We start from the raw sequence: 140,993 nt of genomic DNA on the forward strand, positions 1-140,993 counted from the left end.
ATATTTCTAGAAGTATTTCTCTATTATAGACTTTATCTTATTTAAGTATTCTCTAAATTAGAAAGTATATTTTAATAAGTAATATAGTTTTTCTATTATAGACTATATAAAAGAAAGTAAATTTAGTTAGTTTATATATAGTAACTTAATTAGTAAATAGAATATATAATAGTAAATCTATTTAAGGCTTCTTTTTACCTATTATAAATATAATAAGTACTTAAATAATTAGTTAATATCTTTTTTAATTATATTATTTCTCTTGAAATTATAGGCCAAAATAATAATTCTATTAATTCCTAACTTATTAAGTTCCTGAATTACTATTTCTTTAAATTCCAATTTACTATTTACCTTAAGCTACCTAAATAAACTATATTTATAAATAATTTCTTCCTAAATAAACTTAGTAATCTTCTTATTAGTTAGGTTCTTTAAAAGTCTAGCTTTAATCTATTCTAAGAAGTTATCTCTAGTAATAACTAATAAGTTATATTCTTTATAGTCTAGTAATTTAATTATATTAATCCTAAAATAATAGAAAAGAAATATAGCTTTTATTAGATATAAAGCCTTTTCTTATCTTTTTTTACTTTTATACTAATAAATCTTATAAGTATTAATATACTTCTATATATAATTATAATAATTTTTCTAGTAATAATAGCTAGCTATTAAGTAAAAAATATTTTCTTTTCCTATATATCTAATCTTATTATATAGCTCTTTAATAATAATTTCCCTTTATTCTTAATTATTAATAATAAGTTAAGATAAGTATATTTTAAATATAATTTTCTATAATAATTAATTTCTTATATTATAATTTAAAGCTTTTTTACTTAACTTTTGAAACTCGGCTTTAGATATTTTTTCTAGTCTAGAAAGTATTATAAGATATTATATAATATTCTAGTATTATTTAGAATAGCTATTATTTAAGAAATCTAGTAAAATAGTCGAGTTATTAAATAAAGTATAAAAGTTAGTATTATTATTTACTATTTTACCGGAAATTATATATAAAAGGCTATGGCTTTTATTATATAACTTCCGGATTTTATTATTTTTTTAATATTACTAATTTGCTTCTAGATATAATAAGACTTTAATTATTAATCTCTAATAACTAAATACTATTATTTAAATATTTAGTAAAGATCTTAGAAATCTAATTTCTTAAAATAATATTATATAACTAAACCGGAACTACTTTCTTTAATTAAACTTTTTATCTAATAAATACTATTCTAATAGTATTAAACTCTATTACTAACTATTTATTAATATTCTTATTATCTTTAATATTATCTTTTTATTATAAATATCTTAATAATCTATTAGTAGTAATATATTTGATTTCTTTAATATACTTAATTTTAAAATTAAATAATTAAATTCATATTAGCTAGTAAGTAACTAGAGCTCTAGAAAGATCTATAGCCGCTTTACTTAGCTATATAATAAGTATATTAATATCTAGTTTAAGAATAAAATAAACTTTATATAACCAGAACTATACTTTCTATAAATATTTTACTAGCCCTTAGTATTTTCTTTTAATAGTATTATATCTCTATTTAGTATTATTTTAGATTCTAAACTTATATTATATAACTTTCTTTTTTCTTTTATTATTATATTAACTAAGAATTCTGCCCTATTTATCTAGGCTAATATCTATTACTAATATAATTATTCTCTAATCTTCTAATAAATTATAATATAACTTATAAAGTATTAGAGTAGTAATAAGCTTTTCTTAAAGAATTTATATAGCTTGCTTTTATTTATTATTCTAGTTTTATATTATATCTTTCCTTATTAAGTAGTAAATAGGTTTAGTAATAATTATAAAGCCTTTAATTCAAATATAGTAATAAATAATAATTCTAATAAATATCTTGCTTTTAGTTATATTATTATAATATTTCTATCTTAAGATTTTAGTAATTCCTGAGCTTAAAGAGCTTCTTCTAAGTACTTTATAAATAAAGCTAATAATAACTATACTATTATAATAGAACTATAATTTTTTTCTAATACTAGCTCTAGCTTATTTAATTCTATCTAAAGTTATATCTAGGTTTTAAAGATATTTAAATATGAAATATTAAATACTTAATAAAATAAGCTATTTATTATAGTTTATATAAGGTCTCTTAACTCTAATATTATTAATAAATAATATAGCGATTTTAGGAAATAGATTCTCTAAAATAATTATAATAACTTATATAAACTATATAACGGAATTAGTAGTTCCCTAAAATAGTATAATTATTCTTAATAGTCCTAGAAATATTATAAATATAGTTAAATCTCTATTATAAGTATCTAGTATAAGTTAATTATATCCGGAAAAGAAATTAATTAAAAAGATATAAGTATATTTAGTAAATTTCTCTAAGGTCTTATTAGTAAATAAAAGTAAGTTAGTATTTTATAGAATTACTAAATTTATTTTTATAGTAGTATTAATTAGTTTATAAATTCTAGTAATTTTCTTTATAACTAAAAACTATAGATTTTAGTAAGATTTATTATATTTCTTAAGAACTTTATAATCTAGGTATTCTAATAATATTTTTATTATTACTAGTACTAGAGCTTTAGAATATAGGAAATTCTTTTTTTACTAGACCTTATACTTAATAGTTTTAATTAGAATAAATAGGCTAATATTCTTATAAACTTTCCCTATTTCTTTCTAATTGAATATAATTATACTTTTTTAATTAATTATTAATTCTTGAAATATAGCTAGTTTCTTTTCTTAAAGCTAATTACTAATATTTAATTATTTAAGGCATTTCGAAATAAGTTATAAATCTCTTAAAATAGCTAATATTCTTAATAAAAAGTAGTTCTTATATTTTCTAATATATTTCTATAAGTATTTTCTAGCTTTAGATTCCTTAAATTAGTCTAGATATTTATTAGGGCCTTTTCTAGTTCTATTATTAGTATTTACTAGTTAAATTTTCTTATTCTTTATTTTATATATTCCTATAACTAGAAATAAATTATAATTATTATCTTTTTCTTTAAGAGCTATAGTTATTTTCTCTAGTACTTTTTTTTATCTAATCTCCGGAATTTATAACTTTTTTATTTAGCTTCTTTCTAGTTAGATATAAAGAATACCTTTTTATCTAGTATTTTAATATATTTTTCTTAAGCTTCTATATATTTCAGAATTCTTTCTAGTCTTGGGTTTTATATTTTTTAGCTTTAGAAATATATTTCTTTATTATTAGAAAATACTACTTTACTTTTTCTTTAGAAATATCTTTATTTAATATCCTTTTTATTTCTTTTTCTATTAAATCCGGAACTACTTTTAATAATATTCTAATTAGAGCCTTTTCTATTTTATTTTCTTTAAAAATATTATTAATTTTCTAAATTTCTGAATCTAAAATAAAAGAATTTATAAGAAATCCCAGTATTTTCCTATTTTCTCTAATATTACTAATAGTTATAATACTAGGCTTTATTTTTTATTTTTATTTTTTATTTCCTACTCTATATTACTTAATTTCTTAATTCTAAGAACTTAGTACTTTTAAACTATTACTTTTTTCTATTTCCTGGCATTTTTTAAAAATAGAATAATTATAATAATATAAGTATTCTAGTTATTTTTAGGATTAGTAAACTTTTTATTTTATAAATTATTATTTCTATATATAATATTTATCTTTATTTTTACTAAGAATAATTAACTAAGCAAGATCTTTAGAGCTTTTTTAACTAGAAAGAATATATTTTTATATTTTACTTTATTTATAATCTTAGCTCTAAGCTTTATTATTCTTATAAATCCAAATTCTACCTTAGTAATAGTAAATATTTAATAATCTATAGTATTATATACTATTTTACTAATATTTCTAGAGATTTTTTCGGAGAAAATATTAATTTTGGTTCTAGTATTAATTATTTCTTTATATTTAATACTTCTTTAAGGTTCTCGAAATATAAATTAAAGATATAAAGATTATATAATATATTTATAAGCTAGTAATATTCGAATATTAATACTATTGCCTTTAAATTAAATAATTCTATTAGTATTAGATATCTAAACTAGTATTTCTAATTCTTTAAATATTTTATCTATTATATAAGCTATAGCTACTAGTTCTATAGATCTTCTAGTATATCTAATTATACTTAATATAATAGTATTTCTTATTTATAAAATAATAAGATAAGAAGTATTATTCCTGATTTATTAATTCTAAAATATAGTAATTAGATCTAGTATTTTTAAGGCATTAATAAATATTCTTATTTCTTTCTAAGTTTTTGGGAATAAAATAGTTACTTTCTTTAGTAATCTTATTAGAATATTATTAATTTTAAGAGTCTTATACTTATTATAATTAAGAATATACTAAGTTCCTAATTTGTTTTATTTATTTCTAGAACTATTAATATTTATATTCTTAGCTAGGCTATTTTCTTATTTATTATTTCTTGAAATAGTATTCTTTTAGCCTCTTATATAAGATAGCTTTTCTTTTACTCTAGCTTATTTTTAGAAAACTTCTTTAGCTATTTCTATTTCTTTTCTTTTTCTTTTTAATAAGGAACTTATTATAGTATTAATAGAAATACTATTTATAGCCAAATCTTAATATTATTTATTAATTCCAGAATCTAAAGTATTAGTAATTCTAATATAATTTCCTTTAAGGTAAAGTAGCTATTTAGATTTCCTAGATATAATTTACTTACTTCTATATATAAATTCCGGTTAGCTAGTTCTCTTTTCTTTTTCTTACTTAGTAAACTAGGTATTTCTTATTAATCTCTAAATATTTTTAGGTTAAGTATTTAAGTTATAATTAAATTCTTCTTTTTAAACTTAGGAAATAATTTAGTTAAATTACTAGTACTTACTAGTAAGGAAAAAGAAAAAACTTTCTTATCTAGTTTTAAATAGTTCTTTATATTATTTTCTATTAAATTAGTAAGTATATTTATAATTTATAAGTTCTTTTATTAGTAAATAATAAAACTAAGAAATATAAATATATTTTGAATTAATATTATTATTCTTATTTCTATTATAATACCTATAGCAAATTCGCTCTTTTAGTTCTAGATCTATACTATAGGCTATATTAACTTAAGTAGTATTTTCTAATTATACTTAAGACTAGCTTTTTCTAAAATATAGTTATCTAGACTCTTTACTTATTCTAGCTTAATTATTATAGCTACTATAGTATTCTTTATAATTTCTATTATAACTTCTAGTATATTTTTCCTAAAAACCCGAATTATTCCTACTAGGCTATTAATACTATTATACTTGCTATAATTAGCTAGGCTATATAAGTAGACTATGAATATTCTCTCGAATTATAATAGTAGCTATATTAAGTTATTTCTATAAGTTCTTTTAAATTATAATAGTAATAAATAGTTTTTCTAGACTTTTTACTAATTAGTTAATATTATTTTCTTTAGGTTTACTACTTTTAGTAAATTTCATATAATTAGTTATAGGCTAGATTCTTTTCTTACCTATATTTATAGCAATTTTAAAAAGTATAATAAAAGAAACTAATAAAGAATAATTATTTTCTGGTTTAGGAACTATATTATAAATTATTATATTTAAGTATTCTTATCTAAATCTAAATATATCTGAGTTATTAATAATATTAAAATAGTATTTCTTTTCTTTATACTAATAAAATATTATTACTTTCTTATATATCTTATTATATTTATAAATAGAAATATCTATAGGTTTAAAATTTATATTCTTAAGAATATAATCTTTTACTAGAATAAATAATTTTATTTATTTCTTTTCTTTTTAGTAATTTTTTTAATATTTTATTAAATATATTAATATAAGATTTAGAAGAAATTTCTTTATTCTGGGCTTATATAATAATCTAATTAAGAAAGTTATAGCTAATTTTAAGTATTTCCTAGTTATATTCTCGGAATTCTTTTAGTAAGGCCTTAAAGAACTTGGTTTTCTAGTAATCTTCTAGATTATTAGTATAGTATTCCGGTATAGCCTTAATCTAATTCTTATAAATAAGAAAAATATAATAGATAATTCTCTTTCTTTTAGTATTATTAGAAATATAATAGTTCTTATATATATTTATATATTATTTTAAGAATATAGAAATATTACTTCCCTAAAACTATAGTATTTCAGAAGCTTTTATAAATAGCAGGTTTAAACCCGGCACTAGTATATATTTATTCTTAATTATATTAATCTTAATAATTTCTTTTATAATTAATTATAGAGTTTCTATACCTGAGACTTTTATTAATAAGGTTCCTAAAGAACTAATTTCCTATTTAAGTATATCTTTTAGTTTAAAAGCCAGAATTAGAAAGAAACTAGTTAATAATAATAAATATAATTAAGATTTGAGTTTTAGTATTAGTAATAATAAGGTAATAGCTTTTCTAGTCTTATTTCTATTACTTATACTTTCTTTTCTATTTCTTTAGTTTAATATCTATAGTATTTTCCCTTAATTTTACTAAACTAGATATATTTATTAATATTATTAAAAGTAATAATAAAAATAATAAATATAATTTTACTAATTTTTCTAACTTTTCTAAATTCTCTTTTATTTCTTTATTTAATATCTATTTCTTTTTCTAGAAGCTTCTTTAGTTTATCTATATAATTTCTTATTTCTGATTTCTTTTTAATTCTTATTTCTAATTCCTATTTACTATTTTACTTAAAATTAAGAATATTTCCTCTTTTAGATATTTTTTTTAGACTTAGAAATAAGCTTTTTTACTAAAACTAATACTACTTCTATTTCAGTCTTTATTATAACTAAAAATAATATATAAATTAATAATATAACTTTATTTCCGAGTATTAAAGTCTGTTTCTAACTAAGATCTAACTTATATTATCTTAGTATAATTTTTCTTATTTTATTTTCTCTACTTCTTTTTTTTTATAATTAGCCTCTATTTCTATTATTCCTATATATTATACTAGTAATTATATCTTATAGCTAACTCGTATCTAAATTACTAAATATATTAGAAATTAATATAAAATATTAAAATTAATACTTATATATTCTTAATATTTTAGCCTTAGGCTCAAGGTATTATAATAGCCCTTTTCTTCTCTAACTTACTAAACTAATAATTCGCTTTATAGATATCTCTTAGAATTTTATAAAAGTATTACCTTAACTATAAAGTTTCTATTCTCCCTATATTACTTATTATAAAATATATAAGAAGGAAACTATAATAAGACAAAAACTTATATAAAGTATACTAGAATATAAAATGTAACTTAATAGTAAAATAATAAATTAAAAGCATAAATAGTAAAGTATAAATAGTATATAATATATAAAAGCTTAATTAATTAAATACTTATAAAGAATTATTCTCTAAGTCTATAGAAAAACCAGCTTTCTTATATGATTTCTGCAAGTTATATATAAAAGGCTGTAGCCTTTGCCATGTAACCTAAACCGCCAAAACCGCCAAAACAACATGATTTTTGACGAGTACGGCCTGCCGTATTACAGTATCCAAGAACTCAAATATCTCATATACTATAGCGGTATCTAGATTAATTCCATGTCTCTATTTCATTACTATTTCCTTGAAATTATTAGTTCCTACGGGTATGAAGTAATCGGATTAGACAGATCCGATAAAGGAATCGTCTGCTATAGTGAATTCCGCTATTATATATTCTGTGGGCTTGTACTTAGTTCAAGGTATAGTGATTTATAAGGAGAGTAGATTCGTAAAAAGGAGGGTGGTTCGTAAGGTAGGTAGGTGGGAGTTATCATATTCGAGGTAAAATTTCGCCCATAACGAGAAATTTAGGAAGTGAAATTCAAGGAGTGAAATATCGAGATTCCGGGAGGACTTAATGGTTCTGAAGCTCAAGAGCCCCAGGTATTCAGGTAGTTGCAAAGAGAGTGATTTTTCGTAAAGAAAGTAGTTTTATAAGACAATTAGATAGTCAAATAGTTAACCGTTTGGTAATTGGCAAGAATTAGTATCTTTCCTCCCTATAGAACCGAATTATAGGCAAAGGCGACTATTATTTCCCTCCTTTAATATAGCTTAGTCAGGCCTTAGCAAGTGCAGCTTAATCCTTCTTACTATCTGATCTATATATATAAACTAATTAGTATTGGTTTACTAGTAATGCATAATACTATTATATAGGCATGGAAGTACTATTTGCATAAGGTTAGTAAAGTTATTATTATCCAGAAGTAAGAATTATAGTATTATAGTATTAATATATGATCCCTAAATCTACTAAGCCTAAAGGAGTCTAGTTTACTAGTCGAGTCACTAATTGGACGCGAGGTTACATAACTATATCCCGTATTCTATATCCCATTACTCATATCTCATTGCCTATATCCCGTGTCCCGTATCCCGTAACTATATATATAACTCCCAAAGAAATAGCTATACTAATAATTATAGAAATAATAAAAAATAGCTTTATAAAATTATTTATATATTAAGAAATAGAAAATTATCTAATATAAAAAAAATTATATATTATAGTAATTAGATTATTTTAATATCTAGTATTCTAAATTATTTAAGATTCTATTATATTAGAAAAGTAATTATTAATAAAATTAGTTCTATTTTCAAGAATATAAAATCCAAAAAAAAAAAATATTAGAACTTATTAAAAGCTATTTATTAAAATAGATCTAAAAAGTAGTTATTAAAAGATATAAGTATTAGAAATAAGCTAGCTAAATTTTTTTTAAAAAAAGCTAAAATATTACTAGATATTATAAGAAGTTAGCTAATACTAGATTATATAGAAATAATAAAACAAATAATAAAAATAGAGGCTTATAAACTAGATTTAGTATTATTAGGTCTATAAATATAATATTAATTATAAAACTTAATAGTAAATCTATAAAAGTATTTTTTAGGATTTTAGGTTATATTTAGATAAATATTTTATTATAAAGTTATATATTTCAAAAAATTAATTAAAGTTAGTTTAGATATTATAATTAAAATTTTAAAAGAAATTAAAGAATATGAAATATAGAATTAGTTATATAAATAGCTAGAAAGTAATTCCTATAAATAAATAATAAAGAAATTAGAAAAGAAAATATATATTTTATATATCTAAACTAACTAATTCTTTCTAAAATTATTTATAATTCAAGCTATTATCTCTAATATAAAAAAAGCCTTTTAGGAGAATTAGTAATATTATAAGTTAGAAAATCTAATTATTTTATAATATCTAAGCTCGGAAATTAAAATTAGATTAAAAGATTTTATTTAGAATACTTTCTTTTATAATAGCTATTTTATATTTCTTATATAAAATAACTAATTTAGCTAAAACTAGAAATACTATAATATATATAAATATATAAAAAAGTATTATTATTTATTCTAATATTTAAAAGCTTTAAAATATTAAAATTAATATTATAAGAAAATAAGGCTTAGTAATACTAATTAAGTATTACTAATAAAAAGTATTTATTAAGATTTATAAAAATTAGTATATAAAATAAGCTAAATAACTAAAAAAAATATATATAAATCTTATTTTAATATTTATAATTCTTAAGAATTCTATTATAGAAATTTATATTTATAGATTAATTATATTATTTAATTTCTTATTTCGGATATTAATAAAAAAAGAAAAGCTTTCTTAAAATATAATTTTAGTATATAGGATTTATTTTAATTATATATATATTTTATAAATTAGTATATTTAAAGACCTTATTTCTAATTCTAGATATAAAATACTAATAATATAATCTAATTTTATAAGTTCCAAAAATTATATTATTTTTTATTTACTAGTTCTATAAAATAATTTTATAAATAAATATTAGCTAAATTATATATATATACTAGAATAAGATTTCAAATAGCTTTAATTAAAAAAAAGTAATATAATAAGTAATATAAGAAAGCCTAATTTATATATTACTAAAATAATTAGGAAATCTCTAGTTCCTATTATTAGAATTTAATATACTAATTCTTAGTACTTTTCTTGAAATAGAAATAGTTTTAGATATAAAAAATAAAAGAAATAAAAGTATATCTTTATAATAAGAGAAAGCTTATTACTTTTATTAGCCTAAAAAATATATAGAAATATAATCTAATTAGATATAAGTTATAAGATATTATTATATTATTAAATAAGATATATAATTTAATATACTAATATAAATCCAAATAATAATCCGAGAATAAATATTAATATATATATAAATATTAATATTAAACGGAAATAGCTTATTATATTTATTAATTAACTAAATATAATTTGGGTCAGATATAATATATTTTTCCTTATTTAATTATTTTTTATTTATTTATTAAATAATAGTTTCGGAATTAAGAATATATAATATTATAAATAGGATATCTTTATATAGAATCTAATTAATTAAATTATAAGAAATTAATAAAAAATAAAAGAAAAAAAAGATATTAAATAATTAATTAGCTATTTTTTCGGAAATAGTTATATAAAAGCCTTTGCCTATAGCTTTTAATTTAGCTATTATTAAGCTCTTTTTATAGAATTTTAAATAATTAAATAATTAAACTTTTCTTTTTCTTTCTTTAAATATATTTATTTACTATAGAAGCTTAATTTTCTTCTATAAATATATTAATATTATATTTGTAATATTAAAGCTTAATAACTATCTTATTATTAATATAACTTATTCTAAATAATATAGTAATCTGAATATATAGATTTAATATATCTTAAATAATTATATATTTATAAATATTTTAGAATTATAATTATTAATAAATTGTTTTTTTAAAACTATCTAACTAAAGATAGTTTTAATATTTTAGGCGATTTCTTTAGTTATATAGTAGGCCTATATCTAGCTAATAATATAAGTTCGGATTAGATTTAGATCTATTTTTAGGTAAAGTATTTTAATTGATTTATAAAGGGTTATAGTTATTTTAATAATTTTTATAATTTTTATAGTATTATTAATAAGGGAAATATAAAATTATAATTTCTGGAAATAATTAAAATTAGGCAAAGCTTATTAAAAAGCGCTAAATTACTATAATAACCGAGTAATTTTTAGTATATTAACTTCTTTAAACTTTGTAAATAATAAATAGTTAATATTAAAGTATATTTATTACTAATAATAATAGCAAGTAATATATATAATTAATTCTCGATTTATAATTAAACCTTAATACTATTAGTTCACCGCCAAATAGCTGGAAAACTTGCATCTCAAATTTGAAATCTGCAGCTGGTGGTCGAGGTGGTACTTGTAAGGAACGATTTTCACGCTGCTCGGCAATAGAGAAAACGGTTTCGAACCCTGATGGTACTGTGCGAATGAGGGCGATCCTGAAATCGGGTTCGTGCTCCAGTCTAGACGAACTACAAGCACAATGCTTGAATCGTCGATACGGTGAAGGAAGCCTCCTACGCTCATTCCTGGTGGAACGATGCCCAAAAATCTATTGTCAGTCCAAAAGATCAAGCCTTCCAGAGAGTGCGAAGAATGGGAAACTCTTCGGTCCGCGTTGAGACCAGACCCCATTGAATGATCAACGTTTCTCAGCCTTTCCGTAACAAGAGTTTTCGAGAAGGGGCCCACGATCTTCAGAACATTGTAGAGCGTCGACGAAGGGAGCCTCTCCCGCAGGATTCGAATGATCTTCCGTGAATCACCTTTTTTGGGGGGAAAAAATTGTCTGAAAACATGTTTCAAGCCAGGATTCTCGATCTCAAAGGGGTCAACGCACTGAGGGCAATTTAACCATAAACCGAAACCGATAATTCCCATACACCTTGTGGTCCGAGTCCTCCTTAACCCACTCCCTCAGATCAATATCCAAATCTTGTAGAGTCTGAAACCCATACTTCCGATAAAGCGGAAATCCCTATTTTACCAATATCAACATCTCTCACCCCTTATATCTAATATCAATCAATTCAAAAAATAGCACTTACAACAGGACTAGCCAACAAAAAAATGGGCAAACGCTTTCTATCCGCAATATCATTCTCGCACCCCACCAACGCCTTCCCCATCCCCTGTCCCTGAAACTCAGGCAACACAAAGCAAGCCTTACATCTCATATACCTCTCCCCTTTCGTCCACTCCACTAACATCTTATCTACTTCTTGCTGCACGTAGCCATCCAACCTTTTAGCATACTCTTCCCCCACTTTTACAGTCTCAGAAACTGTGACCCAGCTTGCCCATGCTGCTATGGTGTTAGTTTCTTTGTCGACGGCTTTGATGTGAAGCCATGCGGGGTCCCCGAGCTGAGTTTGTAGGAGGGTGGTTATGGATTGCGTGCAGAGGGTGGGAGTGGGGTAGTTGAGTTTTAGGGCGTTGTCGAGGAGGGTGACGAGGGTCTAGATTTGTGCTAGCTGGGGAATATCTTGACGCTCTACTGGAACGAGAGAGAAAGTTGGTGGTTGGGACATGGTGATCTTGTGGGACATGATGATCTTGTGGGACAGCGGGAGGTTGTGATTTAAGAGGTGGGGAGATAGATGATGTGACGATTGACATGCATAGGGCTCAATGAAGACTGGTGAGTCATCCCGGAATATTAGCCTGGATTCAGTCAATGAACTGGCATTTGATTAGTTTGTGGCTGAAGAGTATACAATGGCCTGATATAAAATTCCATTCATTTGAGTGAAAAAGTAGAGACAGATGTCATTGTCTCAAATCCAAGAAGGAACTCTAGTATTTCCCACAGTACCTGCTTTAAAACGTTCATTTTAGTTGAAATAACGAAGGAGATTCTTAGAAAGCCCCTATTGCTTGCTGTCCTCAAAAGTCATATCCTAGATGTCGCCAACTTAGGCTGCCAATTTCAAAAAGTGTGTGAGACTTTCTTAAAGAGTTGACCACCATTGAAAGTTCGCAATAGGCATGCTATCAAGATAGTCACCATAAGTACTATACCAAAAATTAGCAACTCTTCTCAAACAGCAATTTCATGGGAAGAGGACACGTACCCAGAACAGATACAATACAATGGCTCCACGGTACAGCTTCAAGCCAAGCACCAAATACCTTTAAATCGGACAGTAATGCCATCAAAATTTCCTCTTCCTTTTTCAAAACTGGTTCCGATAAAAATTCGTTAGTGAGTTCATACTGATTACCCAAATCTTCTGACGTGACCGATTCCTCAATCATCGTGATTCGGCTCTCTCCCCGGCTTTCCCGTTCCAGTTCCTCGAGATTCCTATCAAGTAATTGTAGAATAGCGTCCTGGTTCTCGAAGTCCCAGAACTCTATTAGTTCTCGAAGCGAGACTTTCCTTCCTTTCTGGGCAATGAAGTCATATGAACCCTCACGGATATAAAAGCTTGCGTTGAGTCCATCCTCTGGATTTAGGCGGGAGCCTTTGAGACATCTTCCAACATATTCCGCATGGATATAGTCTCTTTTATTGGCCCCTTCGTGGATCAGAAAAGATAGGCGCGGATCTGCCCCGTATTGGAAAAATGTTTCGAGCGTTTTGCCGAACGCCCTTCGTTGCTCCGATTCACTATTATAGAGTCGAAATTGAAGACTTCTGAGAATGAAATGTACCCAAAAGGTCATTTCATCCAGGTTTGCTAAAGAATTTGTGGCACAACCCTTATGGATCATAGCTTGAGGAGAAAGGCCTCGCTGCAAGAGAAGATCTAGAGGCTCGAATGACTTGTAAGAGCTGCCGTAATATTGGCTATAATAAATACAGCACAGTAGGACCGCAATTTGGTAATCGGAGCTAAGAGTGTTCTTTCCATGCTTCATCTTCCATATCACGTATTTGTAATCTCCACGAACTGCCGAAGCATAGAGTGGGGATGTAATGTATCGAGAAGAATGAATACCAGAAGGGATAGATCCAATTACCAGGTTCCCTATATCATCTACACGAAGCAACCCTGGGAAATTTAGGGCTCTAGGATCCTCTGGCACTTCGTGGAGCGTGATAGCAGAGGAGAGATATTCGAGGAAAAGGAATGGCTGTCTTTCGATCTTGCTGTCGTATCTCATTTTTACTATCCGGCACATGGTAAGGCTCATTTTTCTTCTCTGAATGCTGCGGGGAGCCGCTGACCGTATTTCAGCAAGCAGGAGCTGAGAAATCGCTTCCACAGCGATAAAATCCTTAACAGGTTCATGTCATCTTCGATGTTTGTCGTTGACAGAAATTCGGGGATAGAGCGATGAATAAATGTAAGACAGGGTGTCTCATCTCCAGGGTTGTTCCTCTTAAATTCTAAGAGGCCTCTGCAATACCCGTTGATACTTTTGTACGCCAGAACTGCTCTCTCGTTTCTAGCTGCCGCTTCCGTGATGTAGTAAGGGAAATCTGGTACCATAGCAAAAGCCTTGTTCTCATAATAATTCTCCAGAAAGGAACATGCCAACGGCGACAAATAACCCGTGGCACATGGATTTCCTTCTGTAATCACTGCAAACAACTGATAAGTTCTTTTGCGAGCTGATTTGTCCAATGACCGGAGGAGGTGTGTAAATAAACCTTCTAATTCATCAGGCAGCGAGTCGAGCTCGCTTTTAAGTACGAGGAGCTCATGACTAGCTTCCAGACGGTCCCGAAGTGTTTTGACTACCAAAGCTACCCAGAGGAAAATACCATCCCCTTTGTCAACGATTGCTTGGATGAGTGTTTCGGAATCTTCTCTTTTATCGATTTGTAGCTTCTCTCGCACGTAGCGCTCCATATCTCTCCTGGTGAGGTCTTGAAGCCGAATCCTTCTCTCACTAGAAAAGGCATTGAGAAAAACATTATATTCCCTGCTAGATACGCAGAGTTTCACATTGCCTCGGGATTTTTTCGTCCAATCCGAAAGGATTTTGACGATTTCTGTGTAGTCTTCTGAACGTGTTTCCTCGTATTCGTCAAGGCCGTCGATGAAGTAGCAGAAACAATGCTTTTCGTACAGGTTTTGATTTTCTCTTAATCTAGTGAAAGCTGCCTTGATATCCTTAGTTCCAAGTTGAAGTTGGGTTTGAACTTGCCATGGCATTGACTTTGCTTCGTTCCATTGATCCAGTAGCAACATAGGTATGAGTTCAGGACACGAGTTCAACACGTCATGAAGGAGGGACCGATAGAGACCACTTAGAGATTTTTGCAGTAGAGTGCCTGGCTTCCAGAAGAAAAAGCTGGCAAAGACAAGCTTCCGATCACCTAGAGTTTGTTAGATCAATCAGAATAATGGAAGAGGAGGGGACATTTGTAGCGGCCATCTGGTCCGATAGCATAAGTAAACGTACTTGCCCATTGTTGCAGCCCTCCCCTGGTTCGGTCATGCTCACATAGAAACTTCATCAAAGTTGATTTCCCTGACCCTAATTTGCCAGAAATGTGGAAGATATCTCGTCCCAAAGACAGCCAGTGCTTGAATAACTCTGAACTAGATCGTCTAAGGTCATCGCCCTCATCGCTATCACTGTCTTCATTGATTTTATCACTCTCATTGCTTTCATAGTCTTCACCGCCGTCAGATTCGAAAATCCATTCAAAAGTCTTGTAGTGAGCATCGTCTACAGCCTCAAACCTTCCATGCATGCCCTCGAAAGCCAGGCTGTTCAGAATCCGCTGTTGTACAATGGTTTGACATGCATCTTCCGAGATGTCCAACAGCTCCCGGAGCTGCGTTTGAACTTCGTGGCGATGGAAATAACCGTAACCCCTTTTTGAAGTGCTTCGATGTGGGTCTGGAGTTGTTCAAGTTTGACGCCAGCTCCATCGGAGGTGCTGACTAGAGCCTTCAACCGAGCCTTTGTGTCCGAACTACAGAGATGTTAGTCTCCACTTGACATGGAACGAGGGAGTGTAACCTTGTTAAAACGTTGAGATGCAGCTCAAGTTGACTGCGGCAATTGACGAGCCTCTGCTCCAGCTCCGACCTTTCCTTCTCGCGAAACTTATTCTTCACAGCCGCCAGAGCAACTTGATGTTTTGATTTAGAATTCTTGGGATTGATCTTGCCTAGCAGTTCGAGGATCTGGTCTGATATGATGTTGCATTCGGCTGCGACGCGACTCACAGCCTTTTCATCGTCGCTTCTTGGGGTGCCCGTGGTAGGAAGGAGCTTCGAGGAGAGCTCCTTCATTTGGATCACGATAGATTGGAGGCTCCTGTGTTCTTCGGTCATACCAGAGGCCGAGCTATAGATTTCTCGTGCTCCATTGATAACCTTCGTGCTGTAGTCTACCAATTGTATGATATTCGCGGCAAGGCCAAGTGCTGTCAAGGGATCCATTGCGGTGGGCGCTGTTGCTGCGGAACCGTGTATACAAGAAGTGGGTGTTGGGAGCCGAAGATTGCGGTGAGCAAAGATGGTGAGACTGGTGATGTTGGTAGAAGACGGGAGGAGGCATTTGTGATGTTGTTTCTGGGCGCAGCTGCAGCCTTGGGAATAGTCTTCCGTGAGCCGCCCTGCAGGAGCTGTATGCAGGTCGGCAGCCCAGCCAATCGACCAGAGAGCAGAGTAAAAATGCAATACGTTGAATTATTATCGGGAAACTAGACAGAGCGCTAGTTCTGGGAGTTCTAAAGCTTATTTCTCTACTAATATTAGGACCTTAATAGGCTAGGGGCACCCCGTTCGGCGCCTTTGGCGCCTCACAGGAGCGTATACACACGTATACCTTAAGTGTATTGAATTGAAGCTTGATTGTGGTATTTTTCTTTGGAAGCTCAGCTTCCTTAAAACTCTGGAATTACGACTCCACTTAAAAGTGGGACATATGGTATATAGCCCCTGATTTTTAACAAAGTACAGAAAGCGCACGTATATCCTTGAGGATATACTTCCTAAGCGATTACAAGTAAGGGACAGAGGGACGTGCGTCTTGCCCACCTTTTATGCGCGTACCGTGGGCTAAAGAATAGCCGAAAAAGAAAGCCTTATTTTACGATAAAATTATAAAAATTAGCTTGCGAAGTGCGGGGGAAGGGGGCTAGAAGGGAATTCAATTCTCAATTGCATAAGCACCCGTTCTAGGGTTTACCCAGAGAGGGTGCTTATGCATTCTAATCAGAGTTGCCCTCCTGTCATTTCCCCTTTGGGCGTACAACCCATGTTTTAGGAATGCTACGCGAGCAAAACAGGGGTGTTGCAGGGGTTGGCAGGGGCACACTGATTTTCTTTCCAAAAAGCCAAAGAAATAAGAGAAGCTTCCTGATGAGGTAACATGAAGGGTTATGCAAATGGGCTTAGCGCTGTGTAACCTGAGACTGCCCTATCCCCCCCCTGTGTGGACTTGGCCTGTTCTCTGACACCAGATTCAACGCTGTATACTTGATCAAGACAGAGGCCTAAAGTTCTCCGAGAATTTAATTATAGCTCAGTGTGACTATGTTTCCGTATACGAAGTAAGCCAAGAAGCTTCAACCCTGACACATCGAAATCCTCAATCTCGTCAACGAGCCAGTAGCTGAACCATAGTATCGCTTAAGTTGAACCATATTATCAGTAGCGAGAATACCCTTGTATTTTCCATAATATGGTTCAACTTCCCTCACCAAAAACCACACTGTACTCACTATCTTTAATGATATATAGATACCAGTCCTCGTTCACACCCTCCATCCAACCCCGACCTCCTCCCGACGGCCCGCCAGGCATACTCCTAGCATATGCTTTACCTTTACTACTAAGGAGCAGCATATAAGTAAGTTAGAATACATCTTGCTTTATTATTATTATTACTCAAGCATATGCTCGGTAAATTAAACCCATATGCTTAGCATATACTTTACTTTACTACTAAGAAGCATACAAGCAAGCTAGAAATCACCCTACTTTATTACTATCCGTAATATATGCTCGGCATATGGAATCCATATGCCTAGCATATGCTAACCCTAACCCGTAGAGCCTTTACGCTTTAATATATCCCAATGCGGGGGGCTCTCACCGCCCCCTAACCCCCCGGACTAACCCAGACCCTAACCCCCGACCCTAAGCCCCCTCGCAAGCTCGGGACTAACCCGAACCTTCCCAGCCCGTATAGCTTATAGCCTATATATATGCAGAGTATAAGGAAAGCATATGCCTAAAATATAATGGCCACAAAACCTATTCATTTGCTCGGCTAGCTGCCTCGCTTCCTTAAGCGATACTATGGTTCAACTAAAACCCCCTCGTCAACAAGATTGCCCGGAGATAAATCGAACTCAGGTTAGATTCCGACTCTGAGGTGAAAGGGGTCCAAATTCGAGGAGAACCTCTCCTAAATCATAAATTATTATTCGGGCCCGAGTCCGACTTAGTGAAGAAGTGCTGCATTAAAGTTATGAATCGGACTCGACAATTTTGATCGTCAAGTCCAAACCGCATTTTCCAACTCCCCTTAACCCATCGATGCTAGTGTCTACCCCCTGTACACTAAAATCCCTCCACTCGCAACCCTACCGGCTTTACTAAACGCTTATACCAATCCCTTCTAAGCTAATCTTTCTTCGCGCATAAATACCCGCATGAGCATGAGTCAAATCACCCTCTTCACTTACCCTCCACACGCATCTACCATAGCCCTCCTTCTACCCCAAACACTAACCCTCTCCTCCAGTCAAAGCCGCCTCCGTATAGCACTCTCCCGTCCTGACTTTGAACTCACTCCCCAAATAGCGAGGCCATTTCCAGACTTCACCGCTGCACAGCTAAAAGGAGACTCAACTTGTATAATTACTAGTTGGAATTGAGGAGGATAGGATTGTTGGGAGTGGCAAGTTGTGAAGAGTTTGATGGGAAAGGAAAAGAGATTTTTGAAGAAAGGAATGGTACTCCTTGGCGCGTGGCCAAAGTTACGATTAAGCTCAGGAGGTTTCCGTTCCATAGAAATCTCCACCTTCCTCTTACTTGCTGAGCTTGGAATCGAAGAAAGGTATAGAAGTGCAACGTTTTGGTATTGGTATATGAACGAATTTTGGCCCCCTTTTCTCCTCCTTATAAGTAATTTTATACTAGGATACTGAAATGAGCATTTTCCATTTCTGTCCTAAGACTTGAGTATTGCTATTTGATTTGAGCTAGGTGAGTAAACCTGATCTAGTCTAAGCAAGTGAGTCCCAGAGCCGAGCTACAATGAGTAGGAGCGTGAACTAGTGAGCAAAGGGCCTGTTTTAACTTCTCTGCAACAACTATTATTGCAAGTTAAAAATTAGAAAACGTTTTAAAGATTCTTATAGGGTCCTATTTTAGATCCCTTTAGTCTAGTCGCAAATGAGTGCAGCATTATAGCTTAGCATACCAGGAATTAGGGAGTGAATTAGAGATATAATATGGTATAATTAGGCTTGGCAGAAATATCTAATTTCCGGTATTAATACGTATCAATGCCAGAATTATAAGGTATTAATACTATTAATACCGTATTAATTCTTAGTAATACTTTGCCCTATTTCTAAGGCCCTAGCTAATTTTGGTACTATTATCTGAACTATACTAAATAACTACGTGAATTATAGCTTTATATAATATAATATAGCTTAATCTAAGTTATTTATACTCCCATTTTTAATTTTCGATAATCCAGATACCTTTAAAATAAGCTCTTAGCTCCTAATCCTCTCTCTTATTTATATATACTTTCCATATATAGTACTAGACTTTAAGTTTAAGCCTTAAGCGAGAATCGCGATTTTAATAGCCAGAAACCCACTCATATAATTATTAACTACTATATTAAAAACTGGCCTATTCTAATACAAAATTAATAAAAATTATTATAAAGGGTATATATATAATCCTGCTAACTTAAAATATTAATCTGCCTCCCCTAATACTTCATATACTACCTATCTGCCATAATATAGGCCTTAATCCGGGCCGGTATACTCTTTACTAGTTAATTAAAAAAACTATTAGGGAGAGCTTCCCAGGCTTTCTTTAATACCTCCTCTAGCTTCTTCCGATCCTCCTCCGACTTTCCCATAGCAGATATTAGATTAGGAAATATCTTTTATATTATCTTTTTAAGTACCTATTATATATACTCGATCGGGTTAAGGTCGGGGGAGTAGGGAGGCTAATTGGTAGTATCTATACTATTCTCTTTAAACTATTACTTGACCTTCTTTACTATATGGATCGGGGTATTATCTTATATAAAAATAAGGCCGTTATAGTAGCTATCTAGGAGCCTATTCTCAAGGACTTTAATATAGGAGTTTGCGGTATACCCAAACTTGGCCGATTCAAAGTCCCGGAATAGAATAAAGAGAGAATACCTCTTCCCTTTACCCCAAAAGGATACCCAAACTATTATATATATCTGCTTTCTAGCCTTATAAGTTATAACTATCTCGGGCTTCTATTTATCTTCCGGTATACCCTAATACCACTTTTGCTTAATCCTACTATCCCGCTCTATAGAATACTCGTTACTTTACTAGTATATCCTCTATTACTCGATATCCTAATACCTCCGAACTTTGTACTAGAGAAGCCTTATAATAGTATATATAGGCTTAAGCTCTGGCCTTTTCTTTATATACTAGTAATAAAGATTATTTGTATATATAAGGTTCTTAATATAGGTATTACTTATTATAAGGCCTATATCCTTATAATATTACTGGAATATTAACTTTGGATAAGAGCGGAGGTTCTTGAGTATTATTTAATGATCTCGATTACTATAGAGAAGAGGACGGCCTTTACGAGACATAGAGAAGCTATTAGTATATAGGGTTTCAAGAATAAGTATACCCCTAATAGTACCGTATAAGTACTTTATTAATAGCTCGATTTTATACGGTAATATACCGGTAATACAAGCGCCCTTAATCCTTTTCCTTTAGTAAGAAGTAAGCTCAGGGCTTCTACCGTATTAATTACTATTAATATTATATAAAGGCATATATTATAGTAGTATAATTAATATTCTGGATAAAAGAATAAATAGACGGGAATGCGAAAAATCGCGGTTTTGTCTATTTTGGCTAAAACTTAGTATGTATTACTATACTCTCTATTTTACCTACTTATATACCCATATATATATATATATAATAATTAAGATAGTAGCTTAAGCTTAGTAAGATCTAGTAATCTGAACTTGTCTTAATAGCTATAATAACGTATATTACTTCTTTTATATAAGAAGTAATAAACTAGAGCTATCTATTATTACTAGTAGCCCTTAATAGCAAAATACCTTTAATATTACTAATCTTGCCTTTTTAGATATTATAATTAAGGGTCCCTATACTTCTAATATCTTTAATATCCCGCTTCTTCCTGAGATTATTAATATAATCTTGACTTAATAAGTATAAGTTACTTCTTTATACTTTATATAATCTATACTAAGTAATATAGTAGCCAAGTTAATATCCGTACTTCTTATACTATTTACTAAAATAGTTAAGGCATTTTTAAGAAGTACTTAAGAATTCCTAGAGAAAAGTAGTATAGAATATATAGTAACTATATTTATTATAGTTATATAACCTATTATAGTATATGAGATATTAATAATAATAGAGAAAAGAGTAATAATAGAAAATAACCCAAACCCCCTCAAATTATATAAAGTGGCCGGGTTTTAAAGCCTGGATATTACCCTAGCTAGAGTATTTCTTCTATTATAAATAAATAAATAGGACTACTTTCTTTATATTATATAATTGCCTGGCTTTTATATAATACCTAATAGACTATATTAAGCTCTTAATATTTGCCCTTTTTTGATTTTTCCCTAGCTAGTTTTAAGAAAAGTATTTAGAATTCTATTCTTTTTCTAATACTTTAAGTATTCTCGTATCTTAATAGTCTCTGCCTCTATTTTTGCTCTATCCTAGCCTACTATATATTAATTTCCTGAAAATACTTTCTCTGGCTTATTACTTATTAGTAAATAAAGAGAATATTAATAGCTATAAAAAAGAGCCTTAGCTAGTATTACCTCTATATATTCTAATATTACTAAGTAAGGGCCCTCTATTTATTAGGATTATATAATACTAGTAAGTTATAGTTCTTAAACTCGTCTTAATTTATAGGCCGAGCTACTACCCGAAAAGATATAGAAATTTAATTAAAAGTATCTAATTCTAATATCTTATAAGATAAGCTATTATATGAAAAAGCTAGAGAAATAGATATAATTATAGCCCTTTCTTTATATTTCTCTCAGAGCTTTTTAATCTTAACTAGAACTAGTTTAGACTATTTCTTTAGCTAATATATCTTAATATATCTTATATAATTATAAGGATTTAAAATTAATATAGTAATATAAACTAGAGATATATTAGTCTTTATATAATAATTATTTAGAACCTTATATACTACCTTAATTTAGTAAAGAAAGTCTTTTTTCTCTGGATTTCTACTTTTCTAATATTTGGCCTATTAGAATTAGTATAGTTATATAATAGAAAAAGAAAACTTATATTCTTTTCTTAGAAATATTTAATTAAAATATCTATTATAAAAAGAATAGAATTAAGAAAAGTCGAGTTCTTAATAATAAGAATAGCTTATATAAAAAAAGCAAGGAATTCCTTAATTATATAAAGCTTTTTCTAATTTTTAGGAATTAAGATATTCTTCTTAAGCTTCTTCTTATAATCTTAATAATATCTTTCTATTATAGGCTATAAGTTAAATAATATAAGAAATATCTTATACTAGCTATTTTATCTTATATAATTATTTATTAGAATTAGCCTTCCTATAAGTATACGGAACTTCTTTATTCTTCTAGCTAATTTATAAATATAAACTATAATATTATATACTTAGCTAAGAGAACCTATTAGCCTGAATTAGGCCCTTATTACTTCTATTATATTAAAGGCTTTAGCTTACTCTTGCTTATTATATAAATCAAGCTTTTCTAAGCTAACCTAATTCATAAATAAGAAAGCTTATATAATTAGATTAATAATATGGCCTAGATAGTAAATATACTAGTAATCTGCTTCCTAATTCAAGCCAAGTATATTTTTTAGTTTCTTTTAAATCATATAATAAAGAATATTATTTATAGAAGTATTATTACTTATAATAGCTTTAAGCTTATTAATAATACCGTAATTTTAAAAAACTAGCCAAAAAACTACTATTTGAGCCTCTGAGCTATGGCCAGAAACCTTCTTTAAAGCAAAAAGGGCCTTTTATTACTTTCTATTATATATAGTAAAGTGGCTATAGATTATAAATAAAAGCTATTAATTTAGAGAAGTCCAGATATTAAGAGAGATATAGATAAGTAAGAATATAGCCTGGAGTATTTATTATATAATATTCTAATATTTTCCCTAAGCTTCTTTAATTAAGCTAGTAATTCCTGAATAAGAAATCGTAATTTTGCCTATAATAGCTTGGTTTAGTAATTAGTAAAAGATATAGAACTCTGGCTATTTAATAAAAGCATAAGACAAATTCCGTATAATAATAAGAGAAATTAAAGCTTTAGTAATAATTAAGCTATTAAGACAGGCTTCCAGGATCTCGGTATTAAGCTCCTCTCTCTTACTCGTTCTAGTAGCTTATTAGTAATATTACTTTAATTATAAATTAACCGCTACTTGGTTCTTGCTCAAAACCTTCTTAATAATAATCTAGTAATGGCCTTTTAAGTACTTCTTTATATTCTAAGTAATAGAAGTACTATATGGCGATTTTTCTGAATTAGTATAATGAGTATAATAAAGATAAGCTTGGTTCTCCTCCTTAGTAGGAGAATAATAGTACTCCTAAGCAGGAGATCTCCATTTTATATAATTCTGGGAAGTCGAAATTAATTCTACTAAAGCGGAAGCTAAAAAGGAAGAGTCTAGTTTAGATAGAGAAGACATTTTGAGAGTGTGATCTAAATAAAATCGTAATATGAGGTGAGAGAAGCAAAGAGAGTAAAAATTAAAGGATGCGGGGTAGAAAGTAGTATAAGAATCGATTCGGTATTAATACGTATTAATATTAGTAATACCTGAGTAATACCATCCAGTATTAATACCGTATTAATGCCTCAGGTATCATTGCCAAGCCTGGGTATAATTCAAGGTATAAACTACTAGTATTAAATTAATAATAGGAATAATAGTTTGGTTTGGTATCTAAAACAGCAAAGCAGTTATTTTTGAACTAGAGCAAAGCAATGAGATTCTGTAGTGTTCGGTTGTATTAAGGAGTATTTGACTTTCTGAAGCTCTATACCTTATATATTAACGCTAGCGCCTCTATTAAGGAGCAGCTCTTTTCGTGGCCTTTTCCTAATACCGCCTGGAGCCTGGTGCCATAGTATCCACCTTGCGCGTTAATATTAGCTAGCTCCTCTATTAAGGAGTAGCTCAATAATCCTATCGTGGCCTCCTATTGATGCCGCCTGGAGCGGGGTGCCGAACATTCCACCTTGCGCGTTGACGTCTGCTCTAGCCTTAAATAATAAGAGATCTGCAATCTCAGCCAGTCCACTCAACGACGCTATGTAAAGTGGAGCTGGAACTTCTGCTAATGTCCTATCAAAATCTGGTCCTTCCCAATCCCAATCTAGATCATATATCCGACTCCAATTTAGGTAGGCACCATTCTCGGTCGAGAAAAGCTCCATGATCAGGCGATTCAAATCTTCGGCGTTCTGCGTTGCCGCTTGCGTATGCGTGATCCAGAACCTTGCTGCATATAGAGCAAGCTTTGACTCCTGGATCGTGGCGTCAAGGAAGGGACCTGATCCTTGAAATCGGAGAAGATAGCTAATACAGCCCATTGCAATAAATTTATTGCAAGCAATGCCTTGTATACTATATTGCGCTGCTCTGCTGTGAAGAATCTTCTCCGTGGTAAGATACTCCTTAACCGAATAATGAGCTAGGGTAACGATTCTTTTGGTTGATAAATATCCCTCGGTTACGGTGATAGTGACAAGACTAGAGCATATACTTAAAACCTCCAATGGATCTTCAAGTACTTCGTCGTTATTAAACGCAGGATTGCGCTCAACATCAATGGCAATGACTTCAGCAATTTCTTCGATCAGGAGCGGCCGACGGCAGAATGCAAGCCATCGCAGAATACGAATGGCATAGTCAGAGTCGTCCTCGTTGATAGCGCAAAGAATTCGTTCGTAGGTCTCACCCAGCGTCTGTGGGAGTGTTTTCAAGGCTTTTCGCAACGCCATTCGATTACGGCACTTCCTCAACGTCTCTATTTGACACGTAGTCCATCGAAACCTGTCCGTATTCTTAGTGTAAGACTTGAAAACTAATGGGAGTGTAAGCATACATCCCGTGGGCTCCCTTTATCAATGCAGACTCGATTTCTTCCCTGATAGTAGGGTCTTTCTGCCATTTACTCAAGCTTTTGTCAGTGGACAATGTGTGGCGGACATATGTGAGTATGTCCCTGTCGACAAGCTCGCTTTCAAGGCAGATGGTGTTCTGCGTATCTATGATACTCTCCAGTGACCTCTGGATATCGTGTTCTTTTCGGCTTGTGACGAGGAGATGCGATTCGTCAAGCTTCCACCCAGCCATTCGCTCGAGGATAGCCGTCAGCTCGGCACGATCGGTACACTCATCTAGAGCATCAAGAATAATATATGACTGTGGGAATTCTTGAATTGTGTGACGAAGTACCTCTAGAAGAGAATCTAGTGGCGGTTGTCGTTGTCCATTCTCGCAGGATGAAAATAGATGTTCGAGGGACGTAGGTATCTTGACACATTGCTGAGAGAGCCCACAAATTAACGACCGGACCATTGAATCCGGGGAACGCTTCTCTGTGTCGTTGAAGTCGAAGTAAAAGTAGGCAAATACCCCCCCCAGGGTCGTCGGCACAGTACTGTAAGACATTTTCGAGTATAACGGAGCTCAGGATTGTTTTGCCACATCCTGGAATCCCGTGCAGCCAGAGGAATGATGCGGGGTCTGTTTTCCACGCGGCATACTCGCCACTCTCGAGAAACCAGGAACCGGTACCGATTTGGCGCAATTTAAGTGCTTTCTGGTAGTTGTGGGATGGATTTGGCGGTGAGAGCCACTGACGAATTTTAGTGAGCTTTGCATCTGAGACTAGAGGTTAGCAAAGATGCTATGTATACTCTCGAAAGTGTACTACCTGTTAAAGGCTGTAATCTCGATGATATGGATGCATAGTAGAATGTGAGGGTTCCAACATAAGACCGAAGGGTCTTCGTTATTTTCTCGATTTTCGCCTCTTGTTGGAGGCTCAAAATCGCTTTCTTGCCTTTTATCAGCCTGGAGTCAGTCGATACTGGTAGCACTTTGGCTAGTATATGGTCAAGCAATCCAATTTGTTCCGCGCAGCCTTTGATAGCAGGATCAAGAGCATTTTTTGTTTCATTCCTAACTGAGCCGGCCTCTATCGCTTCTCTAGTCTGCTGAAGTGTGTCTTGTAACACTGGTAGCTCTGCTTTAATGTGCCGGAAGGACATGGGAATCTCCCCAAGGTCAGCCTGGAACTCTTCGAGGCGATGCAAGACCCTTGAGCTGAAATCGACGAGCTGAACTATGCTGGCGACAAGGCCAATGACGCGATGGCTTCCGCCATTAGATTGTGATGACTCGTTTGTGCAGTGTTCAATCACAGAGTAGTAGGAAAGGAGGTTCTGTCGTCGAAAGAAGAGGCGTTGGCGGGAGAAGTAATAGGAAAGGATTGAGGCGCACCATCATCAAGCAAAGCGGCTGGATGAGGGCTGTGTTCAAGCAGGTGCACGTGGCTTTGCAAAGCCACCGTGACTCGCCAGACTCTCTCCCGGTGGGCACAAAAACCGGGACTAATTAGCCGAGAACATCAAAGCATCGCAAGGTACCTACTAAAGTATAGGCAAGTTACTCTGTACACTAAAACACATAATAGTCGGACTAAATAGACCGGCAAGGCCCAGCCAGTAACTCTCTCTGAAAAAGTCGACTTTACAAATTTAATAATACACCCTACACAGTGTTAAAATTTTGAATATTAGTGTTCCCGCAGAAGCTAGCCCGGGCGCGGCATAGGCAAAAGCTAGGAGCAGAAGGAAGGCCGTGCGCAAAGAATTTCTGGAGTGCGGAAAGGAGAGCCTGACCATGCAAGCGACTGCATCACCGTGATATCGTGACAGGGTGCAAAGGGTGGCGGTGTTCCAGACCAACAAACAACAAAATGACAGAACCAAACCCAACACGCATCCTCCTCCTCGGCGCAACAGGCTACATGTACCTCCCCCCCTCCCCGTCTTCCCCATCAAATCACTAACTTTCCAAGCGGCGGTTCAATCCTCACCCACCTAATCAACCATCCCATCGCCGACACCCTCTCCATCACCGCCCTCGTCCGGAAACCATACCAAGCATCCATCCTCAAAGACGCAGGCGTCATCCCCCTTCTATTCAAAGATCTAGATGATTACGAGACTATCTATGACGCTGCCAGGGAGGCCGATGGTACATCTTCACTGTTTTCTGCATATTACGGAGCTGATGTTGTGAAGTCGTCATAGCCGCTGCGTCGGCGAGACATGAAGGAAGCGCGAAAGCCTGTCTTGAAGGCCTTTCCGAACGCTCTAAAACGACTGGACAGCCAGCGCATTATGTCCATGTAAGTGCCTTCATCATCCACTTCCCGGGTCCGAGTATTAATGCAGTGAGAGGAAGACCTCTGGCGCAAGTATAATCGGCGACTGGCCTGTGACTGGCACTCGCGTTGATGAGAAAACGTATTCTGATGTTAGCGATGATGTTTTTGAGCTCGAGAAGATGTTTGAGAGGGAAGAGGCGGGGTGGAGTCCTGTGAGGAGTGTTAATCAACTTGTTGTTGAGAGTGGGGAGAGGCTGGGTGTTAAGACGTATATTGTTGTGCCGCCGCTTATCTGTACGTTACTCTTCCTCTTCCCATTTATGACTATGGATTCTGGGCCGGTTGGGGGAGGTGAGGCTGATGAGTACAGTCGGGCCAGGAACTGGCTCTTTCACGCTCGGCTTTGGGCAGGTGCACATGATGGTGCAAGCAGCGCTGAAGAGGAAACAGGCTGTCATGGTTGGTGCAGGTTCTGGAGTGGGTCTATCTCAATGAGAATGATAGATGCACGTGATGCTAATGTTTCTATCAGGTCTGGAGCAGGATACACATCCTGGACCTCACATCCCTCTACTTTCTCCTCACCCAAGCTATCCTGGATAAGAAACCGGATCTTCGGAGTGGAAAGAAAGGCTTTTATTTTGTAGAGAATGGGACATCAAGCTGGAAAGGTATTGCGGAGAGGATTAGCGTTGTTGGGAAGAAAATTGGCGCTTTTGAGAGTGAGGAGGTGGGGAAGATGAGTCTGGGCGAGGCGAAGGAGGAGTTCGGGTATGGGAGTGAGAGGGATGCAGAGGGGGTTGTGGGGTCGAGGTAAGTTTTTACTTCCCAGTTCTAGGATTTGCGGGGGAGCTAAGAAGGCGAAGTGCGAGAATCAAGGCGGACAAGGCGAGACAGCTCCTAGGGTGGAGCCCAACGCGTGGAGAGGGGGAATTCTTGGAGGAGATTGAGGATGTTGTTACTGCGATGTTTCAGCAGGGAGAGGCAGAATAGGGATCAGAGAAGCCAGGCTGGGATATAGTATGCGTGAGGTATATGCAGGTAACAGGGAATTGAATAAGAAGAGGAGACGAGCCACGAAGTGGCTTTACAAGGAGAGTGTACCACGTGATGATATGATTAAGGGGCAACCTGCAAGAGAACATTTCTCAACCCTAACAACAAACAAATGCGGCAGTGTTCCTTTTCCCGTTAAGTCGTTAACTTAAATAATCATCCATCTAATCGAGTGCCTCACCCAGTAGTTGACTCGATCCACCATACCATCTCGTTCCTGCTCCGGCCCTAGGAGCTAGGAGAGCATGCCACGGACATGGTACGTCTCGGCATGGCAAGCCCAAACAACACGCAGAGTGGACTGCTATTCCGGGTATACTCTATTTCTTCTTTATCCCAAGACGATAAGTCCCATTTAGAAGGAAGCGTGGGGTAGGAACGATGGAAGAGAGGAGAGTCGACTCGGAAATCGAATACATGTTATCAATATCAAATTATCAATCAGTCTCGAACCCCTCACCTGCCTGCTTGGCTTTAGGCAGCTTTTCCTGAATACTGATAGATGATTACAGTCCTCCTCTCTTGCATATACTCCCACCCCCCGGCCAACCTCCCCCAATCCGTGTTGGTTCTCTCACCTCGCGCTCTTCCTGCGCCACAAAAGGTATCTCTTGTGTTGAAGGAATGCTGGAATCGCCAAGTTGCAGTAGAACAGCATGTTTATAATCAAGCAGGCGTGTTTTAAGCTATTTAGTGATCTCGACAAAGCATTTGGGTAGGGTCAGGGAAGACCTCGTATTGTGTTGGGGTGGAATTGGATAAGCCACCTAGCTTCCTTTAGCTATGTCCTTTGAAGTCTTTGTCGCTGACATAATTCAATCTCCGCCCTGTAGTCGAACTACTCGACATTACAGTTACGGGCTTGGTGAGTATCCGGTGGCATCGGGTCAACGTCAATCCAATCAAAACTTACTTGAGCTCCGATCCATTGCCACCCAACTATCCGCGTCTCCCGAAAATCCGCGAAATATTATTTGCAGAGAATCGATGCAAGTCACGTGCAAGTCACGTGAATGTAGAAAATCAATGTTTATTTAATTATTAATAAATAAATAAGGTACCTATTAAGCAGCACTATATAATTTAAGCTTGAGCTTATATAAGGCTACTTAAATACTACTTTTCTTCTATAAAAAACAGATTTTCCTCCTCGGAATCTTTCTTTTCCTTCTTTTTTTCTTCTCTTTTTACTTCTTCTAATTCGTCTTTAAATAACCCCCAGCTTTTTAAGCAAGATATTATCTTAAAAGTACTTTTATTAAGTCTATTACGTAATTTAGACATAATAAGAGCACCTTGAGAAAAGAATCTCTTACTAGCAGCCGAGGAAGCGGGGATTCCTAGATATTTCCTAGCTATTAAAGCTAAAATAGGAAATCTAGCGGTATTAGACTTCCAATAATCTAAGGGCTTAGTCTATATATATATTAGTACTAATTTATGAAAAAATATTAAGAGAATATTAGATAATTATTATAATAAAATTTAAGTAAAATTTGCTTACTTTCCTATCTTTTCTCCTTTCTTCTAAATAAGTTACTAATTTGTCTTCTATATTAGAAGACTTATTAGTAATATATATATCATCTTTGTCTTCGTCTTCGTCGGAATCGGCCATATTAATATCCAAGGAATCGGATCTAGCTTGAGATAAATTATAATCGAATTTATATCTAAATAAAATTAGTTATTAATTAATTCATTAAAAAGTAATTAAAGAAATTACTTATATATTATAATTAGTCTTTAATCTATTATATATATCCAAAGACATACCGCTAGATAAGCTAATAGTAGTTAATCCTTCTTATTTAATTCGAGGATTAAGAATAAGAGCTAAATATAAAGCTTTGCTTTTATTATCTAAAATGCCTGTTTTAGGATAATATTTTCGAAGCTTAGCTATTTCCTTATTAATTATATCTGTAAACGCTTTATTTCATTAAATATTAGTATAATATTAATAATAATATAAGAAGAGTTTAAGAAAAAACTTACTTTAAATTCCTTTTTGAAATTTTCTAGTTTATTATATATTTTATATACTTTAGGTATAATATAATATATAGTAGGGTAGTTTTCGGCTTGTAATTTGGTAATAGCTTTAATAAATATTGAAATTATATTTAAAATATTATTTAAATAAGTAATTTCAATATTAGTTAAAACTAGACTTTTATTTTTAAAAGCCTTTAAATTAGAGCTATTAATAACTACTTTAATAGCTTTATATATATATAAAAAGTTCTTTAATATATAATAAGTTAAAGACTACTATGTTTTTTGATCTATAAATAATTAGTATTAATTAATAATTAAAAAATTAAAAAAATTAATTACTTACTAAGTTAAGGAAATCGAGCATTTTCTATATTAAAAGCTTTAATTTGAGCTTCTAATAGCTATTAGTTTTCTTAGTTATATTTAAGACCTATAATAGTCTTTCTAACCTTTTTCCAAATTAATAAATCTAAAATTTATTAATAAACCTCTTATAAATTATATAGGAAACTTACTTATTACTTGTTTTCCTTCTTTTTCTTCTCTATCTTCAAGTTCTTTTATTTCTTACTCGTATAAATCTATAGAATAAGAAGTATTATAATTATTCTTAATAAGAGCTTTTAAAATATCTTAAATTACTAGATTTAATATATAAGTTATATAAGAGATATCTCCTTAAAATTTAATGCCTTTCTTATTATAATACTTTATAAAAGCCTTTAATAAGGTATTATTTAAACTAGTATTATCTCGAGTAATACTAAATAATATATATTAGTAATTATTTAATAATTATTTTAAATTACTTATCTAGTAATATTATATTTAATATTATATTATTTTAAAGCTTCTAATAAAATAGAAAATATATAAATACTAAAGTAAATATTACTTAAATCTTTTATAGCTAATAAATAAGATTTTAATTTAAAATCCTTATTTATAAAGTATCTAATAATATATTAGTATAAATTTTATTTAATAATTATAAGAATATATAAACTTATATAGTAATTTCAAGAAATATCTTTTAATTTATACTTATTTAAGTATCTAAAATAATAGAAAAGGTTTCTTGAGAATTAATATTCTCTTATAATTCTTCTTTAATATTTAAACTCTTTTTTATATAGCTTAAATTAAGCTTATTCTTAAGTATTTATTAGTTTACTAGGTGTGACGGCAGGAACAAAGCAATGGAACGATGCTCAAAGATCAATGATTTCCAATGTCCTACAGAATCTAAAGCTAAGGAGAGAAGGAGTGAGGTGTGGCAGTGGATAAGTAGGTATGGCCAAAACCACTGAAACGCCGAGCTTTGGAAGCGAGCTTGGTTTGAACCATAGCTTGGAACCTTAGCTGAAACCAACCCCTTTGGCTGAAACCAACCATGTGACACCAGCCGTCACACTAGGAATACATGGCACTATTATATAGGCATAGAAGTACTATTTATATAAGGTTAGTAAAGTTATTATTTAGAAATAGGAATTATAGTATTATGGTATTAATATATAATCCCTAAATCTGCTAAGCCTAAAGAGGTCTAGTCTACTAGTCGAGTTACTAATGGGACGCGAGGTCACATGACCATGTCCCGTATCCCATGTCCCATTACCTATTACCCATATCCCGTATCCCGTATCCCGTAACTATATATGTGACTTTCAGAGAAATAGTTATACTAATACTAGAAACTCTCTAAAAACGCAAAAAACAGTATCTCCCTCTAATTACATACGAATTCCCTAATCCGGCCTAGTACCAGATTTCCCAAATACTCTATATATCTATATTACTTCTGATATTTTGGTTACATACCAAAGGCCGTGGCCTTTTATACGTAACTTCCCCTCCTATAATATCCTTCTATCCTATATATCCATTTTTTGCCCTATCCGCACTCGACCTATTCCTCTATATCTAATTATATAGTATTCGTATTAATTAGGTATTTAAGGGCATTTATTAGCTTCGATTTCATTATGAAATCGGCAGGATTTAATTCTCTCTTAATTTACTTAACTTCTATAATTTCTTATTATTTATATACCTAGCAAAGGCATATTATATTAATTATTAGGCGTTTCTCTCGAGTAATATCTAATTTAACGAGGCATTTATATAATGACTTCAAATCCATATAAATAACTAGTAATAGTTCCATTTCTAGTACTTTATTAATTATAGATTTAACTAAAGCGCCTATATTAAAACCATAAGCCATACTATAAAGTTCCAAAGCTAGAATACTTCTAATAACTCTGTTGCATTTAGTAAAGAACTAGTAAATAATATTAGTATATCTAGTTCTATTTACTAGAACTAGAATATATCCGATTTAGGAGAAGAGATCTCTATTATTTACAAATAAAGCATTTATAAAAATAATTAAATATAAGAACTTCTTTACTAGCTTTACGAATCTCAGTTCTCTAGTAATATTCTCAATTTACTATTAAATATACTTATTAAGTATTTTTATATTAGTTTCTGAGGATTTAATAACTTAAGTAGTAATTAATAGGTTATATAAAGCTTCTAGTTAATAGACTAATATAATATATACTCCTCTTATATATTAGGTAATATATTAGTCCTTAATAAAGAGATTTTAATAAATAGTACCCCTATTACTTATAGTAGTAGTATTCTTTATAAAAACGGTTTAGAGATTCTTATATTAGTATTCCTATATAAGAATAATTCTAGTAATATTTATATAAATAATATCTTTATTAAATTTGAAATCATAGTTAAAAATAAGGGATTTGTATTCCTTAGCTAAGAACTTAGCCTTATAGAGCTTTAGTTACTTTATTTTTACAAAATTATTAGTTCCGACAAATAGGGTATTATTAGTTTAAAAGCTAATAATTCCAAAGAATTACTTACTATAGAGTAGGTAAGAATTATAAGTTAACTATTCTATAGAGAGCTTATTAATATAATAGGAATAGTAAGTCTTAAACTAGTAATTTCTAGCTTCCCGTATATTATATAATAGTTTTATAACCTTTAAAACAGAATTATTCTTTAGATTTAGCTCTTTAGTAAGCTTATAGGGTGAATTAATATAGAAATTGCAATTAAGTAAAGTTATTAATTAGATATAAACTTACGAGATATTATATAAATATAATTCCGTAATATCTATTATTATAGTAGTAATACTAAAGATAATTCTCTGGCTAATATATTAAATAATAAGTAATTATATTAATACTATATATTTCTTACTATTATTATAAGCTTAGATAACTAGTCTCGACTTCTTAAGCTCTTTTTCTATACTTTTATTCTTAATCTTATTAATAAACCGGGAATTAAAGATATATACCTTCTTTAGTACCTAAGATCTAAGAATAACCTTAAATATATCCTTTTCTAGAAAGCTAGCAACTTTAACTTAACGGGAATCCTTATATAGTTTATTATCCTATAGGAATACTATAATATCCGGGATCTTATAAGGGTATTCTCTATTATACTTTAGTAAAATAGTAAGAGAAATTATACCCGTATTACCTTTGGCCTTATTATTAGGTTCAGGAACAGGTTCAGGTTTAGGGCCATTAATAATAACTTTAATATTCCCTATATAAAAGGGCTTTATAGAAATTAAACGAAAAATAGTATTATTATATAATAAAGCTAGTATATAGTCCTCCCTATTAATAGCTACTAGCTTATATAGTTTATTCTAACTATTAGGTTAACCGGTATTTCTTTTATACTAAATAAGAATATTTGAATTCAGGAATAGTTTATAGATATTAGTAGTACTAGAACTATTTCAGGTATTTAAAGTATTCATAATTTAATATCTAGCTTAAAGCTTCTAAATTTCTACTATTGCCTTCTTGAATACTACTAATTACTATAATATAATAGGTAATAAGGCATTATATTCGGTTATTTAAGATAAAGTACTATAAACTAAAAAAATTAGGATAATACTATTAGGTCCCGTAAAGTTATTAATAGCCTTAAAAGCTATTTAAAGTATAGTATTTTTATTAATTCTATTAATTTTGGCTATAATAATAAGATAGGTATATTAGATCAGGCTATAATAATATTCTATAATTCCAATAAAGTTATAAGCTTTTATAAAAATAATCTTAATCTTAGTTCCTATAATATTTGCAAGCTAAGTAAACTTCTTACTAGTAAACTGCTTTCCGGTATTTGCTATAATCTAATTAAAAGGGCCTAAATAATTATTAATCTAGTATTACTTAAATATATCCCAAATATATATTATACTAATATTCTAAAGCTATTAGCTAACTTAATATTAAGTACCTTTATTAATAATATAAAGTATAGGCTTACTAGAAATATAGAAAATATTAATAATAATAGAGTAATTAAAGCTAATATTATTTCTTAGGTTAAACTTAAATTATTCGAATAATTAGCTATATTTCTGGTATTACTTATAGTACTTTATAAAATATTTAAGAGCTTCTATATTAATATTATAGCCTACTTATTCTAGTATATTTTAGAGCTTACTAATAAATAAATAACTAAAATAATAATATAGATATTATAATTTGATCTCTATAAGAAAGCAGGAATTATAAGTAAAGAATTCGGAAATAAAGCCTTATAATATAGTATTCTAAAACAAGAAAAAGTATCTAAAACATTATATTATAAATATATATTTTCTAATAAAAGTAATAAGATAATTAGTAAGATTATTAAAATAGATCCCTAGCTTATTTATATTAGCCAAGCTAAGCAAAAATAGAGTCTTTAAAAATATAATATAAAATTATACTTATCTAATTAATATATTTACTATTATAGATCTAATAGAAGATATAGATCTAATACTAAACTAGATATTAACTTAACCTTTAGTAATTTTATTAAGTTTAATATTATTATTAGTTTACTAGAGAGCTTGAAATTAGTTAGAACTAGTAATTAAGTATCTAGAGGCTCCGGTATTAATTATAACTTTATAAAAATAATAAGTATTATATCTTAATATATTATTAATTATAAAAGTCTAGGCATCTTTTATTAAGGATTTAATAAGCTCTAAGGCGTGATTTTCGCCTATTATCTAATATATAAGGAAAAGAGAAATAAGGTTATCTATAAAAGTATTAGCTATAGTTATTAGTAAAACAAAAGTAGCAGGAATAGCTAAAAAGCTCTTAATTAAAATAAAGTAGGAATCTAGATAATATTTCTCTTCTTTATTTATTTCCGCTAATAAAGCCTTAAAAGCATTATTTACTAGTTTATTCTTACTATTCTTATTACTTTCTTTACCTTTAGCTTTAGTAATATACTATATATAAATACTACTAAAGCATTTATTAAAGTTATAGGTATTTCGGGATCTAAACTAATAAATATTTCTATTCCTAAATCAAGCCTTCTTAGCCTCTTATTTCTCCGGTATATACTTCTATAAATAGTATTCAGGTTTCTTATATATAAAATATAATTTCGGGATATAATTATTATAATTACGGGACTTAAAGTAGTTATTACAGGTTCCGAAGTTATGGCTGGGTTTATATTAATAATTTCCGGAAAAATAATAGCTTAGAGAGTTCTAAGAGTAATATTATTAATTAGTAAAGAAAGTTTCGGGATTAGCTTATTATTCGCTCTTATATATAATAATAAATAACTAGAGCTTATTAATAAGCTAGCCAAGATTTATAAAAGAATCTGAGATTATATATCTATATATCCGGAAGCCTTAGTAAAAAATAATAATCTTATTATAAAGAAATTCGGTATTTCGCAAGTTAGATATAAAATTATATTATAATTAATATAGTTTATTAATTAGTAATTAAATAATCTCAAATATTATCTTTTCCGGAAATTTAGTTATTATAGAAGCTAATATAATAATATTCTACTTATCTAAATTTCAATATTCGAATCCAGGGCCTTTAAAAAAGCTACGGATATTAATATAAGCCTCTTTATATATATATTAAGAGAGCTAGTTACTATAGAAATAGTCTTAAGCTAGTTCCTTTAGTATAGTAGGAAAAGCTCATATTAGTACCTCTTATAGAAGCTTTATATATTAGTAGATATTAAGGAAAATAGTAAGTTTATAATTAAAATTACTATTAGATTTATTATACTTTTACTCTTTAGTATAAATCTTAGTAACTTCCCTAATAAGTCTTATAATTAAAGGAAATTAGGGATTATTTAGATATAGTTATAATAATAGTAATAATAAGAGTATACTATTTACTTCTAGAGCTTCCGTACTAATATATAAATCTAGTAAAGATATAGGATATAGTAATAAAAGAAATAATAATAGTATAGAAATATTAAAAATAATAGGTTCTAGATACTTATTTTTTATAAAAGTAATAAAGCCTAATAAGATTAGTCCCTTAATAAGATCTAGTCTAGCTACTAATATATCCTCATTTAATTATATATACTATTTATTCTTTTTTATAATAATATATAGGGTATTTATAATAGTATTAGTATTACTATTCTATTATATAAATATATTATTATACTAAAGAATCTTATATAAGTATAGTATCTCCGGGAGTTCGAATTTATTAAAGTTCCCTTAATAAATAAAGTTCTTAAAATTATATTTAAATAGCTTCCAAAAATTATTATTAATTATTTTATAAAAAATATATTAAAATAGCTTAGTATCTAAGAACTTAGTTATCTTATTCGCTTTAGTAAAGTTTAAATTAATCCCATATTTCTACTTTCTTACTAATTTCTTAAAATTATTATTATCTATAAAGTAATTAGATTAGATAAATCTAATAAAAGAATTATTTACTATAGTATATTCTACTATTATATATTTTATAGGCTTATATCTAGTTTAAGATATAATAGTTTATAAGAAGAATAAGTTCATAAGAAGAAAAGTAATTTATAAGATAAGTAATTCATAATAGGTATTATATTTAAGATAAAAATTTCGTTTATAATAAGAAATTTAGGAAGTGAAATTTAAGAAGTAAAATATCGAGATTCCGGAAGAACTTAATAGTTCTAAAGCTCAAGAGCCCTAAAGGTTTAAAAAAAGGTAATTTTTAAGAGGGTTTTATAGAAGTTAAATAGGAATAAAATAGGATAATTAAATAGCTAACCGTTTTAGTATTTGGCAAGATTAAGTGCCCTTTCTACTTATATAACCGAATTATAAATAATAGAACTAATAGATATTTCTTTCTTTAATATAATATAATTAGGCCTTAGTAAAATTAAGTATCTTTCCTGCCTATATAACCAAATTATAAGTAATAAGATTAATAATTATTCTCTCTTTAACTAGAATAATAGCTTTGCCCCTAAATAACTAAATCTTAGATAAGTATAACTTAATTCTTCCTAATCTATATATATAAATAGACCTTATTCTAATCTAAATATAAACTAATTAGTATTAGTTTACTAGAAATATATAATACTATTATATAGGTATAGAAATACTATTTATATAAGGTTAGTAAAGTTATTATTTAGAAATAGGAATTATAGTATTATAGTATTAATATATAATCCTTAAATCTACTAAGCCTAAAGGAATCTAGTCTACTAGTCGAGTTACTAATAAGATATAAGATTATATAATCATATCTCGTATCTTATATCCTATTACTTATTACCTATATCTCGTATCTCATATCCCGTAACTATATATATAACTCCCAGAGAAATAGCTATACTAATAGTATTTTTATATATAAAGGCAATATTTAATTATAAAATATTAGTTTATATAATAATAATAATAATAATATAAGTACTTACTAATTTAAATATTTTAAAAGTACTTTAAAGCTCGGAATAATAACTACTTAAAAAGAAATATTATTACTAATAATAAAGCTTAATAATAAAGCTATCTTTTCTTTAGTCTAATTATTTATTAAAAAGACTATTTATAGTTAGTTAAGAGATTTGAGAAAAAGAAGCTTTGCTTTTACCTAATAAATAATTAGTAAATAATTCTTTAAATAATATTAATTAACTTATTATTATTTCTATTATTAGAAAAAATATTAAAATTTATAAATTTATATAAGTTCTGAAAATAAGCTAAATAATTACTTATTTAACTATATATTTATTAATTTAGTATAAGGTACTTAATAATAAAGTAATATATAAATAATTAAGGTAAGTAAGCTATAAAGTAATACTTATAAGTATAACTAATTCCAAGAATTAATTCTAATAAAAAACTAATTAATACCTCTTTCTAAAGCTAGAAATGTCTTCTTATATATTCCCTAGTACTTAGCTAAGCCTATAAAATACTTTACTTAACTAGGAAATATAATCCTATATAATTTATATAATTCTAATTATAAGCTTTATCTAAAATAAAGAACTAGATCTATAATATCTAATATCTATTTATATATTATTATATATATCTATTATATTAATTCCTTCTCTAGGCCCTTATTTTTAAAAGGCCTAAGAAAACTATAAATAGCTTTATAAATAATTCCCTAAAACTTTTCCGGCTATTAGTTCTTCCTAAAAACTCCCTATAATTACCCTATTATTATACTAGGTAATGGAATTAAGAATATAGTTTACTAATCTTGCCTAGTTAACTTATAAATTACCTCTAGTAATTTCCTCTTATAAAAGTAATATAAGTATAATATATACTATTAGATATAAAGCTTTTCCGGTCTTCTAATTAGTTTATAAATCCTAACTTAGTCTTTATTTATAAATAAATTATTATTTTATAGGCCTAAGAGCTTAAAAAAGTTAATTTAATTTTCTAGTTTATTTATGAATTTCTTCTTTAAAATTTTCTAGATATTTCTAGTATAAAACTAGTTCCGAATTCATAATTACTATTCGGGAAAAAAGTATTATAAAAAGGCTTCTCTTTTCCTATTAACTAATCTTTCTTTTTCTTAATTATAATATTATATCTAGCTCTTTCTTATTTCTTGCCTTTTTTCTTTAAGCCTTTTTTAAACTTCTTTAAGCTTCTTTAAGCTTTATTTAAGCTTTATTTAAGTTCTTTTCTAATTTTCTTTTCTATTTCTTTATTTATTAAGATAAATACTTCTTTTAATACTTATTAGTCTATTATTACTTATTTAGCTAATACTTCTATATTCTTAATTTACTTTTACTATTTTTAATATTTCAAGAATATTACTAAGTTTCCTAATCTTACTTATATTAAGAATAATAATTACTTAGTATATAATTACTATTATTCTAAAAATAAGAAATATAATTCTATAAATTATAAATTTCTTTATTTATTTCCTATTCTAATACTATCTAAGATTCCTTAAATATATATAATATAATTAAACTACCTTTTTTAAGCTATTAATATATATAAGTATTTTCTCTATTTTTTACCTAAAAAGAAAAAAGCTATTACTATTCTTTTTTTATACTAAACTATATATATTTCTTATATTAAAGCTATTATTTAAGGCTAATAAATTTCCCTAATAATCCAAGAAATAGGTTAAATAATTCTTACTAGCTTAGTATAAGTATAAAGTATTCTTAATAATATAATTAATATTCTTTAGTATTAAATAAGCTTATTTCTTTCTTGTTTCTTACTAATAGCTAATAGCTTTATAAGTTAATTTATTACCTATTTCTTAAAAGAATCCTAATAAGAATAATAATAAAGATAATAAAAAGTAATTATAAGAATAAGATATTTATAAGATATAGAAATTAAAGTTTCTAGAGTTCTTAATAATTTTTATATAACTTTTCTAAGAATAAATATATGGTTTTTAATAGTTTCCTAATAAAAATATTTATTTTTTATATTTCTATTTAACTAATAATATTATAATATTACTCTTTTTCAAGTATTTTTATAATTCTTAAGCTATATTCTCTAGATTACTTAGTAATTCTTATATATTATTTACTAGTAAATGGTTTTTCTAATAAATAAGATATTTCTTTCTTTTTCTATCTTTTTTATAGGCTATAATAAATTCTATCTCAAATTCCTCTTTATTCTTAATCTTAACCGGTTCTAGTTCTATTATAATACTAGCTTATAAGTACTATAATTCTAAAAAAGAAATATAGAAAATATTATAGATTTAATATAATAATAGTAATTTCAAGTAATATATCTATTTATATATTTCTATAATTTCTAGAACTTTAAAGAAGCCAAGATATCTATTTACTAGCTTTATACTAGGTTATAGCTATTAAATGTTTTTTATATAAAGTATAACTCTATTATATATTAAACTTCTTATTAATATACTTCTTATTAATATACTTCTTATTAATATATTAATATATTTCTTATTAATATACTTCTTATTAATATACTTCTTTATTAATATACTTCTTATTAATATACTTCTTATTAATATACTTCTTATTAATATACTTCTTATTAATATACTTCTTATTAATATACTTCTTATTAATATACTTCTTATTAATATACTTCTTATTAATATACTTCTTATTAATATACTTCTTATTAATATACTTCTTATTATAGTATCTTTTCTATATATCTATTATTTCTTACTATTACTTTTCTAGTATCTTCTATTTTACTTGAATTCTTTATATTCTTTCCTATATTACTAGTACTTCTTTTTCTGAAATATTATCCTTAATATATAATTTAATACTAGAATAATAGCCGGTGCCCCTCCCACGCGCTTTGCTTGTGGTCGGGATAAGCAAGTGTCTCGTTTAACCAAGTGTCCTATTAAGAAAATACGTACCCTAAAATTTACGTATGATCCTCACCAAAAAACGCATCTTGCAATTGCGCATTTGGCCTAACTTATTGACTAATTCATTATTTAATTCACGTATAAAGATTCCAAAAATGGATATACCTTTATTTAATTCTACCAGGATTAGGGAGATATCCTGGGAGTATTTCTATTATCTATATACTATAGAAGCTGATTACCACCGTATCTTTAATAAGGCCCGCGAATGGTGCCTTGAGAACGACGATAATTCAGTAATTACTACTACGAGGATATATTATATTAAGGAAGCTTCTTTGCGAAAATCGGTACTCTGCAAGCGTAATAAGAAGAGGAACTCCCAAGGACTCTATAATACACATAGTAGCAATAATAAGATCCTGAACGAGGTACAGGAGGAGGCGATTCGGTAATATTGCTACGAGTAATGGGAGGCTGGTTTGGGTACTATATATCAGATGGTTCAAGCCGCAATTACTCACTTGAAGGCTATAAGTGCTTCTTTTAAATCTAATAATATATCTAACGTAATTAGGCTGAATCTCCCCCAAAACTACTCCCTTTGGCTACTTGGTTTAGCCTCTGGATACGGAACCACAAGATACTTCATACGATTAAAACGAAGCCAATTGCATACGTACGACTCGAGTCCTATATAGAAGAGGATATTAGAATATGGTTTCAGAAATATTACGATATCCTGGAGGAGCTTTATATTATAAAGGAGAAGAACGTTCTGAATATGGACGAGTCAGGAGTATATATTGGTTGCCCTACTAGTAAGTACGTAATTATACCTATAGAGGTAAAAGAGCTATATACGGCCAGCCCTGAGAATCGCAAATCAGTTACGATAATCGAGACTATTTATACGGATAGTCGTAAACCTCTTCCGCCATTTGTAATTGCTCCTGGAAAGAAGATTATGGATAATTAGGTATTAGAAAACCTGATCGGGACAGAGTATATTGAGTATACGCCTACCGGATATATAAATAATAATATAGCTATGAAATACCTTGATTATTTAATCAAGTATTCAAGAGCTGGGCCAGATAAACCTTGGAAAATCCTTCTCCTAGATAGTTACGAATCGCATGTCTATAAACCATTTTAATTAAAGGCCGGGGAATATAATATTAAGCTATTCTGGTTTCCCTCTCACTTAATATATATCCTTTAACTACTTAATATTGGTATATTCCGCCCCTAGAAGTACTATCATAAAATGGCGATTTATATAGCCCTCTGTTCCCTCGATTTTGAATATACGATTACCTCCTTTTTCCGTAATCTTACCCTAATTCGTATATAAATAATGCAAAAGTATATAATTAAGAATGCCTTTAAGAGCTCTGGTATATGGCCCGTTAGTTGCAAAGCTGGAATTAAAAAGATGCGATTATACGGAAAGAAGAAGAGATTAATTGAGGAGGTTAAGGAAGAGGAGAGCTTAGATCTTCTCTCTTTATTACCTACTCGCCCCGATAAAGTATAGAATATAGCCGTAACCCTTAGGGCACTTGTAGATCGTAATCCTATAACTTTTTCAGAAAATTCGAAGGAAACTTGGATAGCTATAGTCAAAAAGGTTAATATCCAACTGCAAAAAAGTCATCTCCAGATAATAGAGTACCAGGCTCTCCAAATAAAGCTTTATAAGAAGTATAATCGCAAGGCGAAGTCCCGTAAAAGCTCACATAAGGGAGGGCCATCTGCTAGTATAGCAGAGCTTCGTATAGAGATTAAAGAGAAGAAGGAGAAAGATAATGGAGAAGCTCTTCGCAAGGCTAAAAAGAAGCTCGCCACTACCGTAAATCGAGCTAAAAATTAGCTCAAGGATACCGGGATTTAAGCTCGCAAGGATGAGAAAGCTAGACTAGCTAGAATCGTGGAGTATTGACTAAAGAATAAGCTAATTCTAGTAGAGGATATGGTACCAATTCGCGAACCTGATAAATATCCTATGATTATTGAACGAGCTTGCTATAAGGAGGACTTTTACCCTGATTTATAGCTCGTAGTTCGCCAGCTTACGGCATCCCTCAGTAATCTAGCCCCCGATCGGCTAGAGGCACCAAATACCTTTATTAATATTAACGGGGATAAGGATATAGTAATTAATACTACTGAACGGAAGCATTAAAAGAAGAGGATGGGAGAGTATATAGACTCAAGTCCACCCCCCCTTATTATTCCAGACTCTTCAGATATAGAGAGTAATGCGGGCTCAATTAATAGTATATAAGCGAATACCGATTTTGTATAGTTCTAGGTAGCTTTGTATTTTTTGTAACTAGTATCCTTAAATTCCATTGCAAATATGCTTGATTTTGTATGCGATACGTACTAAAAATCAAGAATCGGCTAAAATCTCGATGGAATACTTGGTTAAACGAGATACTTGCTTATCCCGACCACAAGCGAAGTGCGTGGGAGGGGCACCGGCTATTAGAATTCATATAATATATAAAATAAAGAAATTCCTATTATTTAATATATAAAATTATTATATATAAATTCTATAAAAGTAAGCTTTATTACCTAGTTATTTTACTAATAGCTAATATAATATCTTAAGTACTATTCTAGAGTTTAGTTTAGATTCTTTATTTATCTATTAGTTTATAAATAAAATACTATACTTAATTATTATTAAATCTTTAAATAAAAGTATAGACTTAACTAGAACTTACTTATAGAAACAGATTCTTTATTAGAGGTTATACTTATAAGTATACTAAAGTCTTTAATAATATAATATATAAATAGCTCTATTAATTCAGGAGCTAAGATTTCTTTAGTAATTAGAATATATTATACTATTTTTATATATCTATTAATAATAATAAGTATAGAATTATATATCTTATTATAAAACCTAAAAGAAAATAGTTCCGTAATAAAGTTTATAGTAATTTCTTACTATAGCTTAGAAAAGAAGAGAAATAAACTAAATATATTATATAATAAATATTTCTTTATCTTAGTTTATTAATATATAGGACAAGTTCTAATATAGTTTTTTATATTCTTTTTTATACTTTACTAGAAATACTTTCTCTAGAGAATCTCTAATATCTTACTAATACTAAAATACCTACTTATAAAATTATTATAGTTAGCTTATAGTAATTCTTTTTTAAAAGCCGGCTTATTTAGTATATAAATAGTATCCTAATATCTTAATAACCCAGATATATTAAGTCCCTAAATCTTAATAGCTCTAGTAAAAGTTTCTTTTAAGAATTATTTATATTACTAGTATTATATTAATAAATCAAGCCTTTAGTACTATAATAGTAATTCAAATAATATCTCTTTATTTTCCTTATATACTATTTTGGACCTAGTTATTTATATAGCTAGAATTCGTAATATATATTATTTATAACTAGCTATATTAGTAATAGGCTCAAGTAATAGTATTTCCGGTATTATTCTATTACTAAAATAGACTTTCTTTTCGGAATTCCTTAGTATCTTACTAATTAAAAAATATCTATTTCCTTTCTTCTAAGCCTTAAATTATAGTATTATAAGAATAGTATAGTATTTTATTACTATTATCTATAAAGCTTTCTATTCTATATTCTATAGCTTATTATAAAATATAAGTAATAAAATATCTTTATTTATATCTACTATAAAGTCTAGCCTTTTTAATAGCCCGTTAATAAGATTATTATATCCTGGCTAATATTCTAAAATAAAGTCAAAAATAGCTAGCTTCTTTATTTATCTTATCTATTAACTATTTAGTTTTTTTTTAATTATAAAGTATTTTAAATTATTATAATCTATCTTAATAATAATAATATACCGGGTATATACTAGGTAATATTATTAAATATAAAATACTAGAATAATAGCCAAGAATTCTAAATTATATATTTTATATTTGCTCTTAATTATAGTTATTTTCTTTAAATAAAAAATAATAAAATATTATCTGGCTTCTATTTTCTTACTAAAGAGCTAGGAAATTATATTTATAATTACAAATCCCGAAATATCTATTTTTATATAAATCTTTAAAGCTAGATTAAAATAATAAAGAATTAATACTATTATAAATATAATTTATAGCTTCTTAAAAGCCTTATCTGTCTTATTTATCTAGCTAAAATAATATTATAGGTTTCTATTAATTTTTAATAAATTAGTTAACTTTTTTATTATCCGAAAATATTTATAAATAAACCTCTAATAGAAATTAATAAAACCTAAAAATATTTGAACTTCTCGGATATTATTTTTTAGGGCTAGCTATTTCCTAATAACTATAACCTAATTAGCTTTTATTTCTATACTATCTAGGCTAATTATAAATACTAGAAATTCTATTTTCTTTATATTAAACTTGTATTTTACTAAGTTTATAAAGAGTTAGTATTATTATAATTATTTAAATATATATTAGATTACTATTATATACTATTTTGGGTTCTCTAAATAAATTAAAATATTATCTAGATAGATTATATAATTAATATATACCTAAAATATTATTAAAGTATTAGATAGTTTAAAGAATATAATATAATATTTGAAATATTTAAAATATATTTAAAATACGGGTTTTTACTTATTATTTTCCCATATTTATAACTAATAATAAGTATTTTTTAAGTCTAGCTTTATATATATCTTTATTTTATAAAGCCTATTTATAGTCTTACTAATAAGTAGTAATAATATTTAGTTCTTAATAGTAATTCTATTTAGATTCCGGTAATTAATATATAGATATAAGCTACCTTTTTTCTTTAAAATCTATATAATATTATCGTACGGTCGGACCACCTATTAAAATTCCTGGTTATGCATTCTCACCTAAGCAGGAATACCGAAACTTCCAGCCTATACTTCGCTCTAGCCTCCTTTTCTCCTTTTCTCCGGCTAGTAAGCTTTCTTTTATAATAAATTCCTCTTCCTGTAATTTTTATATAAATTATATATAATATTATTCCTTCTCTTAATTTCCTTGTAATCCTAATAGTATAGTATATAAGACGTATCTATATTATAGGGTTTCTCTCTCTTTTCTCTTCTTCTCCTATAGCTAATCTCTTTTTAGGCCAGCCAGAGGATACGCTAGCCTGCTCTTGCTAAGCTCGATCCTAATATGCCCCGGCAGACCTGTAGCGGTCTATAATAGCTAGTTACGGACGGGGATAAGAACCTATGGCTCCATAAGCGTATTTGGCAGACTAATATATAAATCGAACGAGACCGTATTCTGGCCATAGTAAATCCTCCTGCTCCTCCTGCTCCTCCTAGCCCTTCTCCTTTACTATCCGGCTTCCGTTTATTCTTTCGGTTTTCGCTAGCCTATAATCTTGGTCTAATAAATATTTAGTATAAGGATTATAAGGCGAGGTACTAGGGATCGGAGGCAATTACGGGTATATATTAGAGATTTGAGCTCTATTATAAGAGGAGAGATATGATATTAGATAAGTTACGGGCGCCACCGCCCTTTTTACGGGCGCTTTTCGAGGGAGATAATCCGCAAGCCTATAGCTTTCGTTAGAATATAAGGGCGTATAACTCGGTACTTGCTTTTATATCCGTAAGCTATACTAAAGATACCTGTACTAACCTTTCTTATGGTCTTTACTGCTTTTAGATCTATAGAGAGCTATTTTACTACTAGGGACCCTTGGAGCCAGGCTTATAGCAGGTTCCGGTCTTTGCCTAGTTATTTTTTTATAATCCAGACTATATAACTAATCTCCGGTTATAGTACTACCTGTAACTCGATTAAACTATTCTCTACGGCCTTTACGAGATACTTGCGGATTATAGTAATCCCTTTATACGGATCTATAAGACGGCCCGGGAGTAATTAGCTAGCTAAACGGGTTACTTTCGGATTCTTCTCAGCCTGCAAATATACCTAATCCTCTAGTCTAGGGCAGATTATTACCGCAAGAATCTTCCTATAGCTATAGAGCTAGTAAGAATTCTTCCGGACGAGTTTACGAACAAGAGTCAATATAATATTCTTCTTATAATCTGCGAGCCTGGCCATTAAGGTCCGTAATTTTATTAGGTAGCTATTACCTATATAATATATATATTACTTTATTATATACTCTTTTTCTTATATAGTAAATACGGGTAGTACTATGAAATAACCTTGCGGGATACCCGTTATATCCGTTAATGGTTCTGTTTAGAGTAGCGGCCCTTTTACCGGTTCCGTTTATATATCCGTAATTACGAGAAATCTTCTCTCTTTTGGGCTTACCGGCTCTTTTAGTAATATATTATAAATACTTTTATTACCTATAAGACTATATCCCTTAATTAGCTCCGTTCGTATTAAGATAGGATCCGTATAGATATTTATAATAGTTTAGCAAATACCTTAATCTATAAAGATATCTTACTAGCTAATCTAGGCTATTAATTTATTCTCTTTTCCTCTTTTATAGGCGGGAATCGATTTATATAATAGCTTTTCCAGGACTTAATAGCTATTATTTATTATTTTGGAAAGCCTATCTTTTTTATTACTTTTATAATAAACCCGTAATAGCTAGAGATTATCTAGGAGCTAGGTGGCTTATAACCTATAGACTAGCCAGATCTAATTACTTATATATTTTGACTCAAGGTTTATAAGCTTCTTATAGACCTAAAAAACCATATTTTCGGATAATATACGGGTTATATTTATATAATTAAATACCAGAAACAAAGGCTTCTGTATTTATACTTACTTTTATTCCTATAGGTATCCGAAAAGTTTAATACATTTAAGTATATAGACAAGGTTATATATACTAAGCTACCGGATCCGTTATAGGATTCTATAGGCGAGTTTCTGGCCTTAGTTACGGGTAATATAACCTATAGTCTATATAGGGAGGACTATATACAGGCCCCGTATATAGTCTATAAAGAAGCCTATAGTCCGTTAGTATGTTCTAAGAGGTTCCCGAAGGCTTTTATGGACTATATTATAATTAATAAGAATGGCTATCCCGAGTACTATTACCGGAATAATAGGCAAATATTTATGGTCCGCAAACCAGGCTTTCTAGGCCAGGAAGTTATCCGTAATAACCGCTAGATTATTTCATATAACCCGTATCTTTTTTAAAAGTTCCGCTTATATATTAATATCGAGGTTTATATATTTATATAAGTAATTAAGTATATTTATAAGTATATATATAAAGGAGCGGACCGTACTACAATTATAGTTATAGCTATAGATAATAAGATTACCCGGTATATATATACCCGTTATATAAGTCTATATGAGGCTATTTAGTAGCTATTCGAATTTTCTATATATTAGGAGTTCTTTTTTATTTAATATCTTGTAGTTTATCTTAAGAGAAAGTAAACGATTTACTTTTCGGATAATATCTCTCCTATAGCTCTGGTTATAAAGACTATAAATACCCGTTTAATACTAATAGCCTTCTTTGAGTATAATACTATATATGAGAATAGCCGGAAGTATTTATATTCTGAGTTTTTGGCCGAGTTTATATAGGTTCCAAAGACCCGGGAATAAAAACATTACTAGCAGAGTAAGGGTAAGCGGATCGGCCGTATATATTACTATAGCCCTGTTTCGGGCGAGTAATACTATTTATGGCTCTTACTTATGGTTATTTGCGGCCCGTAGTTCTTTATAGATCTGTATTTAATTAAGGGCATCCGTTACCTAATATACTAGGCTACCTGTATTATCTGCGGCTTAGTAAAGAATAACCAGGAGTAGTACTAGTATTTTAATAAGGCTATCCTATTTATACCTATAGATAGTTTATGGATATTATTCTTAACTAGCCTCTACTAGTAGCTAATTACGGACCCGTTAGTAATCTGGAACTAGTATAAGTACTACTTCTATAATAATCTCTAGTACTAGCTTACCTATAATAGTAGTTTCCTACTTCCGCTTCTTAATCCGTACTATAATTACGGCCTCTTCTTGCTCGTATATAGTCTTACGAACTAGTAGTAGTTACTTATGAACTATAGGCTCTTGTCTTTTGTCTGGGATTAGACTAGTAGGTACTATTCCTTATCTATATTATATATTCTCAAAAACCAGGTATTACTTACGGTTATAATATAAGCCTAGTTTAATCCTAATTAGTAATTATACTTTATAGAGATTATTATAGCTATTGAATTAGATCTATAAATAGCCTACTTCTATTTATAAGGGCCAGGAAATATAGGTAAGATATTCTTATATAAGGCACTTTATTATTACTTTCGTAAATAGGGGCAAATAGTTCTTTATATAATATCTACGGGTATTATAGCTCTCTTATTACTAAACGGATATATGTCTCACTTCTAGTTCAAGATTCTAATCAAGCTTTATAAATCATCTATAAGTTCTATTATAAAGCAAAGTACCCTTAAATAGATCTTCTAATCTATAGATCTTATTATCTAGAACAAGGTACTAATATAGTACAAGTACTACTTTAAGGTTATTTACCGGCTCTTGATAGATTTATAGTCTATAGCAAATAATATTCTCTTTAGAGGGATATCCGTAATTCTCGATAGGAACTTTGCTCAGATCCTTCTAGTTATACTATATGGTTTACGGACTAATATTATTACTATATATCTTTAATAATTATTTATTTGGCTATAGCTCAAGTAGCTCCGCTTACGAACTAATATACGGGTCTATAAAAGCGAGAATAGCCAGGAGTTTATTTACTAGATTAGCGAATTATCTAATAACTTAGACCCTAATATAATAGTAGTAATTCCGGACTATATAAACTAGCTAGTATTAATTATAGATCTAATTAGCTATATTTACCCTCTAGATCTTTTCTCTCGGGCTACTATAAATCCGTTAATCTTTTATAGGTAGTATCTCTTAACTATATTAAATATTATGGTCTCGGAGCTTAATACCTATATTCTTGGATATTTACTAGGCCAATTACGGATATACTAATTAGTAGATTCCCTAGATACGGATAAGTCTTCGGGTAATAACTTATATAAGCTATTTATAGAATAGCTATAAAGTATTAATCTTCCTTTCTTACTACTATTTTAGCTTACTCTCAAGATTAGGGCTCCGGTACTACTCCTATAAAACCTATATTCGTAAGAAGATTTATATAATAGGACCCGAATAGTAGTTATAAGCTTATAGGTATATTATATTAAGGCCTGCTTACTTAAAGGGAATTTTAATAGCCAGTTATAGGTAATTCTACGGATTAAGCTATCTACTACGGATACTAGCCTGGAAATTGCCCTCTTCCAGAAGTAATTCCCGGTCCGTTTATACTTTATAATAACTATTAATAAGTTATAAGATTAGTTCTTTTATATTATTAGTTTAGACCTATAAATGCCCGTATTTACTTATAGGCAGTTTTATATAGGGATTTCTTGTATATTATTTATAGAAGGCTTAAGTATTCTTCTACTATATAAGAACCTATCTAGAATACTTAATATAACTTATCCTAAGATCTTAGCTAATTTACTTTAGTACTTTATCTCTTGCAGGTACCTTATAGGTACCAGGTAGCCTTATAGGTCAGGTTAAGGGATTTAGGGATTCGTAACTATTTATAACTACCTATAAGTATCTATATTTATCTATAAATAACTTATAATTATTACTTCGAATATTTTAGGGCTTAAACGGACCGAGAATATTATACTATTAGATATTAAAAGTATATATCTCTTCCAGGTAACTCTTTATAGGATTTATAACTCTCTTCCTTTCTTTCTCTCTTTCTCTCTCTTCCTCTCTCTCCCCTTTCCTCCTTACTTCTCCCTATTCTCTAATACCGGTACTAAATAATCCGTTCCCTTCTCCTCCTCTAGTATCTCTGCCTCCTCTTTATAAAGAGCCGCTAGCTCTCTATAGAGCTCAGTAAAACGGTATACTCTCTGAGAAGAAGTAAGTAGGCAGTAGCGGCGGGCGGCGGTAATATAATAGGCTATTTACGTATTAGTTACGGTCCGTAGTAATCCGTAACAGGTATATATATACGAAGATAGGTTACTAGGAATGACCTGGTTACCTATATAACTACTAGTAATAACCCGGAGAAGCAAGGAAGGGTTAGCGGGAGCGGGGCCGGCAAAAACAGTAATAGTAGTAGTAGTAGTAATAGTAGCGGCAATAATAGTAGTAGCGGTAGTAGCAGTAGTAATAGTACCTGGAAGTATCCGTTAAATTAGTTACGGTCTATAAAATATTATATAAAAGTACTTATAGAAAGAGTAGCAGGTACCCTTACTACTATAATAATAGTTAGTATAGCTTCTACCAAAAAAACCAGCTATAACCATATATACCGTCTATATACCCGACCCGCTAATATAATATATATATCCGGTAGTATAAACTTGACTAATAAATTAGCTAAGCTTAGCCTCCAGGTTAGCAGGCCGGGCGGGGTTAGTAGTACGGCCGGGCCGCAAGACAGATATACGGCGGGCGGCAAGGAGAGAGAGGGAGGCCATAGTACGGGTAGGGCGGGGCGGGAGGGCAGGCAGGGCGGGAGGGGCGGGCAGCGGCGGCAGGCCAGTAGTAAAGCTTACTGCCATAGTAGTAGTAATAGTAATAGTAGCAGCGGCGGTAGCAGATAGTAGAGAAGACATTCTATAGACCATAAGGAGTATTACAGGCCAGGGGCAGGCCCGTAGCAGGTATAGGGATTGACTTACGTATATATATATATATATATATTTATTAAAAGAAAGAAGCTTTGGAATTCGAAATTAAAATCTACCTTATTTAGCTTACCTGGAGAATTTTTAGCCTTTAAAAAGTGAATTTTCAAAGTGAATTTAAAGTTAGTAAAGCTAATATCCCTTAAATAAGTACCTGAGGCATCCAATTAATCTCGAATCGAGATCAGGGCAAAATTAAAGACTGGCCCCGAAGCTTGTATAGGGCCGCCAGGCTTTAATTTTGCCCTGATCTCGTAAATATAATTAAAGTACTAGCTAGGCTAGTAAAATAATAGATTTTTTTTTTTTTTTAGGCTAGTATTAAGATATTTCTGAAAGACTTTAAGCTTCCTTTTTAATAAAGCATATATAAAACTATATAGTAATTAGAATTCTAGTTCTAGATCTATATAATATTCTATTATATAATAGTTAAATAATATACCTATAGCTTCTATAGAAAATATTTGAAAAAGATTCTAATATTTCTTAGGAAATATAATTATCTTATTAGTAATAATAATAGTAATTCTTTAGCTATTTATTATAAAATAAGTAATTAATAAAAAAATATATATCTTATATTTTATTATTTTAGTAAACTTTTTAGTATTTAGAACTTTAATTTTCTATAATTAAATCTAGTATTTTTATATTACTTTCCTAAAAGAAATTAGAAAATTAACCTAGTAAAACTATAGGAATTCAAGTATTATATTAATATAATTTAGATTAAAATTATATAATATAAAGTATATATTAGTTTCTTTTTAGTTTCCTAGTATATTCTTAGTAATAATTCTAAAAATATAATCTTTATATAAATAAATTCTTCTTTTTTTTAGTAAAAATAAAAGAGTTATCCTTAATATTAATAAAATACTTATATCTAAAGCTAATTTCCTCTTTATATAATTAGCCTCTATACTCGAGTTTATTAATATTCTAATTTTTTGGCTACTTTTCCTTATTTTAATAATAACCTTAATTACTATTCTTATTTTAGAGACCTTACTTTCTATAATATAAATAAGTATAACTATTATAAGATATACTTATTTCCCGGCTTCTTTAGTTCTAGATACTTATATAACTTATAGCCAGACTTATTATAGTTATAATAAATTGGTTTCCCTTAATTAGGGCAAGTAGTAATATAGTAATTCTTTTTTTAGTAAGTAAAGCAAATTATATCTAGTCTTATAAATCCTAATATAGGTACTATATTAGACCCTATTACTATATCTTTATTATTCTGGTTTTATAAATCTCGTAATAGAAATATACTTCTTTTCTATTTCTTTTTATTATCTCTTTTCTCTTTTTTCTTATTTTTTTTTCTTTATAGTTCTATTAGCTTATTATTATATTTCTATTAAATAAATAGATTTAAATTATTCTTAACTCTTATAATAATAGAAATAAGCTTTTCTTTCTCTTATAAAGTATTTCCTTAATAATTAATCTTATTCCGGATCTCTTATTTTAAGCTATTAAATAAGTTATCCTACTCTTATAATAAATCCATATATCCTAAGTTATTTAATAGGCTATTTAAGTAAGATATAAAGCTTTAAATACTTTAGCCTAGCTATTATTTAATATTCTTAAACTTAGTAAAGGCATTATTATTATAGTTTTCCGGATCCAAAATAGAATTCTTTATAAACTTAATAAAGATTTCCTAATCTATAGTATTAATATCTACTAATTACTTCTTATATTTCTAGATATTCCTAGCTATATTCTTAAAATAGGAAATATAATATATAACTTTTATTATATTAGTAGCCTAGGTAATTCCGCTATCTTTATATTACTTTAACTTTGCCTAATAGAAAAAGTCCTAGGCTTCTTTAATATTCTTTCCCTAGTAAGTAGGTAGTTCTCGGGTTTTTGGAGCCCTCTAAACCAAGGATACTACCGGGAGTATAACGGGTTCTATACCGGATATCCGAACATCTTTAAAATAATAGATCTGAGCTTCTAGCTTCTTTAGATCTTCTCTCTATTATATCTCTATTTCTAACTTAGTAATATAATAGTAAGCCGCCGCTAATTTCTCTATTATTATTATCCTACTAGCTAGTTCTAGAGGCATCTGAGTCCCACTTTCTTCTCCTAATTAGGTAATACAAAGAGTACTTGACTAGGCGCTTCCCTGGGTACCCGGTTGAATTATCCTAGTAATAGTAGAGGCGCTTCTCCTAGTTAATACTCTAGCCATTAATATTTTATCTATTAATAGCTTGACTATCTCGTAATAAACTACTTTCCGAAGATTGGATTAATTAGAATATAAGGTACTTAATAGCAGGGTAATATACAGGTAATTAAGGCAAGTAAGCTATAAAGTAACGCTTGCAAGTATAACTAATTCCAAGAATTAATTCTAATAAAAGACTAATTAATACCCCTTTCCAAAGCTAGGAGCGTCTCCCTATATATTCCCTAGTGCTTAGCTAAGCCTGCGAAGCACTTTACTTAACTAGGAAATATGATCCCATGCAATCCATATGATTCCGATCGCCCGTATAATTCCGATCGCAAGCTTTACCCAAAATAGGGAACTAGATCTACGATATCTAATACCTGTCCATGCGCTATCACGTGTGCCCATTATATTTAGCCACGTTTTTCTAAAAAGTTAATTAATATTAAAACTATTAAAATTAAGATTATTAACTCATAAATAGCCTTGTACTAAGCACCTAATAGTATACGTACGAGTATCTTCCGGGTTCTCTTGAATTAGATTTAAAGTCTTTTTTAAATATCCTTTTTTAAAGAGAAAAGGTTCTTTATTAAGGGATTTTAATATAAAATCAGGGTAATTTTGGCTTATATTAAGCTTAATCGAGGATTACTGAGATATTTTCGAGTATATAAAGTATATATAAAGGTATTTGTAATATAAAGTATTATTATAAAAGTAATAGTTAAAGATATATAAGTAATTATAAAAATAAAAGAAGCGAGAACTCGAGGAAAATAACTTATTCTTATAGAAAATTCTAATATTCTAAAGGCTTCTTAATTATTCTTCTAATTAGAAAGAATTACTATATTTCGAAGGTTCTAGTTCTTTAATTTGTAATATATAGCTCTTATATTAGTAATATAATATAATATATAAGCCATAGTAGTTCTGGAGGTATCGTGGAGATTCTACCTCGCTTACCAAGCCTCGCCACTACTTGATTTGGCAGTGCAATGGCGCTAGGCTCGGGCCACCCCGGAGCCTTACCCAATTAGGTTAGCATGTCACGTGTGAAGTCACGTGTAGCATTACGTGCACACTACTCAACTACTCAAGAATATTCTAGAGTAGTTGAGTAGAGTAGTTGAGTAGAGTAGTTGAGTAGAGTATGAGTAGTGAGAAAAAAACTTGAGTAGAATATGAGTAGGGCCCACTACTCTACTCTACTCTACTCATTTCTCACACTGAGAATAGGGGCCTTTCTTTTATATAGGAGGGATATACCATATAATAAGCTCGCTAAGAATCACAGGAACTGGGCCAACTATAACTTGACAGTCAAGGCGGCAAAATTGAACGAATAAGTGCTCGAGGGAGCAAAAGACCAAGAAACCTTCTAAAATCACAAAGCTAAGACAACAACCTAAGCAGCAACCAGCTGTATACTCCTCTTCAACGCCCGAATGTCTTCATCAACACGGCTCCTGCGAAGGTCCAATGCACTCTTTTCCTTTTCTAGCTCCTTCAACTTGAATTCGAGTCCCCTTCTATTCTCAACTGCAGCCATTTTGCCCGCCCCACAATCGAGTTGTGTGCCCAACCCCTCATCTACCGTCTGTTCAGGGCTTTCAGAGGCTCCTCCATCCTCCATTATTCCACCAGACGTAGCGAACGAGAAATCATGGTGTCGAGTGGTCACATGTAGATTTCTGTTGCTCTTCCTTGGAAAGCCTTTCCTAGCTCTCGGACACGACTCCACTGGGCAGAGGTACCTTTTGGCACTGTGTTTGCCATGTTTCTCTGTTTCGTGACGGTGAAGGCTGGCTTTATCGCCGAAAGCATTTCCCTTGCAACCGAGCTCTTCGCAAATATACGGCTTAATATGCCTGTCCCAATGCTTCCTGAGTATTGTGAGAAAGTGTTTCACATATTTTTGAGTCATTTCCTTACTTCAGATCAGACTTTCGCGTAAAGGCCTTGCTTGAACATCCTGTCCAGTTGCACTTGAAGGGCGGTAAGTCCGTATTGAAGTCCGCACTCTCCAAATTTGGTCCAGAAAGCGAGAGCTTTTCGTTGCTCTGCGATTGCTCGCTCTGCTTCCTTTTCGGTGATGCCAAAACATCAGGTTGGCGGTCCTCAACTCCCTGATCCATGATTGCTGTCGGTCTTAGCATGGGGCCAGTCTCCTACAAGGATCTTCATTCTCACCAAAATCCGGATTTTCAAACTGGAGTAACGAAGAACCGTAATCTGGTATCTGCAGCGGATCTAATGTCCGTTAGATTCCAAGTTCGGAATATTTGCTGGTCTTTGGGAATCCTGCTTGAATGGAGACTGCGCGGTGCTTACCTTGCAAGAGATCAAAGCCCAATGCACGATTGCTACAATTCAAAGTCGATTTCCTTCTTATCACTTCTGCAAATAAGCCGATGAAAAGTAATCTCCAGATTCCGGTGTTAAAGTAAGGTTGCATTCAGGATCCTGCCTCAAGTCAGTCCATGCAACTCTGCCACGAGGTGGGGAGTCGACTTGCCTCTGATTCTATTTGTTATCTTTTCTGTTTTAATCGAAGTGTGTTTTCCCGTCAGGACAAGACAGTTGAACGGTTCCTGGGAACGAATGTAGCTCCTCCTAGAATGGCAATTGGGTATTCCATAAAGCGGATCCACCGGGTCGTCACAAAGATATCACGGCCACGGGAACCAATGCATTTTACTCGGAAGTTGGAAGAGTTGAAATCCTGAGGAATCGCCTGACAAAAAAATAGGCAAATGTATCTCATTCTTACCAAATTGTCTCTAGGAATTCCAGTACAAAGAAAAGTAGAATTTCGAAGTGTTCCCGGCGACGTTCGATGTTGAGCAAAAATTGCTTTATTTCTCACCCCTCCTCGAATCTAACGCCGATAAATGGGGGGAAGAGAGTCTACTGGATAGTTTAGTTAGATTCGGAACGTAAAATCAAATTTTTCCGGCTTGAGGTCCCTGTGGAAGCAAACAAAGTTTCCGGTCTTCTGATGTAAGAAACGGGTACCCTTACATTTCATATTCACCTAGGGAAGCTGTTAGACTTATCCCAAGAAACGATGAACGAGACAATGTATAGACACAAAATAACCACAACTCCAAACATCAAAGCCACTCGTAAGGCTTGACAATAGGGAAGCACTCACTCATGTTAAGACCCTCCCCTAGGGGCTCGTATCCCGGACCCGTCGAGCCATCAAACCTGTAGTTGTCGTCTGGATGCCAATTGTGCGGATCCATAATTCCCAGGGATTTGTCTGATAGGTCCTAGAATATCCGGTGAGCAGTCCACCCGAGTATATGGAGAATGATCTGCTCAGACATGTATATTGGCTGATGAATTGACGGAATGGAAAGTCAGCTCACCTTGACAAAAGATGTTGCCGCCGTGGCATGTGCTGCTGCTGAATGCAATACAAAGTAGAATCAAAACCAAAAGATCACAGCGACAGACGCATTGATATACCACAAAGCTGGGGGACGATTGTGAGCCCAAAAGCTGCCTGAAAATTTTCCCGTTTCTGCCCAATATTTTTTGGGCTGACAGAATGGGAAGCGAGCCTACCACACTCTACCAAACCACAGCCTTCTTAAGCCAAAGGATGCAAGTTGGCAAATAAGGCGGATTTGGGCGTGTGGGCAATCTACCCAGGCTGCTCAATCAAATGTGCAAGGAGGAATGCCTAGTTAACTCTGTTGGCGGTCTAGTTTTTATATTGGACTGAAGAGACGCAACTAGTGAGAAACTCCGACCTCTACATGACCTGAGACTGAGTCCTCGTAGCCTGAGATTTTGTTCGTAGAATCAATTTTGCTGCACCATCTGATACCCCCGTTCGTCAATACGAACGGTTGATCAATCGGGACCCCGGTTACCCAATCAGGTAATATTGAGGTCTCGGGGATAGCAAAATCGGTATATATTAAGATATTTCACCCAAATTAAGCTTTATTATACATGCCTCCCACTATGTCTAGGTACTTCCATAGCCACCTTAGCCATTTTTTGTGCCCTCACGCCCACTTGATTACCTGATTCTCCTTCTCTAGCTCCATCCTCACGTGCGTGCTTAATAACTACTCTCTTCTTTGCTTTCTCAAGTGCCTTACTAGCCTTCTGAACTAACGTAATTAAACCACGAATATTCTCCTTTGCTACTGCTTTAGGGAAAGTAATCTTGTCTTTCTTGTAAGCTATACTAGTAATAAGCAAATTAAAATAAGTTGCTTATAAAGCAACTTTATTAAAAGTATTATATAACTAGAGAATTATAAGTTAATTATACTTAGTAATTAACAAGTAGCTCTATTTTTAATTAGCTTTAGTTAAGAGTAAATTCTGATAAGTCACATATCTTTAAAGTTTTTTTTTTCTAAAACTTTTATTAGTATTCTAGTTATTTTTATACTAAATTAATATTATTTAAAGATTTATAAAATTATATATAATCTCTTAAATATAATATTTAAGAGCTATAGTACTTGCTCTCTTTACTATATTCTCTTACTATTTCTTTATATACTTTATAACCCTCTTTATTAATTTAAATAAAATTATTTCCTTTATTACTTTCTCTTATTTTGCTTTCTTATTAATAAATAAGCTATTTTCTTTATTCTCTTTTTCTTTGTAAACCTTAATAGTAAACAATTCTTTAAAAGCACTACTCTTATTATATTAATTCCCTCTTGAATTCCCTTGCCCCTTGTCCTTCTTTCCCTCTTTTCAAGCCATTATCTCTTGTCTTTTATAAAGTTAATAGTAAACAAACCCCCTTTGTTTTGCAGCATAGCTCCATTCACCCCAAACCTCTTGCCCGACATTATCCGTCTATCCCTACCCCGCCTTCGGCTGGATACGGATGTTGACGCATACTGTCGGATTGACTACCAGTATCAATATCGGCCGGAATAAGAATTATTCCTTGAACTAAAATAGTGGTATAATGGAACTTGAGCTTTCAATTTCAATCTCGAGGGTAGCGCGTCCTTTGTCTCCTTCCAACATCGACGGCTTCGACCATGGCTCTCCGCAATAGCGGGATGCATGGTGCAGTGGTGCAGAGAGGAGGTTGGCGATGATGTTGATGATGGTTATAGAGGAATCCGGAAGTGTGGAATGCAGACAGGAGGATAAGGAGGTGATGGATGGGGAGTGCCCGTCGTGGTACTCAGGGGAGGAGGGACACGGTGATGCGCAGCTTGAGGTCCATGGACATCTTGATATTGCTCTCACGTGAAGAAGCACCCAGCATAGAAGCAAGAGCATTCCGAGTGGAATGCGGGACGAGGGGAAGACGTCGCCAGTGCGCGTCCTAGTCTGATCCTGCAGGGTACCAAGGTGGCGCTCTACTTGAGGCTCTTGTCTCGACCGATGAACAGGAGTTCATCACAGAGGCCGAAAAGAGTTAAGATGCTTACTTATGTGATGAAGCTTCATTTCAGACTGTATTCCTCCATTTCTATTTCATTTCCTTTCCGTCCCGCTCTTTCAAACACTCGAGAAACCTCTCTCCAGAATTTGGGGAAAGTCCAGCTTCTCATCTTGATCGCTGAAGAGGGTACATTGTATCCGACAGAGTTCAAGTCTCGGCACTCCAAACTGTGGTTCGCCTTCGGAGACTAAGCTATTTTTCGTCTGATGACTTCCGACCGAGGGAAGGGCTGCCGAGGGGGACCGAGATGAATGATAGATTCGAGCAGAGGAGAGCGGTGTGTTGAGCGCCCTCGAGCCTAGAGCTAAGGACCCAGAAGACAGACGGCAGAGAAGGATTTTGGTCTTTCCATGGATCCGGCCCCGAAGCCAGGTACCAAGCCGGTACGTATTCCCGACAGAGCCGACGACTTTCCCGGGTATGCCTCAGCCCGAAGGGAAGCTTCCGGTTGACTAAATCGTCCTAGGAAAAGTTCACTTTTGCTTTCTCGGACGAAAGCATGTCAAAATCGTCGCAAACGACGTTGCCCATTTTATACATTCAATCACAAACACGCCCAATCTGAAATTCGAAGTGGACTTATCAACATTCACGTGACTATGTCACCGTGAAACAGAGCCACGCCTTGCAAAGAGGGTTTGCGTGGACTTCCCCGCTTATTTGGGTGGTTTTGTTGTAGCAAGGAAAACAGAAGCTTAACAGTGGGAAGCAAAAATGCCTCAAAAGGGAACGCAGCAGAGAGGCTGAGAGGGACTTCCCTTTTCTTTTCCCATTAGACATCCACATCCACATCCACCTTCCTTGCCCCTTTTTCTGCAGCGCCCAAACCCAATGGATACTCGGCTGGCGCTCCAATGAGGGCACGCCGTCTGGATGTTGTTTCATGACTAAATCCGTTCCTGGATCGCCAACTAAGGCGAGCGACACGCCAGGCCCCGTTGCAGGCGAGGCCAGTCAGCTGGTCTGTTGTGAACCCGAGTGCCGCCCGCCAGCAAGGCAAGCCCCCAAGCCCGGCGCCGTGCAGACAGACACCAAATAGAAGCAGGAGAAACATCCGGATTTCGTGCCTCGTCTGCACCCTCAGCACCCCTCCATTGCTGCCACCATCGCGTCGCCATCACCATATCATCCAGATTGCATAGATTGCTCCAGCTCCAGCTCCAGCTCCAGCACTCCCGCGCAACGCCCCCTCCCGCGCACCGCGCACCCCTTTTCTCACCCGCGGCCAAGCAATGGCATAGTGCGTGTGACTACTGGTAGCTGGCCCCCAAAGCATTGGCACTTTATTCGGCATCGCCTTGGCTGCTGGTCCCAGACGTTGGATCTCGCCCGCTGCTGCTGCCCTCGCTCGCGCAGACCTCACTGTCGCTGTGCTGCTCACCTTACCCTCACCGCTCCACGCGGTCCGGGTCCAGGTCGCCGTCTACCCTTACCATTGTCTCGTTGTCCGCCAGCCGTCGCTCCACGCTCTTTATACGCGTCTCTGGGAACGGGGAATTCGATCTCAGGTACAGGTGCGGTCCATACGGCTGCTCATGCGCAAGCGGTGTTACCCCCCTGCTCGCTCTCTTTGACTCGACAATCAATTCTGCATAACACATTCCACACAACCTGCGGACGCGAGGTCCTCTCCCACGTTTCATCACTCCTCGCACCGTCAGGAATGGTCGCCGCAGCTGCGTGGAACTCACACCTGCTGTGAACAAGCATCTACGGCCAGTGTACCAGGGCACCAGGGCACCAGGGCACCAGGGCACGCTTCTTCCGACCATCTGAACAGGCCAGAAGCACCCATCGAAATAGTCAATCGACTTGTGCACTATCGCCGAAGCCGTCACCCTGCGACTCGTCCGACTTGACCCCCACGGCATTGCACCGCAACTCAACCTTCTGGGAAAACCCTCGCACGTACACAACTACCGTCCGAGCCTGCGCACCTCTCCCTCGAGATTGTGACACAGCTCAGGTACCTGAAGGCTGTGCACACGAGGCATTTAGCAATCCTGCGACCTGCGCCGCTGCGAGTCGAGAAAACCCCCTAGCTGCAAACAGGGGCATCATGACACGAAAATCCATACCACAGCCGCTGACGCTGGGGGTCTCTTCCGCGGTGGGCGAGGAGCAACGCGAGCACGAGCACGACTTCATCGACTCTCCTCGGTCTCCTTTGAGTCTAAAGTCTCCGAAATCGCCGAGATCCCCTTTCCGGTTCAACAGCTCAAAGAAATCGCAAAGCGAGCTCCCGTCAATGCAAGCAGCCGAGCCATACCAACCCCAGGGCAACCTTCCGCCTGCTCAATCCTTATCATCTCTACAACAATACACAGCGGCTGCGGGTGGACAAGAGAATCAGGAGCGGGAGCGTCCGGCAAAGACTGGCTTCTTCTCTAACTACAAGGCTGCGAAGAGTTCAAGCCGATTGCAAAATTCGGATTCTGCTCGACCGGTCACCGAGGACAGCATGTCCAGAGACGCGGACCGCCCGACCATGGCCGGGAAAGTTTCGTCGAAGGAAACTAAGAGAGCTGGTACGACTCATGCTGTTTCGTCCCTCATCTTCAGACGTCGTTTACTAACCTTGCCCTCCGTGTGAATAGATTCTACTGATCGATCGACAACCCGACGACCTGTTGGTGGACCCTCAAAATCAGACGTTTCCCTTGATTCCCAAACCGAACCCCCACCATCCTCCTCCGGCACGAACGTCATCAGGAAGGGCAAGCCGAAGGCATTCAACCTGCTGTCCAGGACCAAGTCTATCCGAGATGAACAAAGTCCACGCGCATTGTCCCCGAATAATAGGTTGATGGAACCGGAGAAGACGCATGCACACAGTGAATCCCTCAGAACTGCACCGCTTCCTATATCGGAAGGCGATCGATCGTTTAGGTCCATGATGAGTTCCAACGTACGCCAACGATCTGAGGATAGGCAACCTACGCAGCCACGGGATATTCAACGAAAGGAGAACGGCAGACAAAAGGATACGAGAGAGAATGGTAAATCACAAACCATGAAGGACCAGAAGGAGAACCGCCCGCCGAACTCATTCTCGTCGTCGTTGCGTGAGGGGAGTGGCCACGGTTTCTTGAATAATCTCAAGAGTTCTGCAACCAAGGGGGCTGGAGCACTGAGTAAGGGGTTGTTTGGAAAGGGGAGAAGCGGAAGCACCAATGAGAAGGAGTCTTTCCTTGACGATATGCATTATGAGTTGAAGGTCCTCAACCGTCCACTTGTTGAACAGACCAGACTTACCAGGATATCGAAGAGGTTGGAGGATTCCCGGGATAAGACTGAGTTCTGGATGCCAGCATTCCCATGGAGAGCTATCGACTATCTCAACTATAAGGGTAGTGATGTCGAGGGGTTGTACAGAGTTCCAGGTAGTACCCAGGAAGTCAAGAGATGGCAGAGACGATTTGATGAAGGTAAGGGAAGCCCTTGTGAGAGGTACGTTCTTTTACTAATGCTAAACAGAGGGTGACATCGATCTATTTGAGCAAGATGACCTCTACGATATTAACATCATCGGCTCCATGCTCAAGGCTTGGCTCCGTGAACTTCCCGACGAACTGCTCCCCAAGGCCGCACAAGACCGCATCTCCCGAGCACACGCTGGCTCCGAGGAAGTCCCCCAATTGCTCGTCGATGAGCTCTCAAACCTCTCACCATTCAACTACTACCTTCTCTTCGCTATTACTTGCCACCTCTCGCTTCTCCTAGCCCACGCCGACAAGAACAAGATGAACTTCAACAATCTTTGCATTTGCTTCCAACCATGTATGAAGATCGACATGTTCTGTTTCAAGTGGCTTGTCGAAAACTGGAGAGACTGTTGGAAGGGTTGTAAGACTGAGCAACACTACATTGAGCAAGAGTATATGCTGTTCGACATGGTTACCCCTGGATCGGCTGAAGGTCGCCGTAGCAGCACCGCAATCGAGGTCAGCTCTCACGATGAACGCACCGTCTCCAGCTCAGATAGCAGCAAGCCAAGCAGTGTCAGCATCGACCACAGTCAGAAGCCTGGAGGAAGCCAGAACAAGAAGTTACCGTTCACCAAGAGCCAAACGAGCATGGACACAGTCAGCACGCAATTAACGGTTGTGCAAGAACGAACTCCGCCTCGGCGAAGTGGTGATATGAGACCTTTGAGTCCTATCAAACCACTTAGCCCGATTGGTCTTTGAACGGTGGAGGGACCAGATATTACGAACCTAAAACTACACCAAACCTTGCCATTGCGGAATCGATTCGATATTATACGAATGATATTTGCGACGAGCATGGATGAGATATGAGCATGAAGGACAGGGAGGCAAAATTGTAGGCATTGCACCACAACCATACTATTTTCACGGCCGCATCACTCATCCATCGATCAATCGAAATGATTTCATGGCATCTCTCGCAGGAAGGACTTAAGCACTCTCGTCACATACTTTGCTTGTCTGTTCGGCGGATTTCCTCTTTTCTTTTCCCTTGCTTTCTGCGTTTTACGTTTTTATTTTGTTGTCTGTTGTGAGAGGGCAGCAGATCATGTTTTGTGTTGAATACTGAATACCCCAGCGTTGCACATGGCGGCGGCCATCGTATTTTCGTTTCTTTCTTTTTCTTGCGTTGTCCGGGCTTTTCGATGAGATTACGAGCCACCTGACCTTGGACGAACTCTGAATCTGCATTTCCAGCGAGGATGAATGGGCTGTGCGTAATACTTGGTTCTTGCTGAGATCGATGGTGGATGAGGGGTTGGACTATGACCTGTTCTCTGTCCTTGGATTCTCTTCAGAATTTGGGATTGAGATGTGCATTGGAGGACGATTGTTTGTTACTTGAGAGGGAGAGAAAATTGGCGGTGGAGGCATATGAGTGAGGGTTTTGTACGATTACGATATGAGTGGACTTTGTGATTTGAGGGGTGGATGAAATGAAGAGAGAAAAGAAGAGAGAGTACATTATTGAGCGAAGGGATGAAAAACCAAAACGAGGCCTATACTCGCGTTTGGATCCTCTACCTTGATATCGAGGCATTGAGAATTGAACATATGAATCACAAAACATCCGAAAACCCCATTCATTGAATGTGATCAGTTTATGGATGAATGCCATTTGGATCTGGATCTGGTTGCCCGAAGAAAGTCATTCAATCAAATCCTCAAGCAGCAAATCATAACAGCGTCCTGATATCAAGCGCTTTTTCACCCCCTTCAACGCCGAGAATCAAACAATCCCTCCAACGCCATGCAATGCCATCCATATTCACACCACCTCCCACTTCACTTCCCCCCCCCCCCCCCCCCAAAAAACTTCCTTTCCTCACCTCTGCCCATTCTTCCGACCCTTCCGCTCATTAGCCCTCATCGCCCTCTCATTCCTCCTAACCTTCTCCTTCCGCTCCCTCCGCCCATCACCCTGCCGCTCAGTCCCCTCCTTCCTCTCCGCCTCCTTCTTGGGATCAACCTCGACAATCCAATCATCCTCGCCGGCTTTGTTCGCGCCCTTGTATCCCCATTTCGGCACCCACTCCCCGCTCGCCTCATCGTAAACCATCTTCTTCCGCTCCTCCTTCGTCTTACTCTTGATGCCCTTCTTGGCCGCGAATTTTTGCCAGGTTGTTTGGGCTTTCGGGGGCGGTAGTGGCTATATCTCTTTTCAGCATCTCTCTCTCTCGCCTTCTCCAGCTTTCCGCCAACTGGGGGAAAGAAGAAAGGAAAAGAATAGAAAAACATACCTTCTCCCGCGGCAGCGGAGTCGAGATTCCCGGCAGCGAGAGTAATACACCTGCCGGCGTACTGGTGATCGGACACGTACTCAGCAGCTGGTTGAGCAGTGCTTGTGCGCCATCCCTCGCGGTCGCCGCTAGCTCCTCCTCTAATCTTTCCTTCGACGATAATTGAAGGGGGTTTGGATCGGAGGCACAGAGGAGCCCGAGGTCGAAGGTGTAGGGCGTCGGTTTGGAGACTTGTACCGGCAGCTTGCTTTTCGTTTCCGATTCCGCCATCTTGGGATTGGAAGGAAGAACGGTGGGTGCTGAAGGGCGATGAGAGGAGGGGAGGATGCGAGAGGTGCAGCGCGAGGAGGGGGAGGGAAAATAAAATAATTTTGCAGAGCTGCTTTACGCGGCCGCTTTTTAGTCCGCATTTTGCATGGAGCGGCGAGCGAAATTTATTCCAGCATCAACGACGGACAAGTTTGAGCTCGACACCTCACCCCGAGCTTGAATAGAGGCTCATTTGAGCAGCACAATGGCAAGCACGAATTGCCTCCGCTGCCTCGCGCGGCCCTCATTGTCTCCCACCAGCATCCTCAATTCCTCCTTCCTCAATGGCAGCACAAGCAGGAGTAAAATTGCTGCTTCAGCTTCAACCTCAATATTAAACCCGATTTCGAAAGGCGCAGCGCAATTCTCCACGACGAGCGTACAATCCCGCTCCCCCATCAACCGGCCTGCCACCACCTCCGGCCGCAAAAACGAGAAAGTGAAGGGCCAGAAGACGCTCCGGATCAAGAAGAAGCCGCCGCCGAAGACGGGCAAGCCGCCTGCGCCGGGGGAGAGGAAGGCGATGCGAAAGAGGATTGTGCTGAGTAATACTAATGCGCTGGAGGTGCAGGGGTTGAGGGAGTTGGATGCGGGGTTGGTGGGGGAGTGGGAGAAGGGGATTGTGCGGGAAGTGGAGGAGAATGCTGCGGATGGAGACTGGGTGTTGGAGGGGGCGATGGGGATGGTTGAGCAGGACAAGGGAGAGGGAGAGACGAATGGGGAAGAGGTTATCGGACAGGTTGTGGGCTTGATGGGGAGTACGGTTGATAGTCTCAGAGCTGTTGAGGCGTTTAAGACGGCGCAGGGATGGGGGCTTTTTCGACGGCCTGGGTTGTTGGTTAGAGAGGAGAGTGTGGCGCTTTCTAGGAAGCTGATCATGAGCGAGGAGGGGGAGATGCTGAGACTTGTGATAGATGGGGAGAGAGGGACGGGAAAGAGTTTGATTTTGTTGCATGCTATGGCTACAGCGTTCGTGAGGGGGTGGGTTGTGCTAAATATTCCTGAAGGTATTTCCGCTCCCTCCTCCAAACCAAAAAGGGTTGATTGATGCTGATAATTTGCAGCACAAGAAGTCACCAACGCAATGAACGACTACGCGCCCCTTCCAGGCACCACCCCAACCCTGTTCTCCCAGCCAACATACACGGCCAACTGGCTCTCCCAAATCAACAAAGCGAACACCACGCTCCTCCAAGACATGGAACTCAGCCTAACGCACAACTTGCCCATCCCACTACAGTCCAACATCTCGCTCTCTCGTCTATGCGAGCTCGGCGCCCGCGACCCAGACGTCGCGTGGCCTGTTTTCCAAGCCTTCTGGGCGGAACTCATGGCTAAAGGACGACCACCGGTTTTGCTGGCTTTGGATGGGCTGAATAATGTGATGCGAGAGTCAATGTATAGGGCGCCGGATACTAGTTTTGTGCATGCGCATGATTTGGCGATTGTCAACCATTTTGTGGGGTATTTGTCTGGAGAGAGGAAACTGGGTAATGGCGGCGCGGTAATTGCGGCGACGAATAGGAGTCATGCGCCCAAGTCAAAGAGTTTGGATTTGGTGTTGACGCAGCTTGAGGAGAGGCAGCTGGGGGAAGAGGAGATTACTGAGAAGGATCCGTTTGAGAAGGGGTATGATGGAAGGGTTGAGTGGGCTTTGGGTGTTAAGGATGTGGAAGGCGTGGAGGAAGCGGCGGGAGAGGAAACTGTGGACAAGGAGTTGAGTCCTGGTCCTGTGGAGGTTTTGAAGCTGAAGGGGCTGAGTAAGAAGGAGGCGAGGGGCCTAATGGAGTATTGGGCTAAGAGTGGGGTGCTGAGGAAGAGGGTTGATGAGGAGGAGGTTGCGGAGAAGTGGGCGTTGGCTGGCAATGGGGTTGTGGGTGAGATTGAGAGGGGGGCGTTGAGGATGAGGATTTGATGTGATGAGAGGAAAGGGGTGTAAATATGTACTGTATTTGTATCCGAATTGTATGTGTTGATAGAAGACATAGATGAGATTAAAGCATTCAAGAACTTTTCTAACATGGCCCGGATGGCAGACCTGAAGTTTTGGGCAGCCGAGCTATTTACGTCTAGAGGCTCTTGACTTCCCTTGTTTTATGCTTGAATTGCCTCACCTTCAGATGGCAAGAAGTATTTTGCCTGGGGCTTTCTTAGTGGTCTGATTCAACGACAGCCTCACCTTTAGTCCAGGAAAGAATGTGAGGGAAAAGCGTCAACGGAAGCCCAATCTTAAGCAGTTGATTTCCAACTTCGACCTCTTCTCCATCAATCAACAACGACCATCATAGCTTTGCAATTCAAGCTTGTACCGCAATTGAGGATTTCGAGATCTCAAACATCTTGTGAATGCTCTTTTGGTGTCGTGGTTCAGTTGAGTTTCCGAGAACCTCACCTTTTAGACGAAAAGAAGGCGTCGAATTGCAATCTCTACCTAACCTTAAGCAGTAGCTCTCTAACTTCGACCTCCCCTTCTCCGTTCATCAACAACACCCATCGAACCCCAACTTCGCAACGCAACGGTGCTGTTGAGGTGCCTGCTTCGAGATCTCAATCGATCTTGTGTATGCTCTTGGAATTCCAAGATCCCACAAGAGGATCACCAAACCACAATCTCCGCACATCTCAACCGCTCCTACTCACTTTCATCATGGCTTTTCACTCGTGGAAGGATCCTTCCATCTGGGAAGCTCGCGCCACCGCCACCTCAGCAGTAGATGGAGACACCGCAATGGCCGACAACCCAGCGAGACCTAAAACCCTCGCCGAACTCCTCAAAGCAGACCTCCGCCTCAAAGCCGACAAGAAAATGCGAAACGTGCACTACGAAGGACTCCTCGAACTCCGCGAATCCCGCGACAACCTCGACCTCGAGATCGAAGGCACGGAAGCTGAGTTGGAAGCAGCCGATGCATTTATCAGGCAAAAGCAAGTCGAAAAGCAAGTTGATGTTCATGCGTCGGGCCTTTCGAATGCGCTTTTCATGGCTTATGGCGAGTTTTGTGAGAGTCTGTACTCGCAATGGGGAGGTTTTAAGGGCATCTCGATTTTGTGTGACCAGCCACATCATGGTTCCTACTTTAGATATGACCCGGAGTTTTGCTTTTTTAAGCAGTTTGCGGAGGAGCAGGAGCAGGAGAAGATGGAGCTTAGAGCGAGATTGGAGGAGGTGGGGGAGAGGATGAGGGAGAAGGGCGAGGAAGTGGGCATTGAGGTCGAGGAAGAGGATGGTGAAGAAGCAGCCACTGATCAAGTTTCTGACATGGAAATTGCGGAAGCAGGAGAGGGTGAGGTGGGAGAGGATGAGCTGGACCTGAGGATCAAGGAGCACGTCCATTGGACGAATCGCAATTTCAGATGTGAGGCTTCTGTTTCTGTGGTTCGCGAATTCGACGGATCGGAGCGGACTGAGCAAATTGTTGAGTTCTGGTCTCTTCCTCAAATTGAGCCCCGGAGTGGTGTTGAGGCTACCTGGGGTGAGCAGTATGTAAGTTATCTACTCTCCGTCCACTTCCAAGATCGCTGCTAAATCTGCCTCAGCCTGAGCTCTACCGTCTCGCGATCCGTGCTGCGAAGAACGGATCGGAGGCTGCGATGGAAATGTTGATGAGACTTCCAAGCATGAGTGCCGAGTTCAAGGGTTGGCTCTTTGAATACGAGTTTGAGGAGTCGCTGAAGGATGAGCCGCTTCTTTCTAGGCGGTGGGTGTTCAAGGAGGCGAGGAAGATTGAGGAGCCTGGTACTGTGGTGGAGAAGAATAAGGGTTTGGTAAAGTTGATCGCTGCTTATTAAGGGGAGAATTAAGTGTGGGAGGAGAGCTCGGGGTTTTGGATTTGGATAACGGCTAAGGCAATTAAGTGGTTTACACTGCTATGAGTTCTGAGTTGCTCGCAAACAATGGTCGGGACTAGTGTGTCAAATGATTTGATTTGATTTAATTAGAGCCTACTAATTAAATCGTACTAATTATAATTAAATATGGTTAATTAAATTATTATATAATAATACACGTGTTTCTAGAGCTAAAATAAGATTGTAACTAATTATTTTTGAGGTTACTTAATACTTATTTTATTAAATTAGGCCTAGTATTACTTAGTAAGCAAGTATAAAAGTAATAACCTCTTTTTTATTTTCTAGTAATTATTTATTATTTTATAAATAATATTATTATAAAATAATAATACTCATATTAATTAATACTTTAAAATTATAAGAGTATTTATAATTAAAAGAATAAGAGAAAAGATATTAATTATTTAATTGTCTTTAAAATATATTAAAAAGATTATATATTCTTTTTTTAATAATAATTATAATTAATTAACTTTAATTATTTCTTAATATATTAATTAAAATAACTTATTACTTATTGAGATAAAAATAAGATAAGAATCTTAGAATTCGAAAATATAAGAAAAATAAAAATTTAAGCATTAGTTCTTTAATTAAGAGACTATTAATTTAATAAAGCTTTTATTAAAAAATTAAAGTTAGAGAGCAAAAAATAAACTAAATAAACTAAAAATAAATAATATAAGTAATATTAGAAATTATATGTCTTTCTTATTTAAGTTATATCCCTTATTTATTGCTTTTATAATTCAAGAGAAATAATATTAGACCTAATTTAAACATGTTATAAATAATAAAGCAGTGGTATTTTCGCATATATTCAAGACGCTAATAGCATACGAAAATTCTGGTATTGAACTATCCAATGATCACATTAAAGTCGCCCAACTGGTAAGTTCCAAGGCATTTCAAGCATGGCGCTGGAGGTAAGACTAGAACCTTCTTCCCTTGTTGAATGCTTGCCGCGACAGCAGCTAATCGGGCTTGCCAATTACCGGTAGTCATGAAAATCCCTCTTGAGTTGGGAAAGTCCAAAAATTCATCCCAGCAGTCGATAGATACCAGAGAATTTTGAAGCCAGCCTTCTTGAGGAATAGACACTGTAGAAAGTGTGCTCGATGACGCAACAGATGCACAAGTATGCGGGCATCCTTGGAGCATAGCATATCTCCTGTTCCCGCATAGATTCATAATATCAAGTTCTCCTAGAGCCTTTCCGCGGTCATCGAGAGATACGAGGGCCTCGACTAAAACAACTGGAGTGTCTCTCAGGCCCCGCCAACCTACATCAATGGGCATCTCAAAATCTGTGAAAGATAGATGCAACGAAGTTCCTATAAAAGAGTTTCGAAATTCGCCTTTGAAGGGAAAATGGTTAATCAAGCGCCACGATGCGAGACTGTATTCTTTCAATCTTGGCTTTGCTGGGGAGACTAAAAACGCCATCCCAGGACGGCCCAGGTTTCCAAGGACTCGTTTGATATGCAGCTTTGATGAGTTCACCGTTGGATCAGCCAATAACGCCGAATCAACAAAAATTGAATCTCCAGATGATAAGGCGAACACTCCTCGAAGGGATTTGGGTACGACATCGAATTGTCCAGACTCGAACATAGCTAAACAAGCAAAGCATCGCTCCAAATAAGCAACGGGGCCTGGGTTCAGAGAAGCATCAAACAACTCCGGGGGAGACCACTCCGGTAGACTTTCTGAGCCTCGGTTTGAAGTGATATTGGGGGTGGACATCCGAGCGTCCCGCGAAGTGGACTTGAATACACTTTCGCGGGAGGTGCTAAGCCCATGGGTCCATCGAAGTGTAGGTATTGTTAGGTTAAGTATTTCAAGGTTCACCGTGGCCCCGTCGAGTTTCTCGTATATCGAAGTCGCAAAGTCCAAGGCGGCAATACTGCAGTCCAATGACGGTGAGTGTAAGAAAATATTCCGTAGATACGCCATTAGATTGTCGTTGCAAAACGGCTCAGCAAGTATGGCATCAATATCATCCAATGAAGCGGTTGCGCTAGGGTTGAAAAATTCTTCCGTTTCCGTCTCTACAATTGCTGGTACACCAGGATTGGCCTGTTTGGAACTGCCCGCTTGTGTGTTTCGCTTAATTTGGACGCATTCTCGCTTGAATAAAGACACCACTGACGGATCTCCGATCAGATATTCAAAAACTATCGTCTCCGACTGCCCATTCTTATTCGATTTGCATAGCTTGAAACGCAAATTATTAATTTCTTCGAACACATCGTGAACAAGTTGGCAATCTTCTCCTTCTTTACTCACGAGGGTTTGCGCCAGACGGTTGTAGCAGCCATGACAATACGGTCGTTTTGAGCAGCCCAGTCCGTTACTAGAGCATCTGAAAGACACAACAGAACGAGAATTCTTGCAGGCGAATCCGCTAGAGTGACAGAATTCCGTGCATGGCTCGCCGTTGACATTGCAACAACAACCATCAAGTGAACCCTGCATGCAAGAACAATCTCTGCCCTCACATGCTATCTTAGGATTGTCATAGCTTGCGACTATCCAGCGGACATGACCGTCTGCCATATTCTCAGCCTCACCACGAGATCTCTTGAGAGATTTTCGTGCAACGGGAAGTGCGGATGCATATCCATAGGCAGCAACTTCGTCATTAACCTTGGGTTCGGTCAAGAATCGGATCATGAGGTCATCAGAGGAGCATTTCAGCCCTTGTGCAATATGTCGAAGGGCGGTTATTTTTTTCATTGGTCCGAGGCCGGGCAACCCTTTAGTGTCTTCTTTGAACATCCCAAGTAGAACGGAGAAATCATTCAACTGAAAATAGGGCGGCAGGTTGGTGTCGTATTCGGAAAGGAAACGCTTGCCTCTCCTGCTGCCTAGGTGGAACAATTTGGTCACTTGCTCTCGTTCCCAGCCTTCCGCTTCTTGGTATCTGTTGGCAGCTTTGGAAATCAAATCCAGCCAACGCACTGGAATCCCGGATGAGTTGACACGTTTCGTAAGACGATTGATAAATTCACATGACTGGTCGATGCCAAGATGGGTTTGGGACCACGGTCCGATAAGGATGCCGAGAATGACGACCCAGAGCTCGTCGATGGTGACCCGAGAGGTGTCGGATGCCATTCTGCGTTCTGCTATTTCGGGAGGCGCATAATATCGCATCCGTGCGAGAGGCAGGGACCAGTACACGCCCTCTCGGTCAGTGGATGACTGTTGACCAGAAATTGTGATGATGGCGCCATTCATGAGCGCATCTTTCTGGTCCACTTCCTTGGGTTGATCAACCAAGATATGCATGTTGGGGTAAAGATGCCAAGACGATATTGCGAGAAGAATGGATCCGTCCTGAACTCTCTGGGGCATCCCTTGGACAAGACGCTCCATTGCCTCCATCGCAGAGATCCACGCATTCATGACGCTTTCGTATGGCTCATTGCTGGAGTTCACCGGCATTCTGATATTGTTCATAATAAGCGTGAGTTGAGTCTGCTGCAACCGCTTGATTGAATCCGCTGTATGAAGCCAGGATCGGGCGCTGGCGTCCCATGCAGCGAGTTGCTCACGAGTGACAATTTGCTGTGCCGCCATGACCGAGGCGGTATCAGTTGCACTCCCGCTGTTGAAGCTTGACAATATTTCCTGTTTTCTTTTCTCAACCAACTCTACCCATAGCGAGATTGCCTCGTGGCTCTTCCAAATCCTCGCGAGCAGACACGATAGGAGATGGACGGCTAGGGCTCCACTCCCAGAAGTTGCCCCGGCCCAAATATTAGTTCCGTCAGCACCCATTTGAGCACCAAATATGGCCCCTTCTGGGAAACTCTGAGCATTCTCTGCCATGGTTGCGCAAATCTCAGATACTCGCTTGCCGTAGGCATCGATGAGGTGAGGAACTCGGGTGAGCTTGGAGTCAAATAATGCCCCGAGCCTGCGTGCAGTAATGTGAGACTGTCCTGATTCCGCTTCTGCTCGGCGATTAGCTGACAGAGCGGCACCCAGACCTTGGTACTCCTTTGGTGCCTCCATCTTTAGCAAGGTGAAGTCGATGTTGAAGGCAGCGGCCGCAATGGTGAGTTCATTCGGGATGGAAATAGCGACAGCGCTGATCTTTCCCATGGAAGCCATTCTGCGCAAAATGTAAGGTTGCGAATTCAGTTCATAAGCTTGAGCACTACCTGAGGTACCTTAGTTGAAAGAGGTGCCTTTAAAATCTGGGTTCAGGCAGAATATGACACAAGTGCACAACTTGACGGGTGCTGTGAGGCTTTGAGCTAGGACACCTGTGATAAATGCTGGACGTTGCGGCTACTACCTTGCGTATGGCGTGATCAGGGCGGGGGGATGCACAGTTCGATGAGTGGGTGAAAGAAGAGACGGATATAATGATGAAACGAACAATAGTCGTGGCGGAGGGGCTTGGAGCACAGAGGAACTTCGAAGCTAGTGGGGGCGAGAGGGTTTACCAGTGACCAGTCGAACGCCCACCCACTCAACCGCTCAAATCCAATTTGGTCACAACAATACTGTAATTTGGAGAAAGCAAGGTCATATCTGGGCTATTCGAAGTATTCTTCAAAATCCGTGAAGTTTTTAGAATTTTCTGAGCAATTTAAAAAGATTCAAATTTTTAATGTTCTGATAAGCGGTTGAGAGGAGAAGGATGACCCTACTCAGCGCTTACTCTACAACGAAACCACCTGTGATGACTGGCAAATCCGCATAATCTGCCGCAAATATCACATGAGAGGAAATGCGGCCAAAACGAGTAAGTAAGCTAGAGATCGGCAAAGGACTACTAAAAGTCGAGGTATTCCCTTCTCCTTTACTCTCTAGCTTAGTATTTTCAATACATGACATTCTTTGAACTTTGTGCTTTGACAATTGCATTGATCCCGTCGTCACGTGGACCTTGGTTTCTATGGTTCTCTCTTCTCATCTTCATATGATTGTATATTTGCCAATTATAAAGTTATGTGAATGAGGGGTTTGGCAAGTCAAGTGATCTGTGACTAAAGGGTTCGTTGGGGATTATGAGGCATACAAATTTGATGGGAGGAGCACGCTTAGATGCGGTACTAACTTGTGATAAGTTACTCGTTAGGTGACCTCTGCCCGAGACATGGTAGTACGAGGCTAGCCCGAGGAAGAATTCTCAGCACATGCCTGAGCTAGGCAATCTCATCCGTAATGTCGGATAGGAGGCCGACAATGTGTTCTTGTGCCTTGGAAACCAGCAATTGTCGATTCGCGAGAGGATTCGCGACTATGCAATTCGTGGTTCTCTCTGCAGGAACTTCACAACAGACACATTAAGGAGCTGCCAGCGAAGCAGTAAATTGACTATGGCGTTTGCGATATTAGGCTGTTGCATCGGATGCATCTACTGAACCACGCAGAGAGATCTCATAGAATTGTCTCACGGCATACTGCTTGATATTAGCACCACATAACACACAGTTTAATTTCTTTCACTGGTACGGGGAAACGGGGTCGATGTATTTCCAGTGTGGGAAAAAAACTACTCAAGCTACTCAAGCAACTCTAGAGTAGCCTTGAGTAGAGTAGAGTAGAGTTCATTTCCCGCGACTTTTGACAAGTGACTATTATATTAGCCCCATTTGTGGTTTATTTACTTTTTATACATAATTATTATCTTAGCCTTATTTATAGGTTATTACGTTAATATTATCTCAGACTATATGGAGGTCACGGTTAAAAGAAATAAGACACGCTAGTCACGCTATCTTTAGTAATACTAAGGGCCAAAATGCCAATGTTAATGTGAAGTTTTTAATACTTAATGCTAGTTATGAGACATAGCTTGTTTGTTGCCACAAGCGCAAAGGCCAGTTCGAGGTAGGAACCAAACCATGGATTAACAACCCAGTACATATCAAGTAGTAACATTGTCGTGTAAGTAGTTGTGATACTCTCAGCATACCGGTAACGAGGGTCTGATGGGTCTGAATGTATATATGTTGATCAGGAAATTTCCCACACAAACTGTAATTAACTGATAGAGACCTTAGCCTCACACCTAATATGCACATATCAAATACACTAAACCTCAGCTAACCAGCTCGTGGCGCGCCGGCTGTACAGCACCGTCGACCTCGACGTAGCCGTGATGCGGACTAGTCTCCAGAGGCGTGCTGTCCGCCTCCATGAAGCCTGGTTTAAACACGTAACTCAAAGGGGCGGCCGTATTTGATGCCGGAGTTGAATGCAGCTCACTAGCGCCAGCCGCCTCCGCGTATTGCATATTTCCGGGAGCCGCTAACGCCGGCGCTTGTGTGGGCGGGGTGCGCTTGTGATGTTTGACAAGGAAGAACACAACGCCTATGATCATGGCGAGCGCGGCCACGCCAACGCCAGCGCCGAGTCCGGCTTTGGCGCCCGTGCTGAGGTGGCCGCTGGCGGCTGCTGCGGAGGTGGTTGCAGTCGAAAGCTGGTATTGCAGCGCGAAGATTCGGTTTACAATCACAACAACAGTAGTCCCTGTGGCGGTGGAGTTGGGCGCAGTAAGGTCGTACACCGGAGTTGTCACACAAGGCACATTATTGCCCAGTGAGCTTGAGTACACTGACCAGCCTCTAAACAGTTAAGTTAGTTACATGTTAACAGACGCCCTTGGTTTTACTGACGAGGGACAACAGGCTGTATTTGAGATGGTCGAATACCCGCTAGGACATGCACTAAGGACAGCTCCGACGTTTATATTATAGGGGCAACAGGACGGGTTGTTCGGCGCGCAGCCGATCAGCGGGAAGGATGTTGTGGTAGCAGAGGCTATCACAGAGGTAAAGGTTGGCGACCCACAGCCAGCAGTTAGAACGTCAGATGCTAGTGCTGAGGTTGAAGAGCCAGCCGAAGCAGCTGTCGTGGTAGGGCCAGCGTCCGCTATTCCGGTATAAAAGATAGTTGTAGAGGTGCCGCACACGATGGACCCGTCAGTTAGGTCGGGTTGTCCGACTCTGCAGAATTGTCAGTAAATGTGGAATAGGATGGGGAGGGAGCACTGACGATGCGCATACAGCAGAACCTCGATATAACGATATCAATTTTAGCGCCTTTTTCTAACGATATACCGAGGTATCGTTAAATCAAGGATCACGTGCACATATAAAAAATAAGGAAGAACTAAAGATATATAAAGAACCTCTCAATCCTAACGCCTCACTACTTGTAAAGTACCTCCTGAAAGCTCTAAATAAGCCTGCTTTGCTTTTCCCACGTTCCTTTGGATAAACGTAGCTTTCAAAGCGTTAAGCTTACATATAACCTCACTTTGTCCATCCTCCTGTTACTTCTCATAAAGATTTACCAAATCAAGTGCAGCTATTACTTCAGCTAGCTTCACTTTCTTAATCTCTTTCTCCTGCTCCTCCCCCTCCCCCTCCCCCTCTATATTAGACTAAGTATCCCCTGAACCTCCACGAGCATAGCGATTTACAATTACCTCTAGCGTTACACTCTCTTCTTCCATGATTGCCTGGTTAATTAGTATAATAAATTGGCTAATGGGAAGAGGATCGTTGAATTGGGTAGTACTCTAAATGGCTAATTAAAGGGCTTTAATAGTTTCCTTGTCTTTTGCTTATTAAGTAGCCTATTCCTCGTCCAGTTTACTATAGGCATCGAGATCTTTACTAAGAAGAGGTTTTGCGATAAGACTTGATTTGTACCAGTAATTAGTAATTATAGAAGTTTTAATGTGGTTATTCCAAGTATATACTATCCAGTTAATCGCATGGAGTAGAGTAACTGTTTTATTGGGATCCTTATTCGTTTCAAATTACTTAATTATATAGCTAACCCATTACTTGCAATAATAAAGCTTAAAGGTATTAATAATGCCCTAATCTGCCAGTTACTAATATAATATCGTATTAAGAGATAGCCATTCTACTTGTATATAAGAGAGAGCTCGTTTTTCACTAATAAGATTAATGCCATATTCATATCCTGAGAAGTTGTCTATAAAAAGAAGGATATACCGGCCTTGAGCAGAATACTTATAATTAAGCTAATAGAGGTATTTTATATAGATAATACTAGTTATCTACTTGGAATTATTATATTGGTATTATATACCCAAAAGTCGACGATTAATATACTTAAAGTATTAAGGGTTCTTACTCTTCCTAATTAATTAAGGCTCTTACTTATTAGTACCTGTAGTATTAACCGTAAGAGCAAGAGTAATTCGCTCTTTGCTTCTTTTGCCCCTATTACTAGCCTTAGTTACTAGTATATAATTTGGTAATATTTTCTAGTATAAACTAGTCTTATTTATATTCAAGACATTCTCAGGAGGGTATATGGCTACCAGGTCTCGATTTTCCTGTATTTGCTTGATATTTTCAGGGCTTTTAATATCTGCCATATTGCCTTTGCTATAGTAAATATATTCCTTAATATGGAAGCGATTCTTAAAGTTAGTTAACTACCTATTAGACTATTTAGGCTCTGGTTACTCGTAATATTAGGGGAGAAGGTACCAGATTTCATATGCCTTTTACTTGAGAATATCGCCCGTAATTATTACTTTTTACTACTATATCTTCTGCTATTATTTAAAGAGTACTAATTCAAGATCAGGCTAATTAGATTGGCTCGAATATTGACCCGTAAGGCTTATATCTTTTCGTATATTAGTATTAAGGTAATTGAATTGAGTACTGAGGCTAAAGGAAACAGTGGATTAGTTGATTTTGTAGTGGAACTCGTCCTGGAATCATTTAATAAGATTAGTATATATAGCTTTAGGATGGGATTGCTTGTGCCTCCGTAGCGCTCGGCGATCAGCTTCTATTATGCCTCTTCGTCTCTTTTTGGGCTGTTCAGGGGCTAGAGAACCAGAGGTAAGATTAAGGGGCTGTGATTCGGTGAGATCGAGAGCCTGAGAGGTACCGGAGGGCCCTGGAATATTGATAAATTGATCCATTTTCAGGCTAAAGTAGGATAATATACTACCAAAAATTAAGGGTTGGGACCGAAAAACCTTACGATAATCGTAATGCCAAGGATATCGTAAGCCTAAGGCTAAAAAAGTGCAGGACCCTACGGCCGTATCGTATTACTAAGGATATCGCTATATCGGGGATCGCTATAGCGAGGTTCTGCTGTATAGATCTTGCAATCACACGTCCGGTTGAGAAGTCCGTAGCAGCGCAGCGCTCGTTGGCACAACACTCCACGTTGGTTAAGTAGCCTCCTTGATCTGGCCCGCAATAGCAGGATGTGGCCTGAATCCCCACGCCATAAGAATAAAAGCACGCTGGGTTGGCCTCTACGGCTGTGGTAACGCAACTGTTCTGTATCCTAGTCAGTACAGCCTCGTTTACAAAAATAATTTCACAAACCCAGCAACTAGGAAGGATATCGGCACCAGCTAAGCCTATCAAGCCAGCAGCCAGCAGCAAAAGATGCTGAGAATCACGCGCCATCATGTCGAGTGTCGTGAGCAATCATGAGATGGACAGACGTCGCCGGCAACTCCAGCACGAACGTCAGATTGCGTCTCGTGAACGATGTGCCGCTGAGGGAGAAGCGAAATAACTGTCTCATCGCTCCAGAAGCATTCAGGGGCTAACCGCCCAGACCAGCCACCGCCCATTTTTGCCAGATTGGGACACTAAAAGAATTGAGATTCTTTCAAAGTGCTCAAAAAAATTCTGAAGACCTCCGGGACTACTAAGGTGAAGTCACTGATCACGAATATCAACTTATTCTGTTTATTTTGGGTCGCCGGGGAATCAAGGTTTTGGGCGGTTGTGTTCCCCCCGAGATATCAATACGGGTGATTGGGCAATCGGCGCTCCCGATTGCCCAATCAAATCCCCCATTTCCTAATCGGGAGCCCGAATTATTGGTGTATTGGGGGGAACAGACAGAAAGCTACGAGAGACCATTGTCACGGGATTGTGCCGACATCCCTACCTTGTTCATCATGAGTAATCTATTACTCATCAATGATGTTTGTATCCCTTCGTTCCGGTGAGACATTGCCAGGCGCTAGCAAGGGGGGTGTGGCTGCACGCAAGCCTCACCTCGCTTTATTACGCTTCAAGAGGCTTGCGTGCAGCCACACCCCCCTTGCTAGCGCCTGGCAATGTCTCACCGGACAAAGGGATAGTCCCTTTCCCTCTACCAGCTCCGCATTTAATCATGTTCACCAGAACGGAGAGGGGCCGTCTGCAGGCCATCAATTCCACGTCGCATTGCCACAGCACTTCCGCGTGACTGAGAGCGCAGAAACCACCACAGTCGGTAAAATTTTCTGAGGACCTGAAACCATAGAAGTATCCACCCCCCAACCGCCCAAACCCCCATCCGCCCACCCCAAAAAAATCAATTTTTAATCAACCCTTTATTATAATTACAAATCCTATTAAATAATAACGTCCCATAGTATTTTCGATATCCTAACAAATTTATATTCATTTTAACCTTGTAATACGGCTAGAATCGCCCGTAAGGTAGTAAAAGGTAGGGGTTTTTTATATATACGTCCTACTAAAAATCCCCAAAAAAATTTGACCGCTACTTAAATAATGCTTATTTAACTACTATAATATACTTTACTACCACATAAATTAATTTCTAAATCTTTTGCCGCTTACCGAAATGCCTATTAAGAAAAATTACTATCCCGAATACAAGGGCAATCCCGACGAGGTCCCTAAAGTAGTAAGGCTTTAAATAGCCCACAACTATTATCTCGACTAAAATAAGAAGAAATTAATATGCCAAGTTACTAGGGAGTATAGAGTTCGTTAGGAAATACTTCGAGATTGAATTAAGGAAGCAAAACCAAAGGCAGAGGTTATAATAGTATAATAGCGGCTATTACTAATTAAGGAGGCAATAATCTAATAATATATTATGAAATTAGAAGTATAGGAATAGCTACTAATAGTTTATTAGATTCAGAAGATAGTAATTAAGTTACTAAAGGCATAAGATAAAGATTTAATTACGAACTCTCTTGAAATTAACTAGTATTAAGTGTTACGTGGCACCAGTCACGTGGTGCCACTACACGTGACTTAGCGTGTAGCCAGTGCTTTTAGCCGGGCGCACAGCCTTCAGCTCAATTCAAGCTCTTTATCACCACTGCAATATCACCTTATCGTGACATTAAGGTTTCCTTAATTACTATCCAGACCTTAAATCTCGAATTATTTCATTACTTAATAAAGACCGAGTTATTATAGAAAATCTAGAGCAGATTACAAGATATTTCGAGCTTTATTAAACGAAAAAAGCAGAGTATAATATATATAATAATAATATTTATAATATAAATAAAAAGGGGGTAATAATAGGGATTTTAACTAAAATACGAATTATTTACTCAAGGAAAACAAAGAAGCCAAAAATTATATAATAAGGTAGCCAAAAGTGGGTTTTATTAATTAAGTATATATTATTAAGTAAATAAGTTCTTAGTTCTTTTATTATTTTTAAGGCTAAGGTTTTTTATAAGAATTAGGTTAAGGCATTACTAAATAGCTATATCTGCGCCTCCGAAAAGAATTAGATAGATAATAAGCTTTATATTAAGTAATTTCAAAGGATATTTAAGCTAGAAATATTAGAAGTAAAAAAGAGAAAGTATAAAATATTTCTTTTTAATAGTTATAGTTCTTATATAACCCTAGAGATTATAAGATTCTATAAAGAGAAAAAGATTATTCTATTTTACTTTCTAGCTTACTTAATATATATTCTTTAATCTTATAATATAGGCATTTTCGGGCCTCTAGTATAGTTATACTATATATATCTTATAAATAAGACTTATTAGGGAAAAGGGTATTTAATTAATAAGATTAAGTTTCTAGAAATCCTATAGCTAGTACAAGCTAATGCCTTTAATTACTAGAATATTATATTCTTATAAAGGAAATATAGTCTTTTTCTATTTAATCCTAAAGTTATTATTAGCTAACTTCCTATTATAATATTATAAAGAGAAAAAAAGGCAGAAAAAACTCGAATATAAAAGCTATTACTTTTTATAATCTTTATAAGTTAACTAATTATTTCTAGTAATATAATTTCTTTGGTTATTATAACTTTCTAGAATATTACTAATATTAAGGCTATTCTTAAAGCTACTAATAAGATAAATAGTAAGATTAAGGTTATTACTAAATCTCAAGCTCGAATATAGTAAAATTAAGCTAAGATAAGGAAATAAATAGCTAATCTTTAGCTTATTATTTAAAAGTTAGTAAATTTAGCTACTATAGTACTTATAATAACTCTCTTATCCTAAGCTATAAATAAAGAGCTAATTAAAGTAGCTAATAATTATAAGAATTATAAGAAGATTTCGAAAAAAGATAAGAATAAGATTACGGATATAAGAGTTCTAAATATAGTATTAATAGAAAAGGTATTAGAAGCCAAGGTAATATAGAAGAAGAAAAGAAAGAAGGAGATTATAATATAGAAGAGATTAAAGGCTATTACTAGGTTATAGAAATCGCTTTATAATTATATGCTAAACGACTTTAGGAAATAAGGTCCTAATATATTTTAAGAAGTTAAGGATATTATTATGCTAGAGAACTGACTTTTAAAGCTATTAAAGATTTCAAAAACACTAAAATTCCGTTAGAAAAAAGCACTACTAATAAGCTCTCTAATCAAGTATATACTCTCTAAGATTAATTTCCCTAGTATTTTACTATTACCTGAAAAGCTATAATTAACTACTCTCTTATTTCCTCTTTTATTAAGTTTTATCTTTATTCTATTTCCCTTAATATAATAATTTCCTAAAAAGCCCAAAAAATAAAGAAAGACGAAGATAAAAGAGGTAGTTTATAAGGTAATTAAACTACTAGTAATAGTTACAAATAGCGGGAGAAAGAGTAAAAGGAGGCTATTTCATAATGAAGTTCTAATAAGAGCTCGGGCTAATTAAGGGAAAATATAAAGCTCAAGTTTTTTAAATAAATATATATTTTTCAGAAATTAAATAGTTATTTATTAATTAAACTTTAGTATTAGACCTATATAGTTACGTAACTTTATATAATTAGCTAGCTATAGAAAAGCCCTAAAGCCGGAAACTTATAAAGAGTCTTAATAGCTTTGGGATATCCGAACTATTACTAGTACCTAATATTTAAAAAGAGTATTCTATATTCCTATAATAAGTAACCTATTACAGATATACTTAATCTTTAATTTAAGCAGAAATCTAAGGGCTATACTTTATAATTCAAACTCTTAGAGTAATTAATATTTATAAGCCAGATTATATAATTTATAGGGAATTCTAGAGGTTTTAATTCCCAAAAACCGTTTGGGTTCTTATATTAAGTATATTTCCTAATAGTTCTAATATTTTAATATAATTCCCTAAGGGCTAAACTATTACTTATAAGGGAAATAAGAAAGCTAGTCTAGATATTATTAAATAAAGGGCCTCGAGCTTAAAGCTTAAGCTTAAAAAGTATAAAAAGCTTATAATTCTTCTAAAAATAACCCAAGCTTTAATAGGCTAGAAAAGTTTAAGTTTATTATATATTATTACTTATATAACCAGAAATAGAACTTAGGAACGGAACTAAAGAACGGGACTTGAGTTATATAGTATAACTTATATAACTCTTACTATAAACTCCTTGTTTGAATTAATTAGTTAAACTCATTTTTTAATACTAAGTTTTTATTAGGGCAACTTCCTGTTTCTAAAGGCTTTAGATAGAATAGCTAATAAGTTTCTTAGCTATTAGCTAAAACTTATTAGCTAGAAAATAGGCTCACAAGTAATAAATAAGATTACTAAGTAAAACTCTCCTAACTATAATACTAATATATTTTATTACTTTATAAAATAATTAGATATAAGAGCCTTATTAAATATAATATATCTCGAACTATAAGTAATATTTCGTAAGGTATAGGGAAAGTCTTAGTACTTAACTAGTATTATAGTCTAGCCTAAAGGCACTTGCTATTCTTTATATCTAACTTAATAGAAATAAGAAGTACTTATATTTTAATTTAAGAAATAATTAGGATTTTATATAGACTTAGAATAGCGGTTTGCTTTATAGAAAGAGAATGAACTAGATTACTTATACTATATTAATCTTTAGGAAAGCTTGTAATAAATACTATAACTTCTAAAATACTCTTAAGAAAGCTTTCCTAAACTAAAGTAGGCTAGTTTATAATCTTGAAAGATTTATAGGAAACTTATATACCCGAGAGTATAAGCGCTTAAGATAAATATTATTTAAGTTCTAATCTATAATAAAAGGAAAGTAAAATACGTAAAAGTATATAAAATAAAAGTAAAATAAAATATTCGGGTATTAGATAAATAGAAAGCCTAACTATAAATTATAAGAACTAGTACTAACTAGGCATATATATAAAGAAAGAACTTATTAAAGTTAGAGGTAAGATAAGGGAAAGATAAGAGAAACTAAAAAATAAGTTAGTATATATTTTATAAAAGTAAATAGGGAAATGTCTAAATAGCCTAAAGGCGAGAAATATATATTAAAGAAATTGAGATTAGAGGGAAAAGGGCTATTTCCTATAAGAATAAGTTAGAATATATTTCAAGATAAAGAATAGAAATACTTAGTAGCGGCCCGAAGGCTTTTATAAGTATTAAAGAAGAGGAGAAGGTATTAAAGAAGGAAAAGAGATATTAAAGAAAGAAAGGAGGAATCTAAATAGAAGTTAGCCTCTTTTTTAGAAGTTCGAGAAAGAGTACTCCTAAAGAGCCCGAAAGTATAAAAGGTATTATAGTAGGGATTTTACCCCTATTAGTTATATAGTTCTGTTATATAACCTCCGGACATTTATATAGTCCGTAGTCCGCTTATATTACCCCTCTCTCCTTCTTAGTTCTTAGAAATCAATCAACCTTCACTCTCTAATTTCACACCTCACTCGTATATTGTAATCCCATACTATGGAAGCCTATTCTTTATTCCTATATTACTTCGTGTTTTATATCCCTATTATAGTATCGGAAAAGAAAAGATATTAGAGAAGGAAAGAAGAAATCTAAAATTTAGCTTTTTAAGAAATAAGTGAGTTAAAGACTTATAGTATGGAAGTTCCGAATAAAAGTAATCCGGAAGTAGTAATTAAGTACTAGCTCTTAGTATTATTAGTAAAGGAGTTAAAGGAGGAGGAGTTCGGAAGAGAAGGGATTTAGAGAAAGAGGAAAAGGTTATAAGATAGTTAGATACTAGCTCTTAGTATTAATAGAGGTATTAATAAAGGTATTAATAGAGAAGGTATTAGTAGAGGGCAGAAGCTCTTGGTATTAATAGTAAAATCGAAAAAATATAGAAGAAAAATAGAGGTTTTAGAGTAAAGATAGAATAAAGTTATAGTTTTATAGAAAATAAAGGTACTAGTATAGGATATTATATTATTATATAATTCTATATTTACTTTTATTATTTATTAAGGATATATATCTCTTAGGGAAAATATTACTTAGAATTCTTAAGCCTCTCTAATTTAATAATTATATATTCGAAAAATAAGAAATAAATATAATTATATATACTAGAATAAAGGAATTTTTCTTATCTAAAAATTATAATTATAATATTACTAAATATAGAGATATAGAAGTTCATATAATAAGCTATATATAGAGATTTAAGAAGGCTTAAGCTACCTTAAATTATTTATAATTAGTAAAGTAAATTAGCTAATTATATAAGTTAAGTCTAATTTAATTATTATTAGTATATCTTAGCTTTTATAAATTAGTAAGATAAAGAATATTTATATCTTTATTTTTATAACTATAGTACCTAAAATTATAATTTTTTAATATTTAAATACATTTAATCTAGGGCTATTAAGTACTAATATTTTTATTTTTAGGTATTATTTATTATAAATTCATTCGGGTTTAAGTAATTATATTAAATATATATCTTTATATCCTAAAAGTAAATAATAAAGATATAGCCACACTAGTTTTAATTATAGCCTAAACCTTAACCTCCTTCCAAAAACAACTTTAATTCCAATATATAATACTATTACTAAAGCTCTTCTTTATTAAAAATATATTAAATATAGCTTTAAATAATAGCTCTAGTAAAGATAAAAGCGGCAGAAAAGGTAATAAAGGCGCAAATAAGCAAAAAGATAATATTTATAATATGCCCTCTAATAATTTAAACTTAGTCTATAATATTTTCTCTTATTACCATATTTAACTAATAAATCCCTTTACTTCTCGACTTTTGCCTTATATATAACTTCTTCTTTTTCCTCTTTCTTTTCTATAATAATACTTTAATCTTCTTATATTACCCGATAATACTACTAAAGTAGTAAAGCAAATTAATAATAAAGCTAAAGTTAGAGAGATAGAGCTATACTAGGGCAGGAAGCTAAAAGAATTAGAGAAAAGCAAGGTAAATCTAAAAATAAGCTTGGTATATACTCGCGGAACCAAATCCTTTCAAGCTTATATTACTTATAGTAATAAGAAGAGACCGAGAGGCCCTTTTAAACGCTATATAGTTATAGAAGGCGAATTTAATAGTGCTTATACAAATTACAGATATAATAATAATAGTAAAGTCTATATTTTCTATTAACTTAATACTAATTCTACCAAGTCTGGAAAGCCTCGCTCCGTATCTATAAAACCCTTTATACTAAAGCTTTGACTGCCTATAAGATATAGAAAGCGAGCATAAAAATAGATATAAGATTAGAAGATAAAGGGGAAGGAGATTATAGTAGAGAAGAAGAGTAAGGATACTAGAGAAAAAGAGGATAAAGGAAATATAAATAATTCGAGTAATATAGATAGTATAAAAAATACGGATAGTAAAAGAGATATATCTCGTAATTTATAGGACTTGCCTTACGGACCATATAAGCTAAAGGGAAATTAGAAGTAGTTAAGAATAAGGCATATATACTATACTTTAGGAGAATATTATAGCAGGAATAAATATAAATACTAGTATCTATATTAATTATAAATAGCTTTATTTTAGCCACTTCTCTATAAGTTATATATATATATACAAGTATAATAATAGTTTATAAGAAAGGAACCTCGATTTTAGTAATATAGTACGTATAAAGTAGAGTGCTACTATTCCTAATAATTTTTGGTGGGTAAGGCATAGCACACGCTAAAATCACAAAATCACTACCTTACGGGCGATTCTAGCCGCACTATAAGGTTAAAATAAATATAAATTTATCAGGATATCGAAAATACTATAGGACGTTATTATTTAATAGGATTTGTAATTATAATAAAGGGTTGATTAAAAATCGATTTTTTTGGGGTGGGCGGATGGGGGTTTGGGCGGTTGGCTAGTGGATACTTCTACCTGCCTGCTGATGAACTCTGACGAGGTTCTGTAATTGACACGCCCATGGACGATGGTTCTGCTTCCGACGATGTTCCCGAGCAGTCTGATGGGGAGTACGACAATCACTTAAGCCACTCTAGCTCAATCCCAACAGAAGACTAGCTTTTTCGGGATAGGGATTGACCTATATAGCCAGTGAGCGATGGTGTTGATAACGAGCCCCAAGTATCGTGCAATACTTTAATAATGTGTTAGTGTTCTTCGGTCCGAAACTTAGACGGCACTCACAACAAGTTTATAAAGCTCCATTTTGGCTGGATAAGCGGCCTGAAATACCAATACCGTATCAAACCTGGACAATCACCTCCGAAACCGGTAGACCACATGATCAAGAAGCCAGCTAGAACCAGAGCAAAGGTTGGGCTCTCGTTCGAAAGGTGTTATTCAGGGAGGGGAGGGCTCATATATATAATGGGATGAGAGACCTAATACATACGGGAAGCTATATACGGCAGGCTCGGCAAAAATACCTGAGGCATTGATACCGGTATCGATTCTACTGGTATTATTCAGGTATTACTAAGCATCGATACTATTAATACCGGAATCGATTCCTTCACCGCTTTCTACCCCGCACCCTTTAATTTTTACTCTCTTCACTTCTCTCACCTCACATCAGAATTCCATTTGGATCACACTCTCAAAATGTCTTCTTCGCATGAGCTAGACTCTTCCTTTATAGCTTCTGCTGCTTCAGTAGAGCTAGAATCAACTATAACTTCCCAGAGCCGAAAATGGAGAGCCGCTGTTTGGAAGTACTATCGTGAACCCACTGAGAAGGAGAACCAAGCTAACCTTTACTATACTTACTATACCGATTTAACGAGATCACCATATGGCACTTCTCTTTTAGAGAATATAAAGAAGCATATAAAAGTCACCCACAAAATTGCTATTGAGCGTACTTTAAGCAAGAACCAAGTAGCAGTCAATTCGTAATTAAAGCAATATTATTACCAAGCTACTAGATCAAGCGAGCAAGAAGAGCTTAATACCGAGATCCTGGAAGCCTATCTGAATACCTCAATTATTACGGAAGCCTTAATTACTCTTATTATTATACGGAATCTGTCCTATACTCTTATTAAATAGCCAGAGTTCCATACCTTTTGCCAAGTACTCAATCGAGCTATTAAGGGCAAAATTACGACTTCTCATTCAGGAATTACTAGCTCAGTCAAAGAAGCTTGGGAGCGGCACCAGGATACCGTATAACAAGTTCTCCAGGCTATACTCTCACTTATTTATATCTCTCTTAATATCTGGACCTCTCTAAATCGATTACTTTTACTTATAATCTATAGCCATTTTACTATATATAATAGAAAGCAATAAAAGGTTTTTCTCGCTTTAAAGAAGGTTTCTGGCTATAGCTCAGAGGCTTAAATGGCAATCTTTTAGCCAGTCCTTCAAGATTATAGTATTACTTATAAGCTTGGAGCTATTATAAGTAATAATGCCTCTATAAATAATATTCTTTATTAACTGGTTTAAAAGAAGTTCAAGAATAAGCTTAGCTTAAATTAGGAGGCAGATTACTAGTATATTTGCTATTTAGGCTATATTATTAATCTGGTTATATAAGCCTTTTTATTTACGAATTAGATTAGCTTAGAAAGCCTTAATTCGTATAATAAGTAGAAGCAAGCTAGAGTCTTTAATATAATAGAGGTAATAAGGGCTTAGTTCAGGCTAATAAGTTCCCTTAGTTAAGTATATAATATTATAATTTATATTTATAGATTAGCTAGAAGAATAGAGGAGTTTCGTATACTTATAAAAAGACTAATTCCAATAGATAATTATATAAGATAGAATAGCTAGTATTAGATACTTTATATACTGCTTAACTTAAGGCCTATAGTAGAAAGGTATTATTAAAACTATAAGAAGAAGCTTAAGAAAGATATCTTAACTTCTAAAGATTAGAAAAAGCTTCGTATAATTAAGAAGTTCCTTAAACCCTTTATATAAGCTATTCTTACTACTAAGGGCTTAACTTCCCTTAATTCTACTCTCTTTATAATAGATATCTTAATTAAATACTTTTAAGAGGAGAATATAAGTTCTCCTTTTCCCTTATATAACTATACTAATTCTAATAGGCTAAATATTAAAAGAGGAAAGATATAGAGGGAAGGAACTTTCTTTACCGGATTAAAGTAATATATAGTATTTTGAATAATTATTATATAAGAACTAATATATTTCCAGTTTATACTACTATATTAATTTTAAATTCTTGTAATTATATAAGATATATTGAGATATACTAGCTAAAGAAATAGTTAAAGCCAGTTCTAGCTAAGGTTAAGAAGCTTTAGGAGAGATATAGGGAAAGAGCTATTATTATATCTACTTTACTAGCTTTTTCGCATAATAGCTCGTCTTATAAGAGACTAGAACTAGATATATATAATTATATTACCTTATCTCTTATAGTAAGAGCTCGGCCCGCAAGTTAAGACGAGTTTGAGGACTATAACTCACTGGAATTATATAATTCTGGTAAAAAGAGGGCTCTTATATAGTAGTGCCAGGATATATAGAGGTAATACTAGCTAAGGCTCTTTCTTATAGCTATTAATATCCTCTCAATTCCACTAATAAGCAATGAGCTAGAGAGAGTATTTTCAGGGGGACGTTATATAGTAAGCTGGGATAGGGTATAATTAGAGGCAGAGATAATTAAGATATAAGAGTGCTTAAAGTATTAGAAGAGAAGCGGAATTCTAAATACTTTCCTTAAGACTAGTTAGGGAAAAATCAAAAAAGGGCAAATATTAAGAGCTTAATATAATCTATTAGGTATTATATAAAAGCCAGGCAATTATATAATATAATAAGAGTAGTCCTATCTATTTATTTATAATAGAAGGAATACTTTGGCCAGGGTAATATCCAGGCTTTAAAACCCGGCTACTTCGTATAATTTGAGGGGGTTTAGGCTATCCTCTACTATTACTCTCTTCTCTATTATTATTAATATCTCGAGCACTATATTGGGTCGCATAACTATAATAAATATAGTTACTATATACTTTATATTACTCTTCTCCAGAAATCCTTAAGCACTTCTCAAAAATACCTTAACTATTTTGGCAAGTAGTATAAGAAGTACGAATATTAACTTGGCTACTATATTATTTAGTATAGATTATATAAAGTATAAAGAAGTAACTTATACTTATTAAGTCAAGATTATATTAAGAACCTTAGAAAGAAGCAGGGCATTAAAGATACCAGGAGTATAGGGACCCTTAATTTCAATATCTAAGGGAGCAGAATTGGCGATATTAAAGGTATTTCGCTATTAAGGACTACTAGTAATAATAGATGGCTCTAGTTTATTGCCTCCTATATAAAGGAAGTAATGAATATTATTATAGCTATCCAGGCAAGTCCAGATTACCAGATCTTGCTGAGCTTGCTATTAAGCTACTATTTTATTGAGCTTGACTAGTGTATATATGCGTATATATACGTATATATATGTAAATATATATATATATATACATGTGAAATAGAGGGTATATGGAAAGTATATATAAGTTGGAGAGAGAATTAGGAGCTGAGAGCTTATTTTAAAGGTATCTGAAATTATTAATAACTAAAATGGGAGCATAAATGACTCAGATTAAGCTATATTGCGTCATATAAAGCTGTAATTCATGTAGTTATTTGGTATAATTCGGACGAAGGTATCAAAATTAGCTGGGGCCTTAGAAATAGGGCAAATACTTACTAAGAATCGATTCCGGAATCGATAGTATCGATACCTTACGATTCTGGCATCGATACCTATCGATACCGGAAATTAAGGAATTTTTGCCGAGCCTGATATACGGCACCCACGCGACCTGAGTCTTCTAAAAGCAGAAAATTGATTAGGGATGGCACAGTGCCTGCCTATATATTCACCATCAACGTGCGTTCCTCCGTGGCCGAGAATATCACCAAACAGAACCCACAGAAACGAGGCACGATCCATATTTACAGTCTGGCAGACTTTCGTGAGACTAAAAACACTATTTCTATTGGAGAACGGCTCAAATTAGACCCTTCTGGATGTTTTCATTCTGCTAGAAATAAACATTCAAAGCTTCTGTCGACCCTGCGGCGTTGATATCACGTTCGAAGTCCTCGCCTGCTTCAATTGCAAAATCCAGATGAGACAGAGTCACCTGAGCTCCCTCCCGAAGACTCGAAGAGCTAAGGCATGGGCCGTGGAGGTGAGATTTTTAATCTGAAAGTGGCACGAAGGTGAGCATTCTATTCCTGAGGGCAAGCAATAAGGTGAGCTTACCTGGCGACTATTCAACGGCTTCTGCACCAGAGATTCAAGGCCACTGTTACTACATACTAGCAGGCCTTGAGGTTTTGTAGCCTTCCCCAGGAAGTACGTACGGCGAATACATTATTCTCAAGGTGCAAAAGTATTGCTTGATAGTGAGGCTAAAGTCGTAACCCACCTCACTCACCGCGAAGTCCTGTTACTCGAAATTCCGCACATCTCTTTGAGCTCAGCTCCTGAATTCTCCCAACAAATTCTTCCAATGATAGTATGCTCTTACTTCCTATTCCAGGCACCTCATCAACACGAACATGCTTCTCTGCAGCGTTTTTAGCCACCTCTGCTTCTCTCTTTAAAGCTCTGAGGGACTCCGCCATCTTCGCCACATCTTGAGCCCTTGAGGTATCGTTGAGGAAATTTAGCAAGGTGAACGCAGGTTCCACCAGCTCTAAATCTTTTAGCTCATGTTGTGTAGTTGTTGGACCAGAAATAGCATGTGTCAGCATGAGAGTGCAAGCTGATGTGATAATATCTAGAAGGAGCCAAACGTGAGCAAAGTCACCCTGCGGTAGTAGCTGGAGAAGCTGCATCGACTCTCGCGCCTGTACAAGACACAACGCATCGAGATCGGCTGTGTGAGCTAGGCGACGCACAGTATCCAACGCGTGAAAATAGGTGAACTTCAAAATAACGCTATGTAGCAAGATGAAAAAGCTAGGCGCTTCATGTGTAGTGTTGAATTTTTCGATGAGAAGCATGCATGGAATACTTTGCTTCCAGGCTTCTAGCGTAGTGACCAATTCTTTCGCGGTGCTCTGGTTGACCATAGCGACCAAAACCTTCTATGCCTGATTTTCGCCATTTTCGCCATTTTTCTAAGGCCACACCCAATTATTTTGACCCCATTATCTGAACTATACCAAATAACTATGTGATTCACAGCTTCATATACTATTTCTAAGGCCCCAGCCAATTATTTTAGCCCTATAGTCTGAACTATACTAAATAACTATATGATTCACAGCTTTATGGCCCTATTTCTAAGGCCCTAGCCAATTATTTTGCCCGCATCATCTGAACTATACCAAATAACTATATGATTCACAGCTTGATTTATAGCTTAATCTGAATCATTCAGGCTCCCATTTGAGTCATTCTTGGCCCTAGATATCTATAAAATAGGCCCTCAGCTCCCAATCCTCCCTCCAACTTCCTCACATATATATATATATACATATACTTACTCTCTCTCTCTCTCTCCTTACATATACTTCACATATAATACTTTATACACATATAATGGCAGCCCAAGCTCAATAAGATCTAGTTGTCTGGACTCATATAGACGCCTCCGATAATATTCAGTACTTCCTTCGTATAGGAGGGAATGAGCTCCAGCCCTCAGTTATTAATAGTAGCCCTTAGCAGAAGCGTATCTTTAATATTAATAATCCAGAATCCTCAGATATTGTAATTAAGGGTCCCTATACTACTACTACCTTTAATATTCCACTTCTCCCTAAGGTTATTAATATAATCTTGACCTAACGAGTATAAGTTATTTCTCCTGAGTTTATATAATCTGTACTAAGTAATATAGTAGCCAAGTTAATACTCAAACTCCTTATACTACTTACTAAAATAGTTAAGGCATTTTTGAGGAATACTTAAGGGTTCCTAGAGGAAAGTAGTATAAAGTATATAGTAACTATATTTGTTATAGTCATATGACCTAATATAGTACTCGAGATATTAATAATAATAGAGAAAAGGGTAATAGTAAAAAATAGCCTAAATTCCCTTAAATTATATAAAATAGCCAGGTTTTAAAGCCTAGATATTACCCTGGCTAGAGTATTTCTTCTATTATAAATAAATAGATAGGACTACTTTTATTATATTATATAATTACCTGGCTTTTATATAATACCTAATAAATTATATTAAGCTCTTAATATTTGCCCTCTTTTAATTTTACTTATAATTATAATTTAATTTAGAAATACCTAAAAACTAAGAAAAAGAGAATTTAATCTAGTCCCAAAGTATTATATAATAAGTATAGAATCTCTTAGTATTAAACTAAGTTAAGAAGCCTTATTTCTTTCTTAGATTCTTTTCTCTCTTCTTTAAATCCTTAGACTTAACTTATTTAGCCTTTTTTATAAATATCTTTCTAATCTTTCTATTATATAATATATTCTAAGTAAGTAAAATAGCTTTTTCTATCTCTCTCTTAGCTAGAGCTTAATTCTTCTTAGTCTGAGTATAATCTGCCCTAACTTGCTTCTTAGCTTATTTTCCTAAACGAAATATTCCTGGACCTAAGAGAGATTATATTTACTTCTATATATAATTATTCAAGCTTCCTCTTTTCTTAAAAGTACGGCTTACTAAGTCCTGAATTATATCTTCCTTCTCTATAAAGTCCTTAAGCTCTTAAAGCTTAGTAAGAAGCATACTCTTATATTCTTTAGCTATTTCCTTATACTTAAGGGTTATAGATTACTAATTTGCATATTAATATATAGTCTCTAGGGAATCAGGAAATATAGATTAGGGAGGAGGAGGAGTAGCTTCTTTTAGTAAGGCTAGAACTTAGCTAGAAAAAGGTTTCTTCTTAGAATAATATTAGTATATAAATTTAATAAGTATTATATAATATACTACTAGTCTCGGAAGGGGTTAAAAGGGCTCTACTTTAATAGTAGGCTCGACTTTTATATGCTTGGCTTTAGCTACTTTAGTAGGCTAGAAATAAATATTAGTTAAAAGTAGAGGAATAGCTCGGTAAAAGAACTTATTTCTTAGGCTACTTAATTATATAATAAGATATAGCTTTATAAAACCGGGTATTTCTCTTTTTAATAGCTCTTAGTTAGGAAGAAGTAAATCCTATTAAAGAAAAAGTTAGAGAGGGAGGTAAGAGAGGTAACTTCTTTTCTTTATTATATAGTAGCTTAAATAGCTTAGGTAATACAAGAATAGCCTTATATTTCCTTTAATAGTATTAAAGACTTTTCTGGGTAAGGTCTTTATTTTTAGTAAATAGGATTAAATAAGCCTAGAACTTATAAATATTCTTTTAGACTAATATAATTAAGTAAGGTAAAAGATCTCTTATTATATAAATCTCCCTAGAAAGAAGCTTTTCTAAATCTCGTAAAAAGAAGTTATCTTTATTCTTCCAAGCTATAGCTATCTAAGTCTTATACTTCCCGGTTTAGAGAACTAGCTTCTTTATATAACTATATACTTGACTATATCTTCTACTTAAAATACTCGTTATAAGCTTATTAATAATAAAGGCTTATATTAGGTTATTATCCTAATACCTAAGTCTCAAGAGGTTTATTTTAAAGACCTCATACTTAATATTATTTCTTAAAATAATATAAGTATTATATAATTAATAAGTAAGGAAAGTATATATATACTAAGAATACGGAACTAAGAAAATATAAGAAAAGAAGAATTAAGCTCTTTATTAGATAGCTAGGCATAATACCCTTAAACTTTAAAGAGAGCTAATTATATAATCTCTTTTTAAGACCTAAACTTGGATTTTCCTGTCTAGAATTATAGATAATAAGAGAAAGTAAAGAAGCTAGTATTTGAATATTTCTGCTCTTTTTTAATAGTAGTAATAATAGAAGCTTAGTATAAACCGGCTATAGTTATTATATAAGAAATAATTCTTGGCTTATATAATTAGGTAATAGGTATAGGGGGAAATAGGCTTAAATTACTTGCTCTAGAGGATCTTGGCCTTAATTTAATCTAACTAGGGTAATTTAGATATAGTTTAGTAGCCCATATATTATATAATTTAAAGAAAAGATATCTAGCCTCCTTTTTCTCCTCTTACTTAATTAGGAGAGCTTCTTGCTTAGGCTCGGCCCGGGCTTAATAAAACTTAGTAAAGAGCTTCTTAAATAATAGAAAAGAAGAAAAAAAGGCCATATAATAAGAGCTACTAATAGGGGATACCGGATTACTATCTAAAATCTTAATAGTAGTCTCTTTTATATTTTGGAATATAAGTAAAGATACTATAAGATTAACTAGAGAAGTACTATAATACTAAGGTTATAAATTATGCGAATCGGGTAAATAAGGGGTTTCTATACTATATTACTTATACTAGAACTAGCTAGGCTTATTAAGAGTATTTCTATATATAGGATATCTTAGGAAAAAGCTAGAAATCTTTCTAGGAGGCATTTTTAAGTAAAGAAAGAAAGAAGATATAATTATAAGTAAATTATATAATAAAGATAAAGATATAGCAAGATCCTTAAGTAAAGATTTATTTCTTTTCTTAGGCCTCTTGCTCTAATAAGTTCCTCTTATCCGGCTGCTTCTTATCTTACTTCTTCTTATCTAACTTACTCAAATTGCCTTCTTTACTAATATTTATCTTTTTAATCTCTCTTTATTAGGATTATATAGTCTTTATAAACTTCTAGTTCTCTGAGATTAGTTACCTAAAGTAAGATCCGTTTTACTATATCTCCTTAGTACTAATTTTAATCTTTGGGACAAGTCCTAGCTATAGGCTTGAGTTTCTACTAGTAATATAATATTATATAATAAGCTAAAGGTAGTAATATGCCTTAATATAAAGCCTAGAACCGTCTGGTTTACTAGTTCCTTTTATAAGGCTTAAAGAATTAATCTCAATATTTATAAGCTATAATTTATACTATATTAAGGTATTATATAGTAAGTACTTATTAATATCTATAGCTAATAATCTTAGTATATAAAGATAAATTTATAGTCTAGCTAACTAAGAGGCCCTAGAACTAAGAAGGGAAACTAGTAGTAAAAAGATATTAGGGCTCGGTTTATTTACTTAAATAAGAATTATACGAGTTCTTAAGTCAAGCTATATTATAAGCCATTACCTAAATTAGGAAAAGAAAGAGATTATAGGAATAACTTACCCTAATTAATATAATCTTACTCTAATTTAGCTAAAAGCCCCTTATTAACTAGAAGTCTATATTACTTAATAGCTATATACTTATAGAGAAATATAGGAATACCTGCTATATAGTATTTCCTCTTTAGATCTTTCCGGATCCGGTAGTAATTTTATATATCTATATATAATACTATAGTATATTATATAATAGGCATATAAATAGCTAGTATAATAGCTAGTATTATATAATTAATACGGACGTGGTTTTAGCTAAAGGGATTAGTTTTAGCTAAGGTTCCAAGCTATAATTCAAACTAAGCTCGCTTCCAAAGCTCGGCGTTTTAGTAGTCTTGGCCATACCTACTTATCTACTGCCACACCTCACTCCTATCCTCCTTAGCTTTAAATTCTTAAGATATTGGAAATTATTAATCTTTGAGCCTCGTTTTATTACTCTATTCCTGCCGTTATAGCTAGTATAGTAATTCGGTCTATAAGAGTACTATTAAAGTTCCTAGCTATTATTATAATGGGCACACGTAATGGCGCATGGACAGGTATTAGATATCGTGGATCTAGTTTCCTATTTTGGGTATAGCTTGCGATCGGAATCATATGGATCACATGGGATTTCCTAATTAAGTAAAGGGCTTCGCATGCCTGGCTAAGTACTAGGGAATATATAGGGAGATGCTCCTAGCTTTAGAAGAGGCATTAATTAGTCTCTTATTAGAATTAATTCTTGGAATTAGTTATACTTGCAAGCGTTACTCCGTAGCTTACTTACCTTAACTACTTATATATTACCCTACTATTACGTACCTTATATTCTAATCGATCCAACCTTCGGGGAGTAGTTTATTACGAGGTAGTCAAGCCGTCAATAGACAAAACCACTAATAGCTAGAGCATTAACTAGAAGAAGCGCCTCTACTATTACTAGGGCGACCTAGTCAGGTACCCAGGGAAGCGCCCAGTTAGCTACTCTAGCTACCGCCTAATTAGGAGAAGGGAGTAGAACTCAGATATCCCTAGAACCAGCTAGCAGGATAATAATAACGAAGAAGCTAGCGGCAGCTCGTCGTCGCATTACTGAGTTAGAAGCAGAGATATAATAGAGGGAGGATCTGGAGAATTTAAAAGCTCAGATTTACCGTCTTAAGGATATTCGGGCACCTATTATGGAACCTATCGCGCCACCGGCGGCACGTTTAGTTTGCAGGGCTTCAAAAACCCGAGAATTACCAACCTATAAGGGGAAGAGTATTAAGGAAGCCCAGGACTTCTTCTACTAGGCGGAGCTGAAATAGCATAAAGACGGCGGGATTACCTAGGCCACAGATATAGTAAAGGTCACGTATTATACTTCCTGCTTTAAGAATATAGCCAGGGATATCTGGAAGTATAGGAAGTAATCAGTAGGCATTAATATCACGGATTAGGAGACCTTTATTGAGTTTATAAAGGATTCTATCTTGGATCCAGAGAATCATAGTAATAATACCCTCGCTAAGTTTAAGGATACAAAATAGTAGCCAGGTTAGAGTATCTAAAGCTTCGTATCCTACTTAGATAGCCTATCGGATAACTTGGGATATACGGGTTTGCCATAAGAGCAGAATGACTTATTTAGTAGTTTGAGGCAGGAGATTCGGGACGAGATTAATTACTAAGGGAATACTCTATAAGAAAGAAAGAAGCTTATTTCTATAGCCATAAGAGTCAAGAATAACTTAAACTAGTCTACTTAACGGGAACGTAATAATAAGCCAACGGATTAACGAAAAAAAGAAAATTAGAGAAAGGAGAAAGGAAATAATAAAGGGAAATAGAAGAGAAGTATATCCCCGTTACGAGGTTCGTATAACCGGGATAGCAAAAGCATAGTAACGGGGTCTAACACAATACCCGTATCAGGATCTATAAAACCGGGTATAACTTGCTTTACTTACTAGAAAAAGGGTTACTATACTACTACCTGCCTAAATCAGGGAAAACCGACTTGCTATAACTATAATAAGTCTAGCCATAAGGCATATAAATACCCAGAACTAAAGAAGCCGAGAAACAGGCATGCCCCATAGTAATTATACTTATTTATACTACGAAAGGCAAGGCCCCTAAAACGAGAATAGTAATTAAGATTATTATTAAGACAAGGAAAGATAGGCAAAGGGTTAGAGTATTAGTTAACTCGGGTATAGAGGCTAATTATATAAAGAGGAAGTTAGCCTTAGATATAGGTATTTCGTTAATATTAAAGGCAATTCCCTTATCCTTACTAGAGGAAAGAAGGATTTATTTATATAGAGATTATATTCTTGGAATTACCGCCAAGAATATACTAGAGAACTAAAGAGAGGCCAACATATACTTTGTATTATATAATTTCGATCTAAATCATATTAATATAATACTTGGATTCCTATAGCTTTACTAGGTTAATTTCCTAATTTCCTTTAAAAAAGTAATATAGAAATACCAGATTTAACTATAGAAGATTAAAGTTCTAAATACCAGGAAGTTTACTAAAATAGTAAAGTATAAGGCATATGTTTTTCTATTAATTACCTATCCTATAACGGATAGCTAAAGAATTACTGCTATTACTATAAATAGAATAGTTATACTTCCCAAGAAGTATTAGGACCTTCTCCAAATATTCTCTATAGAGACTATAGGTATATTACCTAACTATTATATAATAGAGTATTATATAGATCTGGAACTAGGATTCTAATTACTATATAGTCTTATATATACTTTATTAGAAAGGGAGCTTAAAGTTCTTCGGGAATATCTTAATACTAGCTTAGAGAAAAAGTAGATCCGTTATTTCACTAGCCTAGCTAGTACCCTAATTATATTTATTCCAAAGAAAGGAGGCGGCCTATATCTATATATTAACTACCGGGGTCTAAATAGGATTACTATTAAGAACCAAATACTATTACTACTTATTAGTAAGATAATAGATAGGCTTTATAAAGCAAAGATATATATAAAGCTAGACTTAAAAGATACTTACTATTAGTTATAAATACAAGAAAGCAATAAGTAAAAGACAGTATTCCGAATATACTATAGATATTTTAAGTACTATATTATACCCTTTAGACTATTTAATACTCTAGTAATATTCCAGACATATATTAATTATATACTAGTAGGCCTCGTAAATATTATTTATATAGTCTATCTAGATAATATTTTAATTTATTTAGAGAACCCAGAATAACATATAATAGCGGTCTAATATATACTCGAGTAGTTATAGTAATACTAGCTCTTTATAAACTTGGCAAAATGCGAGTTTAATATAAAAAGAATAAAGTTCCTGAGATTTATAATTAGCCCAGATAGTATAGAAATAGAAACTAGCCGGGTTATAGCTATTAGGAAATAGCCGGCCCCAAAGAATAATATCCGAGAAGTCCAAGTATTCCTGGGTTTTACTAACTTTTACTAGAGGTTCATTTATAGATATTTCAAGGTAATAAAAGAATTAACTAATTTACTAAAAACTAGCAGAAAATCACTATATTAGTTTAGCTAGACAGATAAGGCAGATAAGGCTTTTAGGAAGCTATAAATTACATTTATAACTACACTAATCCTTTATTATTTTGACTTAGCCTTAAAGATTCGTATAGAAATAGACGCTTCAGGATTCATAATTACAGGTATAATTTCCTAGCTCTTTAGTAAGAAGATAGAAGCCAGATAATACCCTATTACTTTCTATTTAAAAAAGATAACTATAATTAAGAATAGGTATAAAACACATAACTCTAAACTCTTAGCCATTATTCTAGTATTCCATACTTGGCAGTATTACCTAGTATATACCTAGTATACTATTATTATTAAGATAGATTATAATAACTTGAAATATTTTATAACTAAAAGAAAACTAAATAATTAATAGATAAGATAGGCAGAGAAGCTAACTACCTTTAACTTCGTCTTAGAATACTAGCCGGAACGCAGTAATCCCGCTAATAGGCTATTAAGAAGGCCAGACTTTATAGTAAATATAGATAAAGATACTTTATTACTCACGCTTTATAATAAGCTATAGAATATAGAATAGAGAACCCTATAAGTAGTAGTAATAGGACGCCACACTATTCCTATAATGCCGTAATACAAGGCCTAGGAAAGAGAAGGTAGGCACTTCTTAATTAGCAAGATACTAAGAAATTCCAAAGAAGAAGTCTATTTTAGTAATAAAGTAATACCAGAGATACTATTACTTGAGCCTATTACTAGTATAGCTAGTTATAAATAGTACATATCACGGATTCTAGCTATATGAGTAGCTAGGTCCGAAATAGTATATAAGGAAAGCAGAAAAACATTACTTAAACTATTATTATAGTACTAAAGGCTCGATTCATTAGTATAATACCAGTAATATAAATAGTTCTTAAAGGAAACCTTTATTAGAGCTATTAAGACTTGGGAACTTAATATATCTGAGTTATTAAAATATCGGGGCACTATCTATATACTAAATAAACCGGCTCTTAAAGAAGAATTACTATAAGCTAACTATAATAATCCTATAAGTAGGCATTTTAGTACTAGTAAAACGCTAGAGATCCTCTAGAAAAAGTACTTCTAGTAAAGTATAAGAAAGAACATAAAAGACTATATTAGAACTTGTCCTATATATTAATAGACTAAGGTAAAGAGATATCTACTATACGGTACACTTAGTTTATTTCCCCTTCCCTCTAAGCCATGGCAAGAAATTACTATAGACTTTATTATAGGGCTACTTCCTTCTAGGTTTCATAGTAAAATATATAATTCTATACTTATTATTATTAATAGGTATACGAAAATAGCATAATATATTCCGACTACTAAAAAGATCTCGGCTCTTAAACTAGTAGAGCTATTTATATACTATATTATTAAAGACTTTAGCATACCTGCAGGCATAACCTCTAATAGAGGATCTGTTTTCATAAGCAAGTTCTAGTTAAGTCTATACTTTTACTTAAAGGTTTAATAATAGCTAAGTATAGTATTTTACCCGTAAACTAATAGATAAATAGAGAATCTAAACCAAACTCTAGAATAATACTTGAGGTATTATACTAGTTACTAGCAGGACAACTAGGTAATAAAGCTTACTCTTACAGAATTCACATATAATAACTTTATATATTTAATAATAGGAATATCCCTATTCTATATCTTATACGGATTCTATCCTAGTATTAAATTATATATTAAGAATAATATTTCAGAAAAAGAGGCACTAGTAATACAGGAAAAAGTATAAAGAATTCAAATAGAATAGGAAATACTAGAGAAATAATAGTAAGAAGTAATAAATATATAGAAAAAGTACTATAATAAGAAATATATTAATAAGGAGTTTAAGATATATAATAAAGTTATACTTTATATAAAGAATATTTAATAGCTATAACCTAGTATAAAGCTAGTAAATAGATATCTCGGCCTCTTTAAAGTTCTAGAAATTATAGAAATATATAAACAGGTATATTACTTGAAATTATTACTATTATATCGGATCCATAATATTTTTTATATTTCTTTCTTAGAACCATAATACTCGCAAGCTAGTACTATAGTAAAACTAGAGCCGGTCGAGATTAAGGGTAAAGAGGAATTCGAGATAGAATCTATTATAGCCTATAGGAAAAGTAAAAAAGAAAGAAAGTATCTCGTTTATTAGAAGAGCTACTTACTAGTAAATAATATATAGGAATCACTAAGTAATCTAGAGAATATAGCTCAAGAATTATAAGAATACTTAGAAAAGAATAATATTATAATACTATTAGCTAAATAGAGGCGCAAAAGATAAATGCTTTTATTAGGAAACTATTAAAAAATCATATATTTATTCTTGAAAAAACCATACGAAAATTATTAAAAACTCTAATTTCTATATCCCATAAATACCCTACTCTTATAATTACTCTCTATTATTCTTATTATTATCCTTATTAGAATTCTCTCGAGAAATAGGTAGTAAATTAGCCTATAAAGCTATTAGCTATTAGTAAGAAATAAGAAAGAAGTAAGCTTACTTAATACCAAAAAATATTAACTATATTATTAAGAGTACTTTATACTTATACTAAGCTAGTAAGAATTACTTAACCTATTCCTTGGATTATTAGAAGAATCCGTTAGCCTCGAATAATAGCTTTAATATAAGAAGTATATATAGTTTAGTATAGAAGAAAAGTAATAATAGCCTTCTTTCTTTTAGGTAAAGAATAGGAAAGATACTTACATATATTAATGGCTTAAAAAAGGCGGTTTAACCACATTATATATGCTTAAAGAACCTTAGATAGTATTAGAATAAGAAATAAAAGAAGGAATTTATAACTTATAGGATTATATTTCTTATTCTTAGAGCGGTAATAATTATATACCGAGTAATTATTACTCTTAATATAAGTAAGGTCAGGAAACTTAGTAATATTCTTAGAATATTAAAGATAATAAGGGCAAATTAAGGATATGGGAGCATTAGCCGAACGGGTAGTAATAGGCTAACGAGTACTAAAAGAAGTATTTATCTTAATAGATTTAAGTAAAAGAGGGAATTAGAAAGGGACTTGAATAAAGCTTAAATAAGGCTTAAAGAAGCTTAAAGAAGCTTAAAGAAGGCTTAAAGAAGGAAGGCAAGAAATAAGGAAGAGCTAAATACGGTATTATGGTTAAGGAAAAGAAAGATTAGTTAGTGGGAAAAGGGAGGCCTTTTTATAATACCCTTTCCCCGAATAGTAATCGCGAATTCAGAACTGGCTCTATATCAGGAATACCCAGAAAATTCCAAAAAAGGAATTCACGAATAAACCAGAAGATCGGATTAACTTTTCCAAGCTCTTGGGCCTATAGAGTAATAATTTATTCGCGAATAGAGGCTAAGTTAGGATTCACGAACTAATTAGGAGATTAGATAAGCTTTATATCCAATAGTATATACTATATTCGCATTACCTTTACGAGAGGAAATTACCAGAGGCAATTTGCGAACTAGCTAGGAAGGGTTAGTAAACTATATCCTTAACTCTATTACCTGGCATAATAATAGGGTAATTATGGGGAGTCTTTGGGGAAAGCTAGCAGCCAGGAAAGTTTTAGGGAAATATTTATAAAGCTATTCGCAGTTTTCCCAGGCCTCTTGGGGACAAGGGCCCAGAGGGGGGGTTAATATAATAGGCACACGTAATAGCGCATGGACAGGTATTAGATATCGTGGATCTAGTTTCCTATTTTGGGTATAGCTTATAATCAGAATTATATGAATCGCATGGGATTTCCTAATTAAGTAAAGGGCTTCGCATGCCTGGCTAAGTACTAGGGAATATATAGGGAGACGCTCCTAGCTTTGGAAGGGGCATTAATTAGTCTCTTGTTAGAATCAATTCTTGGAATCAGTTATACTTGCAAGCATTACTCCGCAGCTTACTTACCTTGACTACTTGTGTATTACCCTACTATTACGTGCCTTACAATTATAAGAACTTAAAAAAAGTCCTATACTAGATTAGCCCAAGTAAAAGAATTATATAAATAGGTATAAATACGAATATACTAGTAATATAGCCGGAATTTCTCAAGTTAATTCTAATAAGACTCGATTCTTTAATTCTTTATACTAGTTCCAAAGTAATAGACCTTCTTAAAAGAAAGAATTAGTATTATTATATAAGAGAAAGTATATTAGACTTTAGTAATAAAAGGAATCTCTCTTTTTTTATTAGAGGAAATTACTCGGGGGTAATAGCCAAGCTTTCTAAATACCTAAAGAAACTGGCCAAGTATATTATATGCCATATAATTAGAAATGCCTATATAGTACTAGATAATATTACGAGAATAAATATTAATAGTAGTATAGATTTGGAAGCCCTATAGAGCTAGCTTATTATACTAATTAAGAGACTACTCCCAATCCGGGCCTTTAACTACTATTTCTTGCTTCTTATACTATATATTATTTATATAATGCTTATAGCCCTTACTATCTAGGCCCTTAATAATATTATAGATTAATTTGCGAGGAGTAGTAACCCCCATTTAACGGAAGTATATCTTAATCAAGCCTGCTTTATAGCCTTTAATTCCCCTATAGTCTAGCTCCTCTTGTATAATACCCACAAGCTACTAGTACTTCTGCTCCCTCTCCTCTATTATTATTCTCCGAATAAGGCCAAGATCTAGCCTATATCGTGCGAGCTATCGGCGGTAGAGAGGTATCCCCTTAACTAAGAGTGCTTGAAGAATTATATTATTATTATAATTGCCTGTAAATAACTCAGAGATACGTAATTTAATCCTCTTAATCTCAGGAGACCCATTCTTCCTATTACGTGATATATTCCAAGCCCTAAGAGTACGCTCGAGGGTAGTTAAGCTATATTCTATATATAAAATTACCCTTATTTTACTTAAAATCTCGGGATATATAAGCTTCTCAGAGACCCAACTAAGAATCTCATTTTTGTAAGGCTCAAGACTAAGCTTTGGAGGCATTCTGAGTATAATCCAATGCGTGCGATATATTAAAAGTGGGATAATAAGGGCAAGTTATGGTTGAGGCAAAATTTGATTTTGCGGCAATTAGTCATAGAAGGTTTTGGTCGTTGTGGTCACCCGTAGGTGCGCAATCGGTCGATCTCCGGGGATTTCTGGGCTCGTGTCGATAAGAGTTGCTTGTAGATTTGTCCTTGAATGATAGACATTCCAATATGATTATTATAGAAATTGACCTCGTTAAGACGGTCGTGGTGTAAATCGATGGTCTCGATAGGTAGGTCGACATCCATATCGTCATCGTCTTGAGCTGGAGGATTATGTGTACGTATGCTGATATCCTTATCATAGATATACACAAGCCAGAAGACACGCTTTCTCTGTTCCATCTCAGCAGCGGCGATCCCAAGTTGGTGGCCCCGCCGATGGAGCTTCATGCCCTGTGCAAGTTTTACTGCTATCGATATCAGAATCGAGCCTGGCTCTGGATTCGGCGTTCCTTGCAGCAGGATAGCCATGCCAAGCAGTGCTTGCACAGCCATGAGCTCGTTTGTGAGCATTGAGAGCTCTCCTACTAAAGCCAAAGCGTTTTGAAGATAGCCACAGGCGTGAACGTCTTCTGTTTTGCTGTTCCCAGTCTTCATAGCGCGGAAGCGATGTGCGAGGGCGAAAGCTACGTTTAGGCATGCCCGCCAGGCCGGGGTATCGTGATTGTTATTTTCATAGCTCGACTCGAAGGCTTTCTGGAAAGTTGCAGCGTCGAAGATAGGAAACGCCGAGTTGAAGCTTGAGAAGGTTTCTTGAATCAGGAGTTGGGCTTCATCCCGTCCTGGGAGTGACTTGATTTCTCGGCTGGGGTTTACTGGAGAGGCTCCTGTGAGTGACCAATCTAAAGGTCTGTGATGTAAAACGGCGGCCGAGGGTAAGTGTGCTGGAACTGGTCAGTTTGAATGTCCCAAAGAGAGTGGTAGGAGTAGAGGCTGTACGTTCGTGAAGCGAGACTGAAATATGCTGCTCAGCGCTTGAGGCCAAGCCAGAAAGGCTCCCAATGGAGGTCCTCCGTTTACGCTTCCGTATGCGCTGCGATTCTGGTGACGCTCTGCGTGGGTGAGTTCCAATACAGTCACTGGGTAGATCCGCGTCGGACTGTTCTCCTTCCACGTCGCTTGCAGCGGGCCGACTCCTCAATTCGCTCTGCAGCATAGCTTCCATCCTCTTCAGTCTCTCCTCAAGCTTTTCCACATGCTTGTATCTATCACTACTTAGTCTTTGCTGCTTCACGTGATTGCGGATTCAACGCCTACCCTGGTGGTCTCCTCGGGCCCTTCTTCGCCTTGATTGGGCTGAAGGTGCAGGGGATATTGGACTTTATACATTGAGTACAACTATCTCGGGATATATCACAACGTATCTTCTTCTTTTTGCATGTATCGCATGCCTGTAGGATTGTCAGTATTGAGCTATACGTAGGAAGGACAGGTGCCGAGACCCTGGTGACCATGACCGCCCTCTCTAATCTAGTCTGGTCCTCCGGCAACGTTGCTAGATGCGCCATGCTGCTACAAACAGTGATAGAACCTCATTTACTTCAACTGGGGATCGACGTACATTAGACAATAGGCATTGACGTATGAGATCCGGCTTAGCGATATCTCTCACGAGTTCCTTAGCATTAATAGAACGCTTTGATTGTAATGATGGACAAGTTGAAGAGCTGGGAAATGAATTGGTAATCCAAAAGCTTGCGGCTTATCTGATCTTGTCTATCCCTCCAGCTTAGTCATAGTCTGACGCATGATCTCCGTCTTGCCGAAAGGAAGGAAGCCTTAAAGCTCAACCACCACAAGAACATTACTTCAATTCCTGCACCCGCATTTGATCTCTTTACGACGCGTTGACAATCAGAAATAATGCGCCTCTTCCCAAGAATGTTCAGGTCCACTCTCCGCCCTAGGCGGAGGGAAAGTGTTTGTATCCCACCCCTTTAACAAAAGTCTGCTGCCAAGGGCCCTGCGACTTCCCCTGCGCAAGATGCGTATACAACTCCCCATGAGCTGCTCCGTCAATTTTGTGGTAGGCAGGTGAGCCGTCGGCATTTCGTTCATCAGCATAATAGAATCTGTAAAGTTTCAGTCAGACTACATCATAAGCAAAGGGTGGTTTACATACTTGTATCCTCGATCTTTGTACGCTATGGCTGCAGACTGGATGATGTGCGCTGTCGCTGATTTTCCAACCCCCGAATTCAATAGCGATGCAATAGTCGTGGTGTTTAATATATTTCCGGTAAAAATGAATGTCTTAGACGCTGTGGGAGAGAGTTGTGCGAAGCCCAAGGCGGCTTGTTGTGCTGCGACAAAAGCGCTGGTTGTGTTGATGTTTAGATCTCGAGTGAAGTTTGCCAAGGGAGTGGAGAGGGGATCCTTCTCATCATTTGGTGGAATGCCTGCACCAGCTGCTTGACCGTCAGTATAAATGTGGTATGAGTTTCAGATAGTGGAAGCTGCTCGTACCATTATAGACAACGACGCTTGGAAAACTATGTGTATCTTTGAGCTTTGAAAATACTCCAATCACAGACTCTGGATCGGACAAGTCGATGGGGATATTGATCCGGGTGGCAGTACTTTCTTCCTCCTTTATCTTTCTAGATGCGCGAGCGACAATGTAGCCTTTTGAAGCAAAGGCCTCAGACACATGGTGCCCAACGTTAGGGCCGAAACCGAGAAGAAGCATGACTGGGGATTTTGCTGCCATGTTTGGATAGAGGTATTTGAGGTACACAAGGAATTCGAGATGAGATGATGATGTTTGAAAATTAAGTCCTATGTCAGTGGTCCTATATACACTTTTCTACCCAGAAAACACGCTGTGGCTTTGTCATTCTCAACGTGAGCTGTGTGGCCCTCGCCCCTCCTGACCTCTACTGTCGTCAGATCTAATCTTCCCGAACGGAGCCTTCGGACCCTCCGGTTCAATTCGAGCCTGGTGAGTAATTCATCGTTCCATCTGAGATTGCAAGATCGCGGAATCTCGCTGACGAATTAATCAAGCGAATAAAATCCTACGTTTTAGGCAGAGATCGACGAGATTCCGGGGAAGCAGGCAAGCCACAGAAACAATTCGGAGCGGAGATTTCGGGTGCTCCGAATGAATGGTGAAAATGCGCCAATCAAGTCAGTCAACGCCAACGATAAACTCGGCGTAGGAACATCTTATGCCATTTGACTCAATGACCAATGCGAAAATTACCAATGTGACCTTTCTTGATCTAGAAACATCCCCTTATGGTATCTATGAGTTGGTAAGAATCATGCTTTGCGATCATCCCCAGAGACAAGAGAACATTTGCCGCGGTCGTGGGACGAGAAAGAAAGTATAAGTACTAGATGGTTTCTGCTATTCTGTTGTCATTGCCCTTACTGAATACACTCTACCTTACATTTACAACACCATTCCTCTCATCGCGCTACTCAGCAATTTCAAATCACCAGTACAATGAGCTCAAACATTTTAATCACTGGCGCGGCTGGTTACGTGTACATCTCACCCAATTTCACCAACACATCAAAACGCTAACGACTTACAGCGGCGGCTCCATCATCGCCGACTTTCTATCCAGCAGTAGTCCAGTGCTCAAGAGAAGCCGTATCACCGCTGCAGTCCGATCTGATGAGCAAGCCAAGCTCCTATCAGAGTCGGGCATCAACGTGCTTCAGCTAGACCTCACAGACGAGAAGGCTGTCGTAGAGAGCCTCGTGAAACATAACAGTGAGTTAGTGATGTGTTTGAAGAGAGAAATTGTCCGTAGCTGATGGGATTATAGTCAACATCGTGATCCACACTGCCAGCTCCCTGGACCGAACCTTGGCACTTAATCTTCTTGCCGGGCTAGCTGAGCAGCAAAAGGCAAGCGGAAGTAAGGCTTACTTCATACATGTGAGTTATGGGTTCTTCACATGCAAAGCATGGGGTTCACATTGGTAGGGTACTAACCTCATCATAGACCTCGGGATTGAGTGCATTCTGTCCGAAGACCGGTTGGCCACAAGGCGTCATGAAAGATTCCGGTCCAATTTTCGAGACCGAGAAGCAATTGGCGGATTCCTTCTCTCTCCGGAAGGTAAGATCACCCCTTTCTAAAACGACATGCGCTGACTCTGACTTCCCAAAGACCGACGTTACCATCACTGAAACTGCCAAAGCACTGGGGATAACCAGCTTCATAGTTGTACCCTCCACAGTTTGTAGGGACCCCTCCAAAAGCTGCTCTCCGGATATCTCATCTAGACTAACCATTTCCCCTAGACGGCAAAGGCAAAGGGCAATGGAACCAACTCTCCGTGATATTCCCAATAGCTGTACAAGCCAGCATCAAACAGAAATCCGTCTCCAAATTCCCTGAGGATGGAGTACGCAAACCTTCAAACGCTTCAACTCAAGACTAACTCTTTTGTAGAACATTGCAGGCGTACACATCTCCGACTTGACAGAACTATACGGACTGATAGTCAAGAAGATCCTTCAAGGATCCGGAGATACCATTCCAAATGGAACGCATGGCCATTATTTCGCGATCGCCCACGAAATGGCATGGTGGGAGACACTGGGCCGTCTCGCGGCTGCAATGGAAGCTCGTGGGCTAGTGGCCAGCTCGGAGACACAGGTATGGACCAGCGACGAAGCAGCTGCGGAGGCAACAGGCGTGCCAGAGATCTTCGTTGAAATATTTTTCAACTCGAGGTAGGTACTCCTCGCTTAGTAGAGAGAGCCATGATGGCTGATCGAAATCTTAGCGCGAACATTATTGTGGACAATGCTTTCAAATTGGGGTGGAAGCCTACGTGGGATAAGGCTCGCTTCTTTGAGAATATTGATGATGAGGTAGTAAGTGTGCTGGAGCTTGGAAAGGCTAAGAGCAGTCTTATCGATTCTCTATTTTTGGCTGCTAAGAATTAAGTGGGGAAGAGTAACTTCATAATACGGAGGATATACGAGAGGCCCGAGGTCTGTAGATAGATAAATCGTGATGAAGGATACAAGCATAATGTTTCTTCGATATGAATCGTGATATCTACCTTCGAAGGCGTTCTAATAAAAAACCGGTAAATGGTCTATAACAACCCCCTCTCAGTATCCTTCGAAACGCTTTTTTTATACCGTACAGTCATTACTACTTTCTACCTCTCGTTCAACTCATACAAGGTTCCAAGATACCACAACAATCACGTGATACCACATCCCTCGAAGAGGGGTGAATACCACCCCAACCGAGCAACAACTTCACAAACCCATGAAAATTGTAATACCAATGCCTCTGTGCCCCGGTCGCTCATCCAAAGTTGCAAACAGTCACAACTTTCAAGTGATCTCTCGCTTCTTTTAACTTCTTTGTTCCTATTGCACGAATGCATCCCAATCTCAATACAAACCCTCCGCTTGCACCAAATAATCTTTGTCTATTCCAAGCTGCAAGATGAAAGGAAATACATCGCTGGATTCTTCCTTGCCCATCCATCTACCTACCACCCCCCCTCCCAACTCTCAAATTCCTCGGAAGAGAGAGAGACACACCGAAAATGTCCTCCACCCAACTGAGCGGCGGGACTTTCTCCTCCTTCTTCAAATCCTTCTTCGCCCCCCAACGCTCCCCCCACACCCCCAATCTCCCTCCCCCAAAACCTCCCCTCGCCATCCGTGTCCCAGCCTGCTTCCAAGTAGAATCCGACTGGCACCTCGAGCACGATCTCACCCTTTCCGCCTACGCAATCTGGGAAAAATCCTTCCCCTTCTCCGGCGACTTCCTTTTGCTAGCCGGCGACTGCGGACGCGTGAACCCCAACAATTTACCCAATTCCACCATCGCAGCCGATCACCAAACAGCCTACAAAGGCATGCTCTCCCGCATCTCAAAAAATTATAAGCACGTATTCCTAATCAGCGGGAACAATGAGCCGAAGACGCTACGTGGAGGTCCGAGGATTGCAGAAACGATGTTATCTTTAAGGAGTTGAGAGCGATATCCCGAATTTGACTGTGTTGGAAAAGCAGAGTGCTGATATAAGTGGGTTGGGATATGATGGTACGATTTTGGGGTGTACGCTTTGGAGTCGGTTGCGATCTGATGCGGCACCAGGAGCCGGCGACGCAGGACAGTGGACTGGCGAGACGGATGCGGAGCATAATGCGAGGTTTGAGCACTCGCTTGCTTGGTTGAGGGCGGAGGTGAAGAGAGTAAGGAAAGAGAGACCGAGTCATTGGATTATTATTATGACGCATCATGCACCGACGATGAGGTGGAGTGCGCAGAATAATAGGCAGGATGGAGGGAGGGAATTTTATGGGGGGCCGACGGGATATTCGAGAAGCGCGCCTTCACCTGATTCACGAGCGCAGCAGCCGCGCCGGGACCGTATACTATGGTTTAACTAAAACCCCATATATTCAGAATACCTGTTGTTACAGTTATTAAGAGACGTTTACGTAGAAAAATTCCCCGAGGCATATTTAATCTTTAGATACTATTATTTTAGAATAAAAATGGACGATATTATTAGGGATTTAGATATCTCTAAACTTGTGGTAAATAAAATTCCTTTATAATACATAAACTAGTTAGATTAGGAGCTTAAGCCCCAGTCTGTCATAAAAGAAACACCCGTTTTTAGAACTAAGATTGGCTTGTATATTAAAGAGATAATATCTTGAAACCCGTGACGAGAAGAAGAAAGGAAGCTGGGGAGCGTCTGAAGGCAGATCCACGCACAAGCTGATACTTATACTAGCGCATCCGCCAACCGAGAAAGCGGATATACAACAGAATCGAAGAATTTCCCGAATACAACAGTCTCGATAGCGGGATCTGGCGTCTCCATCGCCGAAGATGGATCGAGCACGTCGCTCAACAACAACTGCACAACATCATGGTACGATTGCCCCATCCTCGGAGCAAGACGGGGCACGTATCGCGACAAAAGGAGATCGCGAAGCTGGCCGGGGCTGAGCGTACGATTTATGCCTCTCTCACCGCCCTTCGCCCACGCCCGGAGCGGCATCCACAGGCCAATCTCGAGCAACATCACTCCGAGTGAGTAGTAATCGTACCCGTTGCGGTAGTGCTTCGTGGCTTGCCGGTAAGCGGGATGCTGGTAGTCTCCAAACTCCGTGTCAAGCGACGGTCCTTGCGTGTGCCAAGCCTCTCCTCCAGGTCGACTCTTATTCAACCCTACCACATAAGGCTCAAGGAGAACCTTACCTCGCTGCGGGCTGATGATCAAACCCTTACCACTCCGTCTAGAACTGTCGCCACCATCGGTTAAATAATGCGAGGCGTTGAAGAACACCACATTGTTAGAGTGGTAGTTCTCGTGGTACCATCCGATACTATGGAAGGCATAGAGATTGCTAGCGAGCATGCTAGCCAACCGGAACTTATGGCCCAGCAGGGGCTGGAAAATCTGGCTCATGCTTGGATCATCTTTCGCCAGCTTGGCCGAGATCATTAGTAGTTCTAGTAGAGTGGTAATGGTGTACTCGCGAGCCGATATATCTGGCATCCCACGTTGGATGGGTGGCACTTGGTAGACAAATGCGTAACCTGTTCGATTCTTGTCTTCCACTTCAAAAAACTTCAGACAGTTCAACAATCTGAGATCACGCGGCTTTGGTTGTACGCCAAAGCCCTTGGCCTTGTCAGCCATGATGATCGTTCTCTCCGTCGGCGGGACTTTCTCCCAACTGGGGTCGTAGTGCATTGTCTCGACTAGAACTGGTACTCCTTCAGAGCTTGGAACATTCTCTAAGATGGCCAACTCGTGACCAGAAAACTTCCCAAACTTGACGACCTTCGTGTGGATAGTTCTGAGGTTTTGAAGATCTATGTCACTAGCCTCATTCTTGGTGAACTCCAGACGAATCTTCCTCATAATGGCCATGGCGGCTCCTCGTTGGTAAATAGGGCGGTTTTCTGTATTTAGCGCGTTTCCCAAATCGTTAAGCCACTGCGTGCTATCTTGATCCATCAGCATTGAGCGTACCCACAGCATCTCAGCTGTCCTCAGCTCAGTCTCTGGGAGCGTTGCCCAGAGGTCATCCACGAGACTCTGGACGCGGACCCTAAACGCCTCCCAGAGCATTTTTGAGCCATGTACTGTAGGATGCGCGTTTTGAGGTTGTGTGACTTGAAGTACTTGAGCTTGGTAATGGCTATTGTTCACAGTCTGTCCCGGCGAACTAGGTCCGGCTCCCACCTCCCTGAGTTGATGACATAGCTTTAATAAAGTCTTGATGCAGGTCTCGCCATGATTGCAGACGGTTTCAAGTACGGGATCATCAATGGTGGTGCCATTGAGACATGAAACTCTGCCAAAGGCTTTCATTCGTTCCCTTTCGAACCAAAGCTTCATCAAAGGCCTTGGTGTGGGACCTCGTGCCTCGTCGAGTAGAGAATGGAAGAGATCTAGAGCGGCAAGGAAATGCGCCTTTAGGCTAATTTGACTAAGCTGCTTGCAAATAGAGGCGATATCTGGTCGCACATCGGCTGGCACCAACATGGAGAAGATCAGCCTATGGAGGTGTAGGTCGACTGCGGCAACACGACCGTCTGACTTCAAGAAGTCGAGCCACTCCCTCACCGATTCCTTGACCTCTCCACGGCCGTGGAAGTAGCTGTCGGTACAGTTAGGCATCTGATCTCGGGTCGATTTTTTTTTCTTGCGGAATTCGCTCAAGCCGTCTGGCCCATAGGTCATGAAAGTCGCTAATTCAGCCGTCAGACATCCAAATGCCCAGACGTCGACCGCTCTGCCAACATCCTGTTCGATGAACCTTTCATCCATGCATTCTGGAGCGAGATAACTGCCGACGCCAGCCTTCCATGTAGTCCTCGAATCTTCTCCTTCGCCCTTAACCCGGCCCATACCGAAGTCAGCCAGCAGGAAGGTTTCCTCGTTCACAAGGATGTTGGCAGGACGGAAGTCGTGGTGATATCCAACGAGTGATATACCTGGCCCATCGATTTCGGTTGGGATGTAAATATTGTGCGTCCTACTGAGTGCTGAGGACAACCCATGCAGAGCGGAGAAAAAGGTGTAGTCCCATTGAAAGTGGCCATGCCGAGTCGGCTTGTTGAAGAAACCTGCGAGATCCATGTCGAGACGGGGAAACACTAGGCAATAATCGCTGCCATGAACGTAAGCACTTAGGAGTGGGACAATGTTGGGATGCTGAGGGTTATTGAATAGCATCAGACAGCGCTTTTCTTGGTTGAAGGCGGCCCTTCGGCTGTCTTCAGACTTGAAAGCATCAAGACGGAGGGTCTTCCGGATAATAGCAATCGCGACGCCCTAATTACAACGGTACATCAAACTTAGCTCAAGATATTTCGACGGTATGCTCTCTCTCGATTTTGGGTACTACATGAGTCGCTATCTTACCTTGTCAGGATAAAAGTCTTGAAGCGATGAATGGACAGCTAGTTCAGTAATCTCCCCGTACCCGCCCCCTTTCTGTTCCTTCCCTACTCCAATAAAGGGTAGGATATCTAATTGATCGAACTCGACGTCTTCGCCACGGTGGAAAAAGTGTGGTCGAAATTCCAATTGTACTTCTCTACTGAATGTGTTCCCAAAATCAGGCGCGATACTAATGGCGGTGCTAGGGTCCAATGGACCATGGGAATCAAGGCAGCGGTGGCGACGAAATTTGACGATAGCCTCCTCTTGATGCATCCAGACAAGAATGGCGAACGTAATGATGCCATCCTGGTGGATATCCTTTGAGAGGCCGATGCGGTCTTCAGGTTCGCACTCTAGCTCTGCTACGGCTTTTGAGATTGCGAGCGGCGTGAAGATGGCGGTGAGACTAGAACGAGGCACGAAGTACCGACCGCTGATGGATTTGATGCGGTTGTTCTCGATCTGCTTCCAAAGAGACCGTGTGGTCTCTTTCGTGCTCATGTCCATTCAATCAACAATTCGATCCTCTTCATGAAAGATACCTGTGCACCCACGCTTTTATGGCAGGCGATTTGCAAGGCGGCGACGGTAGGCATTCAAACACGGCTTAAGATCACAGAAGATTTTTCGGCCGCCTCTCTCGGATTAAGGCGGACCAATAAACATGGCTTGGCTCTAATAAAATAGGCTATAGTGTAGGCCCGTACTTCGGCATAGGAGGCTTGGGCGAAAAGCGCCTCGTTGCACAACGTAGTGGGTAATAGGAATTGATCTAGCAGACGATTGACATAAAATACAGCATCAGTTTCAACTTAAATTTCTACTCTCATGCCACCGAACACGGCTAGATATGGGCTAACTAGGCAGCGGATAGCCTGCAAGGTTTTCGTTACATAAGTTTTTTGGTAATACCAGCGAAGTGGCTGTGCTGAGGGGCCAGGTCGTTTTTGGCAGGCGGCTTCAGCCTCTGTTACTCCCTAGCGATTCTTCAATACCGACTTTGCCTCCGCCTGTGTTCAAACAAGAACAGTCAGGATCGAGAAAGACCTCATAGCAGCTTCAACGAGGAGATGACAGTGTTTGGGGACTAATTACCTCTGTTAATGCCCGTGGAGTGCTGATTTCGACAGAATTCTCCCCGATCTGCGACGCCCATCAGCACACAAATCCGCTCGTGCTTTAGACAGCCGTAGGAAGTAGCCTGTTATGTTGGATCACTCACATCAATACGAAAATTCGACCCGAATTTGGCTCTCAAGAGGGCATCCAACTTCACCATGTCCACGTATCGGACTTCTAGGTTGGTAATCACTTCAGTCATCGTAACTCGACGTTTCTGCGGTCGGTGCTCCCAGCTCAGTTTGTTGTCAATCCAGTATAAGCGATATTGCGATCCTTTTCCTGAGTTTTTGCCACTCGTTCGAGGAGGTAAGGCTTATTTTCGTGTTCTGCCGGCCGTGGGGAGGGGTATATATCTTCTCGCACCCAACCCGGGCGCACCAGTTTAGTGCGTAATCAGCGGGCAGTCCGCCACGCATTGGGCCACGTGTTGCCTTCGATAAGAAGAATGGCAGATTTGGTGCATCTCGACTAGATTTGTAGCTCTTGCTTTTTCTATCACACTATCTAAAATAGAGCTTTGGTTGTGACCGTGGTATCCGGTTCGCATGCCACAATATCTCGCACGTAGGAGACTTCGGAGTGAAGAATTCAAAATACAATTTTAACGCCGCTCACTGACACAAGCCTCTTTGAATGGTCATGCAATGCGTAAAATAACGAATGGGGTTCAAGCATTGAACTACCCTAGCAAGAACGCTGAGCTGAGCCTCATATCGGCTTCGCCCCATTCCCCTCACTATTTGTTCAGCCACTGACCTAGCTCATGGCCTCTTTATCCACGATGTATGGAGAATCATAGAAATTGTGAACATCTTCAGGTGCTATAGCCAGAATGTCCGGCAATCTGCTTGAAACCCATACTTCCTACCCGTTGTCCTTCCCTCGTGATCCACTTGACTGCTGTGACCTGAGCTCGTACAGCATCGCGCTCGAGAGCAGGGCATCAGATCTATTCATCATTGATGAATCTTTGGTTGACGTTGAAGTACGTGAATATTTTAGGTTGCCTATCACCTCATCATTCTCTAGCGAGCCTCCAGCTTCATTGCGGGCGCATGGAAAACGAGAAACACCTCAGATGGGACCTCAAGATACCTCCTCCGGGGTCCGAATCTTCTCTGTCTCTAATGCCGAGAGTCTAAATGCTACGCTAAATGTACGTCAGTCCATCATAGAGGCTTCCAGTTACAAAGTCGCTCACGGATAGCTTCAATCGCTAACAGTTGAAATATTAACTGCCAACAGACACAGCTGCCGCAAGGGAGCACTAGAATCATGTATGCAGCAGAACATTCTGATCTTCCCCCCTACTGTATGCAGTAGCTTACTAGCGCAGCACGATATTCCGTTACAACTCCTGGAGCCGCATGAATATCACATCCAATATGTTCAAAGCAATTTGTACTTCGTCAGGTGTCCACCCAAGGGTCCTAGATCTTATCAGGGGAATGGGATACAAGTCCAGGCCGACAGATGAGCATTTCATGGGATGCTACTGCTCAACCCAGCATGAGCCCGGCCAGCCAATACAGGATGATGGAACGCTTGTACCAAAGAAGTCAGCATCTCGTGAGTTCGCTCTTACCCTTTACTCCCAAATTTGACTCCAGGATGGCTAACCAACGTTAAGACATGTCTTATAATCTCCGCTATTTCGAAAAACATGGTCGTGATATCAAAGATCCTTGGTCTTGTAGACAATGTGTCTTTTATCAGATCACTTATTGTAATGATAATACATCAACATGGCTTGTTATTCAGCCGCCAACGAAATGGAAGGAGGGACTAAAAATTGTAGACTTAAACAAGACCGATTATCCTCCTGCTCTCCATCTTCGGGCCATATCATCTGCAGCGGCAACAATGTGGGAGTATCTGGAGGACATTAGCAATGAGCTTACTGAACTGGTTGGTCTATTTTCCTCGCGTTAGAACTATCCCGTTGTGGATTCATTGGATGATGACAAGAGATTCGTACCAGAGCAGAAGGGTGTCCTTCCCAAAGCCTTTGAAAAAGTTTGACTTTGACTTCACCCTGAGTCAGCACCTGCAAATCGTCCGCCAGAAGTTGCATCATGCCAGGATGATATTAGACGGGACGTTGCGGACCATAGCTGCTATAGCTTCCCACGTGGAAGCAACGTGGAAGGTGGCAGGCGACACCCCTACGGCTTTACACAATCTGTTCCTCCGCGAGCTGAGAAATATATCTTACGACCTGCATGCCCATCGGTCCACAGCAACGGAGCTTCTAGACCTTTCTGCAGATATAACTGCTACCGTATGTGTTCTGGGCCCGCAAACTCGTTGCGGAAGCTGATGATGCAATGTGTTCAGATTAAATCGATTCTCGAACTCCGTAACCAGGACTTACTTAACAACAATAGCCGACAGCTGCAAGTAATTACAGAGGCCAACGCCAAAGAGACACAGATGATGGCGGAGGTTGCGCAGTATGCCTACAATGATTCGAGGACAGTGCGTATCGCCACTGTTATCGCCATGATATATCTGCCGGCTAGTTTAGTTATGGTATAATACCGTTCCTATACGCCGAATATTCCGGGAAATCAGGGCTAACGTTGTTGTCTACCTAGTCTTTTTTTAGTACAGTGTTTGTGGACTTCAATAATGTCGCGGATTCTGAGTATCTGAGTGTTCACAAAGAAATATGGGTGGCCGTTGTTTCGATTGCGGTCATGGTTGTTGCAACAGCAAGTTGGTTCTGGATTTGGGAAAGACGTAACGCCAAGGCAACCTTACTCTCTTCACTTCCAAAACTTAAATCTTCAACAAGAGACACCGAATGGCTAGAGATGAGAAATTTGAGCTAGGTTCTGAGGCGTACTAATATTATTATGGCTTTAAGACTCCACCGGGAAAGATGCGAGCGAGAAAAAAAGTTTGGTAGGACAGTTTATGAGCGTGTGGCAGGTGATAGTTACTCATTTACTTGTAAAAAGACAAAGTGCAGTTCAGGGCCGGTAATAAAAAGTCTGGTTTGGCTACCTTACTTAACTATATAAACCTCCGCTTGCTTACCGCCTACTTACTAGAATCGCTTGCTCGAAGTTGCCAAGCGAAAACGCCTCGTAAGGCGACATGCATGAGTGCCTTATTGAGGACCAATCTGTTTCCTCAGCCGTGGTTTAGTTCTACACGTGTCAATTCACAAGCATGCCGATTGATTTTAACCTTTTTGCCGTACCTATCAGCAGGTTGGACCCGGAGAGGAGGAGCTGCGGACAGGGCAGGGCTTGCACGAAGTGGCTCTTAGACACATTCTCACCGAAAATTTAAATTTCTCCTGGCTTTCTACTCCGTCCGAGACATGCCACACAAATGAACGAGTCTCAAGCTAGTGACTGAGCATAATGGACCTCTTCATTACCTCCTATCTACCAACTACCGCCCCGTTCGAAACTAATGCGTCACCCGGAGGAGGCTCACGCTATTCTTGGTTTCCGGACAATGAAAACACCTCCGACATCTCAGTTTCGCACCAGCCAAACTTGGTCAAGTTCGTACAATTCGTCATCGCCCTGGGGATCGAAGTCTTGCCGCCAACATGGAACGACCACGCCGTCGCCCGCGAAGGCTTGCCCGCCAGGGACGGGGGGACGGCCACCGTGAAGCAGAGCCTTGTCGATGCAACATCAGCGCTGTTGTATAAGCGGTTCCGGCGCGATGTTCCATTGGAATATGTGGTGCGGTACGGCGCGGAACTGGCTGAGCAGAGTTTCCGCGAGGTGCAGTTCAATGCCATAATAAATGAAATCACGATCCTCGCACATCCAACTATAGCTGGTGCAGAGGACCGGGTTGTACGCCTCATGGGGGTTTGTTTTGAGGTTTCGTCATCCTCGGGATCAGATATTTGGCCTGTCGCTGTGCTCCTTAAGGCAAATCAGGGCGATTTGGCCGCGTCTGTTTCTTCTCAACCGATATGGAAGTGGGCTAAGGAGGACTCCTTGTTGGTGCTGTGTGGCAAGATTGCGGAGACAATTAACAGAGTGCATCAGTGTGGTAAGTACTTGTATTGTGGCTACACCCCTCCCTCCACCTTTCGATCTTGGCGGTACTTGGGTGACATCCCCAACGCGACTGATAAGCTCATGCTGTAAGCAGGCGTCGTCCACTGTGACATCAACCCTCGCAACATTCTTTTCTGGCTCGACTCAAAGACCGGAGCCGCTGGCCTGATGCTAGCAGACTTTGGTTTCTCTCGGTACGGAGCAAAGGATGATCTCACCAAACTCCCCCGATCGCAGCCGTGGGATGCACCAGAATGGCACGAGCGGGAGTTCACGCTGGAAGCAGCGAGTAAAACCGATGTGTATGCATTTGGTCTTCTTTGCTTTTGGTTGCTCTTCCGACACGACTCACTAGCCGATCTTGGGTTTCCAGATGTGACCGTTCAAGACGCTTTCACGTGTTCTAGCTCTGATGTGATCGCTGTCATCCAAGCTAAAAAGAAGAGCACGTCGGAAGCTATCCTCGAGTGGGCGCTCAGTTTGCTAGCAGCCAAGAAGGGACTTGACGATAAGATACTATCTCGGATACAAAAGCTCCTCACCCTCACTCTAGTGCAGGATCCTGCTAAACGGGCCGGTATGGCCTCATTGACTGAAGTCTGGCCTGCTGAGCTACTAGAGGTATTGCCGGAAGAGGACCATGAAAGGAAAGAGACTCATAGCGAAACGGGTCTTACACAGAATGAGCGTGATTTGTCAACTTCCGAGCCAGATTTTGTAGCAACAAACCAAGTCATGGAGCCAGAATGGCACGGAATACTAGAGGCAAGTAGCAGATACCCACGTTTAATATTTTATGATCAGCCGCTGAGTCTTGACTAGACGCCGACGCTCATCTTTGTCATTGATGGCTCTGATTATCGGGTCCAAGATTTTCTTGCGAGACTATTACGCCAAATCGCAAAGAACACAACCTGCGAACTCTGCAAAACAGGGGCCTCATTCCAACTATTGTTATTTCACCGGCTCGGATTCGGACCCGAATCCACAGACCAAGAAGCCAAAGAATGGCTTGACACCGCCGGCATCACAGCGACCGTACTCAATAGCATTATCGAGGACCTAAAAGTCGCGAAGATGAAGAATTCTTCTGTCATCGAGCTCAGCCAGCTGGGGTATCGTACAAACGTGGCGGCGCAGTATCACCGCGACGGCGTCCAGGAAGAAGCGAAATCGTACTACCGCCGTGTAAGTGCTTTGCGTGAGTTGGCGCTAGGACAAGGTCACTATTCGACGTTGAACAACCGCCACGCACTTGCCGACGTGCTAATGGCCGGGAAGGAGTATGAGGACGCCTGGGAGGTTGCACTTCAGATGACCAAGCTGGAGTCACTGCCTTTACCGCTAAAAACGGCCGTCAACTCTCTCCAAGCGCAGCTGTGGATGGAACTCGACGATCGGGAGCAGGCCGAGTCCACGCTTCGCGGTCTATTAGACCACTGGGATAAGCCAGCCGAGGTGGGGGACTCCGAGAGACTCGACCGCCAGCTTGACTTGATCCGTGTTCTCAGGGGAGAGGGGCGAGGTGCAGAAGCACTCCGGCTCTCACTGAAGACCCTCGATGAGTGTCTCGCAGAACTTGGCCCGGCACATACGACGACCATCCGTGCGACACGGTCGCTCGCTCTGGCGTACGACGCCGAAGGACAATATGGCAAGGCTATGGAGACCGGTGAACAGTTGATCAAACTAAAATATAGCAGTGAACTTGAGCTGGAGCAGAGCATTGACGAAGCCGAATTCCTGGTGCAGGACCTCGCCAACCTTGGAGTTCAATACTACATCCTAGGACGTCACCAAGAGGCATTATCCTGCTACGAGCGTGTAAGGAAGCTCATCAACGGTATCCATAGCTCAGATAAGTTAGCTGTTGCCGCCGTCGATGCCGTCAATAATTGCGCTGTCCGGTTGATCGGACGTGACGACATGGGAAGGGCTGGTACAATTCTTGAAGCACTCCTCTCTGAGGCATCGAAGGTCCTCGACGAACAAAAAAGTAAAGAGATTGCTACTGTGATGGGCAACCTTGCGTACGTCTATAGCGCGCGGGGGGAGTACGAGAAAGAAGCAACACTTGAACGTAGGACAGTCGACATCAGGATCGTGCAGCTCGGTGCTGATCACCATCACACCGTGACGGCCATGGGGAATCTCAGAATGACCCTTCTTTCTCAAGGCAAGAAGCGTGAGGCTTTAGACATGGCACGTCAGGAGTTCGAGGCTATACGCAGTTGGCCGAGCGAGGCGCGGATGGCAGGTAAAGATCTCGTGGTACGCTCTTTCGAAAGGTCGGAAGGCTTTTCAGAAGCTATTTATCTACTTGAACCTGAGATAATAGTGCGACAAAACGAGGATATTGATATCGCAATGACTTCGCGTATGTTGCTAGCGAGTATCTGCTATTTGCAGATCAGCGATCTGCCGAGTACGAGGAAAATGATGGCTTGGTTTCTTCCCAGGCTGCAAGACGCGGCAGTTGGCGAGGATGATTGCAACACCTTGGTTGACGATCTAAGTCGACTAGCCACCCTCTGGTTAGAACGAGGCTATACTGTGGAGGGTGAACAGGTCTTAAAAGGATTAGCTGCGCTGAATAGACAAATAGCAAGCGAGGGCGAGGATCTGCGGACACAGTTAGAAGGCACCAAGCTAGCTTAAAAAGACGAAGAATTGGGGCACTCTAGGACCACAAAGCTGAAATTAACATGGTCCACGTCATCCAAAGAGCATCCATACTTAATCTCTTAGCCTTAGTTGAGAATCCGCGCTAGTGGGATAGAGGAGCCTCAGTATCTTAACGTTAGTGCCGATAATCTCGCCTAACGCAACTCGAGCAGAGCATTCGAACCACGCTCGAAGAATGAGGTTTGTAAACTACTATATTGACAATGTCTGTAAAAAGCTGCACTATATTCGGACCAGGGCAAGAAGCTGACACAGAACCTCACAATTTACTTACTTTCAAGTGTATATATAATCTAATTAATCCGAACTCCCAAAGCTTTTCCGAGTCTTCTTTCTGGTAGGAGTCCAGTCTCTGTCTCCTCGCGCTTTCTTTTGAAACTTCCCAGTATAGAAATAAGCTCGAAGAACTGAATGAACACTGTGGCAAAATAAGGTTTCTCTTTCAGTCCTCAAAACTAGCTATCGTGCTAATTCTGGGAGTTCTAAGCCTTATTTAGGGCAAGTATACTTGCCCTCTTTTTATATTAATGCTATATATATTACTTATAATACTACTTATATATATTATTTATATAAATATATAAGTTAATTACATAAATATATAAGTTAATTATTAGAGTTTTGAGTTTTATTTAATTATATTATAATAATAATAATAATAATACTTAAGTTTTATAATTATATTTTATGTTATTTAATATGTTTTTTGCTTATAATTATTTTAAACTTAATTTAAAAGTATTTTTATAATAAGTATTAAAAATATTACAAATATAATTTTATTTTTTTATATAATAATATAATAATAAATACAAAATTTAATAATTTATTTAAAAAAAGGTTTTATAAATAATTATAAATATATAATTTAAAAATTTAGAAATTAGATTTATTTTTAATTATATAATATTTATAAAACATTTAATTTATAATACTTATAAAAAATAATAAAAAATATATATGAAAATCTAATTTATAAAGAACTATAAGTTTAATTATTTATATTATTAATCTTTATTTATATATAAAGTTATAATTATTATAAGTTATTTAGACTAATAAATAAGTAAATAGATTAAAAGATATAATATTAAGATTAGAAGCCTTATTAGCTATTTTACTATATGAGAACACAGTATTCGTCACGTGACTAGCCGCACACGTGATATATAACTATAATAATAATTATATATAAAGTTATAATTATATATAAAGCATATATATAATAATTAAGGCTGAAAGATTTTTATTTCTTGTTTTATAAAATATGAAAGGTCCGCAACGCATTCCTTTTCAAGTTCATATTCGTATTGTTCCACTTGAAACGGGAGGAATGCTCTACTAATCTAGATTGCAAAGATAACTCTCTCCGGCAAAGTTGTCAGAAAACTATTAGTTTGTAGGTTTTGTCACATCTGCCAACGTCAATAACGAGGGTCACAATATTCTAAGCCATGTGGTTGTTTTGATGATTTTCATTCACATCTCGTTATTTATTTCGCAGCACACCTCATACCTTACTTACCTTATTTCATGCTCTCCAAATCGTCCTCTCTCTCAACATTTCCTTACTTCCAGATGTAACTGCCAGCAAGCGGGGTTGCATTAGGACCAGGATCAAGCGTCTTGGTGTGAGGGTGAGGAGTTCCATGCCGACGCGTAGGAGTGGCTGTAGCGCTGTGATGCGAATGCGTGTGAACTACGGCAGCTTCTGTCAGTGGTTGAAGGTGGTCGTCGTCTCTCTCTTCATTTCCACGCCTCCAAATGTAACTTCCAGCCAAGGGAGTTGCATTTGGACCAGGATCAATTGTCTTCGTGTGAGGGTGGGGCGTTCCATGCGGACGCTTGTGCGTGACCGTAGGGCTTCCGTGAATAGGAACCACCGCTGCTACTTCCGTAGGTATTGGAAGATGGGGTTCAGTGCACTGGCAGTTGAGGTCAGTGCAATCGCCATTCTTCCATGTAACTGGAGCTGGCATGACGATGTGGCCAGATGGGGAACAAAGCGTCCACCATGCCTGGCTGCACTCGGCGGCTGATGTGCCGTTGCATTGAAGTTGCGTGGTTCCGGCGGCCAGCTGGCGGGGAAACTTGAGGGCGGCGGCGTTGGTGATGGCAAGGACGGTGCTTGCTGCAGCGAGATAGGCGAACTTCATGTTTGCGGTTGAGACCTATGTGAAGTAGACTCTGGATTGTTGGTTGTGTATGGGGCTACAGTGATGCAGTTGAGTTGTGAAGTGGTGCGTTTGGTATTTGCGGTTGTGCAGTTGAATATGTTGTCCAGAGAGAACCTGCAGGTCTTCTACTTATAGATTTTTCTGGGAATCTATGTTGTTCCAAATTCTCTAAATTTCAAGATGTAGTGGATTGTTCTGGATGTTTATGAGGTAAATTTCTTTGATCTAAGCGAGAGCCTTTGAATCCAAACAATCCTCTTTGTTCACAACTTCACATCTGTTCCAACAAACAGAGACTTGCAATAGCTATGGCAACAATTTGATACACTGTTTACTGGTATTCCGAACAAAGACTTTGATCAGAACCCTTGGTACTTGTTTGTCGTTAGTCGAGCAATAGTCGCAAAATCGAAAAGCAAGAGGGGCACGTGAGATCGCTAAGCGAACAATTCAGGGGCTTCAGACAAATACAAGTCTTCAATACAAATCACCGCTTTTAGCTCATGCAACCATCCACGGTCGAATCTTACCTTAAAATGAGTTGCTGACTCTCGAAAACGTCGATTTCATTACATATGAATCCGAAACAACGGCACTTTCACGTAATTACGCGAAGCACTCAATGTATCAAAGCGCGAGGGCGTTTCAGTCATAATCGCCGATTTCCCTAATTTGCATCATCTCCCGCACTTTCTCCTTTCACGCCAATTGATTTTTCTTCTAGATTCTGATTGGCTACGGCATTTTTTGCTGTCGCATGGCAATTGTGATACTACAGAAAGCCAGGATCGAACTGATGTTATTGCCGAGGCGGCGAGGCGCGTTGATCTTAATCCTGCCAAGATAGTTGTGCTAATAAATATCCGCAGTATGAATATGTGATTCCTTCCCCAAATGGTGCAGAACGATTTGAAGAGACACCCGCTCATACCCAACGGCCTGCATCCATGATGCCCAAAGCAGAACCGCCAGACGACGCCGTAATGCAAGAAGTCCCGGGTCTAGTCCTCTACCTCCGACAATGTAGAACTGTCCCCAGACCCCACCACCTCGGGGGATGAGAATATGTTCCTCGGAGAACGACTATGCAGACGAGGGAGGATAAGCAGGCGTGGATATGGATGCTGTTAATACCGACCTCCAGCATCTAAAATCGCTGCAAAGATCTTGGTGGTTCCGTGGTTCTCGCATTCCCGCCTAATATCGAATATTAATATTTTTCACTCGAGACAGCCAAAAGAGCAAAGATTCGGTCGCTACCATCGAATCGGTGTGCACTTTTCGTAATTTTAAAGACTGATTTTAGGAGCTAGGAACTAAGCTCCTAAGAAGGCAGATGGGCATGCCGACTCCTGAAACAGCTCTCATATGAAAAGATTGCACATTAGTATGAGAATAGGCCCTACCGAGGATCTCAGTATTAGAGTGTTTGATGCATAGCCATGTTTTGAAAAGATCCCCAACCAACTTGTGCCCTTTCCATATTGTTCAACGTTTGCAGTGTATGCCACAGCAAGTAGACAGAGTCCTCAATTCGCAGGACCTGAAGGAATGGACTTTGAAGATGGTCTTGCCAGAAATGATCTATGTATAGTTTGGGGAGCAATTATACAGCAAACAGCAAGGGCCTGCTGGCAACGGCATCCCAAGACATAGCGAGAAGCCGTGAAGCATCGCCAAATCTTGCTTGAGTAACTGTTCCTGAACAATCCAGAGCCGTCGGACCCGCTTGCCGTATGCTACTTGCAGTAGCCACCTCCAACCCTGCACACCATTTTTTTCCTTGCCAAAATCAGCCTCGCCCAAGGTGACCGGATCGGCTCCTAGGGGACCCAAACAGGATCCCCCTCCCTTCCCTAAACTATAGCATTTAACCTCTCAAGGCTGATTTTCTCGCAATATAGCCTGACATAGAACTCAATTTGTACAGTCATTTGAGATTCGTAAACTATTTCTACAATTGCCATCGATTATTATCACCGTTAGCAATACGACGTTTCCGTTCAAAGTGATAGTCGTATCAAAGACCGTAAAGGAGCAAAGTACGAGAATGAATGGAGCGAGACTTCCTTAATGGCCAACGAAGCTAGCAGGTAGTGACTAATATACAACTAACCTGACACCGTACAATGTTTCGGATTGTAGATTGTAAGTCCTCAGGGTGTGTTAAAACAAAACCTTCGTCCGAGAAACAACTTCACCAAATTCTCACGTCTGGCTACAACACTTCGGCGCTATTCTTATAAATATATATGTAAATCATAAACATTGCTCAGCACCCGTCTCAGATCTTAATTCAGGTGTCCGACATAGAATAGAAATTGGAAATTGTATTATCTTAGTACTCCGGTTTCCCTAACCAGGTTAGCGACCCTCTGCTTCGGGCAAGTTGCGTCCACGGGGCCAGCCGCCACTTTCAACGTCTCTCCCGAACCTCGCAATCTTACCTGTAGTATCCAAGGGCCTCGGACCTGCTATCTCTAGAGATCAACCGTACTTGCGAACACGTCTGTGTTTGGATATTCCTTCCAAGCGGACCCTATCCTCTGGTTTATCAAGTTCGATTATTCCGACCCGTTCAATCATATCTTTCTCGAGCTCATCTACCACAACTAGAATCGCATGAGGAGATTCGTTACTCAGGACCTTTCTTTTGGTCGCGGCATGAATCCGGGTCTTCAGGCGATCTCCAAGGACAAACACACTCCAAGGGGAGTTCAGTATCCTTGTATAAAACTCATCCCCCGCGGAAGTATGCTTGGTGAGATGGCAAGGTGCATAAAGTGGCTCTCCAATCGCAGTTTCGAATACTGCTTCCCATTTAGACTCTGTGTCTTCTCCTCTACCAGGAATTCGTCTCGCTAAATGAAGCCTCACTTGGAAGAAATCAGCTTCGATGTAAATATACGGGTCCGGATTCTTTGGGAAGACATCGATATCCATAGCGGTTGTGTCACAAAATGTTTTCAGATCCATTTGCGATGTGAATATCGAATCAATCCATATTTTGACTCCGTATCTATTCTTAATGTAACCATATTCCTCGGAATGCGGTTTCATGGTCCCATACCAACCGGCCCAAGACCAACTCGGGAACCCTGAGCGGCGTTTCCAGGATCCAGATGGATACCAGCAGAGGCCGGTGAGGAACTGTTCTGTGCGAGTTGATTTTCGGGGACTTGGTTCATGAACAGAATTATAAGTGATATCCGGGACCATGGGGATCCCCAGATAATGTCGGAAAGAATCGTAAATACTCTCAAAAGCATGGAATGTTCCCATAATTCCATTCAAGATGTCTTCTGGTTGAGTCAAGTTGCGTCGGGTGTATAATGCAATATGGTCGAATACTGCATTGAACGGATCTTTGGTCTGTCTGACCCGTGAGAATAGGCCGGGTCTGTTCCATTTAGAGAACGTTCGGAGCTCCTTGGTATGGAGAAGTTCTAAAGGCGCACTCATAGTGTCGTGGCAGCGCATCCCGGAACATTCAAAATAGATTTGTTGTTTACAGAAGAATATGCGTCTCCGAGACAGAATCGTTTCTTGGTGCGTCCATCCTCTACTATTCCACACTGAGCCGTAGACTTCTGCAGATGGGTGAGGCGGCACATAAGCGTGCAGCTCATTGCCGATGTAGATCGTAACGGGGGTTGCTCTTTCCCGACTTCCTATGCCAGGAAGGCCGTGGCTAGGATCGGGGCTTGAGATGGCAATGATGGTAGACTGTGCCTTGCTGTAAACTAAATCCATCTGCTGGATCTGTGAGTGTCGTTCTTTGCCATCCTCTTGAGGTATACAGTATCTGTCGATCCATATGTAACGGTATCCTATCCTCTTGGTGGCTGAGAGTGCATCTCGAATCAAGATTGGGCTGTTCACTGAAAACAGGTTCTCGCCGTTCTCAAGTTCCTTTGATGGAACGGTGCCCCATACATAGCTCATTGCTAGATACTTACAGCCCGGCTCTGCTGGAACGATCAAACCCGTGGTACAATCTACCACGCGGAGATTCGGTATCGGTCTTATGTCGATTGGTTCACAGGTCTCCCCATGATTCTTGAGGCAGAAGTCGAGCCATCTCTTAACACTGTCCATATCAGTCTTGGACTTCAGGGCCGTAGCGGCAAATCTCGTTTCCTCGCGGGTCCTTCGGGCAGGGCTCAGCCAGCCGCTGCGTTCTATAGATGTCCTTGAAGGCCAGAGGGCATGAGACATCTTTCTCTCCTTCGTAAATGAATCGTCTCTATCATGGAAAACATGCTCATCGATAATAGCAAATGACACCGACTTCTGAAGTCCACGAATGGTGCGAGAATTCCTCCAATTATGACTATACATCGCAGATGTATGAAAGGAGCACAAATAGAATATGATATCGTCCACGGTCTTGCTGTCGCTCGTATTTGGTGCATAGGCCAAACTTGCCATTGAGGCAAACAATTGGCACAGGAGACAATCTGGATCCACCGTAAATTGAGAGAGGGTCCCAAGTCTCAAGGCAGTCTTCTTCCAAATGCCTGGTCCAGGTTGGATTTTGTTGAAATCAATCGATGAGCACGATTCACATAAGCGTTGGCCTTGAGATGCTGATGGATATCCATTTTTTGTAGGCTTCGAGGTATCTCGATCCCCGATTCTTGAGCTGGCTGTCCATGGCGAAGTTGGGCCATCCCCGTCATTCGCACATATTCTTTGATTCTCTTCATCTGCCTCACTCTTCCCGAAAGGTCCACTTGTTTGAAGTGCTTCGTCAAAACGACTGGGCTGACTTATGGGATTGCTTTCATGGCTTGGTACCGACTCAATCTTTCTCTTTTGGGGGACATGGACGGTTCCCATGACGGAAGAGATGGAATGTAGACAGTCTCATCAAACGCTTCCCGCATGAACAGACTGCCCGATACAGCCTTGATACTAAGAGTTCAGCCTACTAGACACTCTTATAGGTTCTAATCATTAGTGTTGCTAATGTTAGAGCAAGTAAAGTCGACAAGTAAGAGAGGCGGTGATGGCGATGTAAGGATTCAGGATGGATGAGGTTGGATGAGGTCCTACAGCACAAGTGTAATTTTAAATCACGCTTTTGTACGTAATCAATGCACGTGAGATCACGTAAGCTCACTTGAGCCCAATTAAATACCGCAGAGGTGCGCTAACTTTACGCGAGCGCAGCAACCCTTCCGTAGCGGATGCCCTCTCTTGTGCTCAAGCATCACATTCGCTACCCATACCCCTGTAGGTGAGAAAGCTAGTGAGTAGCAGGACATCACCCCACGTCATCTCCCTTTAGAAATTCAAGCGTATCGGGAGTTGAAATGTCTCCACGGCCTATTTCCGATAATGAAGTCTTGCAGTAAGACCCGTGGTTATTTTGAACGGTGAAGTCCCAAGGCGCACTCAACTTGATTCGCCATGTGTGGCATCAATTACCCCACAGCTCACCCAAAGTACCAATACTCGTTGGCATACTTCAAAGGAAAGGCACCGTACGCCATCGTTTGGGCTCTTGCATGCGACGATTTGCAGTTGTATCGCCTGTCTGTTGACTCTGTTCATTCTCTTCAGCGTTCGTAAACTTGCCAGACCGCAGCTTTACGGGCGACATCAGAGCACCTGCTTGGTGCTTTCAAGGTGAGCTTCACCAAAAGAACCGAGGCAGCATGAGCAATTTGCGATCGAGACTTGCAGACAGTTAGACGAGGTGAGATCAAGTTGATGAAATGCGGTAATATGAACAGGAAGAGAAGGTAAACGCCGGAGAGCCTGCTGAGGACGTCGAAACGGCTCCTGCGGCGATTATCCAGGCTTTTCTCCATCCAAAAATAGGAAGTCAGCTCCGACCTCACATCCACTCCTGCCCCATCAACTCAATGCACAACACGATATCAAATCCTCTTATCTCTCCCATCCACATCTCTCTGTATTCGCGCACAAAATATGAAACAATCTCACTCTCTCCCACCTGTTCCAAAAGGCAGCCTCACGCACTTTTCCACCAGTCGGCAGAACCGCTCTTCGTTGTTGAGCAAGCCCTGCACCCCAGGCCTCAGCACACGACACCCGTGAAGCTTAGAACACGCATCCAATAATACCACGTCCCCTTGCACAGTTGGAGGGCGATGCTGATGGAGGATTTGTGCTAATTGATGGGAGTGGAAGAGGCGGAGCGATAAGGTGGTGGGGTACTTGAATGGGGAAGCTCCTCTTGTGATCTGTCTGCCAGCTTTCGTTCGTGTCCTTCGTCTGGAGTTTGCGATTCAATTCATTTCATCTGTATTTGTGCAATCATTTTTCTTTTTATCGATCGTGAAAAAATGGCCGGTCAGTGAGCGTCGCTGGGAATATTGAGAGAATTTTCGATGGTGGGGGTTGAGATTGCGCAACACCTGTACATCGCTATTGAAAAGTAATCGATTTATTAATGGAAAATCGATATATTGGAGGTTGACAGACTGCAGAATGACTAGATATAGCAGAGTGAGTTCTAGAAACAGAGGAAAAGTGTCCAAAGTAAGGGATTTATTCCCATTACCCTTCGGCAATACCGGTAATGCCGAGCCCGCTTTCTCCGATACATTATTAATCAGCTAATAAATCAAAGGTAATCAAAATGACAATATACTAGTGAGCTTGGTAAGCTCGGCGAATGACGCATGACAAATGAGAGTGGAGAACCCTAAATTAGTGGTTGAACCTGGTGCTGGAAGGACTGGTAAGCTAGCTATGGTAGCGTACCAATTTCAACAATCGCATCCCGCCCCATTTATCCTTTGAGTCGACCTTAACCTGGCAGGTCGCGAGCAGTGGCTTGATGACAGCCTCGTGCCCGTTATAAGCAGCCCACGAGAGTAGCCTCTGCCTGTATTGATTATCCTTCAAGTTAGCCTTAACTTCGCCGGTCGCTAGCAATAGCTTGACAACGGCCTCGTGCCCGTTTTCAATAGCACAAAAGAGCAGCGTCTCGCCCCACTTATTCTTTGAGTCAGCCTTAGCTTGGCCGGTCTCGAGTAGCAACTTTACAATAGCTTCGTGTCCGTTACAGGCAGCCTCCGAGAGCGGGGTCCCGCCCCAGCTATCCTTCGAGTCGGCCTCGACCTGGCCAGTCGCAAGCAGTAGCTTGACAATAGCCTCGTGCCCGTTCTCGGCAGCCCGCGAGAGCGGGGTCCCGCCCCAGCTATCCTTCGAGTCGGCCTCGACCTGGCCAGTCGCAAGCAGTAGCTTGATAGCTTCGTGTCCGTTACAGGCAGCCTCCGAGAGCGGGGTCCCGCCCCAGCTATCCTTCGAGTCGGCCTCGACCTGGCCAGTCGCGAGCAGTAGCTTGATAATAGCCTCGTGCCCGTTACAAGCAGCCCTCGAGAGCGGCGTCTGTCCGTGCCGATCCTTTGAGCTAGCCTCGACATGGCCAGTTGCGAGTAATAGCTTGACAATAGCCTCGTGCCCGTTACAAGCAGCCCGCGAGAGCGGCGTCTTGCCCCGGCTATCATTCAAGTCCGGATCAATACCGTCTTCTACAAGTAGTAGCTTTACTAATACATCGTACCCGTTCTCTGCAGCCCATAATAATGGTGTTAGACCTCGTTGATTTTGTAATGTAGACTGTTTTCCTTTAAAAATCGTTTCGTAGCCCTTAATCGCTTCTTGAATCCTCCATTTTGCCTTTTCATACTCATCCAAATCTTCCAATATTAGTGCAACGTTCCATGTTCTTGTCACTTGGTCGAAAGACAACCAATTTTTTGATTCTTCTTGATCTTGCGACTCTTCTAGGAGCTGCTCCCAGTCCCAGACGAGCAGGAAGTGACGCGGGAAGCGTGTTATCGATTTAGAAAGCGCTCGCTGTCTGGAACTTCCGCTCTCGTTTAGAGGAGTAACTGCAATTATAATAATTGCAAAGAAATCCTTGTGTAGCCTAATAATCGTAGGCTTTGAAGCTCCTTGTAGAAGGCAAACGGTGTCCCGCTCTTGGATAGATTTTGCCGATGCTCCAAGAGTCCATTGTATCTCGTTGTCAAAGCACCAAGCTCGGTTTTTGGATGTGAATGTGATTTTCAAATTCTGTCCGTTATCGCTTTCTATCGAGGACACCTGGCCAAGAATGCAGCCCTTACTCTTAATCATTGGCCTCTGGCTAGAAGTCTCCACGAATATATCTTTACTAAGAATGTACTTGACAAGTTTTTCAAATAATTTTTCCCAGGAAATCGTGTAATCGGGCTGTAAAGCAGCTTTACCAGGATCGTTGAGGCTCATACCAAGCAAAGCATAGACCTTATCGCGAGGATCCGAAGCATGACGAGTATGGAACATGTCTATTAACTCGGCCAAAGGTCGTATTTCTAGAGAGAATCTCTCTGGCGAATTTGCCGTATACTTAGATCGGAGGCCAGCGTACTCTATTAAATAGGTAACTGAAGGGAGAGTCTGCAATTCTGGAGAAGCCATATAGGAGAGCTGTAGGGACTTTACTCCTGAGCAGAATGCGTATCCATCAATCTCTGTAGAGCCACACATTATTACGACATGTCGAGCTGCGGCAACCTCTTGAAGCACCTAAAACAATTATATTAACGTCGTCTAGTAATTATCGCAAGGCATTTATTCCCTTACCCAGATGCGTCGGAACCACGGCCGTTGGAGTAAATTGAGAATTGCTTGCTTATTTATTTCCTTCTTCGAGTGCCCCAGAAGTTCTTTATTAGCAGCAAGCCGTATATCTTCGAGGGCTCCTTTTATCTCTATTGCTTCCTCTCCGAGCCAAACAATAACACGATGTGCGTTGCTATAGATCTTTGCCATAAGCTGGACCTGATAACCCTGCTCTTGTGGGTTTTTTTGGTTAATGCAAATAGCATCAATCCATATGATTCGTTCGAAAGAGTGATCTCGAAGACGTAATAACGCAGCATGGAGGTTGACTGTGACAGGAAACTGATTATTGTCTACCAAGATAGGTAAAGTCTCGCGCGCATCGCCCCAGGCGTAGGATAAAGCCTCGTATAAATGAGTTCGTGGGCCTAACTTCTGTAGAGAATATTTGCGAAGCTCGCACTGTACGGGCGCAGCCTCGTCTTCATTGGGCAATAGTCGGAGCAGGCGGATATTGTCGCCGTCTGGGGGAAGGATGCAATATGGGTGGGAAGACATAGTACAAGATGTCGCTGACGCGCCAAATGCCGAACCAGTGTCCGTTGGAATGTTCTGATGAATGACCAAGAAGGAGGTGAGAGCGACCGACGGTCCCAAAGGCATGGTGATGGCGGGAACGTCCTTGCCACGTGTCTATGCCGGACAATGATTAAGGCTAAGCCACAACTGCAGCCTGATCACGAGTGACCCGAGCAACCAAAAGGTGTTACGGTTTCGGTTTCGACGCAGCCTACCGGGGCCGAAGCCGAAGACATCGACTCGCGACTCCCTCTCTTTCTTTTCAGTCAACAAGCCGAGCATGGAGAACACACTCAACTGACCTCTTCTTCGCCGCAGAGGCTTAAATATTAAATTTAGCTTCACCTCTTCTCCTTCACGAGGTACCCAGATCGTCCGAGGACTCGAGTGAAGTTCTCGATGTGGTCCACCATTTTGCGATCACGGTCTACGGCTTCCCCGCTCCGGGCAGACATCCATCCATCAAACCTCGCATCAATGTGTCGATGAAGTGGCATGAGGAGCAAGTGCTCAAACCTCCAGGCAACAGCAACGCGTATTGATAATATTGTGAATTCTTTGATTCCCTGCCAAAGAGCTTCTCAAGCGAAAAGCTAGAAGCTCTGGCGTTGCCATCGTCATCGCAAGCTCGGATTAACGTTCTGCCACAGCATCACCATCATCCTGTAGTTGTACTTCGTGTTTGTTTATATTCCCCACCTTCTCTCCTGTCACAACGCCATTGAACTCCTTGCCAACCTCGAACGAACCAATATTCAGTAATCTTCCGTCAACTAAACGCAAAATGTACATCCTATCCACGCAAGAAATCCTCACAGCCGGCCTCGTCGCCACTGGCTGCATGAGCCCCATGACTTCAATGAAGCGTGTATCTCCTTCCTTCCTCTCAATTCCGCCAATCTCATCAATGTATCCTAATAGACGGTTGGATATAGCATCCGAAGTCACCTCCGGTTTGATTATGGACTTCGCAGTCGAGAACGGGTTTCGGGGAAATGACTACGGGACAACGGGATAACAGGACAAAATTGGAGACTAAATTTCAACGGTGCAAATACAAGAACATTTTCCATCTCCCGTTTCTCTTTCCCTTTCCCTCATCCTCAAACCACACTCCCTACCTTCTTCCCCCAATTCCCTATCGTCGCAAACTCCTCTGCAACTCTCAAAATCTCCCTCGCCATCTCCTCCACCTCACTCTTCCTCAACTGCGCATCGTCCCAAGTAGGATTAACCATCGTCGTCGTCTGATCCACCATCACGAAATTCCACAACAACCCACAATCCGCCCTACTTTCAATCTGCACCTTCCTCAACCCCTTCAACTCCCAGCTTGGAGGAACAGGCAACCAATTGAAAATCTGCCTCTTAAGCGCATCCGTCAGAAACGCTCCTTCTCCCTCCTTTTCCCTCTCCATCGCCGCAATCAAGTGATGCTGCGGCGCATACGCATGTTTATTCAAATTCAGCTGCTCCGCCTGCAGCCTGCTCAACATCGAGAGTACGGTTTCTTCAGAGTTGACAGGGATACGGTTTATTGTTCTTTGCACGGCAGGACCATCGACGTCCATAGCTGGCGGCATTCTCTCCACCTGCCATGGAAGCAAGAACGGCCACGTCCTACCCGCCTGCATTTGTCCGAACAATGCGTATTCCTGCTTCGTGTACTTCGTTGTCACAACAGCTAAGGCGGCTTTCACAATTTGAGACCCTTCGACTCCGTGCTGGATCTTAAGGGCTTGGATATCGGGGAGCTTGCCTTGGATGAAGAGACCTTTTGCTCCGGTGGGGTTGGCGTCGAGAGACTTTCTCGGTTGGCCTGGTTTCCCGGTTTTGGAGTCGATCCAGCCGATACTGGAGCCCTTGAACCATTCTGGTGCTCGTTGGATGGGGAACAGCGTTGCGGGATTTAAGGAGATGCCCCGGAGGCGCTGGGCTTGCCAGGCTACATGTGTGTGAGCGATGACGGAATCTTGACCGTTGTAGTAGTTGTCTGCCCATGCTTTATAGGGGACGTGTGGTTTCAGCACAGCTGCGGGGGAAACGAGAAGAGTGTTCAAGTCTTCGATGAATAAGGGGAGGGAGACGCCGTCGAAGACAGAGTGTTGCGCCATGTAGACGAGCCCGGCACAATTCTCGTCTTTGATGTGCGTGATTACGAAGCGGAAGAGAGGGCCAGGGAAGGCGGCGTAGTCGAGCTTGGGGTCGTTGTAGACGAGGGTGTTGAGATCTTCGGCGGTCTCGACGGGGTCGACGAACGTAATGCAGTGCGAGAACCACTTTGCCGAGGGTCGAATCGTCAAGTGCATGGAAGTCGTATTGTCAAAGTAGAGGCCCATTGTTCGGAGCATGCTGTGGTGAGTGACTGCTGCCTCAATTGCTTCCTTCAACCCTGACATGTTAGAACCAGGACAAGCCCATGCGTGACGATGATTGTTGGTTTGCGGACGCTTGTATTCCATGAACATTTCTTGGATGATGTTCATAGGGATCGTGTCTTCGACATCTTTCCAGCTGAGACCGATGGGTGAGAGAGTTTTGTTGGCCAATTCCTCGGTTCGCTTTGCTCTGGCCGGATCACCGCGGGCATGGGCCATGTCGTCGACAGTGGGAGGACCGTCCCGCTTCGGCTTGAGTTCAGAGATGCTTCCTGCTGAGGATCCACGGCCCGACAAGAGCTTTGCTTGTGCGGCAAGTGTCCCGTGCTCCATGAGCTCGGATAAGGTGATCTGGTGTCCAGCTTCACGATGCAGCACTGCGGAGAATCGAGCCAGAATCAATGAGTCTGCCCAATCATGAACCGAACTCTCAGCGGTCAGTGTGTTAGGACGAAGACCCAAAAGCTTCGTCCACAACCTCAACAGCATATCCAGCATACTTTCACCAGCAGCAATCGTGCTTTGGCTTTCTCGTTGCTTCATGAAAATTTCTCTCAGCTTGTTCTTCTGAACTTTGCCAGTCGTGGTTCTCGGGTAGTCGTCAACACCCAAACTTTCCACATCAATAATCTCTTCCGGCACCCAAGCAGCACCCAACTCTTTCACAAGCAGCTCCCTAACTTTAAACGGATCAACCTCTTGCCCCTCCCTCTTTTTTACAATAGCAATCGGAATCTCCCCCGCGATCTCATCTTGCAAAGCAACAATCTCAGCCATCAAATCGAAGCGGCTCAACAATAGCGATTCAATCGCACTAGGAGAAATATTCTCCCCGCCACGAATAATCATATCCTTGTACCGGCCCACGATCTTGATCTCGCCATTCTCATCCATAACAGCCTGATCACCAGTCCTAATCCAACGTCCTTCATGATCATCATAAAACGCATCTGTGCTCCTCTTAGTAGCACCAAGCCAGTACTCCTTGATAATCTGAGGCCCTCCAGCGTGAAGTTCTCCTGCTACTCCCCGGGGAATTACCTCACCATTGCTATCAGGAACACAAACTCTGACCTTTGCCTCCGGAATCGCAACCCCAGCCGTGACTCTCTCAGGGATGGTGCTAGTCAGCTGCCCATACGGATGCATCACACACGACCCCATCTCCGTCATCCCGTACCCCTCACTCGCTCTCTCCGCTCCGAGCCCCTTCATCGCAATCCTCAGTGTCTCTGGCAAGATCGTCGCCGCACCAAGAATAACGTTCTTCACACATGTTGTATCCACACCCTTCAAGCTCTCGTGAGCAATCATCGCATGGGCTATCGCCGGGACACCGGGGATGTCTGAACAGCGCTCTAGTTTGATAGCTTCAATACTCGATTGAGCAGAGAAAGCAGCAGCGGGATGAACGACCTTGAGACCAGCAGCATGGCACGTCAGGCTGGAGTTCGCGCCCATGATATGGAATGGTATTGAATGGTTGAGACTATTTCTCGTGTCGTCCTTCTCTAACTCGATCATAAGGCTTATAGCCCTGATTTGTGAAACATAACCTCGGTTGGTGATAGGGCACCCTTTTGGCAGGTTCGTTGTACCGGAAGTCATGAGCACGACAACAACGTCTCCGTCTTTCCTCTTGATGTTCATCTTCTCCACAAGATCAGAAGGCAAAGGCTTCGCCCGGTCCATGAAGGAGCTCAAGTCTTCCCAGCTCGGGGGCGTGGTCATCTCCTTTTCAAGAGGAGAGAACAGCTTCACGCGCACATTGGCGATGCTTTCCAGCTTCTTTGCAACAGCCGGGTCTTGCACCAAAACAACAGATGGATACAGCATCTCCATCAAATGCCTCGCTTCCGCAGCATTACTCGCCGTCTTGGGATTCAACGGAGCAAAAGCACATCCCAACTCCAAACTTGCTCTGAAGAAAACATGCCATTCAGCACCATTGGTAACAAAAGCCACAATCCTGTTTCCAGGTTTGATTCCCGAAGCGGCGAGAGAACGGGCTAGAGTGTGTGAGGCGGTGGCCAGTTGCGAGAATGTCCAGCGGAGGTATTGTTGTTTTGGGGGTAGAGCGGAGGGCGGTGTTTGTGGGTGGGATGGGGAAGTGGTGTGGGTGGAGAGGAAGGTCGACGGTTGGTGCATGCAGACGAGCGCTGTGCGGTGTGGGTATTTGAGGGCCGGGGAATTGAGGAGGTCGTAGAGGGAGGGGGAGGGACCTGGGAGGGGTTCTCTGATAGTTTCGGATAGGAGGACTTTGGAGGGAGTCATTTCGCCCATTTTACTTGAATTGTGAATATTAATTTTGATTTCACTTTTGGAATGAGAGACAAAAGAGGTATCAAGAAGACTAGGGAAAGGAGGGACTTATCTCGAGGGAAAATGAGAGTTATCTAGTTATCTACTGCACTGCACGTAGGGTCAGATCAGCGGTTAATCGGAAATGTTGCTCTTGAAGCTAAAAAGCTTGGAGCTGAGTGAGACTTTAACTCAAAACTAATTGCCTCAGTGGCGACCACGAACCCTCAACTATCCTATGAACGCCGATGGCAGCGTCAAACTCAAAGAAATGCTCAACAGCCGGTAGCACGGCTGGCAAATCAGAGATCTTGTTGTGGGGATCCGGTGCCATGGCACAATGTCCGAATTAGGCCGGGCTGCGAGTGCTGACTGTACTTTGTCCCGATTTGAGTTGGCTGGTCAGCCGCCAATGATGATGGTGGAGCCTCTGAGAAGCTCACCTTATATGAGACTCAGCACTTATTGAAATGCTATCGCAATTAGGGATGGCAAAAATTTAATCAATTAAATTATTATTAATGGTCAAGCCATTATTAAATGCGTAATTTTATGCGTAATTTATGACTTTTAATGAAAATATCAATCACGTGGCATAACATTAAGAATGAAGTTATATTTTTATTCCTCCCCACCCATAGTAATATCTGATGCTAGTATCTCGTCGATAAAGGCACTAAGATCTGACCAGTTCTCCTTACTTAAAGGAGGAATAGTGGTATTGATAGTAATGATATTAGTAGTGTTTTTACTAATGCAAAGAAAGTGTGTATCGCATGCACTGGATTCTAGCCCTCTGATTGGCCGGATTCAAAATCTACTCAAGACCCACTTAATTTAATGTTTAATGGTCAAAAGAGGATTAAGTTAAATTATTTCTTAATGGGATAGCAATTAAATTTAATTGTCCATCCCTAATCGCAATTAGTTATTGAGACAAATAATAAAAGTGATCAGATGACGGGGAGTAGGGGGCTGGAAGTTGGGAGACGGAAGAGTCGGGTTAGTAGCTAAATTTAAAGATTACGGGTGGCTGGATTGTGAGAGTGAGATTATTTAAAAAGATAAATCAGTGTTGGTGAGGTTGTCGCTGGTATAAATGGGGAATATGGTGATATCATATGTCATATGACAGTGGATGGAGGGAACTAGGAGGCATTTGACGCATTACATTATATGAGAGACGGTAAGACCTTAGGTTCAAGGTGAGAGAATCTAATTCTGATAACCCTTCATGTGGGAGAACACAGCATGCCGATCAAGATGTTTGATTTATGACTGCGAGATGCGCGAGTAAATACCAAGGCTGAGAAATACCCCTCTTCATTGCTCAATCCCGAGAGTAACCGACAAGTCTGTCTAGTTGATTGCCCCAAGGTCTTCTCAGCAAAACCATGTAATCTTACAAAAACTAGTATCCGCAACGCAAGAAACGGCATCCGCAGCACAAGACTCAAGGCTCACCTCCACTGGAACCCACTTATGTTCAATCTCGATGTCCAATCCCCAAGCCTTGAACTGATCCGAACTCGTGAATCCGCGAAAGCGCAGGTGCTGATTAAGAGCCCGATGCACGTCCTCTTCTGTCTGCGTCTCCCGAATCGGAAGGATAGTGAACTCCTTGACGTTCACCAACTTCAAGATCATGTCCAAGTAATGGGGATTATCACTAAATACATGAAAATTTCGTGCTCTTTTTTTCTTCTCGCATTTCTTTAAACGGGATATTGAGCGAATTAGCCCGGTCCTAAGCAATAGTCGTCGCGGACCCTGTATCCTAGAGAGTAATCCTGCCAACCTCGAAATTGACATAAACAGTGTTTCTCCGCACATACTCCATATACTCCTTATCAATGCAGATTAGTGGGCGCTCCAGACACTTGGTTTACTATTTGCCACCTTCTTTGCGGGACTCGCGACTGGCATGCGTGATTCCCGCATATAGGAGTTGACTGGGGACGAGGGGAGAGAGTTGGGGTCCGCTCCAGGGGAGAGGGATGTATTTTAGGGACCAGATGTGGATGTAACGGCGTTTCACTGCTGCATGTCCCCATGCCATACGTTGTAGTTCGAGGGATAAGTCGGAGAACTTTGTGAATGAGGTGGCCGGCTGTGGACGTAATGGTGCAGCAAAGACGACTTGAAGTTGTGGTCCTGTGGAAGTTGTTTGAGGAGTTTTTGAAGTTGCGAAATAGTGTTGAGGAAATACGATCTAAGAGGGTGGAAGCTGCTTGAGGATGTTTGGGAGTCGTGACATGGTACTAGAAGGTTGATGTTGACGACCTGAGGTGGTTGTGGGAGTTGTTGAGGTAGGATTCGATTTGTTTTGTGATGTTTAGGGGAAATAGTCGAAAACTTTGGTGCCGTATGTTTGATTCGGGGTTGTAGTTGGATTGTGGTGACGAAATTGGTCGCCATTATATAAGGCGGGTTCAGAGTAAATATTTATTCATTAAGCGACCCGCAACAAAATATACTCGAACCATGGAAATCAGTTTTATATTCTCGAAAGCTTTGGAGAGTTTCCATTGACATATATCCTAAGAGATTCACAGATCTGTACCGGATAATAGCGCAGACCGGGTTGTATAGTAACTATTTTTAATAAAGCTAGAAGGACTGTTAGCCCACACACTGAAGAGACTACAAGTAGTACAGTAGCCTGAGACTTGCGTTGACCTTAACTAAAGAGATAATACTATGCGTTTATTTATTTAGCTTATATAACTATATCACTGCTCAATTATACATTCGATGATATAGTATTAAATAGCAAATTTCATAGCACTCATTTCACCTTGCCTTGGACTTTTATTCACAAATTGTAGAGG

At 37.5% G+C, this 140,993-nt stretch overlaps 30 protein-coding genes across 30 annotated transcripts; 9 read left to right on the forward strand and 21 right to left on the reverse strand.

Moving 5' to 3' along the window:
- Positions 1 to 11,811: 11,811 nt before the first annotated feature.
- Positions 11,812 to 12,361, reverse strand: K444DRAFT_521178 (uncharacterized protein; the record flags this gene model as incomplete). The annotated part of the gene is made up of 2 exons (XM_024874103.1): positions 11,812 to 11,958; positions 12,029 to 12,361. Coding segments are annotated over 2 exons (480 nt in total), but the record flags the coding sequence as incomplete, so codon positions are not given.
- Positions 12,362 to 14,053: 1,692 nt separating this feature from the next.
- K444DRAFT_305380 (uncharacterized protein) lies at positions 14,054 to 15,957 on the reverse strand. The gene is made up of 3 exons (XM_024871759.1): positions 15,906 to 15,957; positions 15,297 to 15,858; positions 14,054 to 15,252 (listed from the first exon to the last, which is right to left on the reverse strand). Exons 2-3 carry the CDS (start codon positions 15,631 to 15,633, stop codon positions 14,117 to 14,119), a joined length of 1,473 nt encoding a protein of 490 aa, XP_024741211.1. The 5' UTR covers positions 15,634 to 15,858; positions 15,906 to 15,957; the 3' UTR covers positions 14,054 to 14,116.
- A 4,220-nt stretch (positions 15,958 to 20,177) lies between these two features.
- On the reverse strand, positions 20,178 to 20,372 carry K444DRAFT_521207 (uncharacterized protein; the record flags this gene model as incomplete). Its single annotated transcript, XM_024874107.1, has 1 exon — positions 20,178 to 20,372. A coding segment is annotated over one exon (195 nt), but the record flags the coding sequence as incomplete, so codon positions are not given.
- A 324-nt stretch (positions 20,373 to 20,696) lies between these two features.
- Positions 20,697 to 20,873, reverse strand: K444DRAFT_521237 (uncharacterized protein; the record flags this gene model as incomplete). Its single annotated transcript, XM_024874111.1, has 1 exon — positions 20,697 to 20,873. A coding segment is annotated over one exon (177 nt), but the record flags the coding sequence as incomplete, so codon positions are not given.
- Positions 20,874 to 24,347: 3,474 nt separating this feature from the next.
- On the reverse strand, positions 24,348 to 25,782 carry K444DRAFT_521214 (uncharacterized protein; the record flags this gene model as incomplete). The annotated part of the gene is made up of 2 exons (XM_024874108.1): positions 24,348 to 25,254; positions 25,307 to 25,782. The coding sequence occupies 2 exons, from the start codon at positions 25,780 to 25,782 to the stop codon at positions 24,348 to 24,350; spliced, it is 1,383 nt and encodes a 460-aa protein (XP_024741214.1).
- Positions 25,783 to 26,207: 425 nt separating this feature from the next.
- On the reverse strand, positions 26,208 to 26,576 carry K444DRAFT_492705 (uncharacterized protein; the record flags this gene model as incomplete). Its single annotated transcript, XM_024873225.1, has 1 exon — positions 26,208 to 26,576. A coding segment is annotated over one exon (369 nt), but the record flags the coding sequence as incomplete, so codon positions are not given.
- Positions 26,577 to 27,130: 554 nt separating this feature from the next.
- On the forward strand, positions 27,131 to 28,815 carry K444DRAFT_609109 (NAD dependent epimerase/dehydratase family protein). Its single transcript, XM_024879516.1, has 7 exons — positions 27,131 to 27,240; positions 27,290 to 27,468; positions 27,516 to 27,622; positions 27,679 to 27,895; positions 27,972 to 28,078; positions 28,134 to 28,414; positions 28,468 to 28,815. The coding sequence occupies exons 1-7, from the start codon at positions 27,188 to 27,190 to the stop codon at positions 28,592 to 28,594; spliced, it is 1,071 nt and encodes a 356-aa protein (XP_024741216.1). The 5' UTR covers positions 27,131 to 27,187; the 3' UTR covers positions 28,595 to 28,815.
- Positions 28,816 to 29,875: 1,060 nt separating this feature from the next.
- K444DRAFT_491864 (uncharacterized protein) lies at positions 29,876 to 30,064 on the reverse strand (the record flags this gene model as incomplete). Its single annotated transcript, XM_024873214.1, has 1 exon — positions 29,876 to 30,064. A coding segment is annotated over one exon (189 nt), but the record flags the coding sequence as incomplete, so codon positions are not given.
- Positions 30,065 to 55,742: 25,678 nt separating this feature from the next.
- On the reverse strand, positions 55,743 to 56,472 carry K444DRAFT_626007 (uncharacterized protein; the record flags this gene model as incomplete). Its single annotated transcript, XM_024882593.1, has 2 exons — positions 55,743 to 56,220; positions 56,270 to 56,472. 2 exons carry the CDS (start codon positions 56,470 to 56,472, stop codon positions 55,743 to 55,745), a joined length of 681 nt encoding a protein of 226 aa, XP_024741218.1.
- A 4,564-nt stretch (positions 56,473 to 61,036) lies between these two features.
- On the reverse strand, positions 61,037 to 61,745 carry K444DRAFT_305477 (uncharacterized protein). The gene has a single exon (XM_024871760.1). The coding sequence runs from the start codon at positions 61,649 to 61,651 to the stop codon at positions 61,169 to 61,171; it is 483 nt and encodes a 160-aa protein (XP_024741219.1). The 5' UTR covers positions 61,652 to 61,745; the 3' UTR covers positions 61,037 to 61,168.
- Positions 61,746 to 62,064: 319 nt separating this feature from the next.
- Positions 62,065 to 63,970, forward strand: K444DRAFT_493638 (uncharacterized protein; the record flags this gene model as incomplete). The annotated part of the gene is made up of 3 exons (XM_024873246.1): positions 62,065 to 62,308; positions 62,378 to 63,208; positions 63,258 to 63,970. Coding segments are annotated over 3 exons (1,788 nt in total), but the record flags the coding sequence as incomplete, so codon positions are not given.
- Positions 63,971 to 65,096: 1,126 nt separating this feature from the next.
- K444DRAFT_650827 (ribosomal biogenesis regulatory protein) lies at positions 65,097 to 65,838 on the reverse strand (the record flags this gene model as incomplete). The annotated part of the gene is made up of 2 exons (XM_024885664.1): positions 65,512 to 65,838; positions 65,097 to 65,420 (listed from the first exon to the last, which is right to left on the reverse strand). Exons 1-2 carry the CDS (start codon positions 65,779 to 65,781, stop codon positions 65,097 to 65,099), a joined length of 594 nt encoding a protein of 197 aa, XP_024741221.1. The 5' UTR covers positions 65,782 to 65,838.
- A 505-nt stretch (positions 65,839 to 66,343) lies between these two features.
- Positions 66,344 to 67,735, forward strand: K444DRAFT_583317 (uncharacterized protein; the record flags this gene model as incomplete). The annotated part of the gene is made up of 4 exons (XM_024877824.1): positions 66,344 to 66,418; positions 66,527 to 66,827; positions 66,885 to 67,489; positions 67,559 to 67,735. The coding sequence occupies 4 exons, from the start codon at positions 66,344 to 66,346 to the stop codon at positions 67,733 to 67,735; spliced, it is 1,158 nt and encodes a 385-aa protein (XP_024741222.1).
- Positions 67,736 to 68,059: 324 nt separating this feature from the next.
- Positions 68,060 to 69,815, forward strand: K444DRAFT_305555 (uncharacterized protein). Its single transcript, XM_024871761.1, has one exon. The coding sequence runs from the start codon at positions 68,384 to 68,386 to the stop codon at positions 69,344 to 69,346; it is 963 nt and encodes a 320-aa protein (XP_024741223.1). The 5' UTR covers positions 68,060 to 68,383; the 3' UTR covers positions 69,347 to 69,815.
- A 715-nt stretch (positions 69,816 to 70,530) lies between these two features.
- Positions 70,531 to 74,037, reverse strand: K444DRAFT_660512 (uncharacterized protein; the record flags this gene model as incomplete). Its single annotated transcript, XM_024886471.1, has 2 exons — positions 73,845 to 74,037; positions 70,531 to 73,795 (listed from the first exon to the last, which is right to left on the reverse strand). Exon 2 carries the CDS (start codon positions 73,792 to 73,794, stop codon positions 70,531 to 70,533), a length of 3,264 nt encoding a protein of 1,087 aa, XP_024741224.1. The 5' UTR covers position 73,795; positions 73,845 to 74,037.
- Positions 74,038 to 76,016: 1,979 nt separating this feature from the next.
- K444DRAFT_626013 (uncharacterized protein) lies at positions 76,017 to 76,583 on the forward strand (the record flags this gene model as incomplete). The annotated part of the gene is made up of 2 exons (XM_024882594.1): positions 76,017 to 76,190; positions 76,395 to 76,583. The coding sequence occupies 2 exons, from the start codon at positions 76,017 to 76,019 to the stop codon at positions 76,581 to 76,583; spliced, it is 363 nt and encodes a 120-aa protein (XP_024741225.1).
- A 10,521-nt stretch (positions 76,584 to 87,104) lies between these two features.
- On the reverse strand, positions 87,105 to 87,451 carry K444DRAFT_305648 (uncharacterized protein). Its single transcript, XM_024871762.1, has 2 exons — positions 87,309 to 87,451; positions 87,105 to 87,258 (listed from the first exon to the last, which is right to left on the reverse strand). The coding sequence occupies exons 1-2, from the start codon at positions 87,404 to 87,406 to the stop codon at positions 87,162 to 87,164; spliced, it is 195 nt and encodes a 64-aa protein (XP_024741226.1). The 5' UTR covers positions 87,407 to 87,451; the 3' UTR covers positions 87,105 to 87,161.
- A 567-nt stretch (positions 87,452 to 88,018) lies between these two features.
- K444DRAFT_713896 (uncharacterized protein) lies at positions 88,019 to 88,391 on the forward strand (the record flags this gene model as incomplete). Its single annotated transcript, XM_024888307.1, has 1 exon — positions 88,019 to 88,391. A coding segment is annotated over one exon (154 nt), but the record flags the coding sequence as incomplete, so codon positions are not given.
- A 3,162-nt stretch (positions 88,392 to 91,553) lies between these two features.
- On the reverse strand, positions 91,554 to 106,343 carry K444DRAFT_521195 (uncharacterized protein; the record flags this gene model as incomplete). Its single annotated transcript, XM_024874104.1, has 4 exons — positions 91,554 to 92,187; positions 104,963 to 105,779; positions 105,970 to 106,094; positions 106,147 to 106,343. 4 exons carry the CDS (start codon positions 106,341 to 106,343, stop codon positions 91,554 to 91,556), a joined length of 1,773 nt encoding a protein of 590 aa, XP_024741228.1.
- Positions 106,344 to 106,792: 449 nt separating this feature from the next.
- On the reverse strand, positions 106,793 to 107,697 carry K444DRAFT_583326 (putative short-chain dehydrogenase; the record flags this gene model as incomplete). Its single annotated transcript, XM_024877825.1, has 3 exons — positions 107,356 to 107,697; positions 107,012 to 107,297; positions 106,793 to 106,961 (listed from the first exon to the last, which is right to left on the reverse strand). The coding sequence occupies exons 1-3, from the start codon at positions 107,597 to 107,599 to the stop codon at positions 106,793 to 106,795; spliced, it is 699 nt and encodes a 232-aa protein (XP_024741229.1). The 5' UTR covers positions 107,600 to 107,697.
- Positions 107,698 to 108,340: 643 nt separating this feature from the next.
- Positions 108,341 to 109,871, forward strand: K444DRAFT_713906 (uncharacterized protein; the record flags this gene model as incomplete). The annotated part of the gene is made up of 8 exons (XM_024888308.1): positions 108,341 to 108,374; positions 108,506 to 108,613; positions 108,669 to 108,781; positions 108,849 to 108,965; positions 109,017 to 109,089; positions 109,151 to 109,254; positions 109,302 to 109,585; positions 109,639 to 109,871. The coding sequence occupies 8 exons, from the start codon at positions 108,341 to 108,343 to the stop codon at positions 109,799 to 109,801; spliced, it is 996 nt and encodes a 331-aa protein (XP_024741230.1). The 3' UTR covers positions 109,802 to 109,871.
- Positions 109,872 to 111,423: 1,552 nt separating this feature from the next.
- On the reverse strand, positions 111,424 to 114,884 carry K444DRAFT_660516 (kinase-like protein). Its single transcript, XM_024886472.1, has 2 exons — positions 114,277 to 114,884; positions 111,424 to 114,186 (listed from the first exon to the last, which is right to left on the reverse strand). Exons 1-2 carry the CDS (start codon positions 114,802 to 114,804, stop codon positions 111,619 to 111,621), a joined length of 3,096 nt encoding a protein of 1,031 aa, XP_024741231.1. The 5' UTR covers positions 114,805 to 114,884; the 3' UTR covers positions 111,424 to 111,618.
- A 1,333-nt stretch (positions 114,885 to 116,217) lies between these two features.
- Positions 116,218 to 118,496, forward strand: K444DRAFT_305713 (uncharacterized protein). Its single transcript, XM_024871763.1, has 7 exons — positions 116,218 to 116,404; positions 116,671 to 116,696; positions 116,756 to 116,988; positions 117,050 to 117,327; positions 117,401 to 117,700; positions 117,757 to 117,951; positions 118,017 to 118,496. Exons 1-7 carry the CDS (start codon positions 116,252 to 116,254, stop codon positions 118,251 to 118,253), a joined length of 1,422 nt encoding a protein of 473 aa, XP_024741232.1. The 5' UTR covers positions 116,218 to 116,251; the 3' UTR covers positions 118,254 to 118,496.
- Positions 118,497 to 119,915: 1,419 nt separating this feature from the next.
- On the forward strand, positions 119,916 to 121,155 carry K444DRAFT_555180 (uncharacterized protein; the record flags this gene model as incomplete). Its single annotated transcript, XM_024876690.1, has 2 exons — positions 119,916 to 120,218; positions 120,276 to 121,155. Coding segments are annotated over exons 1-2 (1,065 nt in total), but the record flags the coding sequence as incomplete, so codon positions are not given.
- A 2,551-nt stretch (positions 121,156 to 123,706) lies between these two features.
- Positions 123,707 to 124,294, reverse strand: K444DRAFT_626021 (uncharacterized protein; the record flags this gene model as incomplete). The annotated part of the gene is made up of 1 exon (XM_024882595.1): positions 123,707 to 124,294. The coding sequence occupies one exon, from the start codon at positions 124,292 to 124,294 to the stop codon at positions 123,707 to 123,709; it is 588 nt and encodes a 195-aa protein (XP_024741234.1).
- Positions 124,295 to 127,534: 3,240 nt separating this feature from the next.
- Positions 127,535 to 128,413, reverse strand: K444DRAFT_482530 (HET-domain-containing protein; the record flags this gene model as incomplete). Its single annotated transcript, XM_024873029.1, has 1 exon — positions 127,535 to 128,413. A coding segment is annotated over one exon (879 nt), but the record flags the coding sequence as incomplete, so codon positions are not given.
- Positions 128,414 to 131,035: 2,622 nt separating this feature from the next.
- On the reverse strand, positions 131,036 to 131,467 carry K444DRAFT_521201 (ankyrin; the record flags this gene model as incomplete). The annotated part of the gene is made up of 1 exon (XM_024874105.1): positions 131,036 to 131,467. A coding segment is annotated over one exon (432 nt), but the record flags the coding sequence as incomplete, so codon positions are not given.
- A 93-nt stretch (positions 131,468 to 131,560) lies between these two features.
- On the reverse strand, positions 131,561 to 131,836 carry K444DRAFT_482434 (ankyrin; the record flags this gene model as incomplete). Its single annotated transcript, XM_024873027.1, has 1 exon — positions 131,561 to 131,836. A coding segment is annotated over one exon (276 nt), but the record flags the coding sequence as incomplete, so codon positions are not given.
- A 42-nt stretch (positions 131,837 to 131,878) lies between these two features.
- On the reverse strand, positions 131,879 to 133,462 carry K444DRAFT_483382 (HET-domain-containing protein; the record flags this gene model as incomplete). Its single annotated transcript, XM_024873044.1, has 2 exons — positions 131,879 to 132,868; positions 132,926 to 133,462. Coding segments are annotated over 2 exons (1,527 nt in total), but the record flags the coding sequence as incomplete, so codon positions are not given.
- A 1,043-nt stretch (positions 133,463 to 134,505) lies between these two features.
- Positions 134,506 to 138,009, reverse strand: K444DRAFT_650831 (acetyl-CoA synthetase-like protein; the record flags this gene model as incomplete). Its single annotated transcript, XM_024885665.1, has 2 exons — positions 134,506 to 136,969; positions 137,003 to 138,009. 2 exons carry the CDS (start codon positions 138,007 to 138,009, stop codon positions 134,587 to 134,589), a joined length of 3,390 nt encoding a protein of 1,129 aa, XP_024741239.1. The 3' UTR covers positions 134,506 to 134,586.
- Between the last annotated feature and the right edge of the window lie 2,984 nt (positions 138,010 to 140,993).

This window comes from Hyaloscypha bicolor (genome assembly GCF_002865645.1).
Source record: "Hyaloscypha bicolor E unplaced genomic scaffold K444scaffold_37, whole genome shotgun sequence".
NCBI lineage: Eukaryota > Fungi > Ascomycota > Leotiomycetes > Helotiales > Hyaloscyphaceae > Hyaloscypha > Hyaloscypha bicolor.

Coding starts and splice junctions, on each gene's coding strand:
- K444DRAFT_305380 (XM_024871759.1), bottom strand. CDS start 15,633: ATGCATGGAAGGTTTGAGGCTGTAGACGATGCTCACTACAAGACTTTT. Junction 15,253..15,296: donor ACCAGATGGCCGCTACAAAT/GTCCCCTCCTCT, acceptor AACAAACTCTAG/GTGATCGGAAGCTTGTCTTT.
- K444DRAFT_609109 (XM_024879516.1), top strand. CDS start 27,188: ATGACAGAACCAAACCCAACACGCATCCTCCTCCTCGGCGCAACAGGC. Junction 27,623..27,678: donor AGCCAGCGCATTATGTCCAT/GTAAGTGCCTTC, acceptor AGTGAGAGGAAG/ACCTCTGGCGCAAGTATAAT. Junction 28,415..28,467: donor GAGGGGGTTGTGGGGTCGAG/GTAAGTTTTTAC, acceptor AAGAAGGCGAAG/TGCGAGAATCAAGGCGGACA.
- K444DRAFT_305477 (XM_024871760.1), bottom strand. CDS start 61,651: ATGCCGTGGGGGTCAAGTCGGACGAGTCGCAGGGTGACGGCTTCGGCG.
- K444DRAFT_305555 (XM_024871761.1), top strand. CDS start 68,384: ATGCTCTTGGAATTCCAAGATCCCACAAGAGGATCACCAAACCACAAT.
- K444DRAFT_305648 (XM_024871762.1), bottom strand. CDS start 87,406: ATGTGGTCTACCGGTTTCGGAGGTGATTGTCCAGGTTTGATACGGTAT. Junction 87,259..87,308: donor TGGAGCTTTATAAACTTGTT/GTGAGTGCCGTC, acceptor ACATTATTAAAG/TATTGCACGATACTTGGGGC.
- K444DRAFT_660516 (XM_024886472.1), bottom strand. CDS start 114,804: ATGGACATGAGCACGAAAGAGACCACACGGTCTCTTTGGAAGCAGATC. Junction 114,187..114,276: donor AAGACTTTTATCCTGACAAG/GTAAGATAGCGA, acceptor CGTTGTAATTAG/GGCGTCGCGATTGCTATTAT.
- K444DRAFT_305713 (XM_024871763.1), top strand. CDS start 116,252: ATGTCCGGCAATCTGCTTGAAACCCATACTTCCTACCCGTTGTCCTTC. Junction 116,989..117,049: donor ACCAAAGAAGTCAGCATCTC/GTGAGTTCGCTC, acceptor ACCAACGTTAAG/ACATGTCTTATAATCTCCGC. Junction 117,701..117,756: donor CTGCAGATATAACTGCTACC/GTATGTGTTCTG, acceptor CAATGTGTTCAG/ATTAAATCGATTCTCGAACT.